Source organism: Lontra canadensis, unplaced genomic scaffold (assembly GCF_010015895.1).
Source record: "Lontra canadensis isolate GAN:19392208 unplaced genomic scaffold, GSC_riverotter_1.0 scaffold15, whole genome shotgun sequence".
NCBI classification, from domain to species: domain Eukaryota; kingdom Metazoa; phylum Chordata; class Mammalia; order Carnivora; family Mustelidae; genus Lontra; species Lontra canadensis.
In genome coordinates this window covers 17,258,999-17,378,587 of record NW_022631009.1, presented here as the reverse complement: position 1 = coordinate 17,378,587, position 119,589 = coordinate 17,258,999, and the positions used below count along the sequence as shown (strand labels likewise).

Here is a 119,589-nt window from a genome sequence, read left to right as displayed (position 1 = left end):
GAACATCTCAGAGGAGATGGGGAGGGAGGGATTCCAAGTTTGCAGATATTCGGGAAAAGAGAAAGCTCTCTCCTTTCCTACCCCTCTCACCTGCCATGCTTCCTCACCCCGGGGCCTGGAAGGAATGCAGATTTCTGTCCATTCTGGGGCCCAAGGACAGAACTAAAGAATTAATGTAATGTATGTAATGTGCTGAGAACCATGTCTGGCCCAGAGTGAGTGCTATATGAATCTGTCTATTGTTGTGATTCTGTTATTTTAGTCCCCAGATGATCAGACAGATGGACTTGGTTTTTTCATGTGAGCAGTCTCTCATCCTCGGTGGGAGTGCTGGTCTGAATTCTAGGCAGGCCACTTTTGGGCCCATCTCTGCACTAACCCATGCTAAGGTCATGTGACTAGATCCCTCTGCTGCCTCTTCCTTTCTGAAGTGTCAGAGGCTGGGAGACACTCCCAAGCCCCATTCCTTTCTCAGGGACAATGGGGTATCTGCCATGAGTAGTTCTGGTTGGCATCCATGGAGCAAAGAACCCCCCAAACACCTCGGATCCAGAGGTGCAGCGAGGGGAAGCTTGACTCTGTGAGAAGACGAGGAGGACTGAGCTTCCTGTCTGGAGAGGGGGCTCTGGATTATTCAAGAAGCATGGAGAAATCCCAACTCACCTCACTCTTGGCGAGCAGGCCCCATTATTATGCAGGGGTGGCGGTTCTCATGTTCTTAGCAGTGTGGGAACTGTTCACGTGGGTAGCCAACCCTCCTGAGACAGAGGAGTCCTTGGAGGCTCCCAAGAGTTTGTCTGGAAGTTGGGAAAAAAAAACAAAAAACAAAAAACAACAAACCAGGTAGTTGGGGGCTCCCCTGACATTAGGGGGCTCCAGTCACCCATATGACAAATGTAAAATAAACATTTTCATTATAGGAGCTTGTTCTGGTAGCATGTTGGACAGAGTTTAAGACACATGCTTAACTATCCTTCCCTAAAGAGATCTTAAGGGACTGTCATTGCAGAAAGTGCTTAAAAGTACGACTGGGCCATTACGGACAGTACCCAGTATCTACCAGATAGGTAGCATGAGGTAATTATTGAAAATGTGTAACATTATCATCAGCATTTATGAGGGTTTAATAAGTGCCAGACTCTGTGCTTGGTTATCTCCTGTCACCTTCACAGCAACCCTGTGATGTTGATAATCTCAAGTGACCAGGTAGAGAGCCACAGTCACTAACCAAAGCCATGCAAGCTGGCTTTAGCCCCAAAACTGTGTTCTTAGAACCATTCGAACTCACTGCTTGGGAAATCGGTGTTTTCCTTATGAATAGTCACAAGGGTTCTGGAAACCCACACCTGTTAGAGGAAAGCTCTTGTTTTGGACTTCGAGGGGCAGGGAGAGAATATTTATCATAGTCTGAGATATAAGGAAGAAAAGGAAACTGGTCTCCTGTCTTCTGAAATCACATGTCAAGTGGTCAGATCATTTCAGCTGAAGTGGATTTTTGTCCCTGTTCACTGGGCCCCGCCGCTGGTGCCCTTTGGGGGTCCATGCTGTGAGACCCAAAGCCCCTTTCTCCTCTCTTCCTGGTTCAGGATTCAGCCAGGAGGCAGGGAACGCAGATTCCGGTCAGCCCCAGATCGGCTACCCCCGGGGGAGCCCCTCAGCCGCCCCCACACTGAGCCTTCTTGTGTGGGAAGTGGGGGACCACACGGCTGCCCTCAGAGCTCGAGTCGGAAAGGTCAGGTGTTGCACAAACGTGCCACGTCGCGTCACTGTTGTCAGGAGGCTGCAGAGGGAGCATTTAAGCACTGGACAGAGACGTGGCTGGGAGCAAGACCCACTCAGCTGTCCTCTAAGGCTGTCTGAGTGCGGGAACAGGCGTGCTGCTGAGGGGACAAAGCTCCACAGAGAGGTATTTTTGAGACTGATGCAAAATCCCAGGCAGTGACGTGCCAGTGACTCAGCCCAGTAGGTGGAAGTGATTTTAAATAATGACAGTATCAACCGTCTTCTTCCTCCCGCGGTGTCACACATCACCAAACACGAACTCTCAGCCCTGCACACCCCCGCTGAGTCAGCCGCTCTGCGGGAGACCGAAAAGCCTGGAAGGACCCAAGTGCATCTCAGCGTGTCCCTCTGAGCCGCCGGGGTGAAGGCGGGCATCTGTTGAGCGGTGACCTTCCCATCCCCCGAAACAAGCCCAGATAAACAAGGGGTGACAAAGAGGTGACTCTGTACACCCCCCAAGTCTCAACCGTCCTCTCAGAGTGAAGTGAGCTCTAATTACAGCCGCCACCGTGGGGCAAGAGGCCCCCGGAGATAATTAGAACGGGAAGCCGCCCAATTCCAGTTAAAGACATTTAGAAATCGCCAGCATTGGAGGGAGGAATACGCTGCAGTAATTGGATTGACCGCGTCAGATGTCTCTTTGGAGACAGAACAATAGGGGGATCGCTCAGGAAAGGGGGTGCAGGTCATGCCGGGTTTGCATCTGATGAGTTCCTCCTGTGACCTGGATAGAGGCTGATTGCTTGAGCTCAGACGGCGCCCAGCCCCCAGCCCTGCCTCCTGATTTCCTTAACCTTGGGCGCCCCCAGAGGCAAGGAGTCCATCAGGGACTTTACTGGGACTTCTGGAGGATCCCAGGGACCCAACAAAAATCAAAGCCCCTGGGCTAGGGGTGAAAGGAGGGGAGGGTGGTTTCTTAGGCGCAACCACCTAATGAATAAGAAATGAGATAGGAAGGGTTGGAGAGAAGAGTCCGGCGACCGAGTCCGGCATGGCAAAGGTTGCAGGGTTTGAAGCCTTCAGCTGCATCCCTCCGCTTTACTGAGGCCAAAGTCAGAGGCTCCAGCCTGGGAGTGGGGACCAAAACTGATTTATTCTGGGTACATCATTTTAAGGAACATCCAGTGTGTACTGTCAGGACCAATACAAATTAAAAGCAGGTTCAATTCTCTCTGCTAAAAATAAAGGAAAAGATTTGCTTTTCTCTCTCTTTTTTAATCAACCATTGACTTTAGGAAACTTGCCACTGTAAGTACCTTCTTTCGTCTTTGAAAGATACACAGATGGCTTGGAAGACGAGATGGGCGTTGTGTCAGCGCTATGGCCCAGGAGTGTCATCCTCCAGGACCTGGGCACTATCTCTTCGAAACGTGAACATCAAGGGAGACAGTGTCTCTGAGCTTAGGTGGGAGGGTAGGAGCCTAACTCCAGTGAGCATGTCCCTCTGAGCTGCAAAATAACCTCCTTTCATAAGGTAGTAGAAGGTGATGTGTCCTCTGGGTAAAGCCCTTTAGCTAGCACAGAAGGTCCTCGATGACCAGGTAAAGTCAGAATGAACTGTGTGTGACTAGTGGTGCTCTGAAGTCTCCTCACTTGAGGACTAGAAGTGGTTCATCTTGAGACAATGTATGAAATGGTGGAGTCTGTGTGGGTCCATGACAGGGTGAGCTAGCTTACTTTCTCTGCCATTCCTAGTGGGTTGTCTAGGCTGCCCTTCCCACTCTGACTTAATGCTTATTCATTAATAAAACTGATTTTGTTCTCCATACTCCTTTTGTGGAGAGCATTTCTGGGTTGAGAGAAGATTTTGGTTTTGACTTTATTTCTCCAACCAGCCTCCCCTTATGTCTGTTCCGTGTCTGGCCACCCGCACTCTGTCCATATTATAAGTACAAGATATATCAACCTTGGCCTTTTATAGCTGAAGTTTTCTTAAAGGACCCAAACGTTTGCAAAAAGATGATTTTAAAGCTCAGTGAAGGAAGGAGCCAATAGAACTAATTTCCTTTCATGGTGGTTGCGGAAGAGGCTGGTTGTCCAAGTTCACGGGACTGGAGAAAGGTAAGGAAGAGTTAACTCCCTGTTACTCCAGGACACTCCAGATCTGAGGCCGTGTCCCCCAGCCCCCAGGACCCCAAACCACTTGATTTGCACTTTGTTATATTATAATTTTCTTTTCTAATCATCTGCTATATTCACATATCTCCCAAGTTCCTGCATCATCACATTTGATGAATTCTTAAAAATGCAACTTGCAGGGCACCTGGGCGGCTCAGTTGGTTAAGGTCACGATCGCAGCGTCCCTTGATCGAGCCCCACATTGGGCTCCCCACTCAGCGGGGAATCTGCCTTTTCCTCTGCCCCTCCCACACGCTCTCTATCTCTGTCAAATACATAAATAAAATCTATAAAAATGGCAATTTGCTCTCCTTCTAGACACAAGTGCAAGAGAAAGAAAAGCATATTTCCCCTGAAGGGCTTGTACAGTCATGTCCGTGACGGCCAGAACCTAGGAACAACCAGAACGCCTAGCAGCAGGTGAATGGAGAAGCCAGTTGCGATGTATCCGTACAATGGGCCACTGCACTCAACCCCTGGTACCTGCGGTGACATCAATGACTCTCAGAAACACGCCGCTGAGCTAGAGAAGAGTGCACACCATGTGATTTCACCTCCGTGGTGTTCTGTAATGAGCAGAACCGATCTCTAGCGACGGAAACCAGCTCAGGGCACGCCTGGGTTGGGAGAGGGAGAGGCTGACTGTAAGTGGGCCCCTGGGGAACTTTTTGGGAGGGTGGATATGTTCTATTTCTTGATTAGGGCGAAGGAGGCACAGGTATATCCCTTTGTCAAAACTCGAACTATAGGCGTAAAACGGCTGTACTTAACTCTAAATTCCGTCAAGTTTATTCAAAAAATACATTTTTCTTTGTGCCCCAACCGCAGTTTGCCTTCCCAGCAGTGGCGACCGACCTGGTTCCCAGGATGCCGGGACGCCACCCCTCTGCGGGACAAGCTCCGAGCCCACGCTGAGGTTGTGCTGGTCCCCGATCTGTGCACGGATTCGAACAGAGGCAGGCTCACAGGACTGCGCCCCTGGGAGGGGTGTGTTCCCCGAGCTCCTCTCCAGGGCCAGCTGCGCTCTCAGGAGAGCCCACGGCCCACCACAGGAGGGTTTCTGACGGAGACTGTGTTCTTGCAGGAAAGAAAGGCAGTGGTTCCCACCTGTCGCACTGAGGGGAATAGTAAGAACTCAGTACCCCATGCGAGGGGGGAGCAGAAAACTCTCTCCTTCAATATTACATTTTTAAAAAAGATTTTATTTATTTATTTGGCAGACAGAGACAGCAAGAGAGGGAACATAAGCAAGGGGAAGGGGAGAGGGAGAAGGAGGCTTCCCGCTGAGCAGGGAGCCCGATGTGGGGCTCGATCCCAGGACAATGGGATCATGACCTGAGCCGAAGGCTGACGCTAACGACTGAGCCACCCAGGCACCTCAGATTTCTTTCTTTCTTCTTCTTCTTCTTCCTTTTTTTTTTTTTTTTTTTTTTTTTTTTTTGGTAAATGTCATTTCAGCTCCTCTGCACTGACTCATTTGAGAGACATACCCATCAGGTTTTATAGGGTTAAGTCAAATCCTTCCTCAGAACGAGACAGTGTAGGGTGCGGGGACATCACCTGACTCCCGCCCATCCATGGTCACTAAATGCAGAGGGAAAATCCTCCTCTCTCTCCATCCGTGAGCCAGGCCAAGCGAAGACAGGCGACGCGGCCCTTCTCTGATTGGTTTTCCCATCCTCGAGGGTCAGGCAGGGAAAAAGAGCTTGAACTGTAATTCGTTATTTTAAAATAGACATCACCAGGCTGGCAGATACCAAAATGGGATCCTAGGGAGGTTTTTAAAGAGGCTTCCGTGAATTCATCAGATTTCCATCCGCCTAAGGAAGGCTTGGGGGAAGAAAGGGACGGCGCAGAGATGGAAGTGATGGACCCCAAGCCGGGGAACAGGATTTCTGCTGTCACCAGAAGCCAGCAGAGAGGCGTGGCACGGACTCTCAGAAGGAAGCAACCTGTCAGCACCTGATTTCAGCCTTCTGGCCTCCAGATCCGCAGGAGGTGGGCAAGGGACACATCTCAGCTGCTTGGGCTTCCAGCTTATGCAACTTTGTTCTGGAAGCCCGACGACAAACAAGCTGGTACTGAAGCGTGAGGGAGGGGGAAGGAGCCGGCATGTGTGAAGAAAGGTCGCAAGGCCATCTAGGTCGAGGTGGCAGGCCTCCACGATCCCTCAGGCTGGGCTGCGGGCGGCATGTAGGGACAAGTCTCCCAGCCCCACGCTGGCCTTTTACCACAGAAACACCATTCAAGAGACTGAGCATTGAGTTTGAGTCAGAGCACTGGGGCCCATGTCCTCTGTCTGCTGGTCACTCTGGAGCTCACCTTTCCACCTTGCTTGTCTGGAACACCGCGGGGACAAGCATGACAACACCTGGCCTGCCCATCTCTCCGGGTGCTGGCAAGAAACAGAGGAAACTGTGTTTGAAAGCATCTTATGAATCTCATGCACCAGGATTTTCTTTTTTAAGATTTTATTTATTTATATGTCAGAGAGAGGGAGAGAGAGCACGAGCAGGGAGAGCAGCAGGCAGAGGGAGAAGCAGACTCCCCGCTGAGCAAGAAGCCCGATGCGGGACTTGATCCCAGGACAGTGAGATCATGACCTGAGCCGAAGGCAGGCGCTCAACGGACTGAGCCTCCCAGGCGCCCCCGAACCAGGATGTTACGTGCACCTTCTGTTTCAGAGTCTCGGCAGAGACCCCAAAGGGAAAGAGAAATAGGCAGCTGCTCATCTATGTGGGACTCAGTAAGGCTTATGAAATCAGCTCTGAGACCTTCAGCATGTCACCGACCTGGAGACCCTAGAAGACGAGGCTGGGGGGCAGCAGGGCAGCACAAGAGAGGTGGAGAGCAGCTCTTCAGCAGGGGAAGCTGTTGTGGGGGGAGGGGCTGCTTCTCCCCCTTGGCCCCCTACTGTCCCCACAATAAGCCTAGTGAGACCCTGGCTTGAGTGCCCACAGAAAGCTCGCCAGGTGCTCTCTGGAGTTGGAAGGACACGGGGACTTGTACTTGAGCCACATTTCAAACCACGAATGCAGGGTCCGGTTGGAGTAGCTCATGGTGGCAGGACAAGGAGAGAGGTACAGGGCAGTGAGCTGCACTCATGACCGCAGGGCTCAGAGGGTTCTGACAGCTGCGTGAGGCTCCCACAGGGGAGAGCTGCCACTGGCAGGGACACTGGCCTGAAGGACCAGCTGTAAGGCATGGAGACTCCAGCAGTGTGACTCAGGATGGGGCAGACATCAGAGACCAGGGGCCAGGGACGGTTATAACCGGGCAGCTCGAGCAACATCCCCGATGTCTAATAGTCCCTCACAGAGAGACCTTTGGGAATCCGCAAGAGCTCCCTGTGGGAGAGACTAAGCGTTCCGGCAGGCCGCAACCCTGGGTCCTGTCCTGAAACCGCCTGTGCTGATCAAGTACCCGACCGCGGCCGGCTGCCCTTTGCCGCTCTCCCCTCCCTGCTCGGAGTCTGCTCTGAGAACAGTGTTTGAGTGAAGTCAGAAGTGGGGGAGAAGTCCACGACGCTTCCCTCTTCTGTTTAGAGCTCCTCAGCCCAAGTCCGTCCCAAGTTTCACATCGGCTGGGGGATTAGAGCTTCAACGGTAGACTGACCTGGACTTCCCCGTGTCTGAAGACTATTCACTAATCGATAGAGTGACAGGAAAAGCTGTGGACCTTTTCTCAGAATTCATCCTGGGACAGGGAAGAACAAGGCAGCAGTGGTCAAAAAGAACCAAGATCTGTTTCTGTTTGTACCGTATTGCATCTTATTCTCTTTTAAAAAGATCTTACTTATTTGAGAAAGAAAAGGAGCCCAGGACAGAGGGCCAGGAACAGAGGGGGGAAGGACGGGGGTTGGTGAGAGGGACAAGCAGACTCCCTGTAGGGGCCCAACCTCAGGACCTCAGGTTCATGGCCTGAGCGAAAGATGCTTAACTGACTGAGCTGCCCAGGCACCCTGTATCTTACTCTTTCAACAAAGAGAGGGTATAGTTAGATAAATGTTAACCTTGGAACCTCCTTTCCTCAGAACAAAAGGATCAGTAGAGCCCACTCTCCTTATTGTAGCTAAGTGAATATCCACTTAAAGGGCATGTCATTAATTTTATTTAGAGTGAATCCCGAGTTACCAATGAACACAGGTTTCCATTAAGGATTTCTGTTTGCATTCAAAGAAGGAAATGTGACTGTTCCTTAAGTTGTCCTTTGCATGATGTTTGTGAGATGAGTGGATAAGATTACAGTTAAGTGATAAAGGTTTTCAGGCAACTTGAAACGGATAGGAATGCATTAAATCATAAAATAGCGATAGAACAGCCTTAGAGTTCACAAAGATTCTGATGTACCTTGAGTACCACAAATTCTAAGTGCGTGACTCTAGTAATGTATTATTACTCTTGGCGTTAGTCAAGACTTCTCTGGGAGTAACAGAACCCAACTCAGACTGGCTTCTGAAAGAGAATGTGTTGGTTCATGTAGCCAGGAGGTCCAGGGGTGGATCTGGTTTCAGACATGGCTGCATGCAGGGCTGCTTCTCTCTCTTTCAGCTCTGCTAGTGATGCTTCCCTTCATGCCACAAACTTTCCCCATATGGTGGGGGAAATGTCTCCCGGCCCCCTCTATCTCCCATGCTCAGCAACCACGGTAGGAAGTGAACTTGTCTCACCAGTGTCCCCAGAGCTATAAGCCCCAAAGGCAACCAGGTTATATTCCACCATGAACCAACCTCTTTGGCTAAGAGATGGGAGCCTCTGACTGGCCAGGTGGCTCATGTGGCCATCTCTCTTGAAGGAGGCTGTTGCACAATGGTTGGCAGTCCATTAAGACCTCATGGAATGGTCAAGAATTTATGGTAAAAGGGGATGGAGTAGCAGGCTGCCTTGGCACATGGCAAGCTCCATTTTCTTTTTTATTCACAGAGACTCTTCAGTGGGCACTTCCCAAGTCTGGAGTTGAAGTGACATCCCTTCACCCCGTGCCACTGTTATCTGCTTCCACTCAGAGTCAGCCTGCCCATCTGAGCCCAAATCATGGAGGGACTGGCCTGGAAAGAGAACCCATTTTGAGCATATGTAGCTTTCGCCTTAAAGCACCAGGGTTTTTTGTTTGTTTGTTTGTTTTTAATCCATCTGTCATCTATTGGTACATTATTTATACTTGTTTTTAAGTTTCTGTGAAAACCACTGATGTAGTTTCTGTTTTCCTGACTGGCCCCCAGTTGACTGAAACACATCCCTTCGAGACCGATTACCACCTCTGGGGCTGGCTGTGAAGGATGAAGGATGACACCTCCTTTCCAGGCTCTGACTCCCAGATGTTCCCGGCAGCCCCAGGCTCCACACCACCCTGCCAGCCTACTGTTCTTTCCTCTCCGTCATCCACATCCCAGGGGCTGCGTTCTGCTAGGTAACCGTACCTGGTCATGGATGTTAGTAAGATCGCCCAATCCCCTAGTTTGCTAGCTAGTTGAAATGTTCCCCTCCCAGATAACCTACTTCCTTGGTTTAGATAAACATGCTTCTTAAGAAGGCCTTTAGGCAAAGTCAGAGAAGGAGGAAATCTCAGTCTTAGGGGCGAACCAGAGGCTTCCATGCACATAGACACAGTCACCTGCTCTATCCACGTGTGAGGCAACACGAGGGTGCTTGCGTGTTCCTTCCTCCTTTGACACCTTCCCATCTGGGCCAGTGGGAAGGTTAAAGCACAATCAGGCTAATGTATTCTAATGCTGGTTAGCATGAATGAGAGGGCAAGCTGCCAGAGCCTCGAAGATGTTATTTGTTACAAATAGGACAAATTGTTTTTAGCTGGTACAGATAAATTAGTTTAATTTTCTCAAGTAGTCAGTTTAAACAAAATTTGCTAAGCTTTGTTTGAGTAATTCAATGCAATCCGAACTATGAATTATGTGTAACTGTTGTATATTTGGTCCCCTTTCTGTGGAAAAGGATTTTCTCTTCTGTGATTCTTTTAGATCTCTCATAGTATGTCTATTTTCATGCTCCACTCCTAAACCTACAATTTATTCAACCAACCTAGTGCTTTAAAATATTTCAAGGTGGTATGTGGAAATCACAGAATGCATGACAGGTGCTCAGTAAATGGTAACTGTAAGAAAACTGTGTCAGATTGTATTTTCCAAATATGGTCATAGCAGTCTTCCCCCACATATCCTTTTAGAACCTTGCCACCCCCCCATCAGGGGGACAAGGCTCCCTCCCTTTGAACCTGGATGGGCTTTTGTGACGCCTTGACCAGAAGATTATGGAGGAAGTGAGGCCCTGAGACTTCTGATGCTAGATCAGAAAAGGTCAGTCTCTCTCTCTCTCTCCATCTCTCCGCTTTCACTGGAGCCCTGAGCCTCCATGTGAGAAGTCTGGCTACTTGAAGTCATCATGCAGGAGAGTCCACAGAGCAAATATCTGTATATCTCATGATACAGAGACAGAGGGTGGTGGTTGAGGAGCCCTGCTGTTCGGCCATTAGCTATTGGAGTCTTCTCAGCCCGGTACCAGGCACACGAGCGAACCTTCGGGGGGGGGTTCTAGCCCCACTCACCATCTGACTATGACACAGGAGGGACCCTCAGGGAGAATCCCCGGGTCTGTGAGGTGATAATAAATTATTGTTGTCTTAAGCCACTAACTTTTGGAATGATTTGTTATGTCACAGTGGCTGATATAATATCTAATATTTGTCTAGTACTCACTGAGTCAAGCATGGTGCTAGGTACTTGATGGAGATCCCCTCACGGAATCCTGACTATTCCTCTGAGAGAGACATTTTCACTCACCCTCCGAGAAGTTCAGTGATCTGTCCAAGGTCACGTCACAGTGGATGACAGTCTGAACTGGGACCGGCACGTGCAGCATTCCCTTTGTCCATGCCTTTTCTGCTGGGTAGTCGCATCGCTTCTGACCTCATGCACATGGGCTATGTCGCCCAGCAGCAGAGAAGCAGAGTGTGCAAGCCAAGGAGGGGCCAGTGAGGCCTTGCAGATCCAAGATGATCACTTCCAGCCAGTGCCCAAACCACAATGCGATAGTTTCATCCCTTTAGCTTTCAGACTGTGTGTGGTGTTTTAACAAATCCCCATAGGTGGTGGCATGGGTGGGTGGAGACCTATTATATCATAGTACTCATTTATACTCGGTGAGGCTGAGCTTTCCTGTTGGAAGATTTTAATGGCAGCTGGGGGTAAGGGAGCAAAAGAGAAAGAAGGAAGCAAAGGAGAGAAGGAAGGAAGGAAAGAAAGAAAACTGTGAAAATGTGGAACAGACACCCAAAAAGGAAAAGGGTTCAGTTATTGGGGTGCCAGAGACAAAGATTCATCCCTGTATGAATGTATTTATTCATTGTCATTCAAAAATTGTACTGAATGTCCACAACATGCCTGGCTGTACATTTCCTACCCTCAGCTCATAGGAATAGGCTTATGAATCCTTATTCCTCGATAGGCAGAGAGATCAGGGAAGGCTTCCTGGAGGAGGTGACAGCTAAGCTGAGGCTTAAAAGACAGCAGTTCACCAGGCCTATAGGAGGTGGAAGGTATTAAGTGGAGGGAACAGCATGAGCAAGGGCATAGAATGGTATATATGGGGGCCATGAGCAGTTCTGAGGTATTAGAAGGTAACATACAAGTCAGATTGTGCTGATGAGAGCCTGGCTTGCAGGTCACAGGGAGGGCTGTGGCAATCATTTACAGAATGTGAATTTTATTCCTTGGACGATGTGGAGCCACTAAAATGTCTTCAGGGGGCTCCAAAAAGTCACTGTTCCCCAGCCCTCCCTCCTCACTTCTGACAAGCCCTACCCAGCAGGATTTGTTGTCCGAATTCTACATATTGATGATCCCCTCCTCCTAAAAACCAAACTTGTTCAAATTCTAGTGGCAAAATCAGTGGGGAAAATGACCTAGCAGGGTGAGGAAAGTTTTCCTGTCCTGGGGTAGCTGGCCTGGCTCCCTTCACTCCTGAGGTATGGGGGCTTATAAGGGTAGGGTGGTGGCTTCGGGTATCCATGGCCCCCTTCTTAAAACTTTCCTTCTTTGAATTCCCTTGGCAATAACCCAGTCACTCATTTTGCACTTATCAAGTGCTACCTTAAATGGTTAGTTGGTTAATTGATTTTTAGTATAGAAATACTAACTCTGGAACTAGACCATCAACTCCTTCAAGGTAGAAGTCTTGCTTTGACTATTTTGTGCCCCATGTATCATGGGTTCAAAATGAGATATGCCAGGTAAGGTTCTAGGGGCCGGGTGGGGAGAAAAGAGAGCAAGTCTACCTTCGGAGCTCACAGTCTGCCTGGGGATGTTGGCTCTATTTGCTCTATTTGCTTTGGCTTATGTGTTCATGGTTTGGGCCATCCTGGATCTCTCTCTCCACCTTTTCTCTTGAAAACCATGTCCTGACCAAGAGGTTTTCTTCACCCAACTTCAGAGGAGGCATCCGTGGTCTAGGCCTCAATCCTGTACTCACTTCCATGATTAGGCCTGTGGCCAATGGGTCGGGCCAGCTGAGGAGTCAGGGGCCTGCTTTCCTGCTGAACTTGAACCTGGGAGGGAGGAAGGTGGGAGCTGCTATAGCAGCATGCCTCCTGTGCCCGAGCCTATCACGCTTCTTCAGCTCTAGCCGGTCTGAGCCGAATTCTCTTGAGAAACCAATAGGAAATATAGAGCGGTGTTATGGGGGAGGGGCGTTACAGGATCATATAGAATTATGTGTCACAAACGTGTGTGCGTATGTGGGTGTGTGTGTGAAAGAGAGAGACTCTGTGTGTTTGTGTGTGTGTGTGTGTGATGGTTTCTGGAAGGACGTGATGCCTGACCTGAATCTTGAAAGACCGGTAGGAGTTAACCAAAGCTCTTCCAGGCAGAGCGGCAGGCCCCTGCTCGTAGCCTGCCATCAGAGTAGGTGAAATCCAGGCTTTAGGGCCTCTGCACTCTGTCCTAGCACTTCCCTGAACATCTATGTAGGGAGAATGCTTTCAGAAGATGTTACTGGATAGGGGGGCCTGAGTGGCTCAATTGGTTAAGAGTCTGCCTTGAGTTCAGGTCATGATCTCTATGTCCTGGGATGGAGCCCATATTGGGCTCCCTGCTCAGCAGGGAGCCTGCTTTCCCTCTCCCCCCGCTTGTGCTTCCTCTCCCCCCCCGTAGTGTATGTGTGTATATATATATATATATATATATATGTATATATATATATATATGTGTGTGTGTGTGTGTGTATTTTAAAGAAGATGTTACTAAATAAATGTAGAGAGAAAACTGAACAAATCGCTCTCCTTTCAGCATTGCTGGTTTTCTCTGGGCCTTGACTATGTTAATATGCATCCAGTAACAGACCCCTTGGCCTGCAGAGCACAAATCATGCTCTTTTCATTGAACAGTTTTCGAAAGTTTATAAAGTGCACTTTTCTGTGAGATGTGGAGTAATGAATCACTCCGTGACACTTATATCCTGCCATCCTGGGTTTGTAATGGGTGACCCTGTTGTAAAACCAAACTACATTGTACCAAAGACAATGTAAACGTGTTCAAGTGGGTAAGCAAGAGCATGGTGGCTTACTGGAGACGAGTCAATAGTTCCCACATAATTCAGCCTTTCTGTGTTGCGCAGGAAGGGCACTCGTGCAGGCATTATCCTGTAATTCACCAGAATACAGTGTAGATGGCTTGGATCTGTGGAATGCGCCATGATGGTGGACACATTCTGGCTCAGTTACTGGAAAGCTCCAAGAGATGGGCCCATTGTTACTATGTGATGAGCTTTCTTGCAGAGACCCAGCAAGAGGCTATGTAGACGGATAGGCCATGGCAGGCTCAGCGAGTGGAGATTTCATCCTCCAGGTAATAGGAAGCCTTCGGAGGCTCTTAATCCTCTTAACCAGTGGGGTGTGATAATCAGATGTACTTTAGAAGGCTCCTTCGCAGAGAGGATTTGAAGTGGGGGGCTGATGCTAGAGACAAAGAAAATAGTTAGGAAGCTGTTTCAGTAATGGGGGAAGCAGTCACAGAGGGCTGAACTGAGTGGGTGGTGATGAGAACTGAGAGAAGGCAGGGCCTGAGAGCCATTTAGGAGGCAGAACTGATTCACTTGGCTCTGGGGACAGAGAGGAGGGGAGAGGGGAGGAGGACCCGCCACCTCTGACTCGTTCAGCACTGTGAACAGCTGTGGCCCTACCGGTGTCAGACAGCCCCGTAGAGAGGGAGCACTGCTCAACAGAGCTCAGTTTGAATCCTGGCTGTCAACTACTTAGTGCCGTGGCCTCGTGCAAGTCAGTGAGCATCTCTGTGCCTTGGTTTCTTCATCTGTAAAATGAGATGATAGTTCCGCTTCGCTGCCAGTCTAAAATGGCTTGAGAAGTGGGAGCTACTGCTCCCAAGAGAGGGAGCAGAGAGGACAGGCAGTTTAAGGAGACAGGCAGTCTCATTTTAGATTTTATTTTTTTCATTTACTTGACAGAGAGAGACATAACCAGAGAGGGAACACAAGCAGGGGGAGTGGAAGAGGTAGAAGCAGGCTTCCCTCCAAGCAGGGAGCCCGATGGCGGGCTCGATCCCAGGATCCTGGGATCATGACCCCAGCCCCAGGCAGAGGCCTAATGACTGAGCCGCACAGGCACCCCAGGCATTCTCGTTTTAGAGATGTTGCCCTTCTGGTGACTTGGGCGGCTACATGAGGGTGCCCAATAGGTTATGAGAGCTCAGGAGGAAGGCCCGCGATGGGCCGAGAACCGGGGGCCATCAACCTCTCGGAATTAGACCAAGGCAGGCCAGTAAAGGGGAACAGGTGGAGAATACAGACAGGGAGGGGAACGGAGGACCTAGCGGAGGATGTGGGCAGCACCACCATTCGGGAACAGCCAAGAAGCACGCACAGAAACCCCCTTATCCGTGGTCTCACTTTCCGTGGTTTCACTTCCCCACCGCCCACCGCGGCCGGAAGCAGATAGTCCTGACCAGTCATCACTGGGTCAATAGTAGCTTACGCCTGCGTCCGCACGTCTGCGTCCGCACGTCTGCGTCCGCACGCCTGCATCAGTCACGTGACTGTATCTCCTTATGGAGGCGCCCTATCCTCGCACATCCTCCCAAGAACAGGGTGAGTACCCACTGTAAGACATTGCGCGAGAGAGGCCAAGTGCACGTAACTTATTACAGCATACTGTTATCATTGTTCTATTCTGTTGTCGTTGTTAATCTCCTGCTGTGCCTGATTTACAGGTGAAACTGCATCATAGCTTCATGCGTCCAGGAAACAACATGGGGTTTCGGTACTAGCCCTGATTTCAGGCATCACTGGGGTCTTGCCATATATGTACCCTGCTGATAAGGGGTGGGGGGTTACTGCAGGGACGAGGAATTGGAAGGAGGCACAAACTGGAGTCAGAGGGCCTGGATTTAAGTCTCAGCTCCATGGCTTAATGGCTCTGTGATCCCGGGTAACCCACATAGTCTCACAGGCCTCAGTTTTCTCATCCATAAAATGGGAATGTTACTGATACTAGCCACTTTAGGAGACTTCGGTGAACTAAAGTATGTGAGCTTGTTTTTTTAAGCTAGGAAGCTTTATGAGTGGTTCCATGTGATCATTTTTTCCCCCTTAGATTGAATCAGCCTGGTTCTAAGAACAAGGTGACTTTAAGAGGCAGTCTGTGATTCTGGCCTCAGTTGTTTGGTAGGAGTTCCAGTCTACTTTAATGCCTCCCAAGCAGTTCTGACATCGCTGGGCTAGAGGTACTGTGAAAGCATCTGTTTTGCTCTGAGCAGGGAGCTCCAAGCTCTTCCAGGGAGATGACCCATTATGCACATTCACTGCACCACCTTCGCTACAGCTGGTGGGACTAGGGTGAGGGTGTCTGATGGACCAGCAACTCCCCAAGCCTCCCTGAGGGCCCATGGGCTGGAGATCCTCCCCTCTCCTGTGCGGATGGTTTGGACACAGGTGCATCACATGGGAGTGGGAACTTGGGGAGCAGAGTGACGAGACACACCTCACCCACTTTGGGCACAGAGGTGCCTGGGAGAAGCAGCTCTGCCTCCTGCTGTTCTCCAGCTGTTTTCAGTTTCCTTTCTTTCCTGCCTTCACTATAAACTCCCACTGGTTAAGGTAACCTGGGAGTGTTGCTGTGTCTCTCAGCTTAGATGAGCCTGATGCCATGGGAGAATCTCAGGGTCCCTGCAGAAGTGCAGAGTTTGCTCAGAGTAAAGTGCATCAGCTACTCTATTTGAAAAATGGAAACGTCATTTACCAGCAGGGGCTGGTAAACAGATCATGGCATCCACACCACCATGAGATCCTACAGCTGGAAAACAGTATAAGGAAACCCTTTATGTACTGATACGGAGTGATCCACAGGACATTTTCCTTAGTGAAAGTGTGAGGTTCAGAACAATATGTATAATCTGCTATCACTTGGGCAGCCAAATGAAATTCATAAAAAATTCTCTGGAATATCACACGTAGTCTAATGACACTAGTTGTCCATGAGGAGGCGAGCTGGGTGGCTGGCAGCAGGGGTGAGAGAAGGATTTTTCACTGAACATCCCATAATGACCTTTCTAAATCTAGGACCCTGAAATTACCATTTAAATAATAACTTCAGAGGGGCGCCTGGGTGGCTCAGTGGGTTAGGCCACTGCCTTCGGCTCAGGTCGTGATCTCGGGGTCCTGGGATCGAGCCCCGCATCGGGCTCTCTGCTCAGCGGGGAGCTTGCTTCCTCCTCTCTCTCTGCCTGCCTCTCTGCCTGCTTGTGATCTCTCTCTGTCAAAATAAATAAATAAAATCTTTAAAAATAAATAAATAAAATAAATAATAACTTCAGAAAAAAACAGTCTTAAAAATGTGCCTTATGAAGTTGAGCAGTCCTGGCTTCAAGTTTGGCTCCAGAATTTATTGCTGTATATTATCAAACAAGTCACTCAGCCTCTCTGAGCTTGGCCTTCTCATTTGTAAAATAATAACAATAATGCCAGCTTGATAGGACTGTTGCAGTACTCTACCCTATGTGGCCCACAGTTGCCATTCAACTTTGATTGGCTATTATCATCGCCAATTTTCCTGTAAGGCGCTTAACATTACCCTCTTAGCCTGTCCCGTGCTCCTTAAGATGCAAAATTTCAAAGCAGTGATAGGTTTTGTTTGCATTTTTGTCCTTTTTGTTTGTTTTTGTCCAATATTCTCCTCAGAATAAGGGTTGTGGAAGTCGGGCCAAGTAAATTAGAATCAGCCTCCCTTGTGCTCAGAATTAGTCTTCTATTTGAAATGGGCTCATTGTCTTTGGACCCAGCCAGTGCCTGACTCTCTTCCTTTGGAGTGAGTTCTTCCAGTCCCTTCTTAGTCCCTTATGCAGAGTCTCCTGACAGCCCATCCATGGATTCTCTAAGCACTTTTAAATGTCTGGTGAACACTTTAAGCTATGATGTTAGTTATTATGGTCCCCACTTCCCATCCTCTTCGATCACAGTATTTGATGCACTGTGGTCACCGAGTGTGACCAGGATTCCAGCACATAGATGGCTCTCGGGGCTTAGGGACTGGGTAGGGCTCAGGGGCCATGTTGCTTCTAACAGGAAAGAAACAGAACCCAAGCCAACTCGGTCCATTTATTTTGCTGGCACTAGGGGGCGCTATCTTGTTTAGCTATTTTCTTAAGTTTTGCTTTAGCTTTTGAATGGATGGGCCTGCTGTCATCATATCTTCAGAAGTGGACAGTAAAACCTACACGAATATGATTATGGAAAGGAAGTCCAGGTCTGTGTGTCTGGTTTTCTGTGGGGAGTGAGTGTTAATGCAGATTCCCAGGGTCAGCCCCCAGAGCCTCAGCTCAGTGGATCCGGTATGGGACTCAGGATTATGCATTTTAATAACTTAGGTGATACTCGTATGTGTGTTCCAAAGGCCAGATTTGAAAAAGCAAAACACAGCATTGTTTGTTTGCTGGCTTTAATTTCCTTTTCCTATCTTTTCATAAAAATGTGTCTGCTGACTCTCACTCATGGTGGTGTTGCCCCTCCCGGGCCTGCCAGTCTCTGAGTGTATACTCATATTTGTTAGATTGTCATATGTGGGAATCTCCCAGGTTTAAAGTGGGGTTGCTCTCTTCAGGAAGGATTTGCATCTGTTTCTGCCAAGCGCTGCTAACTTGGAACCACTCAGAGAACTTCTAGAATGGTAGCCTAATGGAAGAGTCCAAGGCTTTGGCTCCTCCTCCTGGCCGCTGGCTCAGGGGCTGTATCTGGCTCATGCCCCTGCTGCCACCATTTGCTCAGAGGACAGTTCTGTTCTCCTGCCTGATCAGTGCTTGCAGCTTGAATTTCCACTTCCGGTCTGCTCCTTTTTCTGGAGAAGGGTCCTTGGCAACTTTGCCAATTTCCTACAAGCCCAATGTTGCATCCAGAAGTATGCTTTCTCTGGGATGTAGTCGTTTTGCAGCAGGAGGACCCCCCAGAATATTGAATCCAGCACATGAAGTCTTTCTTTTCAAATGTAGATGTGCTTATTCCTGTGAGATAAAAGAGTAACACATCTATTGTGGGAGAGTTATTCACCAAGCAGAGGCAGTTTGGCATCCCACGCTGTAGGAGGGTTGAAGGAGCCAGGAACACGCCAGGAGATGGTCTGTGTATGACTTCTCAGATAATTGCCAGTGTATTGCACTGGGTTCCACCCTGGGTATCTTGTTGAGGCCTGACAAGGCAAGAACCTGGGTCCCAACAGATTCTACAGTGTTATTTATGTCAGCACCTGTCTTTCTCTTCCCACTTATTTTAGGGAAGGAGGTGTTCCTCCCATATCAACGTCTGTCCCCACTCTGTAGGTTTGGAATTCCATCCCTCTAATTTTCTCAGGGACTTTGCTCCTTCTGGAATCCTCCCTCTGCTACACCATCAGCTTCTCTCTCTGTCCCCCCACACCCCCTTGGTAGACAATCTCATGCCAAATGAGCTAGCTCCATTTCCCATCTTTAAAAAACCCACCTTTGACCCAAGCTACCCTACCCTCAGTATTCTCATTCCCTTTAGGACCAAATATCTTAAAAACACTGGCTATACATGCCGCCATCACTTCTTCACTTTCCATTTACCTTTATTTCTCTTTGGTTTCTATTTTTAGTGAGGTGATTCACACACATTTTTTAGCCAAGTAGTTCTATAAGGCTTGTTATGAAAAACAGTTCTCTGCTCTGCTTCCCTCATCAAAGACAGCTACTTAGAACTCTTTTTGCTGATTTTCTTTTTAGCATTTAACTCTGTGTTTTTAATATTTTACTTATTTCTTTTTGTGCCTGCACACTAGAGAAAGAGAGAGTGGGTGAGCTCGAATGGGGGGGGGCAGGCAGGAGGGGTAGAGGAAGAAGCAGACTCTCCACTGAGCAGGGAGCTAGATGCGGGACTGATCCCAGGACTCTGGGATTATGACCCAAGCCAAAGGCAGACACTTAATCGACTGAGCCACCCAGGCACCCTAACTCTGTGTTTTTAAATAAAATGCTGGTATCAAGTTGCTTCCTGATCCCTCAATTTCAGGCACTTTTAGGGTGTTTTATCTATGACTCCCCCTTATAGAGAGTGAGGATTTGACTGTCATTTTCCCCATCATTCCTCCGTCTTCCCACAGCACTCATATACTCTTACATCAGGGTAAAGATACAGGTACATTACAGTTTTGCTTGATTCAAAAATCAGTGTTTATTTTATGATACTGAGAACCAAGCCATGTCGCCAATCTAGATGACTTTTTCTTTCTTATACAATCTTTAATTTACCTTGGGAATGCCTTTTTTTATTTGCTTAGTTTCCATGTACTTATCACCAATTCCACTTCAAGCTGTCACTATTTAACTCTCCTCTCAAATCTTTTAGATTTAGCTATCAATTTTGTTTATCCTCTTGAGTAAATCTCTTCCAGAACCTTCTGACCTTTGCAAATTTTGCTCTTTTCCAGTCTGCCTTCCTCACCTGGCGTAGGTGGCACTGTCTCTTAGGAGGTCCCTTCACCATCAGCTTGGGAATTCTCTTCATCTTTTTCTTCCTGAGTCCAGAATCTTCTTTCTTCCTGTTTTTGTGGGACATATTTTCCAGTACTTCTTGAGAAAAGTGGGCGGGAGTTAAATTTTGGGGGACCTTGCAAATGAAACTGCCTCTATTCTAAACTTTCACTTAATAGACGGTTGGGCTGGGTATAAAAAGAATCTAGGTTGATAATAACTTCTTCAGAATTTTGAAGGCAATGTTCCACTGCAATCTAGCTTCCAGTGTTATGATTGAGAAGCCCAAAGACATTCTGATTCTTAATCCTCTGATGTCACCTACTTTCTCTTGGGAAACCTATAGGCGCTCCTCTTTGACCCCAGTGTTCTGAAATTTTACAATGATGTGCTTCGGGATAGGTTTGCCTTCATCTATGTTGACAGTTAAACTCTAGGAATTTTTCTTGAATTATTTAATTGATTATTTCCTTCCTTCTGTGTTTTCATTTCTCTTTCTGGCATTCCTATTATTGGGGTATTGGAACTCCTAGACAGATCCTCTAATTTCCGTATATTTTCTATCTTCCATCTTAATGGCTTTTTTTTTGCCTAAGTTTCATTTTTCTAGCCCTTCTACTGAGTCTTTTGTTTCTACCATCCTTAATTTCCAAAGACTTTAGGTTGTTGTTTATCCTCTGAAGGTCCTATTTTACCTACAGTCTGTTTTTCTTTTATGGTTGTAGCATCTCCTCTAATATCCCTGAGAATACTAAATATATACCATTTTTCTGGAGGTTTTCTTCCTCATATATAGTCTTTATTTTCTCCAAGTAGGTCTTTCTTATGACAGGATTTCTTCAGATATCTTGTAGTAGTTGTTGTCTGCTTACACTTGACAGGGGGTCCAAAAAGCTGATTTGAAGCTTTGTTAACATGAGCGGAGCTTATCAGCTGTGAGCTTTACAGGAACACAGTCTGGCCTGGCTGTTCACTTGGGTCACCCTAATGCAGGTATCTTGCCTCTGGACCAGACAATTTCCCAACAGGATCCGCCTGTGTTCTGGAAGGTGAGGAGAGGAAGAGTCCCAAGGAGTCTCAGTACACATAAACGTACAGTCTCTTCATCTTACTGCTTGGTACCCCAGCCTAGAGACCCATTTTTTTTTTTTTTTCCCCAGAGAATGAAGCCCATCTGAGGGAGAGCAGTAAAAGACTATTCAGGACATGCTGTGGGTTCTGCAGATACAGTTATTTTTAAGACTGCTTTCAACCAGTTTTCCTTGTTCTAATGCCAGTTCCCAGCCCCTTTGCCTTACCTCCACTTTTAAAGTTTCCTGGTGTCGCTAGTCTCTGAGACTTTGAAAGTGTAAATTGTGTTGGTTTGAGCCTTCCTCGCTACTAACTCTGGAACCCACTTTCTTCAGTCTGCTTTGTCAGTTAAAGCTTATCTCTGTGATTTTTAGCTTTCAAAATGTGTGATTGTTCCCAGCCCACCCTCCCTTTTCCCTGTCTTTACTCTCTTCTGTCAGGAACCCCACACTTTCGCTCTCCAACACTGACCCTCCTTGATCTCCCATCTTCTCTCAACTCCCAGACATGTTTAACTTCAAGCCTCTAAACCAGAACTCCTGATTTGTTTCCTTGAAATTTATTTCTTGTCAAGTCTTCCTTACCTACCCCACTACTCAAGCAGAAACCAGAGACATTCTTGTTTTCTCCCTCTTCCTTACCCTTGGCATCCAAAACATCAGCTGGCCTTCCTAACTCTACCAACATCCATAACATGCCTCTAGTCTGTCTGTTTCCCCATCTTCACTGCCACCTTCCTGAGCCTCTGAGCTGCTCTCATCTGTCTCTAGCTTTGATGATTGCAACAGTCTGTGAACTGGTCTCCCTACTTTTTCTCTTGGTTCCCTAAAATCAGTCCTCCACACAAGTGATCTTTTAAAAACCGAAGAGCAGATTAGTTTCTCTTCTGAGGAAGATACTTTGTGTTGTTCTTAGAACAAAATACACTCTTGTTAACATGTCTCCATCAGATACCATGGTTTCTCCACTGGGCACCCTTGTTATTTCCCTGGGCCCCACCACTTCTAGGTGCTGCAGTCTCCTGGAACACATACCTCTTCTACTTTCCTGTTGTTTCATCTGGTTAGTAGAGTGCTAAAGGAATGAAATTTATGCCCTAATATCAGACAGCTGTAAAATTTTTAAAGTCTTATTTATTGAGATATAATTGACATGTATTAGCTTCAGATGGACAATATTGTGATTCCGTATCTGTACATATTGTGAAATGACCCCCACAAGAAGTCCAGTTACCATCCATTTGCTCTCAGCAACGCTCAAATGGGCAACATAGTATCATTACCTATGGTCACCATGCTTTACAATACATCCCCAGGACATATTTATTTTAGAACTGGAAGTTCTACCTTTTGACCACCTTCACCCATTTTACCCACTCTCCACCCCCATCCCCTGGCAACCAGCACAGACAGCTTCGAGTGGAACTATTTTCTCATTTTGCTTCCAGCTGCCTCCTTTCTACAGGCTCTGGGCACAGAACAGGGTAATAGAGGAAGAGAGAGTTTGGAAGCTTGGGGACAGGCGTGGGGCAGGAGGTGAATCTGGATAACCACCGAGAGGCCATGCTAAGAGCCTTCCTTCTTTCTGACAGCTAAGACCTTGCTTTCTGAGCAAGCTTGCCTTCCCCAAATCTTCTTCCCAGGAGGCTTTCGGTCTCTGAAGCAAGTAGAGCTCCCCTGAGCTTCGTCCAGTGAGATTTCGATATTTAGCTTTAACTTCTTCCTCACAGTGACCACATACTTTTCTTGAATTCTCTATCTCCCCACCCCATACCTTTTCCCCCTAATATGTCTCCATACATTTTTGAGGGACCAAAAGAGATATACTATTCTTCCTGTATAGGGCTTATTCAGGAAGGTGTCTTGTCTCTTCCCCCCACTCCACAATCCTAATTCTGTTCTTATTTGAGATGCCTTGATAAGCATGAAAGCCTCCTGCTTTCTGACCTGTGATGGCAGCAGTTCCCTGAGATTCCTAAGTGAGTTGCTTGCTGTTAGCTGAGAACTTGAAATACACATCAGTTAATTCAACCTTATGAAGGAATCTATCACAAGGTAAAATCAACAATGCAGATAATCAAAACATTCTACCAGCCCACACACAATTTTTACTAGCTTGTTTCTCCCCAGCACTGCCAGGATAAACACCCTATGCAATATAGACAGTCAACATAGAAATCAAATCATTGTTCTCATATTCATGGCTTATTCCTGGATTTGGTCACATGACTGTTTACAAGGGAGTTCTAAAATGTGGAGTATGTTTCACCCTATTTCCAGTAACTGTTCTATCATCCTCAATTCTGAATATGATTTCTAACAGCATAGACACTGCTTGGAACTGGAAAATTTCTTCCTAGGCCCTAATAATCTTCATTTTTCCTCCTGTGCATGTAGCTTTTCCAAATGGGGTTGCCTTTGGAGAAGACCTCTTCTTAGATGTTTGCACATAGCCAGCCCCATCTGAATAGCTCTCAGATGGAAGACCAGCAGTGTGATCAGTGGGTGCGCTTTGGTGTCGCATAGACCTGTGTTTAAGTCTTGACTTTGGTATCATGGTTGACATTGGACAAGTCATTTAACCTCTGTAAATCTCAATGTCTCAGTATAAAAATGAGGCTTTTAATAGCACCCACCTCCTAGCATTGCTGTAAGGATCAAATGAGCTAATCCATATGCAAATTGTCTATTATAAAGGGACTGGGACGCATAAGTGCTCCATAAATGTTAGCTAGAGTTGGTCACAGGAGCTGGGGAGAGGACCCCTGCCTCCCTGCTGAGTGTACCTGCTCTGGTCTGGGAAGCCAGTTGGTGTGCATCAAAGGTCCATCTGATGCACCATTTATCAGAAAGGGTGTCCTTGCAGGGCCGGTCATCCCCCGCCAGAGTCCCCACTTGGTTTCCATGGTCACCTCTGGGTGCAAAATGCAGCTGCCTCTGTGTAGAAAGCTGGTCCTGCCTCTGAGCTCTGCCTCTCTGGCCAGAAGTGGAGACACGAAGGGAGAGGCACCTCTATGCATTCGGAGCCCCCTTGGGGTTCACTTAGCTTGTTCCCACTCTGTCTTGCTCTGAGGAGGCCAGGGCTTTAAGGACATTGAAGGAGGACATGTAAGGTCAGCCCTGCAATGTCAAAAGCAGGACAGAAAGAAGACCTGGCTGTCCCAGCGAGTCAGGGAATAACAATGACGAGAATAAAACATTTTTGAAGATTGAAACAAAGCTGGCCTCTGCTGAACACTCGCCGTGAGTTAGGACTTGAGTTCACTGTGTTCACTGTCCGCTCTCCCCAGCAACACTGTAGCAGGTCCTGTGCTTATGTCCATCTCACAGACGAGAGCAAGGCACAGAACAGTGCCTCTGCTCTCACGTGAGTAAACATCACCGTCGGAATTGGAACACGGGTACGCTCGAGGGGGAAGAAATCCAAAAAACATTCTAAGTCCATGATTAGATGACACTGAAATGCAGGCACAGTCAGAGGGACCCCCTCTCCCGGGCAGTGTATTGAGAGCTTCATTGCGTCTGGACCACTTCTGTCCTCAAAATGCCCCACAGCTGCTTCAGCTGCTCTCCCATCGGCTCCTGAGCCGCCAGCTCTCTCAGGAGCCAGTGTTTTCGCTGGGTTATTACAAATGAAAACCCTGGTGTCTGCCCTCCTCATTTTTTCCCTTCCCTCTCTGTACTACGATCCAGGAAGTCATGTTTTTCATGTAGGATAAGGTGACTACTTTTCTGTTGACCAAAGACTAGCAGAAAGCAAACTGAACCTCCTTCCCATGTTCCTTTTACAGGGACAGGATTGAGAGGTGTCCTGACTTCCCCGCGTCTCACGCCTGTCTCTTACATCTATACCTTTTCTGATGAAGGCAGTCAGTCCCGATGGTAACAACCAAGATGGCATCAACAAGAGTAAGTGACTGGGGTCCTTTTTGCTTTCATCTGGGAAAGATGAACAAAAGTCACCTCTGTTCCTCTGAGCTTTGCCATGCTGTGGTCTAACGTTATGCATAAGTGCCATTAACAGCCTGCCCTCACCCTAAGGAGCAATATAATAAATATGAAAATGTATTTGTATATTTTCACTTGCGTGGGACTCATTTTTATTTGCTCTGACTCAGTAAGTCAAGCAACTCTTTGCAAAGGGAAATGAGTAAGACGCACCGTATATCTTTAATGATTAGAGGTCCAGGTTAAGTGTCCTATAGGTAAGCAAACACAAACAAAAAATTGTATTTGCTTTCTTTCAGAGAAATAGTCTCAGTGGTCTGGCCTACTCTGGGCTACATGAACATTTCTGTGAACGGTCACGAACCCCAAGCCACAGTTTGCCTCCGTGCTCCAAGCCATAGTCAGGGGTGAGGAGAACGTTCTGTACCTGTCCTCGAGCTTTGCCTTAAAAACCCAGACCGCGCACTCCGGGACTCCTGGCATGGTAAACTCATGGTCCTCTGCCAGCAGAAGGCTGACTCTCTTCCATCTCTTTTGGTTCCTCTCTCTTTACCAGATTATGTTCTGACAAGTGCTTACTGATTCTCAAACTACTTTTCCGATTCACATGCTGTCAGCATCTTCCTGGGTTCAAGGTGAAGGCTCGATCAGAGAGAGCTAATGCATGGAATTGGGACCATTGTTCTTAATAAACACTGCACTTTAAAGGCAGTAACATGCAGAGCCATAGAGAAATGCTCATTCTCCAAACTCGGGAAGAAGTTACAACCTGCCCTTCCTTTGCTCTAAGGAGAAGGAAGCCGCCCTGTGTACAGACTGAGAGATCTAGGCTCTAATCTGTCTCTTCCTGACATTTAGAGTAACTTTGGCAAATGATTCAACCTTTCCTTGTTTCAGGTGCGGAGGATGTGCAGGAACAACGTGAATTCACCTGGTGTGATGGGAGGGGACATAGATAATGAGGGCGCTGATGCGCTAGGTTCTGCTGTGTGGATGCTTTATCAGAAGCTTCTGGGGCTTTCAGAATTGTCTCTGGAATTAGTCCTGTGGAACTATGGCTCTCTGGATCTCTCCTTACCTCTAATTCCTCTCCAGGCCATTTCCAGCAGAATGTGGCTCATTCTCCCCATTGAGAGAACAAATTGGTTATTCATTACACCTTATCGATGAGCTAGTCCTGCACAGAAAGGAAATATCCGAAAATCAAAAACATGGAAACAATAGCAACTGCTTTGTGTCATGGGTTTTCCTTTGGGTTATAACAATGTGCCACAGGACATTCATCCAGATGCTGAGATAAATTCTGAGAACATTGAAGAAATTTGCTGAATCTCTTTAGAATTAACCCAGAGGAGCTGACCTCTCTTCTTCTGAGACTTACTGGCTTAAAGATTCTTGGGGGAGAACTTACAGTGTTTAGTTTCACATTTAAATTTAATTTCCTATATCCATGTTTTGGGGTAGCATGCAACTCTTTTTTCCCCCAAGTTTCCTCTTTCACCCTTTCTAACTCTTAAACCAAATCCAATCCTCATTTATCTTCTTGCTCTTTGACTGTTTCGGTTTCTCTGTCTTGTTTTTACTCCACTTTGTCATGTTCACCTTGTATGACCTGAACTCCAGTGCCACACAGTTCCCCAGGGGTGGCGTCATTCTTTAAAGGTGAGAAAGGAGGAAGTGGGCCCGTGTGCCACTTTGCCAACTTTTTTTTACCCAGATGTGAGGCATGCAGTTAGATTTTGTGCCTTGGGGTGCTAACATGGAACTCTTTCCCTTTACAACATAATTACAATGTGCAGATCCATGAGGACGTGTCAGCTAGTCGAGATTGGGGAACAGGAGGGATGCTCAGTGGAAACTACTTGAGAATCCTCCAGATAGAGGGTGTGGGGCTCCAGGTCTGGTGTGCTCACTGAATTCGGAGTTGTGGGATACTTGCTGAAGTTAGGCATTCGGGACAAAATTTCTCTGGGGTCTGAATCCTGTGGGCCAGAGTTACTGCTGCTCGAGCTCCTCAATTGACGTAATGTTTCCGCTTGGAAAATTTGCAACTTAGAAGGCAACGAATCTGTCTGTAGTCTTTTTGTGGATGACTGGTCCTGAGGGCAGGCTGAGGGTCCTGCAGAGCTTCTGTTCTGTCCTGGCCTGTGACTGCCTCACTGAAGGTCTCCTTTCTTCAGCTTGTGACCTGTTGGGCAGAACCCTGTGACGCTAGCCACATAAATAAGATCTGGAGGTGGAAGGGCTTTGGTCCCTAAAGCCCTTTGCTCCAGTTTCCATAGAAACAAGCCAGAGGTGATACCCACCACAAGGGCTCTTAAAGTCACAGATACTTTATTCTGAGAATCCCATCATGTGACAAATACCACTGGGCAATAGTTTTTAAAGGCATAATCTATTTCGCTGCTCTAGATGGCTTTGGTTAAGGCTTTCGATTCCTTGTAGCAACCCTCCTTCCTTTAAAATAATTGTTTTTTGTTGTTGCTTTTATTTTTTGTAGGTGTGTGTATACATATGTATGTATGTATGTATGTATGTAGGCTCCACACATGGAGCCCCATGCAGGGCTTGAATTCATACCCCTGAGATCAAGACCTGAGCTGAGGTCAAGAGTTGGACACTTAACCCACTGAGCGTCCCTGTTGTTGCTTTTAAACTTATAGAAAAAGGTGACCAGTTCATGCCAGTTGAATTACAGACTCTGAACAGATGGTTTAAGATAATTTATTATAGGGGCGCCTGGGTGGCTCAGTGGGTGGCTCAGTGGGTTAAAGCCTCTGCCTTCAGCTCAGGTCATGATCCCAGGGTCCAGGGATCAAGCCCCGCATCGCATCGGGCTCTCTGCTCAGCAGGGAGCCTGCTTCCCTTCCTCTCTGCTTACTTGTGATCTCTGTCTGTCAAATAAATAAAATCTTTAAAAAAAAAAAAAAAAGAAAAAAGATAATTTATTATATTTTATATATTTACATTTAATTTATTACATTTGTTTCTAAAGTTTTGGGAGAAAATTTAGCACCAACTAAAGAGTTGAAAGAGTATAGAACCAGCAGTCAGAGGCCCCAAGCACAAGGATTGAAACTTCAGTTCTTCCAAAAATCAAACTTTACTTTGTGATTTGGGGTGACACCCCAAACCTCTCTGGACTATGATTTCCCAGTTGGTAAAATTAAAGGACTGGATCAACTGATCTTTAACTTTTTCTAGGTCCAAAAAGTCTCTGAATTTGTGGTGTTATGTAACAGCAGAAGAGGTTCCATGAAAAAAATAGAATGTTGCTCTATTGATGATGATTATGTAGGAATGGTGGTAAGAAATTTGCAGGAAGGTTGCTAGTAACATAATGAAGGAAAAGGGAAGGAGGGAAAAGAAAAAAATATGATTTACCAAACTTTCTTCTGTGTGCTAAGAAATTCACAGACATTATCTCATATGAAAAATATATCATTTCAGTGATTTACTCCTTAAGGGTAGAGCTGCCATGTTTCTTTCTTCTTGCCCCAGATGTGCATGATAGCTAATTTTGAGTGCTTCCTCTGTGCCAGGCACTCTCCCAAGCACTTACACATCCTTAGACGGGTTACTATCTCCATCCACAAATGAGGAAACTGAGGCACATAGAGCTTAGGAAACTTGCCCAAGGCCATCCAGTTGGTAAGTGGCAGAGCCAAGCTCCAAACTCAGTGTTGGGCCCTAGATCTGTGCTCTTAACCACATCCCCATATTGCCTCTTGTCATTCATTCATTAAGAAAATATTTGATGAACACTATTTGCTTGATCTATTTACTAGATGCTGTGTATTATAGACAGTGTCTACATTCTGTACATTATGTAGGGTATAATGAATACTATACCTTTATTCTATATACTTTGTAAGCTGTATTAAACAGTACACACTACAATGTATATATAATGGGTAATATACACAGTATATTATATACATACTAGCAGTGTTCTGCTATAATAGGTATTTAGTAAATACATGTTGAGTGAATGAAAACAATACTCATTCAACATCATGTTCTATTCTGGCAGAGCTGGGTCACTGAGGATTTATTCTTCCAGTTCTCCTTTCCAGACCTCTCCTTTAAGGGCAGTTTCCTTCTTTTACCAGGTGTTGTGGCTTCTTTCGGACAGGTAAATTCATTGGCCCACCCAAGTCTGAACTCTAGTGTTCAAATTGCTGAGTGTGCAACAGGGAATGAATGAAAGGCTGACAGCTGGGCAGTGGACACAGGAATGTCAAGGCTGCTGGTGGGCTTGGAGGAGAGCCAGCCCTGCCTCCCAGCACCAGGGAGAGCTTGTTCTGCTTCACTTTCTTGAAAACAAAGTTCAAAGTCACAGAACTGGAAAGGTGTTCGTGATAGAGTCTAGCCCAACTCCATCAGAAATCATAGGCCCCACTTCTACTCTCCAAACCAGCTAAGACCAGAAAAGGGCGCTGACTGTTCCTTAATTTTTTTTTTTTAAGATTTTATTTATTTTTTTTTTGACAGAGAGAGATCACAAGTAGGCAGAGAGCTGGGCAGAGAGAGAGGAGGAAGCAGGCTCCCCGCTGAGCAGAGAGCCAGATGTGGGGCTGGATCCCAGAACCCTGGGATCATGACCTGAGCTGAAGGCAGAGGCTTTAACCCACTGAGCCACCCAGGTGCCCCTGTTCCTTAATTCTTAATGGCATTACTTTCTGCCCATTTTGGGGGGCTTGTCCTCAGCTCTACTGCTTTTGAAACAAGTGGATTCCTTCCCAAGCGCTCCAGTTCTCCCCAGAATAGATGAATGGAAGGAAGGGAGGAAGGGAGGGAAAAATGAGGAAGGACAGTAGGGAAGGGAGGGAGGAAGGGAAGAAAAAAGGGAAAGAAGGATGCTTGCATGAATGGGTGAACAGATGAACGGATGAACAGGGGGTGTGTGGATGGAGGGATGCGCAGGACCTTGGGAGCGTAATCTCAGCCGGTGGGGCCGAACCTCTCTTGGGACCCCCGCTGTCCTCACGTTCTCTGGCTGCCGCTCCTGCGCCCCCAACCAGCTTCGGCGCTCCGAGGGAGGGAGGGGGTGGGGGAGGGGGAGGGAGACGCGGGAAGGGAGGGCCTGGGAAGCGGGGAGGAGGGGCGCGGGGAGAGGGCGAGGCGTCGGGGGCGGGGGGCGAGGCGGGAGCTGGGAGCCTGGTTGCGGCGCGGGCGGGGACGCGATGCCGCCGCCGCCGCCGCAGCCGCCTCCTCGCCGGCCTGGGCTGCGCCGCCGGGGCTGAGCCGCCGTCGCCGCCGCCGGAGCCTCGAGCCGAAGGGCCGCCGGGCGCGCCCGCAGCGCAGGAGGATGGGCTGTGGCGGGAGCCGGGCCGATGCCATCGAGCCCCGCTACTACGAGAGCTGGACCCGGGAGACCGAGTCCACCTGGCTCACCTACACCGACTCGGACGCGCCGCCCAGCGCCGCGGCCACCGACAGCGGCCCCGAGGCGGGCGGCCTGCACGCGGGTGAGTGAGCGGCTGTCGCGGACCCCGGGCGCCGGGAGACCAGAGCCGAGAGACCAGCGGGAGGGATAAGGGGCGCCGGGGCAGCGGGAGATTTCCGTGAGAGTGGTAGGGGGTCGAGGGGAGGTGAGGACGGCATACCGACGGGACCTGCCTGCTGGCAGACCGACAGACCCAGGCCCAGCGAGTGCAGTCAGCGCGACACCCTTGCAGAGACTGAGCCAGTCCCGGGAGCCGAGGGCGCTCAGTGCCGGGACCGACGCATCCGCCGCGAGGACAGCCCACCTGGCACGCACACCTGCCCCTCCACCCACCTGCGCCCTGGCGCGCTTGCCTTCGTCTCTGTCCCTCCTCGCCCCCCCCGCCCCCCTCCCCCGCCGGCCCCGGTGGACCCAATCCGGCACCCTCTCCAACCCCCCGCCACGCCACCTGGACTCTCTCTGCCTTGATTTATAGACAGGGCGCCTGACCCAGATTGCCTGGGTGGAGTCTTCCTCTTCGCTTCCCCTTCTTTCCCTCGGGCTGCGAAAACCAGAATCCTAGTTCAGGGCACAAAGCACGCCCGCTCGCCCCACCATTGGTTCTGCACTGAAGCTCGCTTCTCCCCAGCAGGTGTTCCAGAGTGAAGACTTCCTCCCCACCCTACCGTGCCTCCGTACTTGCTAGGAGGCAGGGCATAGATGTGGGCTGGGGCTGTGCATTACACACTCTTACCATTCCCCCACTAGCAGAAATTTAACAGAAGGATATGCAGAGAACTTTCTGGTCCAGTCACCTAGCAGAATTTTTTTTTTTTTAAAGCAGACACTAATGATTATAGAGATGAAAATAATCTGTTACCGCAGACCTTTAGTCGTAAATGTGTTGGTGGAAAAGGAGAACACCTCACTACTTAGTATATGGATGTTGTCAAAAGCCAGATCATTATTTGCATAAAATACTTTAACTCTTTCCAGACCTGCTTATGTTGTTGGCATTTTTAAATAATGAATTCTGAGATAGAAAATGAGGTTAATTTGAAGCATACTGTATGTTATCAGGAGGAGGAAAGAAATGTGAAATACTCTTAGAAAGCTCAATACTCCTATATCCACGCTTCCTTCATAAGGGCTGCTGTTTTAATCTTAAGAATCAGTCTCTCCATCTTTTAGGCCCAAAGCTGGCTCCCTTTCCATACGAACTTGGTGAGTCCCTTTTTAAAAAAACCAAACAAGCAAACAAACAAAAAACCAAGAAAAAGGGGAGAACTGTCAGTGAAAATAGTACAAGACACAAGACAGAACACTGTATTTGTCTGTAATGTTTCGGACTCACTGTAGTGATCATAATGGTTACTTTGTGTCATCAGGGCTTTCAGCAAGTTTCCAAATGATGTGTTGGCTCAATTCAGTGTCAGAAATGAGGATAAGACATGAGCCTTCATAAGGGACCTGGTAAATGTTAGATTTAACAGCATTTCTTGGGAGGTGTGGTACTTCAGAGTCAAAGGCCAGAGCTGCACTCCAAGGAAAAATGGTTGAAAAGATCTAGTATGGGAAAACAAAACAGAGTACAGCTTCAAGGAATGGTTGCCTTGGGAACTGGGAGTATATGGTGTGTGTGTATCTACCTGTGGGTATGAGATGGTTATCATGGGATGGCTAAATATTCATTTCCAGTACTTACTCTTTTTTAGTCTACTATCCTGACTCCTATCCCGTTGTGCCTCATCAGAGCAGTCCCTGCAACAGGTGGGGCCTGGGATGAGCATACTGATTTGTGGTTCCTTGCCAAATATGGGCCAGCCTTGCCAGGCAGGTGATCCTGAAGGCGTCCTTGCTACTGAAGTTTGCCCACTTGGACCCATTTAACCTGGATTCTTCAAAGTGCCTTTCTCATCCCATGGTTGCTCTTTTTTTTTTTTTTTTTCTTTAGAGAGAGAGAGAGCCTGAGCAGGGACTCCGGTAGGGTTAGGGAGTGGCAGAAGGAGAGAGAGAATCTTTTTTTTTTTTTTTTTTAAGATTTTATTTATTTATTTGACAGACAGAGATCACAAGAAGGCAGAGAGGCAGGCAGAGAGAGAGGGGGAAGCAGGCTCCCTGCTGAGCAGAGAGCCTGATTCGGGGCTTGATCCCAGGACCCTGGGATCATGACCTGAGCCGAAGGCAGAGGCCTAACCCACTGAGCCACCCAGGTGCCCCGGAGAGAGAGAATCTTAAGCAGGCTCTATGCCCAGCACGGAGCCCCAAGTTGGGCTCCATCTCAGGACCCTGAGATCAAGACCTGAGCTAAAATCTAGAGTCAGAGGCTTAACCACCTGAGCCACCTAGGTGCCCCCCACAGCTGCTCTTTAAAACTCCACCCTATTCCACTGAAACACCCAGCCCAGTCCAAAGTTTCCATTTCTTCTGGTGCACTGCCCCCCCCACCAACTCCATACTCACGTCTACTGAAAAGTCCCATTTAAGCATGCCTGCTTGTAAATTTTACTTCAGTTTCTTAATCCGATCCAGACTGAGGGCATGTCACAGGACAGTGTTTGATAAATATTTGTTGGATGAATTCTGCATTTTACTGCAGGATGGGGAGGTGTGTTTTTCTGCCAGTCCTATAAAGGAAAGGACTTTCTTGCCTCCCTCTTACTCAAAAAGTAGATCCTGAGCCTCTGGTTCCTGTTTTGGGAGATCATCTCCACTAGCCAGCAGAATTCAATTAAGTTTTTAGGTTCAGCTGTTACGTAGGCTGGAATTGAAGACTTAGCCCAAACCACAATATCTGATAGCCTGTTGCTTCCCTGTGTCATAGCAGCCTGTCTCACTGTCACAGGAGGAAATTAAATTGGTCTGACATGATTTAGTCCTCATAAAATCAGTTTGCTGGATTGATTTTTACTTCCATTGTCTGATGGGGATGTCTCCAGGAGAAAGGGAGTCTCTGAGGTTGCCATGCCCAGCCAGCTCAGCCATCCCGTACATGAGTAACACCCTTGCTTTACCTCAATTTGATCACAAATCCCTTAAATTACAACCTTAAATATACCTTCTTATACTGTTAGGTAGTTCCCTAATTTCTCTAGGAAATAAAACGTTTCAAATTTCTCTAAAGTCCTTCTATTTTACAGTTTTAAATTGCTATAATAATTGCTTTTATAAATGCACGATTGAGGATTACAAAATTATAGAGACTCACAGCAAAACAGTTTACCTAAATAAATTGAAATAAGCAAAATAAAATGAAGAACACTTAACTATTACTATCAGCTAATGTTTATTGATGACTTACCAAGGGCCGGGGACTGTACAAAGCAGCACTTAACAGAACTCATCTCACAGAAGTTAACAGAACTTCGTCCTCATGGCTGGGATGAGGTAGGAACTGTGACCGTCCTTCTCTTACTAGTAAGGGAATGAGACATGGAGTGTGCTAGTGACTTCCCCCCATCCAGTTCTGAGATCCAGCTCTGCTTGAATCCAAAGCCTGTACTTCTAAATACTGCCTTCCTGATAGATGGAAGATTAACTATAGAATTCTTGCTTTTACGGTTGATGGGACTCAAAATCTACTGTGGTCTCTTGATATTCCAGTCTGGTCTTGGATACCATAGTTTTCTTCTACCATAGATGGGACATGTCTTCCCTGGGGAAGGAGATCCCTCATACCTTAGTGGAGCAGTTCTCCTCGTGAGAAAGTCTTCCGGCTGCTTTGTAATTTCTACCTGGTGAACTCCACGCCCTTGCAATCAAGTCTCGTGTAGCAACTCTCAATATTTGAAGGAAACTGTTGCATCTCCTCGGACCTCTGGTTCTCCAGTCCAAACACATGCAGATCTTTCAGTCATCTCTCAGACTTGTGGGGACCTGACCATGTTATTCCAGATATGCTACATCCCTTGCATATCAGAGTCCCTCTTGATACAAGAGACCTGTGGTTAGTTCCAAGCCCTTATGTGGTAGTTGGGCAGCACAGGGCAACGTGCGGGCACTGACCGTCTCCGTGAAGGTAAAATCAGGTTAGGATTTGTTTTCCTGCTCTTGTTGCTGCTGTATTACCTCAGTGACTCACATTAAACTTGTGATTGATAAAAACCTGTAGATCTTTTTTTCTAGTTGAATTTAAGTCTTATCATCTCAGAGACGTTGTCTGTGCTGTATATCCAGCTCCTGGAACAGTGACTGGAACATAGGTGGCACTCAGTAAATGTTGGCCAAATGAATGGCTTCCCCCCACCCCCGCCACGAGTCCTGCAGTCATACTATTGATTTCAGTCACCCAAAGTGGAGATTTTTTAATTTATTCCTATTAAAATGTACCTTGTTGGTTTCAGTGTAATGCTTAAACGTGCTGACTTTTATTCATCTCGACAGTGTCGTTAAGACAATATTCTAGGTCTTCGTTTCCCTGTGTCCACAGACTAAAGATAAAAGACGTTTGCTCTCTTATTCATTCAATATACATTAGGCACAAAGTTGAGTAAGATATGTTCCTTGAACTGTAAGAAATGAATAATTAGTGGAGACAGACACAAAGGTAGACACACTTCAGGTCAGCCTGTGGACCATCCTGGAACATAATATGGGAAAGATGCTGGAGGAGTACAGGGGCCTGGGTAGCTCATTTTGCTGGGGAGTGGGGGTTGGGGAGCTGTGTGCCTGCAGACAGCTGCAGGAGCATGGCAGAGGAAGCAGGACTGTTCCTGAAGGCCCTCACGGGTGTGGAGGGTGTGGTGGTGTTATCCTGCCTCCTTCCTTGAGAGGGAGTACCAGGAGAGAGCCCACCTGGGGCTTTCTGATGGATAAGGCTCCTCCCTCCCTCCTCCTGTCCCTCCTCCAGCTCCTTCTATCTACCTGTTACACTTGTGGTTATATTTTCAGATAATTTATCAATGAATGCCTGCCCCTCAAGCATGACAAGCTGTATTACTTAGATACAGGGTCTTTTTGCTCACCACCGGATCCCTGTGCCTAACACTGTGCCTGTATAGGACCCCAAGTGGCCTTTCTTTAATGACTAAATCTCCTAGCACTTCCTGTGTCCATTGTATTCTCCTGGAGTCCCCATAGATAATGTTTTCTTTCCTCAGAAGTTCCATCTGCTCGTTCTCTCTGGGTTCTTGTCTGCCTGATTGGTTGCATAGCAAGAAGACACCCCCACTTTCCTCTGCTCCCTTTGCCAAACACAAGCCTCTTTGTTACCAGGGTCATTTTGCAAAAATCACTACAAAAACAGGTGGGAGCAAACCCAGGCAGTTCATCAAGTTTAGGAAGTCTCATGTGCTTGTGGCCCAGGCCCCACCTGGGCAGAGTGACATACACCATGCCACAGGCTCTCCAGGGACTGTGTGCAGCCCAGTGGTCGCACTGGTCACACCGCCTTGCTCTGTCTCTCCAGGAAGCCTGGGAGCTCTGCCGGCTTGGGCGCTGCGCAGTGGACGGTCACATACCAGCCTGTAAAAATGAAGAGTTGAAGAAATGATCCCGCTGAGCAAATGAAGTTCTATCTTACAGCCTCTTTCCCGAGTCTTAGATGATTTTGTCTTAGAAATCAGTCCATTGAACTGTGTCTTTGTTAGACACCAGAAAAACTATTCTGACTCTAGCCAGAGATGAATTCAAGGTTCCAGACTTGGGCCCACTCAGAGGAACATAGTCCCCTCTCAGTCGGCATGGAGTCTTTTCCTGGCTTATCCTATACTCAGCAGTCTCTCAGGCTTCGAGCCCTACTGGCCCTGCCTTTGCTTTGGGGTCTATGCGCCCACAACCCCTTCCTGCTGATAAGGCCATTCTGCCCTTTAGTGCAGTTGGACATCTGAGCGTGTCGTTCCTGGCTGATGATCTGGGCTTGCATCCCGGGAGCCTTTCTGTGTAGGTCCACAGCCTCTAGCCACTCTCAGAAGATCATTTTGCTTCTATTGCAAAATCCTATCTCTGCCGGGACTCCTGCAGAGATTCTGTGGCTAGTCTGAACACCTCCTTGGCTTTCGTCTGGAAAGGAGATGGATGGAGTATCCTGAGCCCACATTATGATCTAGCACCTTCTGCCTTAGCTGCCACCCACTCTGCCCAACAACCACCTCCACTGCTCTGTTGTTAGGGGCTCAGTTGTCTGCCCCCCCCCCCAAATTTCTGTGTTGAAGTCCTAACCACCAGTCCATCCAAATGGGACCATTTTGGAGATAGGGTCTTCACAGAGGTTAAGATGAGGTCCTTAATGTGAGCCCTAATCTAGTGTGACTGGTGTCCTTAATAAAAAGGGACATTTGAACACACAGACACCCCAAAGAGAAACCCACGTGAATGTGAAGAGGCTTCTACAAGCCAAGGAGCACCCAAGATCGTCAGCAAGCCACCAGGAGCTGAGAGAGAGGCCTGGAACAGATTCTCCCCCACAGTCCCCGGAAGGAACCACCCCAGTCTCAGATTCCTGATCTCAGACCTGTGCGACAAGAAATTTCTGCTGCTTGAGCCGGCCGTTTGTGGTCCTTTGTTACAGCAGCCCTGGGAAGCTCATACATGTGTCTTTATGAGCACTAACAATATGAACATTTGGAAATCCTGAGAGGGTTTCTATCGTCACTGCCTCACCCATCCTTCAGAGACTGGGTCTATTCCCTTGTCATTTAAATTCAAATAGCATTTATTGAGCACCTAATATATTTTTCTTTGGGACATTAGTTTCCATAACTCTAAACGAACCTCATAAACCGTCATGATCCCCATTTACCAGATGAGGAAACAGATGCAGTGAGGTGAGGAGATTGAGTAAGGTCACAGGCTGAGGGAGTGGAAGAGCCTGTGTCGGAAGTCAGGTGTCTTGTTTCTAAATCCAGGGCAGTGTCTGTTAGGCTGTAACTGCTAAGCATGGAGTTAGTGCCCTCCTCCACCCCATCTGCCTTTAGCGGTTTGGAAAAGGACTTGGCAGGGGGAACCTCCTGCCAATATTTGTGAGGCTGAGGACAGGAGGCCTTGAGCAGACCGGGCAGCCCTGAGGCACCGGTACTGGCCCCGCTCCCTGGGCCGAGCGCCCCCAGTGGGGCTGCAGACAATGCCCCCAAGATCACCTGCATCCCAGGCACCTGATCGCCTCCTTAAAGGTGATCAGGCTTGGGGCAGAATGGTATTTTTTTTTTTTTTTCTGATTTCAAATGCAGAGATGTAGCTTAAGAAACTTTAGAGAGTGTTAGAGAAGCACACAGAAGTAACACGTCTGTCAGCATTTGGGACATTTATCCCTCAGGTCCGGCCGGCATCTAGGTGTCTACGGGACAACTTATTTCTTCTGTGGGGATTATGTTTGAGGTTTGGGGGATATAGAAGAACTTCCTCAAATTTCTTGGAAGCTCAAAGGCCAAGAGAATAAAAGAGTAGTTCTGTTTTTCTTTGTGTTTAGGAAAGTATTTGGAGGTCGTGGCAGCCAAAGGCTAGTTTGAACAGGGAAACGGGTGAGGGGTGGGGAAGGCCATGGGTAAGTGAAGGGATTTTTCTCCCTTTTTTCCTTTCAGTACTAAGCAAATATAATTGAATTCAGGTAAATTATATACGAGGCAAATGCATATTGTGACTCCACCGTTTACGATAATCGTGGCCCCCTGTCGCCTCCCTGCCACCCCCCACAGCTGACTCAGGCTGAGTTTTCTATTCTGCCCAGCTGTTTCTGGGATTTGTGGTTGCTTTGTGGATGTGGTAACATGGCCTGTGAGGTGTGTGTGTCTAGGGGCCAGCTCTCTGTCTGGGCCTCAGATGCCCATGAGGTCACATAGACTGGCTGCCCAGTGTTGTGGTTCAGGTCTAACCCCATTCCCTTCCAGCCCCGGATCTCTGTGTCCAATGCAATAGTACCCAGTGTCTGCCTACATCCTGCCGTGTGGTGTCTGTATAAGGAAGCAAAACCGGAAGCCTTAGATTTTTCTTAATCCAACTCCATCTTCTTTATGAATAGTGCCAATTTCTCCCAGAGTCTAGGATTAGGTTGTCCGTTAGTCTTCCTTTTGGGTGATTGGTCTTTTTCTGTCTTCGTAGGCATTTTAGTGGGGAGCTGGCAAGACTGAGTGGGTAGCTTGTGGCCAGATGCCCTTCAGCCCCAAAGCCCAACCCGGGACCTGCTGAGCTTCCCCAAGCCACTGCACTGGCCTGTAACACTTCCTTATGCGTGAGACCACGCAGCCTGATCTACTGTCGGTTTATAGTTTCATATGCTTCCTCTCCTTCGACGAGCCAGCTTCTCACACCTATCATGACCTCCAGTCTCTGGACCTTTCTGGCTCTCTTCTTTATCATCATCATTTTCCTTGTAGTTTTGCTTGAAGATGATAGTTCAGTGGTTAGGGAATTAGACTCTGACAGCTTTGTGACCTTGAGCAGGTTTCTTAGCTTGTGTGGGTTTCATTTACCACACTGTAGGATAGGAATCATTATAGAACGAGTGTGTCCACAAATATGAGGTGTATGGCCTCTCAGAGCTGCTATTCGGGTACCTAGGTTCTCTTCCCTCTTCAGTCTTGCCCTGGGCTCCACCTCAAACCTGGGGTCCATCTTCCCCGGTGTCCCTTACATCTCCGGTTCCGAGCTGCCTGCTGTTGCTGAAGCAAGTCATGGGTGTTGGTCTTTGCGCCCAATAGCAGTTCGTTCTCCAGAACCTCAGTATTCTTACCACTTCTTGGCAATTCTCTTAATTCCTTATTAACATGCTGTGACAGTCCCTGTGTAATAGCTCCCAACACTATGCTCTTCTTTCCCTCTGAATACTAAAAAAAAAAAAAAAAAAAACAACAACAATAAAAAAAAAACAATAAAAAAAAAATCAAAGACTTGCTGTGAATTCTCCCATCATTCCCTCTAGGCACCTGTTCTATGTTCTTCTGGGCACCTCAGCATTTAAAAAACACCTTAGCTACCCTGTCCTCATCTCTGCCTGTTTGGACTCTTTAAGTGCACTGATGAGGTTGTTCCTCAATGTTCTTACAGGTGAGGACATCCCAGGCAGTGCCATCCACAGGGTGAGGGCTCCTCTGCATCTCCATGGCCCTCCCAGAGCCCAGGCCACTGCCATGTTTTACTTGAACCTCAGCAGTAGCCTGCTTCTCTTCTTGCCCTTCACGAGTCATTCTTCATGTTAGAGGGAGAAAGATCTTTTAAAAACATATACCGGGTCTCGTCCCTCTCTTGCTTAATGGCCTCTGCTAGCTTCTTAATCTGTTATATGTAGAACAAAACCCTAGCAACCCCTTTCCTCAACCTGCATAACCCGGTCCCTCTGCTTCTCTGGCTTGGCTTATCCTGCTCGCTCTCTCTCTGGCTCACGGTGTTCCAGCCACACGAGCACCTGGGGCACCTGCTGGAATGTGGCCCCTCCCCCACTCTTTACCTCCTGGACCCCACCTCAGTTCCGACACCTCCTCAGAGAGAACAGCCTTCCCCAGTCGCCTGATTATCTTTTTTTTTTCCGATCACCAAGCCTGTCACTGTCTTGTTCATTGACTCTTTATGTCTTTACTCCTTCACTCCGGGAGGCGATGTGCTGCTGGCCGTATTCGCCACCGTCGCCCAAATACTTAGCATGGCGCTCAGCGTGGAGTAGACGCTCAAAGCATATTTGTTGAGTGGAGGGAACCCTCCTCATCTTTTGTATCAGTTAGGAACGGCTTTTGATGGCAAGAACCAAAACCAGGGGGAATGTGGTTTAGCAAGGAGAGGTTCTAGTGTCTGCACTTCACAGAGCGTCTGGAGGGAGGCAGCGGCTTGCTTGAGAATGCTGTCAAGGACGTGGGTTTATTACTTGGCCATCTGTGCCATGTGGATTTCATCCTCGTAGTTGCAAGGTGTTGTCGCGTCTTACTTTAGATATGAAGAAGGGGGAAAGGCGCATTCTATCTGAGTCTGTCCTTTTTATCTGCAAAATGATAGCTTTCCCAGAAGCCAGTAAGCTTTGCTTGAGTCTCATTGGCCAGAACTGTATGACATGGCCATCCCTGGCTGCGAGATAAACTAGAAGATCAGGACTGTTAGTTGGGCATGCACCACGCTAACAGTATCATGGTCCTTTTGGCAAAGAGAAAAGGGGAAGAAAAGATATTGTGTAGGCTGCCACCTGGGTAACTGGACCTTTCATCCTCAGGCTACTTCTGAGGGGAGACAAGATTGGTAGGAGAAAGGGAAGGAGAAAAGAAAGGAAGGGTGGCTCAGTGGGTTAAGCCTCTGCCTTCAGCTCAGGTCATGATCCCAGGGTCCTGGGATCTAGCCCCCCGCATCGGGCTCTCTGCTCAGCGGGGATCCTGCTTCACCCCCTCTCTGCCTGCCTCTCTGCCTACTTGTGATCTCTCTCTCTCTGTCAAATAAATAAATAAAATCTTATATTAAAAAAAAAGAAAAGAAGGAGGAGGAGGAGGAAAGGAAAGCGAGGAGAGGAAGGTCTGCTAGAAACCAGAGCAGCACAATTATTGGTATGAAGATTTTGTAATAATAATAATAGTGTTTTTAGTATTACCACATGTTAAGTGAATTCACAAAGGTTGATATTTATTGGGAAAGGCAGATGTGCTAATATTGAGCTGATTTTAGAAATAATACAACAATAGCTTAAACTTAAATGTTTTGGAATAGTCTTTTAACATCAGACTCTGTGGTGTCATGACATGTGCAAGGGGCGTTCCTTTGTTTTCTGCTTCATTTTCCTATAGAGTTAATGCCAGCTAGAAACTGACGTGCCCGCTGATACTCTGTGGCACCAAAGTCCAATCAGTGGGGATGTTGGTAGAGGTCTGCTGTGCGGGGTCGTGCTGATGCTCAGGTTGGGGCCCTGAAGGAGAAGCAACAGACAGCCCATTGGCTCATTTAAAGACTTGACAGTATTTCCTGTGAAAATCTAAAAAACCCACCCTGCTATTGTCTCTAGGGCTTGTGGACTTGAGGGCGAGAGGAAACTGAAAGGATTTGAGGAAAATAGCAGGGCTGTTTGGGAAACGGTCGTCATAACAACAGGGCACAGCCGTGGCTACAATGGAAGTGGCGATTGCCTGCAATGGAAGTGGCGATTGCCTGCGCACCCTTCATAAGGGGGACGATTTGAGTTGAAGCACGAAACTGAGGCCTCATTAAATTACTACGTGCGAGAACCGCTTTTCAGGACAGTCTTTGGAGCAGCTAGGCCCAGGTTTGCTTAGCTGGGGCGATAAGTGGTGTGTGTGCAAACACGGATGAACACTGCCCCGGCTCCCGAGCGTAGCTTCCCTTAGCTGCGTGCGCAGCGTGTGCCCGGCACGGAGTGTTTATTACCTAATTCTCTTATCCCCGTTTCACCGATGGGAGAAGTCCGAGAGGCCAGGTGACCTGCGCCAAGGCTTGAAGGCTGTAAGTGGCTGCGGGGGGTTGGGAACCCAGCTCTGCCTTCGTTCGGAGCCCTGTGCTCTTTCCTTCATGCCAGCTGCCTAACCGATCACTAGCTCTGGCCCTCATTGCCTTGCAGCTTGACGACTGCAACAGCGTTGTGACCTCTACCCCGACCCCCAGTCACTGCCACTCCAGTATCTTTCATACCGTTGCCAGGCGAATATTCCTGAGGCATAACTGGGACCATTACTGTGTTATCTCCTGCTCAGAGACTTTCATGATTTTTCTTTGCCAACTGAATGCAAATGTCTTAGTTGGCATTTAAGGCTTTCTCTTCAGCCTTAGCTTCCACTGACGGTCTGCAGGTCCTCTCAAAGTCAGCCCGACTCAGGGTTGCCCTTTGCATGAAGTACCTTATCCTATTACCCCCCTCCCACCCCCCTCTGAAAGCCCCACAGCTCCCATGTGCCCCCTCAGTCACATGTTCCCTTCTAGCACACTTGCTCTGTTTTGCATTTTCTTATTTATGGCCGTGTCCTAATGTCATGCCATATACTCTTACAGACTGTCAGGAAATAGACTGAGGTGGATTCTTACTGGGGCCACCTGTGAGGGTCTGGGCTAAGGGAGAAGTTGAATTGCTGGGGATGGTCCTTCAGGTATGGTAATGAGAGGCGCTGTCACCCTGTATCAGGTTTCAGCTGCTGGCTGTCCCCCAGCAAGGGGAAGGGAGCTTGGGTGGGGCCACTTCCTTCTACAGAGGGCAGTTCCTAGAGAGGCACTCAGCCGTGAGACTTCACTGGGCGCCCCTCCCGGCCGCTTGAGGATCTGGTGTTGGTCCTGCAGGAGATCCTGATCCCGGAGGGACCATACTCCGTATTTCCCAGTCAGCTTCCCTGGTGGCTACACATCAGATTCACTTGGGCAACGCAAACAAAAGGCTCCACCCCCAGGGCTTCTGTAGGGGCCAGAGGCCTGCAGGTTTGGCTAGTTCTCTGGGTCAGGGCAGAGTGGAATTCCCTGGGTCTGAGGTGGGGCTTAGGATGTTGCATTTCTTACAAGGTCCCAGGTGATGCTGGTCCATCTGACCCGTGGACCTCGCAGAGGAGTGGGTCCTAGATCACAGGGTGACCAGCCTTCGCTGTGAAGGGCCAGATGTAAATATTTTAGGCTTTGTGGGCCACATGACCTTTGTTGCAGCTACTCAACTTCGCTATTTTTAGTCCCAAAGCAACTGAGGGTGGTACATAAACGAATGGCCGTGGCCCTGTGCCAACGGCCACTGCTGTCCTAGGTAATACTGAGGCTCGGCCAGGCTTAAGAGCCACAGTCTTTAACCCTCAAGGCAGCATGGAAGAGAGACAGGAACAGGGCTTGCAGGTACGAGTCCCAGCCCTCAAACGCTCCTCTAAAGAGCTTAGCACACTGAGCCCTGAGCGACTTTGGTGGGCTGACCAAGAAATGGGACCAAGAGCATTTCTGACCTTGAAGGCAATTTTTGAAGGTTGTTAAAATATCTCTGATAACATTAGGTCATTGAGGCATTAGATATTTTATTATGCAAATCGTGCTCCTGAGTGGAGTGCGGTCTGGGAAGTGGACCGGATCCTGGCCCCACCTGGAGTAAGGAGCCTGGTTCTCTGGGGAGCTCTCCCTGCCTCAGGCTTCCAGGCACCGGACTCCTCCATCCCTTCAGCACAGGATTCCGTTGATTCCGCGCTGTGAGTGCTGCCTCCAGACACCTCTCCCAGCTGGCAGTTCTTCTGAGGGTGTGGAGCTGAGTCCAGCGTACAATCCTCTTCCTGGGGTTTCTCTGAGCTTCGATCACCTTTCCTTAACTCTCGGTTCCCCCAGAGCCTGTGACGACGTTTCTGGGAGTTTATAAAGTTGCACACGGGCACTCGGGTGGCTCAGCCAGGTGAGCATCTGCCCTGAGCTCAGGTCATGATCTCGGGGTCCTGGGATCGACTCCCACATTGGGCTCCCTGCTCAGCGGGAAATGTCTGCCCCTCCTCCCACTTGTTCTCTCAATCTTTCTCTCTCTTACTCTCTTTTTCTCAAATAGAGTCGCCACACGTCTGGTTGGTTGTGAGTCTGGGCAGCAGAGGAATGGGTTGCTGTTGTGATGTTTGCTTTTCTGAACCAGATGTTCCTTTGTAGAAACAGGCTTCTAGCGGTTACGTAAGGCTGCAGAGAACACCCAGGGAACTTAGAGAAGAGGGATCATTTAAATAGAAGCTGCCAAAAACGTTAACAAAGAGACCCAAGGAGAGTGTGCCCAAGCTGGTTAGCTTTATTTTTTCTTCTTTAGCACAGGGATTCAAAATTCAAACACTGATTCTTGTTAGAACCCCCAAATCCCACAGCCACAAGCAAAAAAATCAGTGAGAAATAGAATGAAAACTTATGTGAGAAGGTGACTTAAACATATGTGCAGTCACACACACACACACACACACACACACACACACACACACAAGCAATTATATCTCCAACCGAGCATTGCTCTTCCCAGGGACATCAGCTGCTTACAATTGCTCAAAACAATTCTGGAATCCCTTAACTGTAGCCTCAGGCATTTTTAGAACATAACGTTTCAAATACATACAATAGTTTAAGACCTTAAAATGACACACAGATATTTCAAAAATCTATATACAAGTGGGTGTAACAATGGTATAACAAGCCCCCATGTATGTTACCCAACTTCAACAATTCACGGCGAATCTTGTTTCCTCTCTACCTCTATTGCCCTTCGTTTGGACTAGTTTGAAGCAAATTCCAGAAATCATGAAACTCCATTCAAAAATACTTTCGTCTGGATCATCAGAAGATGGGGACCCTTTTTAAGAAGATGTAAGATTGAACCAGATGAAGTGGTCATTTCTTTCAGTTGAAATGGTGTAATATCAGCAGTTCTAAAGCTTCAACCTTATAACCACAATGCCATTATCACACCTAAAAATTAATGAAAGTTCCTTAATTCTCTAATATAACCGAAATTCAGTCATGTCCAAATTTTGTCGATGGTCTCATCAATGTATTTTCTATGACTAGTTTGTTTGACTTGGGATACAAAAGATATCCACACATTGTATTTCATTCACCTTTTTCCTTAAATTTCCTTCAATTTATTGATTTTCCATTTTCCTCTTCCGCCCTTTCAATTTTTATTTGTTGAAGAAACCTGCTTTTTTGTTCTGTAGAGTTTCTTATTTGGGGGGATTTTGCTGATGACATGCCTATGGTGTTGTTTAACAATGTGTCCCTGTGTTCCTTGTAAACTAGTAATTAGAACTGCCGGCTTGATGGGATTCAGGTTCAGTTTTGGGTGCAAGAATGCATCGTAAGTGATGATACACTCTTCTCGCTGCACACATCAGACAGGACAGTATCTGGTTATCTCTCACTGCTGTGAGGTTACGATCAGCTGTGCCAACCCGCCCCATCCATTATAAAGTATCTCTGCTTCCTGTTGCTGATAATCATCCCCTATATCAATTATTTTATTAGGAATTGCAAAAACAATACTGTTCTAACATTTCTTCAGCATTAGCTGGAATTCTTTTATAAAGAATACTTTTGCTTGTTTCCCCTTTGGTTTCCCTGAAAAGGTGGAGTAAATGCCTGTTTCCCTTTGATGATCAGTTTTCAGTGCATTCCCTAGTTTCTTCAAAGGGGATCAACAGTTGTTTGTTTGTTTGTTTGTTTGTTTTTTAAGATTTCATTTATTTATTTGAGAGAGTGCGCGCAAGAGAGCGCACACAAGCTGGGGGGGTGGAGTGGGGGGGGAGGGTAAGAGGGAGAAACAGCCTCCCTGCTGAGTAGAGAGCCCAGTGCAGGGCTTGATCCCAGGAGCTGAAATTGAGAGTTAGAGGCTTAACTGACTGAACCACCCAGGTGCCCCTAGATTGCTGTATTTTAAAGGTTCATATGTTTTATTTTGCTTTTGTGGTAAACTTGCCTTTTTTTTTTTTCCATTTAAATTTTGTCCGGTCTTATATTTAAGTAAAGAATTTATGTGATTCCAATAGCAAGTTACACTTAAGAAGTCTTATTTTCATCTCCGCCTCTACTCTCTTCCCTTCGTCCTCCTACAGATACTCATTTTATTTTTTGGATTATCTCTTCATTAAAAAAAGTATGCACAGGGGTGCCTGGGTGGCTCAGTGGGTTAAAGCCTCTGCCTTCGGCTCAGGTCATGATCCCAGGACCCTGGGATCGAGCCCTGCATCAGGCTCTCTGCTCAGCAGGGAGCCTGCTTCCTCCTCTCTCTGCCTGCCTGTCTGCCTACTTGTGATCTCTGTCTGTCAAATAAATAAATAAAATCTTAAAAAAACAAAAAGTATGCACACATACTACATCCTTTGTTTCTATACCTTTTCACTCAGTGTATTCCAGAGATATTCCAAGCAGTCTGTAGATAAGTTCCTCCTCCTTTTTTATAGCTACAGCTATGTGATGCTCTATTGCGTGGATATGTCATAGTTTATTAAACCAGTCTCCTGTTGATGGCCATTGGGATTATTTCTAGACTTTTGCTACACAAATAGTCTTACCCATGCGTTTTTTCATTTTTGCCAGTGTGATCTTTAGGTAGATTCTTAAAAGTGGGATGCCTAGGCGAAAGGCTGAATGTAAGTGTAATTTTGCTCTATATTGCCAAATTCCCCTCTTCAGGCCTTGTGTGGTTTGCATTTTCACCCGCAGTGTATGAGAGCGCCTGTTTTTTCCACATCCTTCCCAACATAGTAGATTGTCAAATTTAGGGGATTTTGTCACTTTAATAGGTAAGACACTGTAACTCAGACACTTTTACTGTGCATTTGTTTGAGTAGGGTTTTCATGATTATGGTCACATTGCCGTTTCCCTCCTGAATACAATTTGTTATATCTCTAGACCTGTTCTTTTGATTGTATTTAGTAGTTGCAAATCTTTGTCTTTTGACGTTGACTGAGATATTTTGAAAAACAAAAAAGTCCCTAACGTTATTTGACAAAAAGGGTTGTTGGGTTTTTGTTATCAGATGGGAGCAGCTGGGGGCTGGCTGGGCATCTTTCTCTTCTAGTACAGTCCCAGGGCTGCTCCATATGGTCTTTCTGCATGGGCTAGTTTGGGCTTCAAACTAGCATGGCGGCCTCAGGGCAGTTGGGCTGTTTATGTAACTGCTCTGAGCTCCAGCACAGTCCCAGCTAAAAAGAAGAAGCTACATTGCCTCTTATGACTTCACCTTGGAATTATGCACGGTCACTTCTTCATTCTTTTGGTTACAAGTGAGTCACAAACCTGCCTGGATTCAAAAGGAGGGAATTAGAGCCCACCCCTGATGAAGGGATGGCAAGATTCTAGAAAAGCATGGCCGTTTTAAGAACTGTGAAGGGGCTGAGATTTTCCTCGACTTGTTTTCCATCAGTTTCTTGGAAGCGAGTGAGACACGAGACTCCTGGGTCAGAAACAAAGGTCCAGCAAGCTTCACAAGGGTTCGCATGTTTGCTCTGCTCTGATCCCTTTCCCCAAGTCTCACAGGGCCACGGAGATGGGTCCGGGTGGACGTCTGCACGTGCAGTAGACTGCGTTACTGCAGATTTCTGCACCTGCTCATCTTCTGAAACTCTTCCCAAGCAGAGCGGTCTTGTAAGTGCAGTCAGTGCTTCCCGCGAGCTCTCTGCAGCTCTTAGCACTGTGGGTCTGGCTCATCTCCTCTGCCCACACCCTCTTCCCCAGTTTGGAAATTGGCTTTTCCCCTTGGTTTCACCGCCTCCACTGCTGGTGATTTTCTCTTCTACCTCTGATTATGTTTTCTCTGCCTCCTCCTTTCTTGGCCCCCTCCTTCCTGGTTCCCCCTTGCCTGCACCCATGGAGATGTGACTCCTCACCCTCTTTCCCAGTAGTCTTCCCTCCTTCAGCATGAGCTCATCCACACCTCTGGCTTCAGTCTTTCCCTGGTGGTGGCTCCATGATTCTCTCTCCCAACTCCAGACCCACATTTCCAGCTGCTCATGAGACATCTAACTGTAGTCAGCCAGGTGCATCAAATTCAGCTTGCCTCAGGCCTGATTAACCTCTTCTTCCACACATCGTCCCCGCTGCTGTGTGTCCTCTCAGTTCACCACAGTCCTCTAGATGGAGGACAAAATACCTACTTTGCAGGTATTCTGCTTTACTCCCTCTTTCTCTTTCTCTCTGCACCTCTAATGTGGCATCAGATCCCACAGACTGTCTCTGAAACGTCTCTTGTTATGAATCATTTCCATCTTTCCAGCCCCAGGAATATTACCCTAGTTCAGGCCCTTAATAGTGTTCATCTTCAAATTGTTTCCCATTGGCTTTTCTGGATGTAGGTCATCTTGATAACGCGGAAGGCATCCCCCTCCTCTCTCATTCTCCTGCTTATGTCTCCCCAGACCATAAGCTCAGTCTAATCTTACGCACTTCTCAGATAGAGAGTGCTCTTTTTTAGCTCTTCCCTTCCTTCCTTTCTACAAATATTCTTCAGCACCCAGTGTGGGGTGGGCACTGTTTTAAATATTGTAGCAGTCAAGAAGACAGCCAAGACTCTGCTCTTGGAGCTTACATTCAGGTTGGGGGCAGTGGTGATGGACAGAGAAATAAATAAGATAGGTAATTTTAGATACTGGTAAGCACCATGGGGGGGGAAATAATGAAATAGAGAATAACCAGGAGGAGGGTTGGAGGCGTTAACAGATTGAGTGGTTAGGGAAGGCCTCTATGAGGAGTGGTATTTGAGCTAAGCTGTGAGTGAAAAGCAAGGGCCTCATAAATGTTAGGAGCCAGAATGCCTCAGGAAGAGTCACCAGCAAGTGCAAAGGCCCTGAGGCTGGAATGAACCTGATGTGATTGAAATGGAAAAGCTACATGGATGGGGAGGGGGAGCACCTGAGAGTGGTTACCATTTTTTGGGATGGCCAAGAATACTGGTAAGGAGACTCCCATAGCCAGCATGTTGGGAAGAGGCAGATAAGTGTTTACTGTTATTCGAAAGTACCTGTTTTGTTTTGTTTTGTTTTTTAAATCTCCAGAGTACTTAAATAAATATATTTGAATATATCCCTGGTTTGTTGAATTTGTTCAAACCCAATGAACACATTAACCATTAATGAGGCACTTGTACCTCTTTGAAAGTCTGGGAATAATCTTCTTAAAGGGAAATCATACCCACTTAATCTCTTTCTTTGTGTGTAATGCTAAAGACAGCATCTAAACTGGATTTATACTCCACTGATGCCCAAAGAGATTAGCTCGCCACAGTCACGAGGCATGTATGGGTGCTTTAAATCTAAATGGATTCTGAAAATACACGTCTTTTTTTTTTTTTAAGATTTTATTCATTTTTTTGACAGAGACTCAGTGAGAGAGGGAACACAAGTAGGGTGAGTGGGAGAAGGAGAAGCAGGCTTCCCTCCGAGCAGGGAGCCTGCTGCAGCGCTTAATCCCAGGACCCTGGCATCATGACCTGAGCTGAAGGCAGATGCTCAATGACTGAGGCACCCAGGTGTCCCCTGAAAATACATGTCTTACCACTTAATTCTAATGATTAGTTCAAAAGACAAATCAAGAATCTCATTCTAGGAGTGATAATCCTTTTGAAATGTCTAATCTTTTTGCCTTCGTGAGTCACTTACCTACGCTATTTTGCCTCGAATGGTGTTCTGAGTATTTATTTAGTTACCTAGGTTTTAATTTTCTTTGGTCCAGGTGTTGCTTTTGGGTGATACAGGAATAGATGGAAAGGGCTGGAAACAAAGATCAAGTATCTCTATCCTTCCAATTACAGAAGTGACCTTACTTTTTGCCCTCTATAAATGAAGGAATTTCTTTATTAAGAGATTACTTAGGGAGCACTTTCAAAGCCCTTCATGTAGTCTTAGGCAGTCAGGAGAGATCCATGAAGAGCCCTTGGTGGAGTTTACAGTCTAGGGCAGTGCTGTCCGATAGAACTTTCTGTGATGACGGAACGTTCCGTATCTGCACTGTCTGATACCCTAGCTACTGCTCTGGATCACTTGAAATGGGGCTAGGACAGCTGAATTTCTCATATTCTATAACTGTTAATTTAAATTTACATAGCTCAAATGTAGCTAGTGACTACATATTGGAAAGGGAGGCAGAAGAGATAATAACCTGATTCACACAGTTAATTACAATTGTTGTAAATGTTACAAAAGAGAAGACAGGTACCCTGGCAGATGAAACTGGGAAATGTAACCTAATCTGAGGCTTGGCTGAGACTTCTCTGAGATATTGATGTTTCTGTTAAAAACTGAAGTGCTTGGGATTCACTAGGTTGGGGTTGGTGTGGGCAACATTTTTAGCAAAAGGCATGGGGGTGCCTGGGCCGCTCAGTCAGTTAAGTACCTGCCTTCAGCTCATGTCCTGATCTCAGGGTCCTGGGATCAAGCCCTGAATCAGGCTCTCTGCTCAGCAGGGAGTCTGCTTCTCCTTCTCCCTCTGACGCCCTCCTCCCTGCTTGTGCTCTCTCTCTCTCTGTCTCAAATAAATAAATCAAATCTTAAAAAAAAAAAAAAAAGAAAAAGAAAAAAGAAGGAAGAGCATGCACAAAGTCCTTGCGGGCAGGAGGAGCTTTGCGCTCTCTAGCCAGCGTGATTAAATCATCATGAAAGCAATGCGTGAGAGGAGGCAGAAGAGGGGTTGGAGATCTGGAAGGGCTGGGGGGTGAGGAGTGAATAGGCGGGGCTGGGTCACATTAGGACCCCAGAGGCCACATTAAGGATCTTGAACGTTATACTAACAGCCCTGAGAAGCCTTGAGCAGGGAAGTCACTTGATCCAATGATCTATATTTTTAATGTTAAATATTTTCCAGTTATATACATGCACAGATTTTAGAGTCAAACAGTTTCTATAGGGCTTACTATGAAAATCAAGTCCCCTGCTGTACTTCCCAGTTTTCAGTTCCCTCGAGGTAAATATTTCCATTTCTTCCAGCTGATTCTCTTGGTTTTTACTTCTGTGTCTCTAAATACTATGCAAGTGTTACTTTCTCCATGTTGCAGTTGAAGACCTGGTCTACTGAGTACCCACAGGGAGGGTGAAGATGTCACTCTTTCTCCTCCACCCCCTCACCGCTCCCAATAGAGTTGTAACATAATTAGAGGTTAGAGGGATGGTCAATGTTTGTATTATTATGACTTTGTAAACACTGTTCACAGCTGAAACATATCATCTATCGTGATCACTTCTCCTTTCACACACTATTTTATTTTTGCACTAAGAATTTTTTTAAGAATTTGAACTCATCGCTGACTCACATTAAACCTATCCTCTAGTTGTGTAAATTTCCTTTTAACATGTGTAAGCGCATTGGGAATTCCATCAATTTTTTTTTTTTTCTTTTTGAAGAAATTGCCTTTGGTGCTTTCTGACCTGCTCCGGTCTGGGCTGCTTACTTTCTAGGCTCACTGCACAGCCCTTGGCTCGGAATCTATCTTCACCATTAACCTGAGGACCCTCTTTCCCTCTGTCTTGTGTTGAGTTGATACCATATTTCTGGGATCCTGTATCTTCCTCTTTCTTGGATGTTTTTTTTTATTTGGCCAAGAACATGGTCTAGTAGCTTCCTGTGTGGGAGGTAACACTTGAGACTGCATTAAAAAAATTTCTTTAGGGACGCCTGGGTGGCTCAGTTGGTTAAGCAGCTGCCTTCTGGCTCAGGTCATGATCCCAGCGTCCTGGGATCAAGTCCCACATCGGGCTCCTTGCTCGGCGGGGAGCCTGCTTCTCCCTCTGCCTCTGCCTCTGCCTGCCATTCTGTCTGCCTGTGCTCATTCTCTCTCCCTCTCTCTCTCTAACAAATATATAAAATCTTTTAAAAAAAATTTCTTTAATGCTTTCTCTCTTCAGTTGATAGTTTGGCTAGATGTAAAAATCTAGTATGGAAATCCTGTTCCTTTAGAGGTATGAACGTATTACCCCTTGTATGCTAGGGTCCATTGTTGCTCTTGAGAGGATTTCATATTTCTTCTTCTGCTTCTCTTTGTCCTTGAGGGATCTCTTGCATCTGTTTTTGTGGGATTGGGGAGTGGAACAGAGCTAATTGCAGTTGCAATGATGAAATTCTTCGTTGAAAAATTGGAATTCAGTGAGCCTGATTTGTTTGGGTTTTGTTTTGTTTTGTTTAAAAAAGAAAAACACCTCAGTTATGGTGTAGAAAATGGATTTGGTATTTCCTGGTCCTTGTGTATTATATGAAGTACTGGGTAGAATTTGTCTCCCAGGAAGATACGTTCAAGTCCTAATTTCCAGTGCCCGTGAAAGTCATCTTGTTTAGATATAAGGGCTTTGCAAGTGTAATCAAGTCAAAATAAGGTTATACTGGATTAAGGCAGGCCTTAATCAGTCTAATGACTGATATCCTTATAAGAAAAGGAGATTAAGACACAGACAGAGAGGAGAAAACACCATGTGAAGACAGAGGCAGAGATTGAAGTGATTTATCTATGGGCCAAGAAATACCAAGGAAGCTAGAAGAGAAGCATGGAACAGATTTTCTCTCAGGGCTTCTAGAAAGAACCAGCTCTGCCCACATTTTGGTTTCAGACTTCCAGCCTCCAGAACTGTGAGAGAATAAATTTCTGTTGTTTTAACCCCCCCCCCCCCACCTGTGGTATTTTGTTACGGCAGCTCTAGGAAACTAATACAGGTGGGTATTAAATTACCCAATTTAGTGTTCTTAGAAATGGAAAGTGCTTGGAGAAGCTTTCAGTTTTCCTAGAAATTGAGTGTGCTTTCAGAAATGAAAGGTTTTTTTCCCTGAAATAGGAATTTGTTCTCTATATCATTTATCTGTCAGTTTCATTGAGTATATGTCTTAATTGTTCTTGAATGTTATAAAAATTGTCCTAGTGTATAGCACACATCTGTATTATTTTTCTGGCTAGCTTTTCAAATGCCTGATTTCTTTGGAAAACCATCAAGTAAAACAGAGCCAGCTGAAGTGTAGGAAAGCCAATCTGAAAAAAGAGAGAGTCCAAATATATCTCCATTCCTCTTGATCCAACGCTGGATCTTCCAGCAACAAGGAACCCAGTAGGACTTTTTCCCCACCTCCTACTGCCTCTTCCTCCTGAGATTACTGGGAACCCCCAGAATCTAAGATGGGTCCCCCAAATTCTTCCATGTAATCCAGATTCTAGTTCCTCCACATGGATTTTTCTGAGGACCTGATATTACCTAATTCTGCCACCATGACCAAGTCCCTTACTACTGGTGGCCATCCACTAGGATTATTCAGTTGCCTTGGGAAAACTCATTTTATTTTTTTATATTTTAATTCCAATATAGTTAACATACAGTATTATATTAGTTTCAGGGGTACAAGACAGTGATTCAGCCTTTCCATACAACACCTGGTGCTCATCGCAAGTGCACTCCTTAGTCCCCTTCTCCCATTTCTCCCATCTTCCCACCCACCTCCCCTCTGGTAGCCATCAGTGTGTCCTCTATAGTTAAGAGTCTTTTTCTTGGTTTGTCTCTTTTTCCTTTGTTCATTTCTTTTGTTTCTTAAATTCCACATATAAGAGAAATCATGTGGTATTTGTCTTCCTTTTACTGATGTATTTTGCTTAACATTACACTCTCTAGCTCCATCCATGTCATTGCAAATGGCAACATTTCATTATTTTTTAAGACTGAATAATATTCCAGTGAATATATATACCATATCCTCTTTATCCATTCATCAATCAATGGATACTTAGGCTTCTTCCATAATTTGGCTATTGTAAATAATGCTGCATGTATCCCTTCGAACTCGTGTTTTTGTATTTTGGGGGGAAATACCCAGTAGTGTGAATACTGGACTATAGAGTAGTTCTATTTTTAACATTTTGAGGAACCTCCATACTATTTTCTGCAATGGCTGTGCCAGTTTGCAATCCCACCAACAGTGTGACCATTTTAAAGAACACATTACTAAATGTTGGGCAACCACAGGGACCCATGAAAAGCAGAGAGCAGCAACAAGGAGATAGGAGAAAAGATCTCACCAGCAGATTTTGGGTGTCCCCCACCTCTGTTCACCTCTCAGGTCAGAGTGAGGACTTGGATGAACTCAGGAAACCTGGGCAAGCTGAGTTTCCCACCCCAAAATGAGATTGTGCATGAGAGAGGAATTGACTCTCAGTCCAAAGGCCAGTTCTTCACAAGTCAATTTGCCAGGTGGGAAATCCACTGAATGCCTAAGAGCTTTCCCCTACTTGGGGTCTTGCCTCAAATTTGCTGAGGCTGCTTTGTCTTGGAATGGATAGTCCAGAATTGTTTTACGTACAGATAAGTGGGATTTTCCTTAAACCATTGTTGCTGTCTGCCCTCCCTCTTTGGACTGCTGCTGGGTTCCTGTATCCACTCCCAACTCTTGCCCCTGCCCTTGACTGATCTTCTGCTGGATAGGGCCACATACAGTTTCAGCAAACTTTCCTAGACATGTAAAACTGTTGTCTGATCGTGCTTGGGGGATTGATCATTGGGCTTCCCCCCTTCCGTCACCCCCCCACCCAGTGAAAAGAGTATTTGATCAATTAGTTTTTGGCAAATTGGTCTTTCAGTGAATTGATTTTGGATGAATTATTTTTTGACAAAATGACCCACAGGCCATCTTTTGCTTTAGGAAATCAGTAGAAGGTTATGAGGATTAGGTGATTAGGTATCCTGAATTCTGTTCTGCTTTGCTTCTTATTATTGAGGCAAATTTCCACATCACCTAAGCTCCCTATAAAATGGGGTAATAATGCCAACTTCCCACATATAAAGAGTGATTGACCCCAGAGATAACCTGAACAGGTTTTGTTTTTTTTTTAAATTATAATCTACTTAAGAATGCACATATTAAATTAGGTAGGCTACCCCTTACAGCTCAGTCATAAAACAAAAAACAATTTACAAAGGCAAGACCTACAAACTAGAAAGCCAGTAACATTGTGAATAATAGTATTAATTTAGCAGATAATTTTGTTTTGTAGAAAATGAGTTACAGTTTGCTTTTAGTGGTAGAAAGATATGTTCACTTGTTTTCTATTTCACTTTTGTGCACTTGATGCTTTTAATTTGGGAGCACAGTGGACCAGCTGATGAGTCATCATCATTATCTCAATTATTTTTCATTTTAAAAGTGATGCCAGTTTCATCATCCAGCACATTCCCTGCAAGTCAGTACCTTGAAAGTTGGGAACTGCGTACCACATCTGCTTACAATGGGATGCCATCATTTCCAGCGTACCCCCCCTGTATTTCCTTGTGCTGGGTGATCATTCAACTCTCCCACTCTCTTCTCTGTTTAAATGACTCAAAAGTTTTCATTTATGATGTCATTTCCCTTTCACATATGCAGCAGTCTCATACTTTTTTTTTTTTTTTTTTTGGTATTTCAAGACTATTAAGGGAGTTGGTGCCAATACAGCCTTACAAACAATACCAGTGGGGGCACCAAAATCATAGAATTCTACTACATTCGTCTGGATGACCTTAAATATGCATATTATAATTTTTTCCACAATTATCATCCAGATGGAAGCACGAGAATATATCCTCAGTTTCCCCAGGAGTTTGCTGACCCCTGCATTTTTAGGCACATTGGCCAAAATGTAGGAGAGCATCTGGCATGTAGAAGTCACTTGGTAAAGGGAAATTGTTGTGAAATTTACATCAGAACTGTCCACTAAGGCCAGAGACTGCCAACCTGTATTTTTAAGGTTAAATCAACTGGATTTCAATGACTTCACTTTCCAAAAGATGAATAACATATTAGGAAGAATATTATTCAAATTAAGCCCTGACAGAGTTGAATTTGATTCTAAAGTAACTGGTAACAGTGGTGCCAGAAGTGATTAAAGTGATCCGAGGAAAGCAAACTTATTTATGCTTCTTGTCCCACAGTCTTGCAGTTCTCAAAGTCACTAGGAGACCCCTGAGAATTTCTTTTAAAAACCTGTCACATGGGGCATCTGGCTGGCTCAGTCAGTGGAGAGTACAACTCTTGATCTCAGGACTTTAAGTTCGAGCCCCATATTGGGTGTAGAGATTACTTAAAAACAAAACAAAATAAAACAAAGCTCTTTAAAAATCCCTATCACTTCAAGAAGGAAGATGCTGTGAGAAGGAGCATCGGCTGTCCTTGTGGAGAACACTGGTCCCTCCTGTAGAGAGCACTTGATCCTTAAGTGAGCCAGAGAATAAAAAATACTCAGTAAGGACACTGCACAGCTTTCAGGGGAATAAAACTCCAGGGGTGGATGGCTAATTAGTCTCTGAAAGGGGGCTTGATCCTGAATCTACTCCTCCAGCCTTCTTCTCCAAGATGGACTTTTTCTATTAGAAGGACTCAGTCCAGTCTACGTCCTGTGTGTTTCCTTTACCACACACACAGAACACTTTACTTCTCAGAGTTCTGGTCACCAAATGTGTGCACTGATAACAGTGTTGGAAATGAAGACCTATCTCTTCTGTGAGTTTAAAAAAAAAAAGGCCCATTCTTGGTGACTTGGTCTTTCTACCATGGCTAGACCCCTGGGAGCTTCAGAAGAGCCCTGCTTAGGAAGAAGAGAACGTTGTTGGATTAGGTTACTGGCATCCCATCTCCAAGAAATCATGGTCAACCAGAGACACTCAGCTGCTTCTAGCTGGAAAGACATTAGGTCACTTTTATTAATAAACTGTTTGTTCCAGCATAGTTCTCACCACATTGAGTATAAGGAATGTTTTATAATATCAAAAATGTTTCAGTGTTCAGTATAATGTCCTGGACTTTCAGTATTCACTGATTGAGAAAAATTGACCCAAAAATTTGACAAAAGGCTATTATGGATGCAGTAATGTTTCAAATGAATTTTCTTCTTTGGGTCTATATGCCTCCTTCCCCAAACACTAGAAAGCCCAGAGACCTTTCTCTCTCTTTGCTTTGACTCAGCTCTTTCTCAAGCCGAAGCAGCTCTCTCTCTCCACCTCTGCCTTCACCTTCCCTCGGTTTCCACCACCCTCAGTTTACTCATTTTCCTTTATTAACGTAATTCTCAGATAGCATGAACTCCAGTGAAAGGTTATACTTGAATGAAAGCAAAACATAAAAAAAATGAAAAATGCATGCATATCAAATTGCTGTGAAAGAATTCCTATTTTCTTGCTTGTGTTCTAGTTTCAGGATGATTTTATCATCATTTCTGAAATAATGCCCATGGTTTGTGACCTGATTCCTCTCTTTCCTAGTTATACTGAGGGAAATTCATTTCTGAGGGTCTCAGAAGTCACCACCTTTATGTAAATAGACTGACTCCAGCAATTTGGAAATGGTACTTTGAAACTTTTTGATTTTATCATTCATATTTATGGCAAAGGAGTTGTATACTAAACTAAGATTATTAGCTCGCTTGAATGCCAGGAAACTGCCTTTGGGTGGCCTTTGTCCAGCTTGGCCCCCGTCGTTGGGCTGTGGACCTTGAGTGCAAGTGCACCCCCTGGGTGAGCTTCTGAGAGCAGCTTTTGGTGGAGAAGGCCTGCGTCGGTCATGGCTGAGCACAGAGCTGAGGGTCATTTATTCATTGAACTGAGCTTACTCTTACCAATCCCTCCTTTATGGATGTCATCCTCTCAATTACTAGTCCCATTTTGTAGGTCATGAAATGGAGGCTTAAAAACAGAAAAGGGGGAGTTCCTGGGTGACTCAGTTGGTTGAGTGTCCAACTCTTGGTTTCGGCTCAGCTTGTGATCCTGTGGTTCATGAGATCAAGCCCCATGTCTGGCTCCACACTCAGCAGGAGTCTGCTTGGATATTCTGTCTCCCTCTGCCCCTTTCACCTCTCTCTCTCTCTCTCAAATAAATAAACAAGTCTAAAAAAAAAGATGGAAAGGAACTTGCCCAGATCACGCAGCCAGTGGAGACAGATTCAAACCAAGCCTTCCTTCCTCCAAAACCCTTCCCTAGGATGATAAGAGTCTCAGACTTTCAGAATTCATGGCCAGTAAAATTTTTTAAAAAAACATTTAACTTAAAAAAAAAAAAAAGAGAGAGAGATGTGTGTGTGTGTGTGTGTGTGTGTGTGTATGCTAATACAGAGTAGCTAATTTTTTATTTTGCCATGAGGGTATGGAAAAGGCCTGTCATTTTTTTATTACTACCATTTTGTTGGAAAAAATATTTCTGTCTCTGTGTGTCTCTTTTCTCCCTTTTACACACAAAAAATATTTCTAAATTAATTCATCAAGCATTTTTTGAGCATCTGTTATGTGCCAGGCACTGTTCTAGGCACTGAAGAATATGATAGTGACAAAAATCAACAAAAATTCCTCGTTATTAAATTCTAAGTAAAGCATGATGCAATTTAAGAAAAGACAAGAGAGCACATAGTATGTTAGACATGAGAGCTCTAGGGGAAACAATAAGGCAGGGAAGAGGGATATGAGGATGTGGGGGAGGAAGGCTTGCTGATGGTGGGGAAGCACACCGTTCTTGCTGAGAAAGTCCTCGTATGTAGTCCTAGTGTGCACACACATACCCACTACATCATATCATTTTTCTCATGGGACCACACACTGGGGAACTCACCTCTAGAACATGACATGTGGAACCCCCTATGCTGTGCTGTCCGAGCTCCATAGAGGTGGGGATGGGAGGCTCTGGTGAGGGCGGTTCCGGCTCTGCTGCTGGTACATTTCCCCCCAGTCTTTTCTAACCCGGGCTTTCATTTCCTAGGCTACCGATAGGCCGAGATTTTGTCTTGCATAAGACATGGTCCAGGAAGTTTCTTATTATGCCTTAGAGTAAATCAATATTACCAAGAAAGAACTATGAATCAAAAAATTCTGCTTTTTGAGGCAGAGTGTCTGGGGCTCTGTCATGCGCTTTGTGCTTACCTTCCCTTTGCTAGACTGCCACATGAGCCTGAGCCAGTGAGGACTGGTGTATTTGACCCATGTGTTTCCCGCTTCCTGGGGGGTGGAAATTTATGCAAAATATCCTTTCATTCATATTAGGAAGGTTTTCCTTTGGGTTTTCTTATTGAAGTTTTTGTTCACAGGTGTTTCTTACACTAGAAATAAGATGGTAGAGGTGTTCCAATCTCGGAATTCAGTTTCTCTCTCTAGCTACCCAACTCATGCAGTGTTTCCCACCTTCTCAGCAGCCGAGTTTCTGTCTTTTTCCTCCGGTACAGTTGTCCCAAATTCTCATGAAGTGCGTAGGTCCACATGGCACTTAGAATCACAGAGCTCAGAGTTCTAATCCTAGCTCTGCCGCTGATGAGGTTGAGACCTTGGGAAAGTGACTTGAACTTTCTGAACCCTGGTTTTCTTATCTGGTGTGATGAGATAATAAGAGTGTCTACCTCATAGGGTTGTGTGGTTATTAAATGAGAGCAACTGCGGTAACTAAAATGGATTGAGAATATATTAGGCGCCACTCGCTAGTCTAAGTGCTTTCCGTGTACTAACCAGGTAAATTCTCCACAAATTCCTTCCGGTAGGAGCCTCTAATGTCTCCATTTTACAGAAGATGGAGCTGAATCTCAGAGAAGTTAAGTAGCTTTCTCAAGATTACTCTGTGTTCCTCACACAAAGAATGATGGTTTTCATTAATACAGCCTCTGGCGAAGAAATTAGGAACCATCTGGTCTCTGCTTGTCTTCAGAGCTCAGCCTGGAACTGTTACTTAATAGAGTAATTTCATTAATGGCAAAGGAATATATCAAGGCATGTTTCTCAAATTGTTAGAAACTTAATTCTCAAAAAAAAAAAAAAAACAGCTTAATCCTCATAGAAATAGGACCACGTGTCACTGTCTTGTGGACTCCTTAATGAGGGTTACAGCAGGATGGTAAAGCCCTGTCAAAAGAGATGAGGGGCGACTGGGTGGCTCAGTGGGTTAAAGCCTCTGCCTTCGGCTCAGGTCATATTCTCAGGGTCCTGGGATCGAGCCCCGTGTCAGGCTTTCTGCTCAGTAGGGAGCCTGCTTCCCTTCCTCTCTCTCTGCCTGCCTCTCTGCCTACTTGTGATCTCTGTCTGTCAAATGAATAAGTAAAATCTTTAAAAAAAAAAAGAGAGAGAGAAGATGAGGGTATGGTTATTGAAAAGGCAACAAGAGGGCTCCTTATCCTGAGGGAACTATTCTGTATCTTGACTGTGGTGGTGCCTACATGGCCCTACTCATGTGATGAAGTTGTACAGTTTGAAACGCAAATACTGAGGTCTGGGAAATCTGAGTAAGCATGGGGGGGCGGGTTTCAGCATCAATATCCTGTATCTGATTTTGTCCTATAGCTTTGGAGGGAATCGCTAAAAGGCATATAGATCTCTGTGTATTATGTTACAACTCATCTCAGATAAAAGGTTAATGACAAAACAAATAGCTCAGGAAAAAGAGAATATGAGAAACATGTTGGTTTATTTTAAATAGGCTGTGGAAAGAAGGAAGCTGAGATAAGATTGCTACATTAGATATAAAACTCGTTCTATTTTATGGGGTAAAAAAGAAACCCCATCATCTTTGGGTTTATCTTCTCTAGCAGATGGAAAAGAAACTCATGACATGTTATCAGTTTACAGAATTGTAACATACCTGGGTCACAGTCAAATGTGCAAACAAAGTTGCACACTGTAGAACAGGGTTTCTCAACCTCAGCACTATTGACATGTTGAGTCTGGAGAATTCTGTGTTGTGGGAGGCTGTCCCATGCACTGTAGGACATTTAGTGGCATTCCTGGCCTCTATCCACTAGGTACCAGTAGCTTCTCCCAGTCAATAACCAGAATGTCTCCAGGTATCTTCTGGGGGTATAGTCATCGTGGTTGAGAGCCATGATGCTAGGCCTTAGGGCCCACAGAGCAAGAAGACCTTTAGGTGAGCTTGTTATTAAGTGCTCCTAGCATGACCTGAATCATCTTTTGGCATTATTCCCAAGTTTTTGGATAATTGTTCACAAATAACCCACCAATTACAGGGTCATTGTGCTGGACAGGAGCACAGGGCACTCTGGCTGGAGGCACAGACGTTCAGCACAGCAGGAGCCTTGGAGAGTCACTGGGCTCGGTCCAGCCTCCTCATGTCACAGCTGAGGAACGTGAGTGGAGACGGCTTCCCAAAAGGCAGACAGCTAGTTGGTGGCAGGAGATGTTCAGTGAAACCCTCCCTTGTTCCAAAATGGATTTGTGGCAGTTTTTACGGAGTCATTAAAGCTTGGTGAGTGCCAATTAGGAGCCAGGGACCATGCTAGGTTCCAGGCTGGGGCGATGACTAACACTTGAGGTTCTGTCCTCAAGGTATTGTGGTCTTACTGGGGAGATGGGGCTGCAGGTAAGTCATGACTGTGAGACTTGGAAGTGGTATTGCGGTGGATGGGGGCTCGTAGAGGGTCACCATGGCCTTGGGCTCTCAGGGCTTAGGGAAGCCTAATGAGGCCTAGAATTCCCAGATCCTCATCAAGGAGGGGTGGTAGTATCCCGGGCAGGAGCCTGAAGTTGTCGCTCCTGGCGACAGGGGGACCGTGACGTCTGACAGGGATCGGCCAACAGGAATCTGCCCACAGGGATCCAGAGAAGAATGATCAGAGAGGGGATGCAGAAATGGGACCTGTGACGAGGAAGGGGGAGAAAGGAGCTGATTGAGAGCCAGGAGAGAAGGCCAAAGATAGGACAAGGTGGGCTACTGGGAGGAATGCAATCCCTAGTTGGAGACGGAAGGCACCTGGAGCCGGGGAAGTAGAGAATGGGGTCAGGCCATACAGCGTTTGGAGCAGGGCAGTGCCAGGGGCTGGTTGTTACAGCTGTGATGGGGTCACAGGGAGCTGACGGCACAGGAACCTGAAGCCGGGACTTCCATGCTGGCTGCACTGGGGCTCACGGGGGCGCACCTGGGAGGAATCGGCCTCTGGAACTGTGACCCTCCAAACAAAACCCTGGTGAGGAGGGAGCGCGGGGGCTGGCTCGGGGGCTGCTTCCCAGATACTTTACACACAGAGCATTAACTGCTCCCACTGTAGCAGCTAAAGGAAGGAGGATCCCGCCTTCCAGCCCTTGCCTCCTTCCTCCGGATTCACTGCAGGGTCAGCGAGAGGCAAACGGGAATATAGTCTCCCCTGGCCGCAGGATTTCTCGAAAAGATTAGACCTAATCAGGGAGCGGGAGAGGTGGCAGGTGAGACGCTGCCTGGAAGTTCTCTGGCGGGCAGCAAGCTTTCCTGGGGGAAGATCCTTTCCAGAAAGGAGGAAAATATGCAGACTGGAAGTCACAGGGATTAGATGAGGATGAAGATAACACTGCAAAGGAACCAAGATGAAGATTTTCCAATCCCCAGATTTTTATCAATCCATTCTTTAAGGCTCTGACTAACCAAACATCTGCCATCTATGCAGTGATTTTTCTACTTTCTTTTCCTTTCTGGATACTTAGATTAGAAAACCCTGGTAGGGGACACCTGGGTGGCTCAGTCGGTTAAGTGTCTGCCTTCAGCTCAGGTCATGATCCCGGAGTCCTAGGATTGAGTCCCACTCTTGGTGGAGGGGGCTGCTCAGTGGGAAGCCTGCTTTTCTCTCTGCCTGCCGCTCCCCCTGTTTGTGCTCTCTCTCTTTCTCTCCGACAAATAAATAGAAGTATTTTTTTAAAAAGAAAGAAAGAAAACTCTGATATACCTCGGTAACAGCATCCCCAAAAACAAAGCTTGACAGGGGAAAAGGGGAAGAGACTTGGTTTTCCCCACCTTAAGATAGAGGATGCAGCCCTTCTCTTGGAAGGATCCCTCTTGGCCACTCCCCTTGTCTTACCGAGGTGGGTTGGTTGTGCTGTGGGGGATGGAAGAGGCAGGAATTGGTTGGTGGGAAGCTATAATTTTGAGCATTTACCTTTGCAGAGATTTCCTGGGTGGGTCAGGCTGTGACTGGGAAATCGTATAAGTGGTTTGTGGTTAACTCCATGCTGCTAATAAACTTCCCCATGTGTTGTGTGTCTGTCTGGCATATATCTGTCTTAATGTATATTGATTTCCCAGGACCTAGGGGCCACAGCTACCATGGATTTGCACCTAAAAGGCATAACAGAATAAATGAGAATTTGGTTCATAATAGCTAATATAAATACTAACATTTCTTGGCATTTTCTGTTGGCCAAGTCAGGCAGGCTGTATGGATTATGTCTTTTTTTTCTTTTTTTTTTTTTAAAGATTTTATTTATTTATTTGACAGAGAGAGAGAGAGATCACAAGTAGGCATAGAGGCAGGCAGAGAGAGAGGGGGAAGCAGGCTCCCCGCTAAGCAGAGAGCCTCATGTGGGGCTCGATCCCAGGACCCTGGGATCATGACCTGAGCTGAAGGCAGAGGCTTTAACCCACTGAGCCACCCAGACGCCCCTGTATGGATTATTTCATTGGATTCTCACAGCCATACCATAGTATGGTGCCACCGTACACTCATTTTATAGATGAGAAAACGAAGGGTTAGCAAGACTGAACAATTTGCAAAAAGGTCCGCAGAGTAACTGGAAGAGCCAAAAGTCAGACCTTTTAGGAATGGTGGTTCCTTTGCTGCTTGGAAGAGGTCACAGTTATCTCTTGCTTTGTCCCACTGCTGTGGGGCTGGGCCCACCAGACCAGGATGAACCTTGTTCAGACATTGCTCTGGGCTGCTGCTGACCGCTGATAGGGCCCGCTTTGGTATCAGGCTAACCTGGGACTTCGCAACAAAGGGAAGCTGAGAACCTCTGAACCTACATAATAAAATAAACCCTGTTTCCTAGACGTGAATACATGCAACCATACTTTTTTTAAAGAAAAGATTTTGTTTGAGAGAGAGCAACAGAGCACAAGCAGGGGGAGGAGCAGAGGGAGAGGGGAGAACCAGCCTCCCTGCAGAGCAGAGAGCCCAATGTGAGGCTCAATCCTAGGATGCTGGGACCATGATCTGGGCAGAAGGCAGATGCTTAACCGACTGAGCCACCCAGGCGCCCCCTGTGTAACCATGCTTTCTCTACCGGCTGGGTTTTGCTGTGCCATTCTGGGGCCAACTCCTGATCCCTCCTCACAGAGATCTGGGGTGAGGTACTTAGCTGAAAATGAAACATGGAATTTCCTTTTTGCTCTGTCCAGAGATTTCTCCTTTCATCCTCCTCATTCTGCATCCTTTGCAATGTCACAGCCTACCCTAGTTTGCCACGGAATTGACTACTATCGCTGAAGTCCCCGTTTCTTCATCTGTAATTATGCAACACCTCCTCTCCAGCCACGGTGTCCAAGGCCGTTTTGTGAGGCTGTAGGCAGCTCCTTTCCCAGTGTGCTGTTGTTTGGATCCATGAAATGCTAGAACATTTGACCATTTACCCTCCCCTTTGAGGTGAACTCTGCGAAGTGCCTGCTTCAGCCACTGTTATGCCCACATGGCTTTTCTTGTTCTCTTCCTCATCCTGTGGTGTAAAGAGGCACAGAGAGGCTCAGCGGGTGATCCTATATGAGCCATGGGGGCTTTTAAGAGCACAAATTTGCCATCAGAAAATCAATGATGTCTGGTAGGACTGAAATGTGAATCTGGGGCGGAGGCACCGGCCAGCAAGGCAAGGACCAGAGGATCTATACTTTGGGAGATACCCGTGGCCCAGGTGTCTCCGGGCATCTTTCCCAGCAACGGGTGGACACGTACGTAGGCTTGTGCACCGTGGCCACAGGATTGCCAGCAGTGCTTTTCCAGCAGAGGCTGGGATGACGAGCTGTGCAGCCCCACTGCCCCCATTCCATCTTGCCCCAGTGCAAAAGCATCTAATTACCCAGATCGCTCCCAGACACAGAAGTCAGGGTTGTCATTGGAATACCTAGGTTTGCAAAACAGGATGGGAAGACTCCCCAGGTGCCAGTATATTTGCTTCCTGTTATCATTATAACAAATCAGCACAAATGGAGCAGCTGAAACATAGTTTGTTCTCTTCCAGTTCTGTAGTGTAGAAGCCTGACCTCCACTGACTGAGCTAGGAGATCGGCAGGGCTGTGCTCCTCTCTGGATGCTCTGGGGGAGAATTCATTCCTTGCCCTTCCCAGCTCCTGGAGGCTGGGAGCCCACGTTTGGTTCATGGCCTTTTCCTCCCTCTTCAAAGCCTGTGACCTTGCACCTGTGTGTGTTTCTTTCATAGTCCCACCATCCTTTGCTTCTCGCTCTTCTACCTCCCTCTTCCACTTGTAAGGACTCTTGGGATTACACTGGACCCACCTGGATAATCCAGGCTCGTCTGTTTTAAATTATTTATTTATTTATTTATTTGACAGACAGAAATCACAAGTAGGCAAAGAGGCAGGCAGAGAGAGAGAGGAAGGGAAGCAGGTTCCCTGCTGAGCAGAGAGCCCGAAGTGGGGATCAATCCCAGGACCCTGAGACCATGACCTGAGCCGAAGGCAGAGGCTTAACCCACTGAGCCACCCAGGCGCCCCAGGCTTGTCTGTTTTAAAGGACAGTTTAAAATCGCCTTAATTCGATTGGCAACCTTAATTTGGCATACAATCTTAATTTCCCTTTGCCAAGTGACTTAATATATCATAGGGTCTGGGGATTAAGAGTGCACTTCTCGGAGTGGCTTTGGGGAGCATTGTTCTGCAGATGGCACCATGTCCCTAGTAGAGCTGCAGTCAAGCAGGGCTGCAGGGGAAGAGGTCCGCCATGTACCAGGTGCCTCCTGGGTGTCAGACAGCAACCTGGGCACTTTATGGACAACCTCATTTCGGCTCCCAACAGTCAGTCCCTCAGTTACAGTGAGGAAATCCTGGCTCCAAGAGGTTTAGTGACGTACCCAGAGTCCATAGCTAGCAACAGTGGAATTCTGTCTGTATGTCCTCCAGTCCATGCTGCCTTCTGTTACCCTTTGCTTCCTCCCAAATAGGCCCAGAGGCTTCCAAATGGATGTGAGCGCATAGGGGGTGGGGTGGGGACAGGGGAGGTAGGCGTGTGAGGCTGATGGACAAAAACCCAGTAAGAAGTCACCTTCTGAACTTGAAGCTAAAGAGAACCAACTTGAAATAGCTGAGCGCAGCAAGCAGATGCAGTGACTCATCCGAAAGGAATTGCTGGCTGTCCAGCTGCTGGCAGCAGCGCGCCGGGCAGGACGCCGGCCCAGGGGACCCATGTGGACGAGAGCACAGAGAGCTGTCATTTACTTAGTTGGTTTCTAACTTACCTGATGGAGGGGTACTCTTGGAGTCTGATCAAGGCCTAAGAATGAGGCATAAGAAGGTCTCCGGTTTTTCTCCAGCCCTCTGTAAAGGAGGGCACAGGTGTCAGGAGGGAGGGTAGAATAGTCCTGTCTGTATTGTCACCTCTCCCAACCTGGATGGAACCGCCTCAAAAAGCTCTAAACCCTTGTGCTCTAATTCTCCTCTCACCAGGCCACCTTCAGCCTTATTTGCTCTTTCATGCTGATCAGCTCTCTGGCAAAGCCAGGATTCTAACCCTCGGCCCGGCCCTGGTTACTGGGAGTGGATCACCTCCTTCTTCTCATATAGTTACGTTCTTCTGTGGGCTGAGGACTTTTATGAGTTACTCTCTTAGCAACTTTCAGGTACACAAGACAGTATTGTTGAGTACAGTCACCAAGCTGTCCATTACACCCCCAGCACTTCCTCCTCTTGTAACTGGAAGTTGGACCTTATTCACCCCCACCCCCTGGTTTCTGGGAGTTCTGCTCTTTTTTTTTTTTTTCTCTTTTTTTTAGATTTCACATATAAATGAAATCACACAGTATTTGTCTTTCTCTAACTTATTTGACATAATACTCTCAGGATTTATTCATGTTATTGAAAATGCTAGGATTGCTTTCTTTTTGTGGCTAGTATGCCATTGAGTGAAATGTACCGTATTTTCTTTATCCGTTCACCCATCAGTGGTTATGTAGGTGGTTTCCATTTTCTTGTCCATTGTGAGTAATGCTGCAATGAACAAGGGGTACAGATATCTCTTGAAGACAGTAATTTCCTTTCCTTCAGATACATACCCAGAAGTGGAATTGCTGGATCATATGGCAGTTCTAGTTTTAATTTTTTGAGGAACCTTCCTGTTGTTTCCCACAGTGGCTTCACCTATTTTCATTCCTACCAGCAGGGCTGGTAGGAATGAAAATTGAAATGAAAATTCTCCACATCCTCGCCAGCACTTGTCATCTCTCTTTCTATCTCTCTTTTTGATAGTAGCCATTCTAAAACCTGAGAAGTAGTACCTCATTGTGGTTTTGATTTGCATTTCCCTGATGATGAGTGATGTTGAGTACCCTTTCATGTACCCGTTGGCCATCTGTATGTCTTCTTTGGAAAAATGTCTATTTAGGTCCTTTGCCCATTTTAAAAAATTGGGTTGTTTGGGTTTTTACTATTGAATTGTATGAATATATTTTGGATATTAGCCCCCTATCAGATACATGATCTGCCACTATTTTCTCCCACTCCACAGTATGCATTTTCATTTGTACTGATGTTTTCTTTTGCTGTGCGCAAGGCTTTTAATAGGATTTAGTCTTAGTTATTTATTTTTCTTTTATTGCTTGTGCTTTGGGTGCCAAATCCAAAAAATCATTGCCAAGACCCATGTCAAGGAGATTCTCTCCTGTGTTTTCTTGCAGGAGTTTCATGGGTTCAGGTCTTACACTGAAGTCTTTAATCAGTTTTGAGTTAATTCTTGTGAGTGGTGTAAGACAGGGGTCCGGTTTCATTCTTTAGCATGTGGGTATGCAGTCTTACCAACACTACCTGTTGAAGGCTATGTTTCTTTTTTTTTTATTATTTTTATTAACATATAATGTATTATTAGCCCCAGGGGTACAGGTCTGTGAATCGTCACGCTTACACACTTCACAGCACTCACCATAGCACATACCCTCCCCAGTGTCCATAACCTAACCACCCTCTCCATTACCTCCTCCCTACAGCAACCCTCAGTTTGTTTTGTGAGATTAAGTCTCTTATGGTTTTTCTCCCTCCCGATCCCATTTTGTTTCATTTTTTCCTTCCCTACCTCCCAAACACCCACTCTGCCTTTCAAATTCCTCATATCAGAGAGACCATATGGTAATTGTCTTTCTCTGATTGACTTATTTCATTCAGCATTCATTCCATCCATATCGTTGCAAATGGCAAGATTTCATTTCTTTTGATGGCTGCATAGTATTCCATTGTGTGTGCATGTGTGTGTGTGTGTGTGTGTTTGTGTACATACCACATCTTCTTTATCCATTTATCTGTTGATGGACATCTAGGTTCTTTCCATAGTTTGGCTATTGTGGACATTGCTGTTATAAACATTCGGGTGCATGTGCCCCTTCGGATCCCTATATTTGTATCTTTAGGGTAAATACCCAGTAATGCAATTGCTGGGTTGTAGGGTAGCTCTATTTTCAACTTTTTGAGGACACTCCATGCTATTTTCCAGAGTGGCTACACCAGCTTGCATTCCTACCAGCAGTGTAGGAGGGTTCCCCTTTCTCCACATCCTTGCCAACATCTGTCCTTTCCTGACTTGTTAATTTTAGCCATTTTGACTGGTGTGAGGTGGTATCTCATTGTGGTTTTGATTTATATTTCCATGATGCCGAGTGATGTTGAGCAGTTTTTCATGTGTCTGTTGACCATCTGGATGTCTTCTTTGTAAAAGTGTCTGTTCATGCCCTCTGAACAAATTGGATTATTTGTTCTTTGGGTGTTGAGTTTGATAAGTTCTTTATAGATTTTGGATACTAGCACTTTATCTGTTTTGTCATTTGCCAATATCTTCTCCCATTCTGTCAGTTGTCTGTTAGTTTCGTGGATTGTTTCTTTGCTGTGCAAAAGCTTTTGATTTTGATGAAGTCCCAGTAGTTCATTTTTGACCTTGCTTCCCTTGCCTTTAGCAATGTCTCTAGGAAGAAGTTGATGCAGCTGAGGTTGAAGAGGTTGCTGCCTGTGTTCTCCTCAAGGATTTTGATGGATTCCTTTCTCACGTTGAGGTCTTCCATCCATTTTGAGTCTGTTTTTGTGTGTGGTGTAAGGAAATGGTCCAGTTTCATTCTTCTGCATGTGGCTGTCTAGTTTTCATAACACCATTTGTTGAAGAGACTGTCTTTTTTCCATTGGACATTCTTTCCTACTTTGTCGAATATTAGTTGACCATAGAGTTGAGGATCTATTTCTAGACTCTCTATTCTTTTCCATTGATCTATGTGCCTGTTTTTGTGCCAGTACCATACTGTCTTGATGATGACAGCTTAGTAACAGAGCTTGAAGTCTGGAATTGTGATGCCACCATTTGGCTTTCTTTTTCAACATTCCTCTGGCTATTCAGGGTTTTTTCTGGTTCCATATAAATTTTAGGATTATTTGTTTCATTTGTTTGAAAAAAATTGGTGGTATTTTGATAGGGATTTCATTAAATGTGTAGATTGCTTTGAGTAGCATAGACATTTTCACAATATTTGTTCTTCTAATCCATGAGCATGGAACGTTTTTCCATTTCTTTGTGTCTTCCTCAGTTTCTTTCATGAGTACTTTATAGTTTTCTGAGTATAGGTTCTTTGCCTCTTTGGTTAGGTTTTGAAGGTATCTTATGGTTTTGGGTGCAATTGTAAATGGGCTTGACTCTTAATTTCTGTTTCTTCTGTCTTGCTGTTGGTGTATACAAATACAACTGATTTCTGTGCATGGATTTTATATCCTGATACTTTACTGAATTCCTGTATGAGTTCTAGCAGTTTTGGAGTGGAGTCTTTTGGGTTTTCCACATAAAGTATCTTATCACCTGCAAAGAGTGAGAGTTTGACTTCTTCTTTGCCAATTCGGATACCTTCTATTTCTTTTTGCTGTCTGATTGCTGAGGCTAGGACTTCTAGTACTATGTTGAATAGCAGGGGTGATAGTGGACATCACTGCCATGTTCCTGACCTTAAGGGAAAAGCTCTCAGTTTTTCCCCACTGAAAATGAGATTCACTGTGGGTTTTTCATAGATGCCTTTGATGCTATTGAGATATGTACCCTCTGTCCCTACACTTTGAAGAGTTTTGATCAAGAAAGGATGCTGTACTTTGTCAACATCTACTGAGAGTATTATATGATTCTTTGTTCTTTCTTTTATTAATATATTGTATCACATTGATTGATTTGCAGATGTTGAACCAACCTTGCAGCCCAGGAATAAATCCCACTTGGTTGTGGTGAATAACACTTTTAATGTACTGTTGGATCCTATTGGTTAGTATTTTGGTGAGAATTTTCACATCCATGTTCATCAAGGGTATTGGTCTGTAATTCTCCTTTTTCTTGGGGTTTTGGCTAGTTTGGGGATCAAGGTAATGCTGGCCTCATAAAATGAGTTTGGAAGTTTTCCTTCCATTTCTATTTTTTGGAACAGTTTCAGGAGAATAGGTGTTAATTCTTCTTTAAATGTTTGGTAGAATTCCCCTGGGAAGCCGTCTAGCCCTGGGCTCTTGTTTGTTGGGAGATTTTTGATGACTGCTTCAATCTCCTTACTGGTTTTGGGCTGCTCAGGTTTTCTATTTCTTCCTGGTTCCGTTTTGGTAGTTTATCTGTCTCTAGGAATGCATCCGTTTCTTCCAGATTGTCAAATTTGCTGGTGTATAGTTGCTCATGATATGTTCTTATAATTGTTTTTATTTCTTTGGTGTAGGTTGTGATCTCTCCTCTTTCATTCGTGATTTTATTTCTTTGGGTCCTTTCTCTTTTTTTTCTGATAAGTCTGGCCAGGGGTTTATTAATCTTATTAATTCTTTCAAAGAACCACCTCCTAGTTTCGTTGATCTGTTCTACTGTACTTTTGGTTTCTATTTCATTGATTTCTGCTCTGCTCTTTATTATTTCTCTTCTCCTGCTTGGTTTAGGCTTTCTTTGCTCTTCTTTCTCCAGCTCCTTTAGGTGTACGATTAGGTTGTATACTTGAGACCTTGCTAGTTTCTTGAGAAAGGCTTGTATCACTATATACTTTCCTCTCAGGACTACCTTTGCTGTGTCCCACAGATTTTGAACATTTGTGTTTTCATTTTCATTTGTTTCCATGAATTTTTTCAATTCTTCTTTAATTTCCAGGTTGACCCATTCATTCTTTAGTAGGACGTTCTTTAGCCTCCCTGTATTTGATTCTTTCCAACTTTCCTCTTGTGATTGAGTTCTAGCTTCAGAGCATTGTGGTCTGAAAATATGTAGGAAATGATCCCAATCTTTTGGTACCGGTTGAGACCTGATTTGTGAGCCAAGATGCGATCTTTTATCGATTTTGAGGGGGGTTCTCTGTGCCTCCTGGATTTTGATGCTTGTTCCCTTTGCCATATTAGGAAAATTCTCTACTATAATTGCTCCACTATGTCTTCTCCCCCTCTCTCTCTTTCTTCTTCTGGAATCCCAATTATTCTCATATTATTTCGTCTTATGGTGTCACTTACCTCTCGAATTCTCCCCTTGTGGTCCAGTAGTTGTTTGTCTCTCTTTTGCTCAGCTTCTTTACTCTCCATCATTTGGTCTTCTGTATCACTGATTCTCTCTTCTGCCTCATTTATCCTAGCAGTAAGAACCTCCATTTTTTGTTGTACCTCATTAATAGCTTTTTTGACTTCAACTTGGTTAGATTTTAGTTTTTTTATTTCTCCAGAAAGGGATTTCATTTCTCCAGAAAGGGTTTCCCTAATATCTTCCATGCCTTTTGAGCCCAGCTAGCACCTTGAGAATCATTATTCTGAACTCTAGTTCTGACATATTACCAATGTCTGTATTTATTAGGTCCCTAGCCATCAGTACTGCCTCTTGTTCTTTTTTTTGTGGTGAGTTTTCTGCCTTGTCATTTTATCCAGATAAGAATATATGAATGAGAGAATAAAATACTAAAAGGGTGGCAAAGGCTCCAGAAAAATGTATGCTTACCAAATCAGAAGAGACCCAAAACCAGGGGGAGAAGAAAGGGGGAAAAATGAAATTAAAAAAATATATATGTGTGTGTGTATATATATACACACACACATATACATATATGTATATGTGTGTGTGTGTCTGTGTGTGTGTGTGTGTGTGTATATATGTGTATATATATATATATATATATATATATGAATAGAACAGAGCCACCTACTTGATTCTGGGTCTATTTTGGTCTTTTGGAAGAAACTACCTCCCAAAATTTTAAAGAAGGAAAATCTTATTTTTAATAAGATTAAAAGATTAAATTTAATAAGATTAAATTTAATAAGATTAAAAAAAGATTATTTATACAAAAATAAGGGTAAACATGGTGAAGGGATGGAATAGGACTGTAAAGATGAAAATTTTTTTTAAAATTCTACAAAAGGAATTGATAAGATATGTTGGTTGGAAAAAGAAGAAAAATATATGTATACAAAAAATAAGGTTAAATACAATGAAGGGATAAAATTTGACTGTAACAATGAAGGTTTAAAAAGTTGTGTTTTTTTAAGAAAGGTATTGTTAAGATAAACTAGGTAAAAAACGTTAAAAGAGGAAAGGGGAAAAGTTTTTTAAAAATGGAATAAGAAAAAATAAAATTAAAAAAAAAATTTAACTTCACAAGACTAAAAGATCATGGGGAAAAAGCCATGAATTCTGTGTGTTGCTGTCCCCTGGCTCTGGAGTTCCACTGTTCTCCTTGATTGATGAGCTTGGTCTTCACTGGATGTTCTTGCTGATCCTCTGGGGAGGGGGGAGGCCCATTGCAGTGAGTCTCAAATGTCTTTGCCCGAGGTGGAATTGCGCGGCCCATGCCAGGGGCCAGGCTAAGTAATCTGCTTGGGTTCGCTCTTGGAGCTTTTGTTCCCTGAACACTTTCCATACTGCCTTAGAGGATGGGAATGAAAATGGCGGCCTCGCAATCCCCGGCCTGGAAGAATGGAGAGCTCGGGGCCCCACTCCTCAGTGCACCCTCAGAGAGAAGCAGTCCATCCCTCCCATCTCCCTAGCATCTGGCCACGCTCTGAGCTCACCTGGCCTATGACTGAGGGTTTCTGTCTTCGGCACACGGCCCTGTTTGGAGTCTCCAAATCCAGCAGATTCTTGCCACACTGCTCCTCCCGGAGGAGGAAGGTGAGTCTCCTTGGATCTGTCACTTGTGGGCACCCTGCTCGAAGAGTAGTGGCCTGACTGTGCCTTGGATCACAGTTTAAGGTAACCCCGATCTGAAAGCTCACTCCTAGGCTCTGTCTCTGTAGCCGGCTTCCCCAGTTGGATACCTGCAAGCTCTGCTACACTCAGACACCTCTGAACTTTCTGTGACCCCAAGGGACCTGAGACCACAAGGTCCCCGTGAGGTCTCCACCCCCGCTTAGCTTCTGGATCGATGTCCCTTAGTGGAGCAGACTTCTAAAAGTTCTGATTTTGTGCTCCACTGCTCCGTCGCTTGCCAGGAGCTGGCCCCTCCCACCACGGTCTATCTTCCTGTCACTTTGGATTCACTTCTCTGCACGTCCTACCTTTCAGAAAGTGATCAATTTTCTGTTCCTAGAATTGCTGCTCTTCTTCTTTTCTATCTCCTGTTGAGTTTGTAGGTGTTTGGAATATTTTGGTAACTATCTAGCTGCACTCCTAGGGTCTCATGTCATTTCCGTCTGCTACTCCTCTGCCGTCTTGCTGCTTTGTTCCTTCTCTGTTTTCCCCTAATAAAGTATTATACTTTATGCCAACATCTCCCCACCCAGCTGGTCTGCACTATTGTCTCATAGGTGGCCTGGGAGAAGAGAGACAGGTAGCCGTCCATCAAAAGCCAAGTGTGCACCCTACCCCTGTTGGGGGCTCTGTTCTGGAAGGACAGCTACATATCTATGGAAAACATCTTACCTCTAAGGAATAGATAGGTTTTGCAATACCATAGGTACCATATATGATTACCAGGGGCTCTGTTTTCGTAGGTATACCTAACTTAAATTTGTGTTTCTTTGGCCTTCCCAAGTCCACCTATTATAGTGTTTTTCTTAGAAATAGTTGAATAATGGGACATCTCAATCCCTGAGTTTTCTTGTTCACTAGAAGTGGAATGGAAACCCATCCCTCATCCCTAAAAGGAGGAGAGCAGACAAGGGCAGTATCAATATCACACCCTGCCTGTATCGTTCAATTGGCTAGAAAACACCTTTCCACAATTCTAAGAACTCTGCTAAGATCACTTTTTAAAAATCTTTTAAAAAGATTGTTATTTATTTATTTGTCAGTGAGGGAGAGAGAGCATGCATACACAAGCAGGGGGAAGGGACAGACAGAGGGAGAGGCTCCCCACTGAGCAAGAAACCCAATGCAGACTCAATTCCAGGGCCCCGGGATCATGACCTGAGCTGCAGAGAGATGCTTAATCTACTGAGCCACCCAGACCTGCGCCCCCCCACCATGAGATCCTTTTAATAACAGCTTTTAAGACAGGGAAAACACTGAGCAGATTAAATATGCACATCAATTTCAAAATATACCATAATTTCAGAAACAAAAATGTGTTGTTTGGAATTCAAGATATACATTATTTTGGCCTATCTTCTAAGTGCTGGTGCTACAGTTAAAATGGAGAAAAGTCAGACACAGTCCTTACCCTCATAAGGCTTTATCCTCTTAAATTGGAGACAAACATTAACCAAGTCATTAATCAGAGAGTCACAAATGTACTAAGGGCCTTGAACTTGAAATACAAGTCACTGTGGGAGGGACCACCACAGGAACCTTGCGTTCACTAATTCATCTCCTTTCCCATTTAGTACACGCCTACAAAATGGGGCCCACTTTCCATCTCTTTTTCTGTATGAGACCTCACTTGTTGGGGTCTCGCATTAGTGCTCACTGGAGCCCACACACCCCATTGTATACTTGCACATAATTTAAATGTTTGTTGACTGGGCTTAAAGAATGAGATGTCAAGCTCCTGCAGCCCGGGGGGCCAAGCCTCATCCATCTGTGGTCCTTAGGGCCTGCCCCAGAGGCTGCCAAGTAACGGCACCCATGAGCACCGTCCACTCGGCCCATGTCCCGAGTCACTTCCGGCTTCCTTTTAGGGAGGGTCAGTTAGTGTGTGGTGGGGCACCTACTAAGTGTCAGGCCTGCTCTTGCTCCTGCGTTAGATGAGGAAACTGAGACTTTGACAAGGGACTTGCCTGAGCTCGTGCAACAAACAGGGGAGGGTGAAGGGATTGGATCACAGTTCTGTCTGTAGCAAAGCCAATTCTCATCACACTGTAGCACCTCGGCACCAGATGGAAGAGGTGAAGAAAACTGCGGTGAATGAAGGAATCTGGTTCCTTTAGAAGATTCCAAAGGGCTTTGTTTCTCGTCACCTACCTGCTTCTTTTGCCCACAGGGGTTATTTTCCATCTGCCTCAATACCTCCTCTTCACCAGACCAGGCGGGTCTCCCTGTTGTCCTGGACGCTCTTTTATTTGCCCTAAAAGTTGCTCCTAAATTTGCCCAGAAGACACCTTCCTGCTTTCTCAGTCTCCCGGCACCCACACCCGAATGCCCAGCCCCAGAAGTGGAGTCTGGAATGTATCCCCCTGTGGCCGTGGGGAAGTTTACTTGTGACAGAGGAGTTGAGGGTAATGGTAAGCTAGGCTATTTGATAAGGTTCAAAGTTACGGCATTTGTCTGAATTCAATCCACATATCCTCAGGTCTCACTGGCCTCTGGGGACAAATTGGTTCCTATGAAAAGCAAAGAGCCTGTTTCACCGTTTCTTGCCGCCACTTGTTCTCTTAGGGCCCTAGCTCTTTCGCAGTTTGTCACAGTAGTTCAGGGCTCCCCAGGGTGTGGTTCACCGGGGAGACGAGCCAGCTGCTCTCCTGCTCCCATGGGGTTCTCTCTTTGCTTTTTGTCTTTGACTTTCTGAGTTGGAAACTGCCTTCTTCCTCACTGTTCCTCCTCCTTCCCCTCCACACACAGCCAGGCCCTGGCCCCTCTTCCAGGCACATTTATTGCTATGGCTGGGCCTCGCTGCTGCTTCCAGTCCGCACTCCTCCCCTCCTGGTGTCACAGCCACCAGTACTGCTAAAGCAGCTGCTCTCAGCCAGGCCGGTTCGCTCGCTAGAGGGCATTGGCCGAGGTGTGGAGACTTTCTGGGCCGTCGCCACAGGGGATGGGTGCTCTTGACCTCCAAGTGGATAGAGGTCAGGGGTGCTGCCAAATGCCCCACGACGCGCAGGACAGTCCCCAGAACAAAGAAGAGTCTGTCCCTGAAAGTCAGCAGTGCTGAGGCGGAGAGACCAGGCTCTAGAGCCAGGATATTCCAAATAAGCAGAGTTATACAGTAGGAAAGAAACCTCACTCCCCACTTTGTGTGATGCTGTGATGTAATGCTGCTTGGGCCCTATGTCTTCAATAATTTTTTGAAAAGCAGCTTTTTGAATTTCTGCTTATGGCCCATGTCCTCTCCTGGGGTCAGGTCGTGGACAGCAGACAGGTCTTAGGGACAAGCACTGATTGCCTTTAAAACTTGTCCTTCCTCTGACCTTGAGGCTTGGCTCTTCTCCCTGGGTAAGGCCTGTGCGGCCTGGCTCCTCTTTGCTTAGGGCAAGTTATTTTCAGGAGGCTCCTCAGGCCCTGATGTAGATGTGCTGCTGGTCCCCACCAGTCTGTCCCGCCATGTCTGCGCTCCGGTGTGCATTCCAGCTTCAGCTCAGACAAGAGCACTTTTTATGAGTCAGTGCCCAGGTGCTACAGAACAAAACACTAAGCAAAAACAAGGGACTGTATTAGTTTGGGGTGAGGCTGGGTTCAAGGCTCACACGGTGCCAGGAACCCGTGTCTCCCTCTCCTTCTCTCAAGCGCATTCTTCTGCGTCGCTCCATCCTCTGAAAGGGCCTCCCCTGGCACAGGTCAGGCCGCTGCCACAGACCCACCGTGTGGTTCCAGACTCAGCTCTACCAGGGAAGAGACAGACTCAGGATAGCTCCTGCAGGGGTCCTGAGAGTTACTGACTGGGGTCGTGTGCGGTCCCTGAGAATACAGAATGGGGATTGGCTTTGCACTGGGTCACGTGCTCCTACTGGACGTGGGAGGGTGGGGTTCCTGGGAAAAAGGTCTGAAAGTGGGAGGGTGGGGTTCCTGGGAAAAAGGTATCCTACGGTGGAGAAAAGGCCACCACACGTGGTTTAGAATCTTAGGGGCTATCAAACAAATTGTGGGAATGTTAGGGAGATCTGGAAGAGACTCTCTAAGGAAGGATATGTATTTTTATTTTATTTCTTTAAGATGTTATTTATCTGAGAGAGAGAGAGGAAGTGTGCGAGCAAGTAGGGAAGGGAAAGAGAGAGGAGAGAGAGAGACGTAAGCAGGCATCATGCTCAGAGGATCCCATCTATGGATACTGAGATCATGACCTGACCTGAAATCAAGAGTCCGTAGCTCAAGGGACTGAGCCACCCAGGCCCCCTAAGAATATATCCTTTAAATATGAGAAAGGAGGGGCGCATGGGTGGCTCAGTGGGTTAGGCCTCTGCCTTCAGCTTATGTCATTATCCCAGGATCCTGGGATCAAGTCCCTCGTTGGGCTCTCTGCTCAGCGGGGAGCCTGCTTCCTCCTTTCTCTCTCTCTCTCTGCCTCTCTGCCTCCTTGGGATCTCTCTCTGTCAAATAAATAAATAAAATCCTTTAAAAAAAGATGAGAAAGGATTGATAATTTTATCTTTAAGCAAATTGGAATGCATGGTGTGGGGAGCTGGGGGCTAGGACGGTATAGGGAGTTCTAAGGAAACTTTGATGGAAAGGAGATAGTACCTGTATGCTCCTCCAGTTATGCTTTTTATAGCCGCATAATTTAGAGCATTTTCCCCTTTCCCTTTCCCTATACCTTTCAGTACGTGAAATGTGCAAACACTTTGATTTTTGCTTGATGATATGCCAAGATGTATTTGACTATAATGAGTACTTACATTTTTCTGTATCGTAATTTATTCATGTTTCAGATTTTTCCTAAAACTGCCTGTGAAATTTCACATCGTGATTTCAGTTGGCAACTTTCTAAAACAATGTTTCATTATTTTCTTTGTAAAGTCGAAATGTGGCAATTAAAATGCTTTTAATTGCCATCAGACTTTAAAGTGCATTTCTTCAACTTCATATCCAAGTGCTTCATATCTGTGCTTTTTTAAAACATGATTTTAAAATAAAAAAATACTTTCAAGGAAAAAAAATGTCTTTGCATCTATCTCAGGATAGTAGTGAGGCTTTTGAAAAGCCAGGCACCCAATTCAGTGCCTGACATGCAGTGGGCTCTTTATAAATAGACACTCCCTTCTGCTCATTTTTAGAACCGTTAAAAATTTCTGATGAAAAAAAAGTATTCACTGTAGTTTGCAGAGATGGTGATGTTCACGTAAGCCAAGAGGTTTCAAGACTTGAACCTGCCTTGTAGTTTTGCTTTAAATAAAATATATTATTTAATAATTAAAAATGAATTAAAGAACAAATTGTAATAATTGGTCAAAAATTATTGTTGTATTTCTCATGCTCCGTTTGAGAATAATATAGAAAAATGAGAGCAAAAACCAAAATGCTAAAACTCCCTGGAGATCTTTCTTCTTCCCAGGTTGGTAGCAGTAGCTGGGCAAAGTCAGAGATTTTGTTCCTGAATAAATGAATAGCCTCGCTGGGGAGAGAAAACCTGGGCCCTTGGAACAAGGAGGGAATCACTGAGCGCTACTTTGTGTGATGTTGACTGCAGATGCCAGGTTGTGGAGCAAACACCAATCAGTGTTGCCCCACACTAGGCTAGAACGGTGAAGGAGTGAGGAAGAACCCTGCAGGTAGAGGGTCATCCTGAGTAGTGACGCCAAAGTGGGCAGGCAGGGCATGAAGGCCACCAGCCTGCCTGGAGGGTAAGGTATGTGTATGTGATGAGAACCAAGCCCATACAGTTACAGTGAGCCCCTGCGATGGCGCGCTTGAAAACCAGGCAGAGGTGTTTGGATCTGATGCAATGAGGAAGAAAGCCGTGTATGGGGAAGATTCATCTACCTGTCATGATGTCCACATTCCACACTCCAGAGACTGGAGTCAAGGAGGCCAGCTCCGTGCTGCTGCAAGAATCTGGAAGTGAGGTGCATTGGAGCTCTGCAATGGGCATAGGTGGGGGGCTGAGAGCTCTATGGGAAGAGATGTAAAAGGAAGAAGTGACAAGGCTTAGTGTCTGACTTGATTACAGGGAATGAAGGAGAAGGGAAAGGAAATAAAACTAACATGTTTTAAGGCCAGAGGCTAGAAAATTGGTGGCATGACTGACAGAGGGGAGAGAGTCAAGGAAGGTAATAAGTTCAATTTGGACATATTGAGTCTAAAGTGACTTGAGGGGCTTCCAGGTGGGAAAGTTAGACTGCAGCCAGCTCTGCAAAACTGTCTGCATCTCTGCCTTGAATCCCTTCTCTTCTCCCCGATCTCTCCACACATCTGTTCCCCATCCCATTGCTCGAGTTGAGGTCCTCATCACCTCTGGCTTCCAGGTAGTGTAGCAGTCCTGACCAATTTTCCTTCCTCCAGTCTCATCATCTTTAATCCATCATCTCCCACGTCTTTGAACTTTTCATCTTATTTTCATTATGCCCATAATTTCATTTTCCCAATTACTAATTCAGTATTTATCTAGGAATAATATAAGTTGTTGCAGGGGATTATAAAGGGAACTCCCTTTGCTTTTCTTTGAGAAAGGCAAATAAAGGATTTAGATTACTTTCTGATAACTCACAGTGTTGACCGTTGTTTTCTTCAGTATAATGTCATTCTGAGACTGGACCACGAGGACAACTCGATTTATAAGGACTACGTTGATTGCTGTTTCGGACGTCTCACTAGATGTGAGGACTTGCAGGGCGAAGTATGCCTCCTCTGTGAGCCTGGGGAAGTGTCTGGCACGTGTTGGGGTTCAGGGAATACTGGTTGTGATGAACCAAAAGAAGCAGAGAGCTGGGTATCCAATGTGAGCTACGCCATGAGGATGGATGTAGTTTCTGAGGAAGGAATGTACTAGAGAGTAGGGAACAAGATTTTTAGATAAGTGGCCATTTTCTCGGTGATGCGTGGACCACCAGGTACTGGTTTTTTGTTTTTTTTCCTGAACAGAAACTACAAAGCCATGGGGGGGTCGGTAGTGTGGGGCCTGAGTAAGCCAGTCGCCGTACTGCATCTGTGGTGTCCCTGTGTGAACCTGGCATTCATGAACTTTTCCTCGGAGCTAACTACATTCTCATACATCTCTGAAGTCTGATCCAGATATTTGGAATGGGAGTGCTGAAGAAAAATCAGTTTTGCGATTGTTTTACACGGAAAAAAGACTGTCTTAGGGGAAAATCCTTGGAAGGAATTTTGATTTTTCTCAAGCTACCCATCCCCTGGTTCTAGTATGCTAAATTAAGCAAAACTGTTCCAAAATGGATTCTGTGCATTTAGGGTGGGATCAGTTCACATAGGTAAAACTGACTTTACAGATGGTGTTGTCCAAACGTCATTGGAAAAGCCACCTCCTCCTGGAAACATAAAAAAATGGTAACATGATTTAAAGTGAAGCCAACTGCACCTACTCCCAAAACCTTGCAGGAACTTGTCGAAAGGGGGAAGCTTGAACTTGACTTCTTCAGATGAAAAAGTAAGGTTAAACCTGCTTTTATCTGGGGAAAGCTGCTCAGACAGGAACCGAGGATTTAAGAGCCAGTTACTGCATTTCCGACATATAAAATCAAACTGGACCACTTGGAGGTTTTAAATGTATGGTTCCTACAGAAACCCCACAGCATCTCGGTCTTACCCGGCTGCTACAGACGAGATTTTTGGATATCAACAACACTTAAACATTGACAGTGAGCTACGTAGTGAGTGGGTTCTCAAGCTTCATCCTGTTCATTCTGGCTGTGTCCTTTTGAAATTACTGATATCCTTGTCATTGAGATTGTGGTTACAGATGGTTATCCTAGTTAATTTACTATTATTGTTCTTTTTTTCCTTCCTTCTTTCTAAATACTCCATCGCACTTGTCAGATGCGTATTTTGGCATAACCCATCACTCTGAAGCGGCATGATTACCAGTCACAGCCTTCTGAGAATGGTTTCCAATTTGGTGAGTGCAACTGGGAAGATAATCATCTCAAGAATGGATTCAGATGGCTAGGGAAGCTCTGGAAGGAGGCAGATCTCCCAAGGAAAGGCTCATCTTCCTGGACTCCCTGCCTCCAGGCTTGAGCCCTTCTTCACATGGGTCCCCACACCGTCCCAAGGCTGCTGTTGCCCACAGGACACCATCTAGACTCCTTAACAAGGGACCGATGGCTACCCATGATTTACCCTCTGCCTCTCTTTGACCTGCTTTATACTTGGCCACCGGCGATACCCCCTGGACATCTCTCTTCCCCACCTCCCAGATATCACCACCAAAGGGCAAAGATAGTACCTCTCCCCTTCACTGCTGCATCCCAGCCCGGCACATTGAAAAGGTGCAGGAAATACACATGGCGGCATGACCCGCTCCCCCGCGGTCTGTTTTTCTCGGCTCTGTTTCTATTCAGCCCAACTTGTCCTTCAAAGAAGGGGAGGCACAGCGGGTGCTTGTGAATAGTATGTTTTATCTTTTACCTCCGCACGTGTGTCCCGTATCAGCCCTCTGCTAGCACACAGTGAGCACACCCTCAGCGATCTGGTCTGCAATCCGGGGCTCCCACTTTAGCTCAGCCGTCCATCCTCTTGACTGGCCTCCTGGGGCCCCCCAGCTCTGGGTCTCCGAACCTTCAGGAGTTGCTACCCTCTGACCAAATCTGGGACGAAGTGGTCCATGTGATACGCTGCTCTTTGATGATCCTGTTTTGTTGCTGTGGCTCTTCTGCCTTCTTTTTCATCCACCCAGGACCCTCCCTTGCTCTCCGGAAAGGATCTGAACTCAGCCTTTGCACCTGGCTGTGCCTGGGGGTGGGGAGTTGTGAGATCAATGCCGACTGTGGGCCAGGCGCACCGACTCTGCTCTTTGATCACTCCCCTTTGATGCCAGTATCCGAATTCTCATTTTGTATCCTCGGAAATGGAGGCTTAGTGAGGCTACGTCGTGGGGCAATGACAGAGACAGTGGATGGGAACAAGATGTCTTTGGAGTCACAGAGTTCTGAGTATTGAGTCCTGGCCCCACCATTGGCCATTTGTTCCTCTCTGAGCAAGTTCCTTGGCTTCTCTGAGGCAGTGAATAAAATGGGAGTCATCATCGTAGAGAGTTTGACAAACAGTGAATGTTATTATTTTGTCACTTCAAGAAAAAGCTTGCAAGAGGCAGAGCTGAGCTTTCAACCCAGAGCTGCCTGGCTCCAGAGGCATTGCCTGCCCCACTGTGACACACTCCTCCTGGGCGAACAGTCACCAGGCCACCGGTGACATATGTTGAGTGAACATACATTTAAGTCGTTCAGCACATAGACTCTTAGGGCCCCAAGAGGTTCAGTGTCAAAATCAAGTCAGGTTCAGGGTGTCTGGGTGGCTCAGTCAGTTAAGTGTCTGCCTTCGGCTCAGGTCATGATCCTGGGGTCCTGGGATAGAGTCCCACATTGGGCTCTCTGCCCAGTGGGGAGTCTTCTCCCACAGAGACCTCCCTCTGCCTCTGCCCCTTCCCCCACTTGTGCGTGCTCTCTCTCTTAAATAAATAAATCAGTAAAAATCTTTTAAAAAAATAGAGTCAGTTTCAGAGATATGCAATGAAGAAAAAAAGTAATGCAAATCTTGTGTCTGACAAAGAAAACTATCACAAGGGAAGGAGTTTTTTTAGCTTTACCAAGGTAAAGCTGACAAAACTGTAAGATATTTATTTATTTATTTTTAAAATATTTTTATTTATTTATTTGACCCAGACACAGCGAGAGAGGGAACACAAGCAGAGAGAGTGGGAGAGGGAGAAGCAGGCTTCCCACTGAGCAGGGAACCTGATGTGGGGCTCTATCCCGGGACCCTGGGATCATGACCCAAGCCGAAGGCAGCCGCTTAACGACTAAGTCACCCAGGTGCCCCAAAACTGTAAGATATTTAAAATGTTTGGGGTGCCTAGGTGGTAGAGTCAGTTAAGCATCTGCCTTTGGTTCAGGTCATGATCCGGGGGTTCAAAATCCGTGTTGTGCTCGAGACCCACGTTGTGCTCCCCGCTCAGCTGGGAGGCTGCTTCTCTCTCTCCCTCTGCTCCTCCTCACCCCTCGTGCTCTTTCTCAAGTTAATAAATAAAATCTTTTTAAAAGATATTTAAAGTGTTCAGTGTGATTTGAAATCCATTATAAAAGGATCCCACCATTGAATTAATTAGCACATTCATCGGCTCATGTATTTACCTGTTGTTTGTGTGTGAGAGAGAACACCAGCGTCCTCCTGTCTTAGCAAGTTTCAGTGATTCACTGCAGTGTCATCAGCTACAGTCACCGCGCTACCCATGAGATCTTCAGACGGCTCACCTTACGGCGGGAAGCTTGTGTCCTTTACCAGCACTTCCTGTTTCCCCTACTCCCAGCCCCTGGTGGCCACTTTTCTAATCTTTCTGAGTTCAGCTTTTTCTTTTATTTCTTTCTCTCTCTCTCTCTTTTTCTCTCTATCCTGCCTTTTTTTTTTTTTTTTTTTTTCCAGTTTCCACATAGAGGTGATACTTTCTCTGTCTGGTTTGTTTCATTTAGCATAATGCCCTCCCAAGTTCATCCATGTTATCACAAATGGCAGGAGTTTGTAAGGAATTTACTTCTGATGCACAACAAAACGTCTTGGAAATCCTGTCAGACTTTTTTTTTTTTTTTTTTTTTTTTACAAACCAGGCAGTGGTTCCGCTCTCCCCAAGTCTCTTTCCTCTCTCCTTCTGCCCATACCACACTTTTCTGCTTCCTGTTCCTTTTCCTCCTAAACCCTACTAAATAAGTCAACTAAATGTCACTCTTTTCTTTAGTTTCCTTTCCACTGCTGTTTGTTTGTTTTACGTAGATTTTTTTTTTTTTTGGAACATTTTTATTTGCTTGACAGAGAGAGATCACAAGTAGGCAAAGAGAGCAGGGAAGCCGGCTCCCTGCTGAGCAGAGAGCCGGATGAGGGGCTCTATCCCAGAACCCTGAGATCATGACCCGAGCTGAAGGCAGAGGCTTAACCCACTGAGCCACCCAGGTGCCCCTGTTTTACATGGATTCTTAAACCCAGAAGCAGCCATGAGGTCATTCTAGCAAAAAAGAATCCTTCCTGCTCTGAAATGATTGGGAGACGTGGAGAGCGGTGAACTTAAGTTACCATGTCCCTCTCCTGGAATTAACTAAATTTTTAAAATCTTAGTGCTAATTGTAGTGTAAAGGATACTGTCTCCCAGGTAAGGAATTTCAGACATCAGCAGAAAGGAGGGAACATTTTGGAGGCTGGAGGGTCCTTCCTTTTCTACACCAAGTTGCCCTTGGAGACTTCCCATCCTGGAATCAGAGGCCCAAGGGTCAGGCTGTCAGCATGGTTCCAGAGACCCATCATCAAAGCTCCCCTTTCTAGCAGCAGTGCAGCCATCTGTAGAGAGAGGAAGGGACAGCCCAGTGTGACTCACCACTTGCCTGTACCATCGCCAGCCACCCCAACAGCATTGCCCAGCCCTGTCACACCAGCCCTTCTTGCTCCTCAGTTCAGCATGACCTTACTGAGATTGCTGGAGAACTGCTCTCGCCAAAGGGTTGTGGTGTTCACAATGAGATGTCATTCCTCCTTTTAGCAGCACAAACCCCTACAGGTGAAAATGGAGTCTGGGGAGACCTACAGTACTGTCTTTGTTTTGCATTGAGCCCTGAATCCTGGAAAGATGCCAGCCTTGACTGGGGGCCCTTAGGAGCCATAGCAACCTGAAAAGGATGTGGGGAGAATGATCTGCATCATAGGACAGGTCTGTCGGAGGCTGATTTCACTGTTGACGTGCACTCTTTGCTTCACTCCCTGATAACTGCACAGTAATCAGAACAGCAAACCTGGTTCACATTTGCGCTTACTTCCCTTGGAATTTCAGCCTTTGGGTACAGAAGGGAGAGAACACTCAACATATAGATGTCGGTAATGGCAGCTTCTTCTTGCAGTGATGGTCCGAGCTCTGGCATCTGCCTCAGTGGTTCAGGACCCTTTCAAAAACATTTCTTGAATGCCTAATATATGCCACGCTTGGTGATGAACCAAACAGGCATGCCCCTTGTCTTCACGGAGCAACCAGGCTAGTGGGACAGGCAGGCATGGAACAAAAAACTCCACCTGGGTTGGATGCTCCAAAGAGGTACGGGGTGCTCTGGGACAGAACTAGGGGAACCCAGCCTAGTGCGAGGAAGGAGTCTGGGAAGCCCCCTTGCCCTCCTCCTGCAAGGAAGTCATGTTCAAGTTGAGGCAGAGAACTAACCAGGCCAAAGGAGAAGCATTCTAGTAGAAGGGATGGTGTGATAAGGGCAGTGAGGTGCCTTCGATGTCCAGTAAGGCTGGAACATAGAGAACGGTCGGGAGAGCGTAAACTCACGAAGCCAGGAGAGGCAAGACTGCTCACGTGGAGCGCTGCAGGACGTGTAAGGATTTGGGACTTTTTTTTTTTTTTTTAAAGATTTTATTTATTTGACAGAGAGAGACACAGCGAGAGAGGGAACAGAAGCAGGGGAGTGGGAGAAGCAGGCTTCCCGCTGAGCAGGGAATCATGAACTGAGCCGAAGGCAGACGCCTAATGACTGAGCCACCCAGGTGTCCCATAGCCACCCAGGCAGCCCGGGATTTGGGACTTTATCCCAAAGGCGTGGAGAAGTCGATGAAGGGATTGGCTAGGATCAGATGCCTAGTGCTCAAAGATTGTTCTGGCTGTGCAATGGGGAGTGGAATCCACAGGCCTCTATCTCTCCCTTTGTTCTGCAGCCCCTCTGTCCCCTTGGTTGGATCACCGGGTGTCTGTAACACCGGTTTTGTTTGCGTCTCTGGAATTCTTTCCCATCCCAGAGTGAGTAGTCGGGATTCCGCCTGGAGTACAGATTCCCTGAGGCTAGCTGTCTGCGCCCCTGAAGCCAGAGGTGTTGAGTGCAGAAAATGAGCCTTGGCAGTGGCTTCTGATGTTCGAGGACAAGTGATGAATGTTTAGTAGGTGACCTGGAGGGCTGAGGACCAGGCAGAGCAACAATTTCAGGGTTCCGAGGGCTAGAAAATGCATCAAGGTAGTTTAATTAATTAAACACTCATCTCCCTGTCTGTACTTCATTGCCACCCACTTGAATCTGCTGGCAAGTTTCTCGGATTCTAAGTACTCTTTTTTTTTTTTTTTAATTTATTTATTTGATAGCACTAGCTGGGGTAGCCACAGGCCGAGGGAGAGGGAGAAGCAGGCTCCCCACTGAACAGGGAGCCTGACTCAGGGCTCCATCCCAGGACCCTAGAATCACGACCTGAGCTGAAGACACAGGCTTAACTGCTGCAGCCACCCCAGTGCCCAAATTCTAAAGACCAGCCCTACCCTGAGAAGTAAGACCTTTAAGATGTGGATTATCTTTTAAACAACAAACAAAAAGGCTTTCATTTATTTTGATGATATCATACATCTCTGTGATTGCCTGGCCTTGAAAAGGGAGAACATGATTCATTGTAGGTTTTCTTTTTGTTGTTTTTGTTTTTTGAATGATGTGAGTAAACACAAATGCATTGAAAGCAAAGGTTGTAGAGTCTGAGGACCTGGGGTGGAAGCCTGGCTCCGGCCCTAGGGCCCTAGCGGCAGGACCTCAGGCGGAGTCCTTGAGCTCTGTGACCCTCACTCTCCTCTTCTGAAAAAAATAAGGGATTGGAAGACCTACTTAAATGGTTGGTGTGACAGAGATGTAGAGTTGGGAACCAAATTCCAATGCCGTTCTCTTAGCTACCAGTCCTTTCAGGAGGCCTCCTGTCTTTATATTCATGGTTCTTAGCATGGGCTGGCACTCAGTGGAGGCCCACAAATGGGAGTTTCATTTCCTTTCTTCTATTATCTTCACATCAACAATTCCTAGTCTTTCCTTCTTCTTTTTTTTTTTTAATATATTTTTTAAGGATTTTATTTATTTATTTGACAGACAGAGATCACAAGTAGGCAGAGAAGCAGGCAGAGAGAGAGAGGAGGAAGCAGGCTCCCTGCTGAGCAGAGAGCCCGATGCGGGATTGATCCCAGAACCCTAGGATCATGACCTGAGCTGAAGGCAAAGGCTTTAACCCACTGAGCCCCCCAGGCACCCCCCAGTCTTTCCTTCTAAACACTGTGCAAGAATCCTCTTCCCTGTGGGGACTAACCATGCCTGATTTCCAACATGTAAGTGATCCCCAGGCTTTAACCAGCAGCTGTAATTAGTTCCATCCACATTCACTGACAGGATGCCTTAGTGAACTGAAAGCCCCGCCGGGTCACACATCTCATCCCTTGCTTTTAAAACGGTCGACCTTTCTTCGTAGCATCAACTAATAGCAACGTGTCAATGCTTGTGTCCTGTTCTTATTCTTGTGTGTCGTTATATTTGATCACTATTTTTGATGGTGTATTTGATAATTAACTAAAAGATAAATAGCCAGATATTCTAGGTGGGTTCAAAGCCATTACCAATGGGAAAAGGCAGAATATGACATGGTTCTATTTTTTAAAAATCATTTTTATTTCAGAAAGAATGTATTTAAAAAGTAGACATTACGGATAAGGCTCCGCATTAACCACCCTCTGATCTTGGTTCCCTGCCTTTTCCTCAGAGGCCGTCATGACCAGCTTGTTGGGTGTGCGCATACTTACGTATGTACATACACACACATACATGCATAAATGTATACAGATATGTGTATTACTGTGCAGAAAAGTGTAATAACGTATATAACAGTGTTTTTTCTACCTAAAAGCTGTCATTTTTCCATATTTGTCCCCTACTTGCCTTATTCCACTCATTATGTATTGGACTTCTGTTTGTATAAATCTTTATGCTTTTAAATTGTATAGAATTCTATAGTATAGGTAAAGCATGTTGATTTAGTAATTATCCAGTTGCTGATTGGTTCTGTTGGTTCCATTTTCCACTCTTTCAGTGGGATAAAGAATGTCCTCAGTAGGCCTCTTTGTGCAGTGGTAAGAGGTTTTCCACAGTAGACAGGCCTGGTATCGCTGACTCATAAGCGTATGAGTGTTTTAAACTTGAATAGATTCCTCCTAAATTGTTTTATTTGCACTCCCACCAGCAACCGGTGAGGGAACCCATGAATCCACACCCTTTCAACATTGAATATTATCAGACTTAACTTTTGCCATTCTGATAGTTAAGAAGACAGACATTTTGGTTTTTAAATTTTGCATGGCTCTATTTTTCAGTAATTGTTAAAGATTTTATTTATTTATTTGGTGGACAGAGATCACTAGTAGGCAGAGAGGCAGGCAGAGAGAGAGGGGGAAGCAGTCTCCCCGCTGAGCAGAGAGCCCGATGCGGGGCTTGATCCCAGGACCCTGAAATCACAACCTGAGCCAAAGGCAGAGGTTTAACCCACTGAGCCACCCAGGCACCCCTATTTTTCAGTGATTTTTAAATAAACTGTGAGGTTTCCAATTAAGGGACAGAAGCATAAAGAATTCAGGTAAGCAGATATTTTATATCCACTTAGAGCAGCCCAGTGTTAGACAGTGTAGGCACTTACAGATGCTAGAGGATTGATTGATTGCTTTGGGTGATTTTAAAATGTCAAGAATTAATACAATTGACTTAAATCTCCTAGTTCTGCTTGCCCCACATATTCTTCTTCTATCTAATAAGGATGTATCGCCTAATTTCTGACATCAACCTACGAGGACAATTTAGGGCCCACTACAGCCAACCTGGAAAGAGCCTGCTGGAAAAACTGTTGCACTAAACTCAGAAAAGGGCAAGGAAGGAAAAAAAAAAAAAAAAAAAAGCAGTCTGGAAACAAGCTGCCCCTGCTGTAAAGGGCTAACCATCCCTCAAAATGAACCAAAGAATAGAAGAAAACAGAGAGGAAAATTTCACTGGGAGACTCTTTCCTTAAAGAAAAATTTCACTAAGCAAAAGAGGAAAGGCAGGCCATGAAGACTAGCATGGGGCCAGGCATCTTTGGAGTCGTCTTAGGTGCAACCCTGGGCTGTTTTCAAATCCCTTACTGATTAGATCTGCCGACTTTGTGGGAAGGAGTCAGGCCACAAGCCAGCACACTTTGTCTGCACACATAAGGAAGGGGGGTAGGAATAAAAGATCAAAGTAAGCCTCCCCATTCCAGCAGAAATGGGGCCATGATGGGCAGGGCTGTGGCCAAGGATGGCAGCAGGCCCTGGAGGGGCCCCCTGGGACTCCCCGCTACAACCCGGGACTTCCTTCCCAGCCAGCGATTTGTCCCCTAGGAGAGGGGGCACTGCTTGTCAGGCATTGCTCAGGCAAACAATTCCCTAGAGAGGCAGTTTCAGCCTGAGCAAGAAGGTGGGATCTGGTTGGTCCAGGGGTTGCTTGGATAAGGAAGGGGAAGTTAGATGCTTGCGTGGATATGATGCATTATCTTCGAAATGTTCGCCACCTTGCCTCACCCTCCATCTGTCACAGATAATTGTCAACGCCAGTTCCAGTTCTTATCTTCCGCCTCCCCCTGCCAGTGGAAATTCAGCCTTTGCCATCATCTCCCATTATCCTCTCCCCGGTGGAATGGGAGGGTTTAGTGCAGACTGGGAAAGGCAGGAAGAAAGGGAAAGTGGGTGGAGGGAGGATTTCACTGGGAGACTGCGATCTGCCTGCTCCGTAAATACGGGTGTAACCCAGCTCCCGCGGAATGGTTGGCACGTCGTAGGCACGGGAAAACTGTTTTTCAAATGACTGGCTAATTCAAGGACAGAGGATAAAAGAACAGAGAAGTGATCACTTATGATGATGAGGAAGAAGCGTGTGAAGGAGGGATCAAAGGGAGAGAGGGATGAGCAAGACGGACAGATTCCAACAGCATCAGCGCAGAGAACGAGAGTGAGATCTTGATCTTTCCTTTTGGCTGCCTCCCAGTTCAGTCAGTTTGTTTGCGGTCCTTGGGTGTGTCTTTGGGGAGAGAATAATCCAGACCTGCCTGAATTCACTGAGGGCAGACGGGACTCCCCTTGCTTCTTCCTGGGATCTTTTCAGTCCAGCTGTTGCCCTCAGCAGGCCTCTTGCTTGCATGCTGCAGGTACCAGGGGGAAGCATTTGCACCACCAATGCCCATGGCCAAGGGCAGATGTGATAGGCCGGCAACTCATCTCAGGGAACAGGCCCTCCAGTTTCCTCCTAGTCAGGAACCATGGCCTTGGGCAACTGTTAGACTAGAACTGCCATTATCCCTGTAGACTAGACAAGTCCATCGGTCATTTTCTTTCCCCGACCATAGCTGTTCAAAGTCAAATGTCTTTCCTTCAGTCAAAATAACATTCCAAAATGTGTTGCTGACATTTTTAAAAATTACAACTATATTGAGCTATATAGTTCACATACTGTGCAATTGACCTGCTTAAAGTGTACAATTAAGTGGGTTTTAGTCTATTCTCAGAGTTGTGCACAGTTTTAGAACATTTTCACCACCTTAAAAAGAAATTCTTTGTCTGTTAGTAATCATTCTTCATTTCCCCCCCCACCAGCGCCCCCAGCTCCAGGCAATTATTAATTTATTTTTCTGTCTAGAGATTAACCTATTTTTGCACATTTCATATGAATGAAGTAGTGTACTCTGTGACTTTGTAACTGGCTTCTTTCACTTAGCATAATGTTTTCAAGGTTTATCACTGTTGCAGCATGGATCAGTACCTCATTTTGTTTATTACCAAATTCTGTTCCATTGTGTGCTTATAACCATGTTTTATTTATCCATCTGTCATTGTTGGATATTAGGGGCGTTTCCACTTTGGGGCTACAGTGAATAACCCTGCTGTGAACACTTACGTACAAGTCTTTTCAGTGGACGTGGGTTTTCATTTCTCTTGAGTATATACCTAGAAGTGGAATTTCTGAGACATATGGTAACTCTCTGTCTAACCTTTGGAGGAGTTGCCAGACTGATTTCTAAAGTAGGCTCACTATTTTTACCAGGAGTGACTGAGGGTTCCAAATTCTCCATATCTTTACCAACACTTGTTATTATCTGCCTTTTTCTCTTAAAGCCATTCCAGTGAGTGTGAAGTAGTATTTCATGGTTTTGATTTATATTTCCCCAATAGCTAGTGATATTGAACATCTTTTCATGTGCTTATTGGCCATTTGCATTCTTTTTTGAAGAAATATCTATTCATATCCTTTGCCTATGTTTTCATTTGGTTATTTGTCCTTTATCAGATATACATTTGCAAATATTTTCTCCTGTTTTGTGGATTGTCATTTCACTTTTTTTATGATGTCCTTTAAGATGCAAAAGTTTTACAGTTTGGTGATGCCCAATTTGTCTGTTTTCTGCTATTGTTTGTGCTTGTGGGATCATTTTTAAGAAACCATTGCCTAACCCAAGGTCATGAAGATTTATGCCTGTGTTTTCTTTCAAGTGTTTTATAGTTCTAGCAATTATATTTAGTTTTTTGGGTTTTTTTTGTTTTTTTTTTTTTATCCCTTTTGGGTTAACTTTTATATATGGTGTGAGATAGGGGTCTAGTTTCATTCTTTCAAATATAGATATCCAGTTTTCCCACACATGACTTGAAAAAACTATCCCTGGTCTGCCCCCTGGCCAAAGGAAAAAAAAAAGAAGAAGAAGAAAAGAAAAGAAAAAACTCTTCCCCCATTGACACCCTTGATCATAATCAATTGACAATAAATGTAAGGGTTGCTCACCATTTTTAAAGGACTTCCTGAAATTAGTTTTCAAAAAAACCACATAGCTTCTTACACATAGTGTGTGCTCAAAAATCACTCATCAGACTGAAGAAATGACAGATGCCCCTCCATGTTAGCTCATTTTGAAAAATAAGGAGACCAATTCTAAGTGGCTGCATGGTTGTGGTTCAGACAAAATCATCTTCAGCCGCGTGCTCAGGGCCTGAGCCCAGACACCGATGAGCCAGAGTTTCATCTGATGTGAGTTGAGGAGATTCTTCCCAGATAGACTGCTAGTGTCTTACACTTCAGTTTTCAGGTACTGAGAGTATGACTTTCAGGTGGTTTCAGTGACTTTGGAGGCAGAGATCACCTTTACCAAAGAAAACCAGGTGCTTGGGTTACAGAGCAATTTCCCCTTGTCCTGCTCTCCACATGGCTTCCAGCTATCATTCTTAATTTGTCTGTGCTGCTCCCTTCCCAGCTCCATTTCCAAAATAGCAAGAAACTGGCAAGAAGTCCTTGGTTGCAACTTACCAGCAAGCTTCGGACACAGCTGTTTCCCATCTTTTGGCAAAGTCAGTGATTTGGTTGGTATTCTGGACAGAATAAAAATGTTGTGAAGGACATCAAAGACATACCCCCCGGGGGCACACAGATGTCCCTCAATTTACTACTATGATTTCACTGTGGAAAGAAATATAGTTGGGCATTTTACATGTAACCCTCAAGCATAAGCATCAGTCTCCATGTCAGGAGCCTAAAAATGCATTCTTTAGAATTCCACGTCTCAGAATCACTGGAAGTGGGTAGAGTGGAGGGAATTTATCATAATGCATGCATATTCCTGGGCCCCTACTGAATCCAAAATTCTGGGGGTTGGACATAGGGATCTGCATTTTAACGGACACCCCAGGTAGGTCTCATGCCCACTAAAGTTGGAGAACTGCCTACTTGTTATTTTTTCTTTGAAGGATATGTGATTACTTGCTAGGACCACAAGCTTTGGAAACATACGGAACCTGCATTAAATTTCAGCTTCTTCTCCTGTAAAATAAGAGTCACTCTCCCATCTTTCAGGCTTGAGAGGGCTGGCATGGAGCAGAGTTGCAGGTGCAGCTCAGGGTCTAGTACATTGCAGCTTTCACAACAATGCCCGTCCGCCCCCCACCCCCTGCCTGGGGTGCTTGGCACGCGGTAGGGTTGCCAGATAAAATTCAGGAATTTCAGAAAAACAACAATACTTTGTTATTACAAGTGTGGCAGCAATGCTGAGGCCAGGTTCCAGGGTGTAGGGCTTGGTAGGACAAGCTCCATGGAGGGATTTGGGACATTATGCCTGGATAGATAACCTCTATGCCTCATCCTCCAACCCTCCCAGAAAGCCTGAGAGCCTCTCAGACCATTCAAATAAATTGCTTCCCTACTTTAACTCACTGGAGTCAATTCTGTTACTTGTATCTGAACACCCTGACCAATGTAGCATCTGTAACTTCCTACTCAACAACTTGCCATCTGTCCTCTGTTCCCACCACTCTGAGCCTTCCCAGAAGTCATCAGAAACCTCCTAATTGCACAGTCTCTCTGGCTTTTCTTGGCTCTGCACATTTTTTTGGAGGAGGAGTGTATAGAGGATGCAGTGCACCCATGGTCACCCTGCAGGGTGGGAGCGGGGGGAACAAAGACCCGACCTCAGTGTGCTTCTCTAGACCCCTCTGCTCGCTAGCTGGTGCTGCCCGTTGGCAAACCTGAATGGAAGCCAGGGGATGAGGGAACCTGTTGATGGGGTTCATTCAGGCCAGAGTTCTGGAACATAGAACAGGGTAGGGAGGAGGGGAGAGTGAGTGTAGAGGAGCCGAAGGAATATATGCGACATGCAGGCTCGACACACTGTCCAGGTTTGCTTCTCTGGAAGCAGAGCCCGAGAAGGGGATTTTATGCAAGTGACTCCTAGAGACACTACTGGACGGAGAACTGTGTGAGAGAGAGAATAGGGAAGTAGGACCGCCAGGGGAAGGAGCCGGGCGGAGATGTGGTTTCAGGATTAGTCTAGCCTCAGCCTGATCCAACGGGTTGCTTTGGAGCAAAGGGACAAAACTGTCCTGCTCAGAGGCAAGAGAACTGTGCTGTTACACATCCCTACCGCAATACACTTTTAGTTGATTATGGGCCATGGGCTGTACCTGATGTAACTGGTCAGGCCCGTCCTGGTAAGGGGGCTTCCTTCAGCCAACGGCAAGCCTTAGGAGAAGAGAGCAGCCAAGAGCTGCTAGCCACTGACATCCACAGCGGCTGGGGGGTGGGGGCAGGGGCCCGGTAGGTGGACCTGGGCGGACACCAGTAGCGTCTGCCAGAAGGACATTTAGCATTTTGTTAATAGGAGATAGCTCTGGGCAATGAGGTAGAAATTATTCTTCCTTTGTGGTTTTCTATAGCTCACAAACTTTCTAACATTGAATCTATTATCTTTGGAACTAGCAAATACCAGTTAACTTAAAGCCATGCAGCAAAATCACCTAGTTTATGGTAGCTAGAAGTAACAGTAAATGCCCCCCCCCCCCCCCCCGCTTTCCTGACCTTCTGTTCATACCTCCTGAGCACATTGGGCTGATAATCCCGCTCACGGTTAGCTTCTCTGCTTACTCATCAGGCTCAGTGGGCCAGTCTTTTAGCACGCCGTATGACTCATAAATAGTATGTAACTAGTGCAGCTAATGGAGGAGACATTAGTGGTATTAGTGGTATTAGGCCATATAAAAATAAGTACAATGTATGTGCCAAACATGTTGGAACCTTTATATATGTTGTCTTATTTAATCCTTACAATGGTCTATAAAGTTGGAATTGTTGTTGTTGTTGAATTGTTATTCCTATTTAATCAATGAGGAAGTCCCTGGATTGGGGATGAAGAAAGCAGAGTTCTAATTTTTGATTAGCCACCAATGAAAACTGAAAACACTGGACCAAATGAACGATTTTCCAGTTTTCCTAGGAACCCTGCGGCTGAGCAGAGATGCCCGGGGAATGGAGGGGCTGCTGAGAATGCAAGAGTGGCCATTTGTACCTTAGCCACAGCTACTCTGCTTTGATCTTTAAGTGTTGGTAGGACTGGCTTCATGGGTGTGCAACCTGTGCGGCTGCACAGGTTCTACTGAGCTTGGAAGGGGCTCTGTACTTAGGATTTAATGTTCTGCGGCATTCTTGAAATTCTTAGTAATTTTATCTTTTATTTTGTGGTTTGTAAGTGAAATCCTGTGGAACAATGGGGCATTTGTCAGAGGCTTGGAGCGTTGATTCATTCTTGGTTCCACTTCCTGTTGCCTATCTACCTCCCTGGGATGTGTTCTCCACTGCCTGCTCTTGGTACCTGTGCCCCCAGCCTCCTTTTTCTGCCTTGCCTTCCTCCTCCTGGGTTAGCAGCTGGGTTGCACTGGTGGGGAGGGGAGCCAGCCATGGGCACGGGGAGGATTGGGGTCAGATACATGTCTTGAATGTCTCAGAGTAAGACATGGGGGTGGACATCCCTACCACGCTGGAAGCGCATGGTGCATTCAGTGGATGGCTCAATAGGGCCTCTTACCTACCTTTAACCCAGATACCAAGTCATGAACAGCATAGAAAATGGCAACATTCTTATGGCCCACTGTGGTAAACAGTGAAGGTGGTACTGGCTAGCCTTGAATCCCACTCAGTAGCCCCAAGAGCTGAAGGCAGTTCAACCCTGGACTAAAGTAGGTAGAGCTTCTCTCTTGGTCCTATGTTCCCTTTTCTGCCCCATGCCACTTGGTCCCACTCTTCCCTACAGGGCAAGGGGACATACCTGACAAAGTCCCCAGCCCTCCTTCAAGATCAGTTGCTTTTTTTCCCAAGTCCATCACAGACAAATGTGTGGTCTTACTGCCATGGCTAATACCCAGCTCACACCCCCTTGGGACTCACTCTGTGAGTCTGACAGCGCTGGAACTGGTCTATCTCCTGTTGAATCAGAGAAGCTCAGTCACACAAGTTCACCCTCTGATGTTCCAGTCATGTCAAGTGCCATAGACATTTCTAAATGCTTGCATTCAGTTTTTATTCTTAAGCCACAGCAGACCAGTAACAACAGTTTGGTCCCTGGGTCACACTGAGAAGCTCTGTTCTAGATTCTTCTGTGGGTGCTGGGACCCTGGAATTACCAGCTCAAATCATGCCAAGCCTGCTTCCAGGTTTTTCATGGGCCTCTTCTCCTGATTCATTCTCCAGGTTAGCCTCCCATGGGCCACGGGGCAACTAGAGATGGAGACTGAAAATGTGTGCTGCGGGGGGTAGGGGAGGGTTCATATACATATATTCGAGGCCCTTTAGGTATAGGATGGAGGGAAGATGGGAAAAGACAGGGGGTAGGCTGCCAGCTGATGGGGGAAGGGCGCCCCAAAGATGTGGGGCAAGCCGAGCTGAAAGAATGCATGTCTCTGCACATCTGGAACACGTCCACAGTGCCCCGACGTCTACAGCCTGCCAGTCAGGAAACTCCAGGCCCGCCATTTTCTATTTCCGATATTTTGACTTCTGATCTCTGTCCCATTGCCACAGTTGAGAGCCTCTTAGCATTTTGCAGAACAGGTGGGTGCCCTGTGGATGTGTGTGTTCTTTGGATCACTGCTTCCTCAGCCGTGTTGGGACTGTGGCCTCACCAGCTCTACCTAGTCAACCAGCCTTCCCTCTCTTTGTCCATCAGACCTGCTGCACTCTGATGCGTGCCTCACGGCAAGTAAGTTCTCAACACTCTGCGAAAGGATTTTGTTTGTTTTCCTTAAGTTTGAATAAAAGCAAACCCAGGCTAACACCCCAAAAGAAAGGCACATGACTTGACAATTTTAAAAAAGCCCCACATAATTAACCAATAAGGCACATAAATAATACGTTATCTCTAATAAATCAAGCGGTGTAAATCCAAGCAGTGAGATACTTTGTTTTGCCTCTTAAATTGGCAAAGATGAGGAACAAAAAAGAAAATATTCAGGGTTTGTGTGGGTTTAGGGAATATTGCCATTTCATTTACTATTGGGAGAAGGCAGTAGGGTAATTGGAGATTTCTAGAGGTAAATTTGGCAATGCGGAAGACTTTGCCAAGTGCGTATCCTTTGAAATCTTGAAGTCACTGTTCCACATTTTCTTACATCCATTGGTTGTTGATAAAAAGTCTAACGTCCATCTCATTCTGCTTTCTTGTTTTTATTTGTTTGCCTCTTCTAAAGCTTTTCTTGTTATTGACAGTTTTTGGAATTTTCACTAAGATCTGTATCTAGGTTGGATTTTCTTTTCATCTGTCTTGTCAAATCTTTGTAGGCTATTTCAGTTTGGGGTTTCACATCTTTCTTCATTCAGTTCTGAGAAATACTATTATTTCTGTGGATATTGCTTCCCTTCATTTTTCTCTACTCTCTCCTTCTGGAACTGCTATTCGACTGAGGTTGTAATGTCTGGATTTTGATCCTTTGTTCCCAACGTGTTTTTCATCCCTTCACTCACTCCTTCAGGAGAATCCCTGGAGCAGTTGATTAACTTGCTCTTTATGTTTGTCCTGGTATTCAACTTCTCTACTGAGTTGTTATAAATTCATTTCAACAGTTAAAATTATTATTTCAAGTATCTTTAGCCACTCTTGTCCTCGTTTTGTGCTTACCTTATCTTCCCTCATTTTTCTGGGCATTTATTTAAAATTTTCTGCTGCATACCTTGTTAGCTACATTTTCTGAGCTCTCTACTCTAAAGTTTGCTGTCTCTCTTTTATGGTGTTGGCCTTCTCCAGATGTTTGTTTAATCCTGTTCTGTGCTAATTTGTGTAGCTGAAATTCCTTGTAGAACATCAGCTGCACCTACTTCTTTTAAGAAGCACTTGGAAGGCAAGGATGGAAATTATTGGCCTAACTCTTGGCACTGTTTCCCTAGAGCCAGCCTTCATGGTGTGGATTTTCTCTTCCTCTTCCTCTCAGGTGTCAAGGCCCTTGAGAGTACCTCCCTCCTCTCTGAGCCAGGCCCCTCTCAGTGCTGTTTCTACTTACAACACTTCTGACACCAAATGTGTGGGATTTTTTTTCCTACCACATCAACCAATTCTCCAACTCTCTGGACACCAACTGCGTGTCCTCCAATTCAGTTCAAATCTGACTGTAGAGTCAGCACATCCCCCAAAGGTGAAGGGCTCAGTCCCACAAGACTGCCCCCCCACTTCAGAGGCCAATCCCAGATCCCAGGTTGCCCCCTGTATGTCTGACCAGCCAGCTGTAAATTAGAGTTCTTGTATCCCCTCCTCGGGTTCAATAATTTGCTGGCATGGCTCACGGAACTCAGGAACACCCTACTAATGTTTGCCAGTTTATCATAAATGATACTATAAAGGATACAAAGGAACAGCCAGATGAAGAGGTACATAGAGCGAGGTCTGGAAGATTCATAAGTGCATTCTGTTCCTGTGGAATTAGGGCTTGTCACCCTCTTGGCACATGGATGCTTTCACCAACCTGGATGCTCCCGTAACATTGTTATTTAAGGGCTTTTTTAATGGGAGGTTTCATCATGTAGGCATGATCAAATGACTCAATTTCTAGCTCCTCCCCAGAGTTTGGGAGGTGGGGCTGAAAGTTCCAAGCTCTTAGTCAAGATTAGGTCTTTCTGGCAACCAGTCCCCATCCTGAAGCTATCAGGGAGACCTACGAGAGTTGCTTCATTAGAATAAATGGCGGTCCTGTCTCTCCTATCACCCACAAAATTCCAAGGGACTTAGGAGTCTCTGTGACATGAACTGGAGCAAAGACCAAATGTTATAACAAAAAGATGCTCCTATTACCCTGTCACTCAGAAAATGACCAGGGTTTTTGGAGATCTTTGCCAGGAACTGGAGGAAAAGACCAAGTATGTATTTCTTGTTCTATCATAATATCCCACCTCACAGAGGGCTCCATGACTGCTGACCGGCCTTGGCGGCTGGAGCAGTAGAACGGCTGCCCCAGCCTCCCTATGGCTACTGCAGAACTTGGGTGCACTTCCTGGCTCCCACCTGCTATTCCCCCTCGTGCTTCCTGGACCACCTTTTCTCTGTTCAGTCAGGCGCTCTCCCACCATGTAGTTAGTCCTCAGTGTAGCCTCCTGCTTTTCAGGGGCACCATTTATTTAAACCTCATTCTATCACTTCTTGGCATTTGTTATGGGAAGAACACATGCTCAGTCCAACACTTTGAGATGGAATGCTGTAAAAAACTGTATAACCTTCAAACTTCAAACCAGTAATTCCGCTTGTAGGAATTTATCCTAATGAGGTAATTAAGAATAAAGCTTTAAGGGGCACCTGAATGGCTCAGTCAGTTGAGCGTCGAACTCTCAATTTCAGCTCCAGGTTGTGATCTCGTGGGTCGTGAGATCGAGCCCCGCATCAGGCTCCATACTTCTCGGGAAGTCTGCTTGAGATGCTCTCCCTCTCCCTCTGCCCCTCCCCTGCTCTCTCTCTCTCCCTCTCAAATAAATAAATAAATCTAAAAAAAATAATAATAAAGCTTTAAATGTAAGGCTTTTCAACCACAGTGACATTTATTGTGAAAACAAATAACCAGCTAGAGGGGATTAAATAAATAATGACAGGGGGCGCCTAGCTGGCTCAGTCGTTACAGCATCCAGCCCTTGATCTTGGGGTCATGAGTTCAAGCCCCACTTAAAAAAAATTAAAAATAAATGGTGACGCATCCATATGATGGCAGACTAAGTGGGTGAAAACTAATATGGCAGAATATTGAATTGCATGGAAAAATGTCATTGATGTATTGTTAAGTAAAAGTTTCAGGTTACAAAATTATTTTAAAATCTTGGTTTTGTTAAAAGAAAAAAATACACACAACAAGGGACACCTGGGTGGCTCAGTCAAGTGTCTGAGTCTTGGTCTCAGGGTCATGAGTTCAAGCCCCACATCAGGCTCCACACTGGGCATGGAGCCTATATATATATATATATATTTAAACCCCCCCCCCACACATGTTGTTTTGGAAAGGGTAATTCCACATGGTGAGATTGTGGTGATGTATTTCTTCTTTGTGGCTTTCCCCCCACACTCTGGGGAATTGTTTGCAGCATCTGTCATGTGTAAGACTCCAGTGCCATCCTCTGCTTCCTTCCCCAAGGTGCGCTGGAAGATGGACCGTCCTCCAATGGTGTGCCCCGATCTACAGCCCCAGGTGGACTCTCCAACCCAGACAAGAAGATGAGCAGTGGGACCCAGTGCCCGAATCCCCAGAGCCTCAACTCAGGCCCCCTGACCCAGAAACAGAATGGCCTCCGGAGCACAGAGGTAGGTCACAGCCACAGAACCCACTTGGTTCTGGAGAAGAGGGGAGAAGCTTGCTTCGGGACAGGGCCAAGCTGAGCTGGGACCCGAGGAAGGAGCAGTGACGCCTCACCTTACCAAAGGGAGATTTTCCTTTTCAACCCATGGGAAAACTGTTGCCAAGAAAATGGCAGGACTCCACTCCCACCCCATCCCTGCCTCAAGGGGTCGCTGTGTTTTGTTGAGTCCGCGGAAATGGGCCCTTGCTGTCTGCACTCTAAAGGAAGTGTGTGTTTGCTTAAATACAGCTTTGTTCCAGGCTCCCTTCAGCACAGCTCTCACCATCTTGACATTGAGGACTGTACTGGTCACAGGAACCAGTGTGGGGCCAGGCAGTGGGCAGGGCTCAGGGTTGGCAGGGAAGGAGAGAGAAGACCAGTGTGGTAGGAGTCAGGCCAGGCGTTTTTACCTCACACCCTCCGCCCAGGTGGTCAGTGGGAGCGTCTCCAAGGGGGGCTGTCATTGCCAGATGTGGTGGTATCATCACCCTCAGACTGTTAGGGTTGAAGAAGAGGTAAGGCTGCGGCACCAGAGGCCGGCAGGCCTCCTTTGCAGTCTTTCCTTTCTCCCAGAGCTGTTGTGGGGAAGCGTTCCCCCTGCTGGCCCTAGCTCCTCCCTCGGGAAAGACTGCCCCTGGTTGGCCGACCAGGGGTCCGCCTCCTCCTTCCACTCCCTCCCCCACTTCCTCATCTGCACCAACCCCCCCACCCACCACCAAGGTCTACTGCTTCTCTGATGCTGATTTTCCAAACACATGTCCCCCACTCTCCCCTGTCAAAATTTACTGGTCTTGTCCCCTCAGGCCACTGCCACCTGTTTCCTGACGCTCCGGCTGGTTCTTTAATGATGGAATTCTTGCTCACTTGAGTGAGTTACCACCCTAACCCTGGTTAGAAAACCTGTTGCAAATTCAGCTCTAACGCTTGTTAACTAAGTGGCCTGGCCGGGACCACTTAATCTCTCAGAGTCTCGGGCTCCTTATGCACACAATGGAAATAATAGCCCAGTGAGAGAACAGATGGGCCTGTTCTGTGTAAACGGAGAAGTGTTGTAAATCAGGCAGTGGGGATTAGCAGGGGGTGGTTAGGCCCACAGCACCCAACAGGATGGAATCAAGCACTGATGTGGCTCTTCAGACTCGGAAGAAAGACATGGAGAGGGAGGGGATTGACTTGAACTTGAGGGTGGCCCTCCTAGGGTCCTGGACTGCCTACTTGGCCTGTGCATGAGCTGGCCTTCTAGAGACCTAAGCATCATTGCCTCCCCCAAGGGTAGGCCCCACAGAGCTAGGCTCAAAACCTGGGAGACTGCTTTAGTGTAGGGCTTGACATCTCCACCCGAGCCTCCTCCCCACGCGTGTGCCCCCCCCCTTCAAGTCAGGCTGGGTCGTGGGGGACAGAAAGCAGCCCTGCCTGGTGTGTGGCGTGATCCACACACACTGGCGTCCTGCCCCCCCATCATTCGTCCCTTGAAAATTGTGCTCTGCAATTTGCAAAGTGCTTTTAGGTCTGCTGGGGCATTAAATCCTCCCAGGAGCACTGTAAAGTAAGCATCGTCCCCAATTTATAGAAAAGGAAACTGATTCATTTGACTTGACATGAGTTGTCATGAGTCATTCATGTAAGTGCTGGAGGTGGGTGCCAGGGACTGGAACTTGAAACAGGTAACTCTTATAAAGATGGAGCATAGAGATGTGGACAGTTTTGACTGAAGAATAAGGTATTAGTCCTTTATGGCCACAGTAATGCTGCACACCAAAGCACACCAGCGTTCAGTGGCTTCAAACAATCTTATTTTTCCTGCCACAATCAGCTGTGAGTTGAGTGGCTAGGCCTGACTTCGGCACCAGGCTCCGCATGTAGTTCGGGCTGTTGCATGTATATTATTTTGGGAATCAGTCCAGGAAAGCAGCATCTCTGGGGCATATCTTCTCATGACTGTAGTAGAAACCCAAGAGGGCAAAACCAAACTACAGGAACACATTTCATGTCTCTGCTCATATCCTGCCAGCTAACCTCCTCTTGGCCCAAGCAGGTCACATGGACAAGCCCCCCATCAGGAGGGCAAGGAAGTCCTGACTGGAGAGACAGCAAAGGATTGATTAAGGACAGTCGCGCTGTCTTCCACATGGAACGTACATTCAGAAAAACGCCCAAGTCAGTCCTAAGCTCAATGAATCTTTACGAGGCAACACAATGAAATCTTTACAAGGCGGCACACCCACATAATCATTAGCCACATGAAGCCCAGAACACTTTCCGTACCCCAGAAATGTCCCTTGTGCCTCTCACCGTGGTGACTGGGACATGCCAGTCACTGTCCACCTCTGCAGACTAACCACTCTTCTGACATCTAGCATTCTAGGCCAGTGTGGTTTGTTTTATAGACGTTTATAGATGGTGTCACGTGGTGTGTGCTCTTTTGTTCTTGGCTGCTTGTGTCCAACGTCAGACCAGTGAGACTCATCTGTGTGGTTGTGAGTTGCATAGATTTGCTCATTTTCATTGTTACGTCTGTTCCATTATGTGAATGTAACCTTATTCCCCCTGAAGGACATTTGGGTCGTTTCTGGCTGGGCCATGGTGAACAATACAGCTGCTGACGTCCGTGGGCATGCCTGCTGGTGGACGTTCATTTCTTTTCAGTATATTCCTAGGAGTAGAATTCCTGGCTCATGAGATGGGGATATATGCGACTTTTAGAGATACTGACAAATCGTTTTCCGCGCTAACCAGCTTTACACACTAACCTGCTGCGGATGGATTCCAGTTGTAGGATGTAAGAATTTAAAGCCAGGAAGTTGGGGCCCCTGGGTGGCTCAGTCGGTTAAGCAACCAACTCTTGATTTTGGCTCAGGTAATGATCTCAGAGTCTTAGGATCGAGCCCCATGTCCGAGCTCAGTGGGGAGACTGCTTTGTCCCACTCCTGTCCTCCCTTGCACATGCACTCTCTCTCTCTGTCTCTCAAATAAATACATAAAATCTTTTAAAAAAAGATAAAGAAAACCAATGAGTTGTGCTTAGTCTTTCTTAGGCCTGTGACAGCAGCCTTGCAGGCAGGCTGAGGATGCTAAGCACTTTGTTAGTGTCTCACCGAATCCTCACGACAGCTGTAAAACACTGATACTGTCCCCAGCTGACAGATGAGGACGGAGACTTGGAGATAGCCGGGAAGCAGTCCCCCCCACACCCCAACACACACACACGGAGGACACTGACTCCCACCCTCCCCAGCCCAGCGGCAGGGGACATGAGGAGCTATCCCACCAGTACAGCCCCAGGAGCGGTGGCCCCGTTGATCAGCCATCCACACAGGTGGTTTTCGCAGTCCAGTGAGCGATGGCTGCCTCGCAGCCACTTCCCAAACAAGATCAGGGAGCAGGTGCTTCGGTCCCAAGTGTTCGGACAGGTGCCTCAGTGATCTTTGCGTCCTGGGGTCTCACCAGCCACCAGGCGTCTTGTGTCCCCAGAAGCCATGGCACAGGTTTCCTATCCACAGTGGGCTTTATGAGCCAAGCTTACCTCTCCCTGAAACTCCTGTCAGCAGAGCTATCTCGTCCCCACACAGCTCTCAGCAGTGAATCTGCTCAGGGAAAATCGTTTGCTTCCTAAACGCTCCAGCGCCTTCGACGGACCACCTCTTCCGCGCTGCCTGCCTGCACCCTGGGCTACAGCTTCCTGCATTTTCGGTGACCAGTGACCAGCTCGGGCAGTAGCCACTCTCCCCTTCCCTCCTCCTCTGCTCCCCCAAGACAAGATTCTGCCGTTCCACAGCGCTCTCCTGTGCCGCATCCAGCCCCGGGCTGACGGGCTTTGGGCATTTTATTTTTTAAAAATTTTATTTATTTATTTGACGCAAAGAGAGAGAGATCACAAGTAGGCAGAGAGGCAGGCAGAGAGAGAGAGGGGGGAAGCAGGCTCCCTGCTGAGCAGAGAGCCCAGTGTGGGGCTCGATCCCAGGACCCTGAGGTCATGACCTGAGCTGAAGGCAGAGGCCTTAACCCACTGAGCCCCCCAGGTGCCCCTAGGCTTTGGGCATTTTTAAAGAGCTTTCTTTCTCCAGAAGAACCATTCACGAAGCAGGCATCTCTGGGTACCTGTCTGCATCCCCATGGACAGAACAAGCCTGTGTGCCGAGGCAGTCCTTGTGAGGCCTGGAAAATGTTCAGCTTGGGTCCTATAAGCACTGGATGCGTTCGTGTCATGTTCTTCCCCAGAGTGCCATCGAGGTGCCAGGCAGGGTTCTGATGCCAAGGATCCGGGAGTGGAAAAGGAACACGTGTCCTGTGTGCTGAAGCGGCTGCCAGGTTTAGAGGGGGTGAGGCTGGGGCGTCAGATAATACAGGGTAAATGAACTCAGGCTTCCCCGATTTGAGGTAGTGCTATTTATTTCAAGGAAATGAAAGGCCACATAGAGGGCATAGCAACTCCTCCCTTTCATAGAGATGCCTCCCCACAGTTCGGATTGCTTTCGGGAGGGTTCTGGGGACAGCTGAGGAATGGCTGGGAGCAGCAGTGTCTCCTGTTCTGAGCCCCTCTGCACCTCATGCCCCACCAGACAAACCATAGCTTCCTTTTATCAGTTCCCTTGGCCCCTGTCTTCTGCCGGCTTGAACAGGTGCTAACTAGCGAAAGGAAGGTGACAATAACGATATTGTGCAAACTGGAGCTGCCTCAATGGAGACGGCGTCTTGATTTCTCTGATGTATCTTGATTTCCTCCAGTCACTTGGGGCCTTCCTGCAGCTCAGCACCCGAGCAATCCCTGCCTGGGTCTCCTTCCCCCAGCCTCTTCCCTGAGCTTGACAAAAACCCAGGAGGCAGTCCTACAGCCGCTGTTCTGTCCGGCTAATTTGTCATTCAGGAGCTCCGGGCTGCCTCCAGACACTTGCTCTCCAATCTGAGCGTGCCACTCCCTCAGCCCTAGGACTCCTGTTTTTCTCCCCAGAACTAGAAAAAGTGTTCAGCCGAGGTAGAAATGTGTGTGTGGATACAGCTCTGAGCAGGCGAGACTCGAGTGGGCGGCCGGCCTCCCGTGAGCCCGCCTGTCTTCTGAAGCTGCGTCATTGGGGGTGACTTTATCTCTCTTGACCAAGTGGCCAGACTGTGCTGAAGAACGTCACCGATGTCTGGACCGACTCTCCAAGGAGGAGCTTCCTCGCTTGGCTCCCAAGCCCCGGAGGGACGGTGAAGCCTACGGGGATGGCCCTGGCCAAAGAGGGAGGCCGGATCCAGAAAGGAGGACGGGATAAGCCCAGAATTGCTCCTGGATGGTGGTGATAGGAGATATGTGAGAAGAGCATAACAAAACAAAATAAAGACACGGCAAAGCAAAAACATGATGTTAAAAGACCTTTAGATAAATAGTGAGTCTTGGGGCGCCAAACAAAAGAAACCGTTGAGGAAAGCTAGAGAGGGAGACCTGTCTTCAGGAGGTGCTTTGATGCACACTGTAGTTTGAGCCTGGGAAGAGGAGGCAGTGTAGCAGTATAGGGCTGTGTGTGTGTGTGTGTGTGTGTGTGTGTGTGTGTGTGTAGTGATTTCCACTACCTCCATATATGCCACTGTCTGCTGCCTGCCACCTTACATACAGGAAGAATTGCAAGACTCACTATTCTTTTTTTTTTTTTTTTAAGATTTTATTTATTTATCTGACAGAGAGAGAAAGACAGTGAGAGAGGGAATACAAGCAGGGGAAACGAGAGGGAGAAGCAGGCTTGCGCCGATCAGGGAGCCCAATCTGGGGCTCGATCCCAGGACACTGGGATCATGACCTGAGCTGAAGGCAGATGCGTAAGGACTGAGCCACCCAGGCGCTCATTATTTTTTTTTTTAAAGATTTTGTTTATTTCTTTGACAGGGAGGAAGGGAGAGAGTAGCAGAGGGAGAGGGAGAAGCAGGCTCCCCGCTGAGCAGGAGGCCCCACATGGGGCTCCATCCCAGGACCTGGGATCATGACCTGAATTCAAGGTAGACCCTTAGCCAACTGAGCCACCCGGGTGCCCCAAGACTCACTATTTATCTAAAGGTCTGAAGAAACACCAATCCGATGAGAAGACTCTCAGGGCAGAGACCTCCTTATTCTTTATGCCCTTGCCCTCTGAGCCTGCTTCAGGCTGCGAACCTAGTACACACTCATTCACTGCTTGGGACCTTCCTGACATCTCAGCATTGGAGAAATCCTAGACTGGGTCTCCTGGATCGATCGAGTGAGGCTGGCCTGGCACTTCACTAGGATTAGGAAGGCTTCCCACAGCACCGCTCCCTCCCCACCCTCCTTCAGCGCCCATCATATGATTGATGACTCCTCTGTGGGATTCCCAGTGCTTTTCTCAAGCAGGTTCTGCTGCCTTCCCAGTGTTTGATCTATAAGAGGTTCAAGTTGAAAAGCAATAACTCCTTTTGGCACTCCCTACCAGATAGATCTAAACCCCTGCGCTGAGTAGGCTAAGTGAGTACAGGGGATAATGCTGCTGTGGGCACAGGATTTGCTCCAGGCTTGGTAAGTTCTGGAGAGTTTTGCCTGAAGCAGGACCTGACCTCTGCCTTTGGAGCCTAGCATCCTAGCCCTGGGTGGGGTTGCTATGATCAACTATTTCCTAATGACCTCAAACGAATGCCATGAAGCAGCAGCAAATAAAATCACAGAATTTGGAAAGAGTTAGATGTTATTGTTTGTCTCCCTTTAATAGGGCTTGATTGAAAAGAAGAAAAATGTCTTGAGTTGCAGGTGACAAGGCTGTCTTTAATCTTTGGGGAAGAAGGAAGGGAAACTGATATTTTCAGTGGCCACTATGAGCCAGCCACACTGCACATGGCATCATCTTTAGCCCTCACTCTAAGGGGAAGGCAGCATTTTCCACTCAGGAAAACAGGCTCAGAAAAGTTAGGTATTTGGCCAACATGACACAGGGAATAGTGATGTGGCTGTGTTAGACTTAAAACCCAGATCTGTCTGCCTCCAAAACCCATGTTCTTCCTTCCCATTACCAAAAACAAAACAGTGGAAAATTCAGAGTAAGCTTTGGCAGAGTTGTGGGAGACTGGATGTGGGACCTGGGTCCACCGTCTTTACAGTTCAACCGCCTACATTGACATTGGCCTTGGGCAAGTTATGTTGGCTTGAGTGACTTCCACTGCCTCTTGGGAAAGGGAGGGCAGTACCACTTCTGGCTGTCTCTCAGGGATGGCATAAGAAACAGTCAACTGTAAGCATAATGTAAATACCGTAGGGAAGTTCTAGGGCAGGGCAGTGTAAACAGGTGTGCTATTCCCAGGACATTTTGTGTCTTCTTTATGCAGATTTCTTTCTTTCTTCTTCTTTTTTTTTTTTTTTTAAGATTTTACTTATTTATTTGACAGAGATCACAAGTAGGCAGAGAGGCAGGCAGAGAGAGAGGGGAAGCAGGCTCCGTGCTGAGCAGAGAGCCCAATGCAGGGCTCGATCCCAGGACCCTGAGATCATGACCTCAGCCAAAGGTCTTAACCCACTGAGGCTTAACACACTGAGCTACACAGGTGCCTCTGAAGATTTCTTTTCATACATGTGTTCACCAAGTTATTTGTTGGGTGTCTATTACATGATAGGCACTAAATTACATTCTGGGGCTATATTCTGGTGAACACAACACACTGGGTCCTTACCTTCTGGAAGTTTATAATCTGTTGAGGATGTAGAAAATATGCAAGTAAACAAGCATATATATAATCCAAACCATGGTTAAGGCCAGGAAGGAAGTAAGGAATACTGGGAGAGAGAAATCATTAGCTGTGGTTACCCCTGGGGAAAGCACAGAGCATGGGAACAATGTTACTTTTCATTGTGCCTTCTCTACTCCTTGAATTTCTTTTACCATAATCATGTATTGGTTTTATAAATAAAAAACACAGTTGTAGAAAAATTGATGTCTGCTAAATCATAATCTCAGTAAGCTTTGCTTTTCTTTGTTGGTGTGAGGAACTGTGAAAAGGTTCAGGTGATGCCGTGTTAGGTATAGATATATTTGTGGGGTCAAAGTAAAGTTGAGAACATCTGTATTCCCATTTTGGGGGAGGCATGAGAATTAGTGAGCAGACACAGCTGCACCCCCGAGTCCAGGTGCCCCTGGAAAAGCCATGGCTACCCCCACTTCCCCAGAGAACGAGCTGGGTCTTCAACTTCTAAACCCCATGAGAAATAGGTTCGGGGGCACCTGGGTGGCTCAGAGGCTTAAGCCTCTGCCTTCAGCTCAAGTCATGATCTCAGGGTCCTGGGATCAAGCTCCCCAGTCTCTCTGCTCTCTGCTCAGCGAGGAGCCTGCTCTCCCCCTCCCCCCGCCCCACCCCGCCTGCCTGCCTCTCTGCCTACTTGTGATCTGTGTGTGTGTGTGTGTGTGTGTGTGAAATAAATAAATAAAATCTTTAAAAAAAAAAAAAAGAAAGAAAGAAACAGGTTCATCCGGGTTCATGGCTGCCAGGAAGTTATCAGTCAGTCTGGTTACCCTTGAGAAATGGCAGCTGATAAATTACTTTTAATTAAAAAGGCAATATCAAGAGAGCCCAAATCCATGATTCAGAGTTCTAAACCTACAGAAATGAAAATGAGGCAGAGGGAAGAATAGAAAAGCTGTAAAGCTGAGTGAGAAACAAGAGGGAGCCCATTAACAAGAGTCAGTGGTGATAAAACTCAGAAAGCAAGAATTTTAGAAGTGGAAGAAGGATTGATGGGCAGAGAGCCACAGAGGGAAAAGGTGCCAAATAGGTTTCTCTCCTCACTGAGCTGTGAACCAGAAGATTTTTTTTTTAAAGCCAGTAATTGCAAATGGGACGTGTTTTCTTTTTCTGTACTTAAATAAAGGGAATGGGATGTGAAATAAAAAGGTTTGGCTGGCTGAGAAGCCCCTCAGAGGGGAAAATGCCTCTTCTATACACTGCCTGAGGAACCAAATGGGATAATAATAGTTCCTCGTATCCAGATAGTTCTTCTCTTGTAGGAGGGCAATGCAACTTCTCAAGAGGGCTTCTAGAGAAGATAATCTGGCATTGTAGTTCTCTTTCTCCCTCTCAGTTGGGCTTGAAATCTGAGATTTCTGGGGCGCCTGGGTGGCTCAGTCAGTTAAGTGGCTGCCTTCAGCTCAGGTCGTGATCCCGGGGTCCTGGGATCGAGCCCTACATCGGGCTCCCTGCTCAGGGGGGAGCCTGCTTCTCCCTCTCCCTCTGCCTCCCGCTCTGCCTACTTGTGCTCTCTATCCCTCTGTCAAATTAATAAATAAAACCTTAAAAAAAAAGAAAGAGAGAAAGAAAGAAAGGAAAGAAAGGAAAGAAAAGAAAGAAAGGAAGGAAGGAAGGAAGAAAAGAGAAGAAAAGAGAAGAAAAGAGAAGAAAAGAAAAGAAAAGAAAAGAAAAGAAAAGAAAAGAAAAGAAAAGAAAAGAAATCAATCTGAGATTTCTAAGTTGTAACTGGATTCCGGCAATGACTGACCCCGTGAGGGTCTACGCTGCTGTGCGTGGGAGGTTGACTTTCTGCAGATGCCTCCAACTTGAAAGGTGCTCTTTCCCAAAGCATTTCCAGGAGAACGCCTTGTTGTTCTGTTTAACTGGATAGGGTTCATACAGCGTAATTCTTGGAAAGGGGAATCATTTATGGCTTAGAGCCTGGACCCGTCACTGGAGTACAGACCTCCGGCGGCCCTTTCTCCACACGCGGGCCCCGCAGGCTTACGGTCGGTGTTGTTTAGAAGTAGTAGGATCGAGAGCCATAGTTCTGGTAGAATAAGGTGATTTCCAGTTGAAATTCAGAATGTTTGACATCATCACTTTGCAAATAAAATTAATGACAGCTCTAACTGGGCTGACCAACTGTGCTGGTTTGCGGGGGCCTGAGTGGGTTCCCAGGATGGAGAACTTCGAGTTTTAAAAACGGGCCAGTCTTGGGCCAACTGGGAAAAGTTGGTCACCTTATTAGTGTGGACTGATGTGCTTAATTCTCTCAAAAAGCCCCACAAAGAATCAGGCATTATTGCCCCATGTTTCAGGTAAGGGAACTGAGACTCAGAGGGTAAAGCAACGTGTCTCACAGCAGCTAACTGGTGACAGAACCTTGCCCTGAGTGTCCCTCTGTGGGCCCCAAAGTTTGCGCCCTAAATGCCGCCACCAGAGGGGCTTGGGATATATGGAGTTAAGAAACTGCCAAAAGAAAAAACAGAAATTGCCCCCTTGTGCTTGAGATTAAAGCCATACATATCCTGTGGCCGTTCTGGGAACAACTATTTTGTAGCTTTGGACCCTCAAACGGGCGAGGAAATGAAGAATCAGCCAACTATTGAATTTTTTGCTTATATTTTTAAGCTTAGAAAAGCAGACTAAAATATAGAGCAGAGCATTTTCTGTGTATAATCTTTAACAGCCTTTTGTGAAGTCTTGCCAGTAACTCTACAGAAAAGCAGTTACACTATTTGGAAAGTTTACATTTCCATCCTGGAGAGCTCTCGTACTGCCTACCGGTTTGAGGGTAAAGTTGCTGTCGAATAAAGCCTCTGTGTCTCCATGCCGGGTCCACCATGCTGATGCAGCAACGCCCGAAATGCAGAGCGGTGGAAATGGCCTCATAATTGTCGCACTTTTCTTTAGAAGACAAACTTGGTTGTGGGATTTCAGGAGTTCTCTGCTTTTAGGGAAAAAGAAACCCATCAAAGTCACCGCTTGCCCTAGTGCCAGTTCAGTCCTGGAAGAGCTGAGAAGACTAAATCCTTAAAACGGCATGGACTTCTGGTTGCTCAAACAAGGGCGCTTTGGCAAATGCAGTGTGCCCATTCATTCATTTATCCACGATTCAACCAAACTCCAGTGGAGAGAACCTGCTCCGTCAGACGCTGCTAGGCCCTGGGATCATAAAGAAGAGAACAGTGAAGTCCTAGCTCTAGACATCAACGGAAAGGACTGAAATTGCAAGTAGTCAAAATTATCCCTTAAATGCCCCGCAGATCACCCATAAATTACTCTTAGGTCAGGTTCCCCAGAAGCGGAGCCTGAGAAGAGGATTCTTGGGCAAACCATGAGACGACTTGATGGAACGAGTCGTCTCATGTGAAGCCTGTATGGTAGTCAGGGAAGCAGGAGGGGCAGAGGACCCAGGTCAGCAAATGCGTGAGCTCCGCTGAATCCCACAGGGGGTCTGATCCCACGGGGGTTCTGGAGCATGAAGATGTCCTAGATTTATATCCCCTCGAAGCAAAATGGCCAGTCTTTTGTATCCCTGACAATCAGACATTGGCTTTGGGCTGCCTCCAGGAATAAGGGTGTGACCTCTGTCGCATTTCTGGGCCAGATGGTTCCAGTCAGATGAAGGCAATTCTCAAAACCGGGTGCTACCCACACTCAACAGCAGTTGGGGTCTGCTACACAGCATTCATGTGACAGGTTACAAACTGCATATCACTTAGTAAATCAAACAGGCCAGTTTCTTTTTCTCCAGTGGCCCCGTAGTCCATCCATGTCTTTGGATGCACTTTGGATAAAGTAGCTGGCTTGAATCAGGGGCCATATTATATTAAGAATGTGCATCTATTCACACTCATGCCCAGTATGGGGAGATGTTCCCTCAGGTGTGACATTGAAGTGTCATTATATAAAATGCTCATTGGGCATCAGCCCCTGTGGAGAGGAGGGATGGAAGTGGGAGTGGCCAAGGGACAAGGTGAGCCAGCCAGATGCGGCTGAGCAGCGGCTGACCCCACCCCATGGGGAACTCTAGAGCCCAGTGGCCTGTCAGAGCTGGTCTGCTTTGTGCCAAAAGGGCCAGATGTTTGTACCCCCACATTGGGCCACCATGGTAAGTGCAGGACCCGGGGTGAGGTGGCTTTCTACAGCTGAGCACTCCACGGGGACATCTGGAAGGGATTTACTGACTGCACTCCCAGGAGCTAGGCAGCTGGTCCCCGTGGCAGCACCCGTCTCTGTCCATCCCCTGTGGAGACAACTCCCATGACCCTCTCATGCTCACTCCAAGCATACAGTTGAGCAGAAGGGGCACAAAATCACTCCCCACTAGTTGAAGTTTACTCTTGAGGTGGGATACATGTAGTTGAGGAACCTACAGTTTAGTCCGTGCTTTAGTATTTAGTATGAACGCCGGACTGTTATCATTGGCTTATCTTCACTTTGAAGTGGATAATCTGTCTTACTTTTTACTTACTAAATCTTTTTGTGGTCATTTTTTTTTTTTTTTTAGTGACAGGCATTATGCTGAGTACTTTAATGCATGATCTTATTTAATCCTTACAATAATCTGGTGAGATGGGTGCTATTATTATTCCCTATTTTACAGATGAGAAAACTGAGGGTTAGGTTAGAAAAAACTTGCTCCTGGTGAAATTGTCTAGTCAGTATTTGAACCACAAAGTCTTGCTCCAAAGCTGCACGCCTTCACTGCTTTACTAATGCAAACTGTGGAACCTTCCACACTACCCTTGGACGGACCTTCGCCAATCAGTGCAATTCATTCATTGGACAGTGTTTTACTGAGCATGCCTGATGCTAGGCTCTGTGCTAGGTCAGCATTAGAGTCTCAACAGAGAAAGCTTTGAAAAGGAGTTACATGCTTGTGTTCTAGCGGGTTCTTCTTCCTGCCTCTATGTGTGTTTGTGTGTGTGTGTGTGTGTACGTTACAATCTCAAGAGACAAATGCAAATTTGTGTATTTTCTACTAACTCAGTTCATGACGTTAAACTTTTTAACAGGCTAAAAGAGACGCTAAGCGAATGTCTGCAAAAGAAGTCACCATTAACGTTCCAGACAGCATCCGACAGGTGGACAGAAACCGAAGAATGGCGAAGAATTACATTAACTAGCAGGGCAGACGGACTTCTCTGTGCCCTCCACGTGTTGGACCCCACCTAGGAGACTCGAAAAAGTGGGTGGCCCTTGCTGGATGTGAAGATGCTGCTGCCTTGAGAAACTGTACTTGGCAGCCCAGTGCCTGCCTGGGCTTCGGGGACATTCCCAGCCTCCCACTTACCGCGTAGCTGTATCAGCACAGCACTTGCATAGGGTACCAAGCTGCAAACGTGCGGTTTGCCTCTTTGCAGCTCCTGCAGTGTGGTTTGCTATAAAAGTGGTGAGTGCAGCCACAGGGGGGCTGCTGAAACAAAGTAGGAATAGGTTCCCTGGTGAGAGATGCTCCCGTGGGTTCTAAGCGCTCCTGCCCGGGCTCATGTGCACTGTTTTGGGTCAGCTTATTCTTTCGTTCTTTCTTCCTTTCTGAATACTGCCATCAGAGTACTGAATACTGCGTTCACTTAAAAGTTGTCTTTCACTTGACTGCAAATCCAGATATAGGAGAAATCGAGACGCAGGAAGACTCCCAGATCTTCTTGTTTCCTTAGCTCAGTAGGAGACAGATGCAGATCCCGTTTCACACCAGCTAACCCCCCCAACACCCACACTGTGTTTCAGGAGCTCTCTCCACGAGGCAGTCTCACTCATTCCTCATCAGACTTCCATGTCCCCCCCATCCCAGTGTCCACATCAGCCTCCATACCGCAGTATCACTGTCACCATGGTCGACGCACCCAACCTAGGACACTCCAAGGGCTCAGCCACACGCTGCACGTGCAGTTTTCCAGGTCACTCTGTGCTCTTCCGGGTTTCTTCTCTCCCCGTGGGTCATTTGCAACTGTTGATCAAAGCGCGGACACAGCTCACAAGAAGAAGATGACCCAGAACCCATCAGCAGCACTCACGGCTTCACTCTGGCCTCTCAGACATGGCATCAGGACGTGCCACCTGCTGTCTGCAAAGGAATCACCTTAGAAAGCCCAGCCCTGGTTGCTGTACATTCACGTTGCCATGAGACCGATGCGCGCTGTATTAATCAGAGGCAGGAAAAAATATCTTGATAGATTAAAGTTATCTAACATTTCTTTAAAGATGTTAAGGTGGAACTGTTTTCCTCCAGATCAACGGAATATGATTTTTAAAGGACTGTTAACACACCTGGATTGGGAAAGGTAGGACTAAAGGTGTATCAGACGATACCAATAAACTCCCTGTTTAGCAGAAAGAGGCAGCCTGATGTGTGTGTTTATATAATATGGCCCAGAGAATTGACATGCCTAGATTAAAATTTAGAAACTCGGCCTCATTTCTTGCCAATTTTGTTATAACTCAAACACGAGCACATGGTACCCCTCCCGCCCTCCCCCCTTCCTTCCTTCCATAGACTGTGCGTTTATTCATTTAACATTAAATACCAACCCTGCACCAGGCACCTTGCTGATGCTAAGAGATTTGGAGTCTGGCTGGTCAATCTGGTACATCCTGAATCTAACAGCGGACTTAATAACTAGGGGATGACCTTCAACCCTAAGGTATAATTGTGAATCATTGCACAGTGGAACTCACTTTTACATTCAGAATAGGTTTCTCTCTTAAACCCTAGATCTGGGTGTTCTCCTGATCACTGCACAAGCCTTTACCCTACGCAAAACTAGTTTTTTCCCAAACCTCTGCCGTTTTGTGGTTCTTTGAGAAAGGGCTTTTAGGGAACTTCATGTTCTGAAAATGAAAAAATAATGATAAAATAAAAGCAAAACCTGTGAATCCTGTGGCCCCACTGGCATCACTCAGCAGGAGCCCCCAACTGCCAAAGGTTGGAATTGATCCTGCAAGTTCAAGGGCTCATTCTCGCAGGGCATGCGTGTTGTGTTTGTGTGGCGTGTTCCTGCCCCCGTCATGTGCTGTCAGTCATGGACGACACCAGTTTCTCTTCACATCCTTGTTTTTGCATCACTAAACTGCTACAAGTCGCTTGGAATTTAACTCGAGAGGGTGTCTCTGTTTCATATAGGAATAAGGTCTCACTCCTGGGGGAATGAAGGGCAGGTAGGAGCTGCCCCTCCCTGGAACAATCTGGATCTCACAAAGATAGTGACCAGAAGTTCAACCACGCTGCTGCAAATTCACCTGGCAACTTTTTCATGTGTGTTTGATACAAGAACTGATTCTCATGATCCTATTAACCTCACACTTTCTATTGCCAAGTTTGTGTCAATAAAGTCATCGATTTCAAACATATGGTCAATACAGAGAGTCTTTACTGGAAGCGAAAATTTGTATTCAGGGGTGTTCAGATTTTTTCTTCTTTGATAGAAAGGTCTTTCATACACGTGATCTCTGTGAACCCTTCAAAAAGCCTTATGAAGTAGGTAAGGAGACCACTGTTCTCCAATGGACAGTTATAGAAGTATTTATAGTCACTCAACTAGTAAGCGATGGACCAGGGACTTAAGGGAAGAATGCTGCCTGCAAATCCAGTGGTTTTCCCAATATATAGCGTGGTCCTTTCCTGGCAAGAAGGTCTAACGTGCCTGGGAGACGGAGCCGTTTCACAAAGTCTGAGAGGAAGCCGAGCCCCAGTCTGAGGGGGGTGCCAGCAGTGACTGGGGAGGGCTGGTGAGCTTGCGGAGTTTGGGTCTGGCCCAGGCTTCCTTATCCCTCCTGAGAGGGTGACCCTGACCTAGTTTGAGAGGGCACCTTTGGTGAAGGTGAGAAAGAGGAGAGACCTCACGATTTAGAGGAGCTTGAAATCACACCCGTCGGAAGAGCTGCGAAGACCTCAAGGTGAGCGCAGTGGGGGCAGCAAGGGACCTCCCGGAACTGCCCACGCCCCAAGCGCTCCTGGGTGCATAGGCCGAGGACCGTACGTCCCCACCCTTTCCCGCCACCACCTCTACAGTGCTCCCCACTACCCCAGGCTACCTGAACACACTTCTGTTCGGACTCCCTATTGAAGCCCTATTAACCTTCACCTGCTTATGACCCTCACCAGCCCCACTCACCGGTTACCCGACCTTCCACAAAGATGTATCTCATCCACGTTTGCTCCCCCAACAGGGTTCACAAACAGCAGCTCCTCTGCTGAACCAGACGGCAGACATGCTCTGTTTGCCTGTCATGCTGTTAAAACCCAAGAATTTCAAGAAAAAACCAGCTCCGATATCCATCTTCCCCTTTTTCCTTAGCTGGGCCCATGTCCACTTAGAAAAAAAGGTTATATTTTTCAGCCTCCTTTGCAGCTAGGAGTAGTTGTACAATTTATTTCTGGCCAATGAAATGAAATAGTAGTGGGGCATGGAAGTTTCCAGGAAGTCTCCTTGTATAAGAATAGTCAGGCCCTTTCTTTCTCCTTTTCCTTCCTGCATCCTGGAATGAGGAGGTAATGGCTGGAGCCACAGCCATGTGCTGGGTCATGAGGTGACCTTGAGAATGGAAGCCATGCTGAGCTAAGCAATCAATTAGAAATTTAGGTCCCTCATTCCACTGAACCTCCTTGAGTCTAGGATTGCACACCCCAGACCTCTTTCTGTGAGAAAGAAATATACTTCTACCTCATTTAAGCTACTGTTTCAAGTCATTACAATTCTAGTTGATATACAAACCCACTTCTAGTTGATATACAAACTTCATCTTCTTTTGAAAACTTGGGAGATCTTACACCCCTGGATGCTACTGTCATTCAGCCACAGTTGGCTGAACAGATAAGACTACATTAGCTGATGTTATGAGGTCTCTAGATTGTCATGGCTCCATCAGTCATTGTGGCTTACACAAGATTGGTGTCACCTGCCTGAGCCCTGAGACACTGGTGTTTGTAACTCCTGCTCTAAATTGTGTTCCCAACATGCTGTTTTCAGGTTCTTTTCAGGAGTCATCAAAATATAGAAGGTCCTTTTTCCCCATTCCACTCACCAGTCTGGGAAACCAGTCTTGTAAGAATTTTCTGGGTAAACAAATTACAATGTGACTTAAGGGACACCTGGGTGGTTCAGTCGGTTGAGTGTCTACCTTTAGCTCAGGTCATGATCCCAGGACCCTGGGATCGAGCCCTGCATAGGGATCCACACTGAGTGGGGAGCCTGCTTCTCCCTCTCCCTCTGTATTTCCCCCTGCTTATGCTCACTCTCTGTCAAATAAATAATATCTTAAAAGAAAAACCCAAACATGACTTAATATTTAAAGTTATGTATTCACTTGTGTATTGTTCAAGTGATCATGTGTATTGATCAAGAAGCTTCAATGTGTCAGAAGTTGGGATACAGTGAGGAATAAAACAGAGCTGGCCCCCTACCCTCATGGAGCTGGCATTCTAGTGAAGGAAACAGACGAAAAGAAATAAATCATCACAATAATGTAACTTGGTGATAAAGGAGGGGCGCCTGGGTAGCTCATTCGGTTGGGCATCAGACTTTTGGTTTCAGCTCAGGTCATGATCTCTGGGTTGTTAGATAGAGAACAGAGTCAGAGCGGGGTGTGTGCTCAGCAGCCCGTCTGCTTGAAGTCTCTCCCTCCCCCCATGCGCACATGTTTTCTCTCTCTCTCAAATAAGTAAATCTTTAATAAATAAATAAAAGAACATTAACAGAAGAATGCACTGGAAGGAGGCAGGACTGCAAGCAGACCATTTAGGAGGCTCCCACAGTAGCCCTGGGGAGAGGTGTTAGTGGCAAGGAATGGGGTACGTGAATAGGAATTTCTATTTTGGAAATAGACACATCAAGATTTGCGGACGGAATGGCTGTAGGAAGAGACAGGAAGAGAAGAATCAGGGCGATTCCTAAAATTTTGGTTTGTTCAGCATGGTTCTTGGTAAGACAGGGTATGACAGGGCAAGAGACATTTTGTTGCGAATGGCTCACCAACCGGGCTCTCTTTCCCCATTTATCTTGCTGTGAGCTCCTCAACTATTTCAGCACGATATAAGTCTCCTTAAACTACTTCGGATTGTTCCCTCCAAGCCACCCCCCCGTGGAAGACCGTAGAAACCAGCATCGGAAGGAATGTATACTTAATTCTCTTGGGAACGTGGGACCTCTTAGAAGATCCTGACATGATCAGACAACAGATCACCCAGATTTTTGAACCCAGCAGAGAGCTAGGCCTGGGTACCTATTGCCAGCCCACACTTTGGAGTTTTCATTTCTTAGCTAGGCCTCTCCAGGTGGGACTCCACTTGAAAAGCAAAAGGGGCAAATAATATTGCCCTTTCTGATCCTTTTCCATAACACGGCCACATGCCAGAGAGAGAGCCCCAAATTTTTGTTTGCCTTTTATTTCACTATCCATTGAGACTCTGTCCCTCTGATAGACCCATCAGCCATGGGATGGCCTATGAAACAAGGGCTGGCAGCCAGACGGGCAGGAAAAACAGAGATCACAGGCCTCAGGTGCAGGAGACAAATCCTGATGTGTCATTTTACAACTGCGTACCCCGGGGGGCAAACTGTGGGGCCTCTCGGAGGCTCACTGCCCTTCCGCGGAAATAATAGCAGCTTTCTGAGGGTCTGTTGTGAGGAGACAACTCATGCAGTCTGTCACCTAATCATAATTACGGCGCAGCGCCAGGTGCAGAGCTGGCTGCCTGGCACACAAGCAGTCCCACAGGCGAGCCTGGTCAGCCCCTTTCACAGATAAAGAAACCAAGACGGGAAGGTGGGATGCCACAGCTAGCAAGCAGGAGCTGGCATACACCGCTCTGTGAAAACCCGTGCTCTGTCCATTGCACCGTGAATGTGAATTTCCTTCCTGTCACGATGGACGGCAAGTGACTTCACAGCCCCATTTATAGCATCCGGGTCTCAGCGCTTCGCAGCCGTCAGTGCTAGCGCCAGGATCGATGATTGCGCCCTACATACAGATCTGTGAAACCTCACCCTTGTTTCAACTTTTTTCTTTTTTTTTTTCTTAACAGCAACAAAGGCAGTGGTCGTCTCTTGAATTGTGCTATAATATTAAAATTCCTTTGAAGGGAACACCAATACATTTGGGGGATCTTTTTAAAATGTATTGCAAACCTGAGTATTATAGACCACGCCTTGTTCTTTGATCCAGCTTAAGACAGTGATGGCCTGAGACAGCTGGGTCCTCAAGGAGAAAGGTCGTACGCAGATGGTAGCAAGGGACCACGGATGCCCTCTCAGTCGCTGCTTGTGGAAAGGAACAAAATGGAATAGAATTTTTTCGTAGTTTAAAAAAAAAAAAGTAGCAGGTGGAAAGAATTAGGATCGCTTGGCACGGACGGTTGGCAATGTGGCTGCACAGTGGAGTCAACCTGGGGAGCTTTCAAAACAATTTATGCCTGGGTCCCATGCTCTGGTTTAATTTGGGGTGCAACTCTGCACAGGAAGAGGTTTCAGAATTCCCTAGAGGGTTCTCCTGCGCAGCCAGGACTGAGAACTTAGCTGATCACAGAATTAGTGTCTCCAAAACTCTGTGACGGGATCTTAAATCCGAATTCCTGGATCTGAATCCCAGGTTCACCACTTACTAGCTTTGTGTCCTCGGGCAAGTCATTTAACTTCTTGATGCTCTGGTTTGCGCATTTATAAAATGAGGCTAATTGGTATCCCACAGTAGCAGGGGGATTTAGTAAGGCACTTAGCACGATGCCCAGCGTATGAAGATAAATACAAAATTATTAATCATTGTTGAACTGTGCTACATCCCTGAAATTCCCGGGCAAGGCCTGGCATATAAAACTCAGCTCAAGGGTAAATAAATGTACCAGAGAGCTGGGTCCTTATTTGAACACATTGTATCCTCTAACTCACCACAAATGTACCTTTCTTCAAGATAAGCACTTCTTATAAAGGAGATTTCAAAATGGGGTTAGCAAGCCGAGAAAGTTCTCTTTGAAATCGGGTGGGGAGGCCATAAGGGAGGAAGAATTTATGTACGTCCTCACCAGAGAAACGATGAACCTTTCGTCAGCTGCAAGCCCTTGGCAAGGACCTAACTCCCTCCTCCCCATGACACCTGACTCATTCGTGTTCCTCACTTTGAAAAGAGCCCACGTGATCTGACACGTTTC

The 119,589-nt window shown here is 46.4% G+C and overlaps 1 protein-coding gene across 1 annotated transcript; it reads left to right on the top strand.

Annotated features, from left to right (window-relative positions):
* Positions 1 to 30,182: 30,182 nt before the first annotated feature.
* On the top strand, positions 30,183 to 112,707 carry BAALC (BAALC binder of MAP3K1 and KLF4). The gene is made up of 3 exons (XM_032858550.1): positions 30,183 to 30,389; positions 99,545 to 99,711; positions 112,463 to 112,707. Exons 1-3 carry the CDS (start codon positions 30,230 to 30,232, stop codon positions 112,571 to 112,573), a joined length of 438 nt encoding a protein of 145 aa, XP_032714441.1. The 5' UTR covers positions 30,183 to 30,229; the 3' UTR covers positions 112,574 to 112,707.
* The last annotated feature ends 6,882 nt before the right edge of the window (positions 112,708 to 119,589 follow it).

What these genes read in the sequence shown, in the direction of transcription:
- BAALC (XM_032858550.1), top strand. Translation starts at nt 30,230, where the DNA reads ATGGGCTGTGGCGGGAGCCGGGCCGATGCCATCGAGCCCCGCTACTAC. An exon ending in GGCGGGCGGCCTGCACGCGG is followed by an intron (nt 30,390 to 99,544) that starts GTGAGTGAGCGG and finishes TCCTTCCCCAAG; the next exon opens with GTGCGCTGGAAGATGGACCG. An exon ending in ATGGCCTCCGGAGCACAGAG is followed by an intron (nt 99,712 to 112,462) that starts GTAGGTCACAGC and finishes ACTTTTTAACAG; the next exon opens with GCTAAAAGAGACGCTAAGCG.